The 144179-nt window shown below is 41.6% G+C and overlaps 1 protein-coding gene, 1 long non-coding RNA gene and 1 other non-coding gene across 5 annotated transcripts; 2 read left to right on the top strand and 1 right to left on the bottom strand.

Moving 5' to 3' along the window:
- The first annotated feature begins 26300 nt into the window (after nt 1-26300).
- Nucleotides 26301-137524, top strand: CCDC6 (coiled-coil domain containing 6). Of its 3 annotated transcripts, none has more exons than XM_025435385.3 (9): nt 26304-26912; nt 79343-79492; nt 94209-94337; nt 109501-109604; nt 111634-111794; nt 117260-117416; nt 120297-120397; nt 132051-132175; nt 133433-137524. In XM_025435385.3, exons 1-9 carry the CDS (start codon nt 26607-26609, stop codon nt 133505-133507), a joined length of 1308 nt encoding a protein of 435 aa, XP_025291170.1. In that variant the 5' UTR covers nt 26304-26606; the 3' UTR covers nt 133508-137524. The 3 variants fall into 3 exon arrangements, with proteins under 3 accessions (XP_025291171.1, XP_025291170.1, XP_025291168.1); XM_025435383.3 differs by lacking the exon at nt 133433-137524 and adding an exon at nt 133218-133425 and having other exon boundaries at nt 26305-26912; XM_025435386.3 differs by lacking the exons at nt 132051-132175; nt 133433-137524 and adding an exon at nt 127109-129099 and having other exon boundaries at nt 26301-26912.
- Nucleotides 112914-117116, bottom strand: LOC112651956 (uncharacterized). Its single transcript, XR_004815209.2, has 2 exons — nt 113690-117116; nt 112914-113282 (listed from the first exon to the last, which is right to left on the bottom strand). It is a non-coding gene; the product is annotated as an uncharacterized LOC112651956 (long non-coding RNA).
- On the top strand, nt 127469-127572 carry LOC112652082 (U6 spliceosomal RNA). Its single transcript, XR_003131234.1, has one exon. It is a non-coding gene; the product is annotated as a U6 spliceosomal RNA (small nuclear RNA).
- Nucleotides 137525-144179: the final 6655 nt, after the last annotated feature.

The following is a 144179-nucleotide window of genomic DNA, read 5'->3' as shown; positions in this document are numbered from 1 at the left end:
TAAAACACAGTAGGAGAGGTGTAATGACAATGCCATGATTTGAATTCAAGCAATCTAATCGTAGAGTCAGGGCTTTTAATTATTAAATAACACACACACGAACACACCACAGATGAATCATCAGTGTAATATGGCTGGGAGAAGAATTTTAGGGTATATCAATAGATGTCCAAAACAAGAGAGAATAGAGTCCTCTCCTGTTCTCATGGCTAGGTGCCACACCAGCTTAATGCACAGGTGCCAGCTGGGATTGCACAGGCTCTGAAGAACCTGATCAGATGGCTCTGAATCTATACTCTACCACTGAAGGAGGGTGGAAGTCCCTCCACAAGAGTTCTGTAGATTTCATTGTGTCAAGTTCCCTCTGTGCACAAACTGTATTTTGCACATCAACCCAGTTGAGGAGCTGAGTCTCTTTCTTAAGTTCACAAATCATACAACCTGACCCAAAGTTTTCCAGGGTATAGTAAATGTCATTTAGGTCTGTTATAGAGTAAACAAGGCTCCAGATTCTAAAATCACACTTTTGACTATTCTGTGCTGAAATTCCTTTAGACAGAAAACACCAGGACCCCAGGACCTGGGGTATTCTTTGTTAAAAACTAACAAACAAATCAGGACCCAAATGAATTATCTTACCCACCCCCACAACAGCAAACCAAGGCTTATTTGGAGGAATGTGACCTATAACCTGTCAATCTGGAATTTCCTGATCTGTATTAGTGAGATAATTTGCATGATAGAACCCCGTTCCCCCTAAAGAAGGTGATCTTGTCTGAAACTATCTTTTCCTTTCTTTTACTAATAACTTCCTTATCCTACCTAGTTGCTGCCTATGAAAGTCTTCTATTTTGTATGACTCCTTCTTTCTACTTGCTAGATGGAATGCTGCCTACTTTATGAGTCGTTGAATAAAGCCAATAAGATCCTCACATTTACTTGGTTGAATTTTGTTTTTAACACCCTCCTACTCTCTAGCTCTCATCCTCATCCTCTTCCTTCTGAACTACAAATAATAATCCTTCCTTTATTATGGTGAGCAGTCTTCTCTTCCCAAGGTACAAGGATCTTTTGTTTTTCAAATAAAAAAGCTTAAGTCTTTGTTATATTTGGAATTTCATGTTTGTTTGTTTGTTTTGGTGTCTAAAGCAGTAGTTCAGGGACACCTGGGTGGCTCAGTGGTTGAGCATCTGCCTTTGCCTCCGGAATTCTGGGATCGAGTCCCGCATTGGGCTCCTGCATGGAAGCCAGCTTCTCCTTCCTCTGCCTTTGTCTCTACCTCTCTTTGTGCCTCTCAGGAATAAATAAATAAAATCTTTTAAATAAAATAAATAAAATAAAATAATAAAATAAAATAAAATAAAATAAAATAAAATAAAATAAGTAAAATAAACGAGTAGTTCTCAGCCAAGGGCAATTTTGTCCCCAAGGGACATATATAGACAATTTTGTGTATCACAATTGGTGATGGGGGAGGGGATGAGGGTGTAACTGGCATCTAGTTCATAAAGACCAAGGATGCTGCTAAACTGCCTACAATGGACAGGACAGTCCCCCAACAGTAAAGAATTACCTGACTCCAAATGTCAATGGTTCCAAGATTGGTGAACTCTGGGCCACTGAAGAGGCAAAAGCTGCTTCAGAGGAAATTCAAAGATAATAATAATAAAAAAAAAAATATGTACCACATGGAGAATGGCCCTGGGGCCACAGCTGTTTAACATGGAGAAGAAAATGGGAGAGCATGAAAATTGCTTTAAAAAATCTGGAGAGTTGCGGCAGCCCGGGTGGCCCAGCGGTTTAGCGCTGCCTTAGGCCGAGGGCCTGATCCTGGAGACCTGGGATCGAGTCCCAATGTCGGGCTCCCTGAATGGAGCCTGCTTCTCCCTCTGCCTGTGTCTCTGCCTCTCTCTCCTCTCTGTGTATTCTCATAAATAAATAAAAATCTGGAGAGTCAAAGGCCATGCTGGATCATGGAGAGGGGTGGTACTTACACAGTGGCAAATTTCTTCTGGATAAAAGAAAGACCATCCTAAGAAAGATGTTTGAAAATGAAATGGGCTTCCCTAATCTTTCTGTTGTGAAAAGACTGGGTGACTCTGTCGACATAGAGAAGAGTCAAGTAATAAGTTCCACCACATCAAATTTCTTTTTTTGTTGCTCAGAAATGGACACATATCAGCAATTTCATAGGATTCAAACTAATGTTTTAAAGATCTCTTCACTATGGGGCACTTGGGTGGCTCAGTTCATTAAGCATCTGATGCTTGGTCTCAGCTCAGGTCTTGATCTCAGGGTTATGAGTTCAAGCCCCACACTGGGTTCCACAGTAAGGAAGCCTACTTAAAAAATAAAAAAAAAAATCTCTTCAGTCTAGGATTCAGCAAGCTACAATGTTGTCTATGGGTTCTCTCAGCTCAGAACCGGCCAGGATTCTCAGTATTTATCTTGCTCAATTATGAGCAAGAGCCATGACAATAGGATCAATTTGACGGTGGCATCTCAGTCTTGAGGCTATTTATAGTTATATTCTTGGGTAATTTTAGCACAGTGAAGATTTTTTTTTTCCTTTCATGGGCAACTGCTCTAAGATAGCATTCTACAAACTACCTCAGTTCAGAGAAGACTTCTGCTTCTATGAGAGGAGATTGGTCCATAGGATGTGTGATGCTAAGAGACTAAAAATTTTATCTCCTTTCCACTTTTTCTCTGGGCTGCTAAGTTCCTACATATTATTAAGTCTCTGATATGGCTTTATAAATTGTAGAAAATAGTGACCAGCTAACAAAATTTGAAGCTTTATGTATCTCACTTATGTTTTTATTATGAAAAAAAATTTAATGTAGGAGGTTGAAGGAATAGTACAGGGGTGCTTGGGTGGTTCAGTCAGTTAAGTGTCTGACTCTTGATGTCAGCTCAGATTATGATCTCAGGGTCATGAGATTGGCCTCCATGCTCAGTACAGAGTCTGCTTGTGATTCTCTCCCTTTCCCTCTGCCCTTCCCCTTCTCGCGCCCCCCAAGCCCCTACTGGCACACACACACCCCCCCAAAAAAGGAAAAAAAGAATAGTACAATAATCATCCATATACCAATCATTTATATTCAAAAATTTTTTAAACATTTTATCTTTTAAAAATATATTTTACGTGTATGCTTATATATACATGTATTTCTTTTGGCTAAACCATTTGAAAAGAAGTTGCAGACGACCTATCAATTTACCTCTAAATATGGCAATGTGTATCTCTTGTAAATAAAAATTTAAAAATCCTAATAACCACAATGCCAGTATCATATGTAAAAAATTAACACCACATCTCTAAGATCATCCAATATCCAGTCAAAATTCAGATTTCTCTGACAATTCTATAAAATCTTCCATAGTTGGTTTTCTCAAACGAGGATCAAGTCTATCTAGTGCATTTAGCTGTTATTTCTTTTTTTTTTTTAATAATTATTTATTTATTTATTTATGATAGTCACAGAGAGAGAAAGAGAGAGGCAGAGACACAGGCAGAGGGAGAAGCAGGCCCCATGCACCAGGAGCCTGATGTGGGATTCGATCCCGGGTCTCCAGGATCGCGCCCTGGGCCAAAGGCAGGCGCCAAACCGCTGCGCCACCCAGGGATCCCCTAGCTGTTATTTCTTTTACATATTTTTAGTATAGAATATTATTTCAACTCATATTTGATGATGTTGAGTATTTTATGAAATCAGGCAGTTGGGTTATAGAATGTCCTACCTTCCAGATTTGATCTATTGTTTTCTTACACTGTGTTCAACTTGATCCTCTGTCACTTGTATTTATAAACCAGAAATTAGATCTAAAAACTTTGTTCAATTTGGGTTAAACATTTGTGGCATATATATTTCATAGATGGCACTGTGTATGTCATATTGCATCTTATTAATAGACTTCCTACTATTCATATTTCTAAATTTGACGACTGGGTTAAGGTGGTGAGTGTCGAGTTGCTTCACAATAAAGGTACATTTTCCATCTATCTGGGGGGAAAGTTTTGGCATCATGAGCGTATTCTTTTTAAAAAAACTTTTCACCCAATTATTTAGTAACTATTGATGACCCTTGTCTACATCAATTATCTCATGTAACAGGGGGACAAAGAATTCTGACTTTCTAAGTATATTATCTCCTCTACATTTATTAGCTAATATTCTTATGTAAAGGAGCATTTGTCCTCATTAACTAGGTCTGAACCACGTTTCCTTCTAAAAAGATACAATAAATGCTTAATTCTTTCCCTTTAATTAAAAAAACTGAGGGTTTTAAAAAAGATTTTATTTATTTATTTGACCAAGAGAGAGCAAGAGAGAGTACAAGCAGGGGAAGCTACAGAGGAAGAGAGAGAAGCAGGCTTCCCACTGAGCAGGGAGCCCAATGCGGGGCTCAATCCCAGAACCCTAGAACCACGACCTGAGCCAAAGCAGACACTTAACTAAGCCACCCAAGCATCCCAAAATGAGGATTTTTAAATGTTTTCTATTAAGAAGACAGTTTCTACTCTTTGATATAGAGTAAAAATTGTCAAAACTAAAAGCAAGAAACTGTTTCTAATATTTTCAGTGAAAGAAGAGAAAAACAGAATTTTAATTACCATGTACAAAGTGCAACTTATTTTTGTAATTATTAATTAAACTGAAAATTTTAGGAATTTTCAGTTTAGGAATTAAACTGAAAATTCACCATCTTCAACAACAGTTTCAAAAAGCAATAATTAACTGACTAATAATTAATTATCATATATAACTGCTGCAAACATAAAGAACCATGTTAAAATAACCTTCATTAAAGGAATGAATAACCAATTGTAATAAATGAAGGTTTATTTGCAAAAATGTGAGATTATTACCTATAAAATATATTACATATATTGTCCTTTTATAGTCTGGTAAAGTCATACTTAAAAAGCCAAATCACAAGGAGTTGTGAAGGAAAATAAAATACATAAATGAATATTAAAAAGTGAACTAATTTTTCTTAAATAACTGATCACCTCATAGAGTTACAAAATTTAAATTTTTAGGAGCACCTGGGTAGCTCAGTGGTTGAGCATCTGCCTTTGTTTCAGGTCATGATCCCAGGGTCCTGGGATCAAGTTCAGCATCAGGTTCCCTGCAGGGAACCTGTTCTCCCTCTGCCTTTCTCTTTGTGTCTCTCAAGAATAAATAAATAAAATCTTTTAAAAAAATAAAATTTTAGTGCAGAAGCATCTACAGTCTCTAAAAGTTATTTTGGAATTGGCTCCAATAGGCATTCATTCCAGAGAATGTCATAAGACCTAAAATCACAAAAAATAAAAACAGGGCAGCCCAGGTGGCTCAGCAGTTTAGCATCACCTTCGGCCCAGGGTGTGATCCTGGAGACCCAGGATTGAGTCCTACGTTGGGCTCCCTGCGTGTAGACTGCTTCTCCCTCTGCCTGTGTCTCTGCCTCTCTCTCTCTCTCTCTCATGAATAAATAAATAAAAATTTAAAAAATAAATAAAATAAAAACAAAACCTGCATAACCGAATCTCCTATGTCCATTTGGCATGGTTTCTTGTACTGCCCCATTCCTTCCCAAATTACAGAATATGAAGAAACTTTCTTTGTAGCATTGCTATACTAGCAAACTACTGCACTGATATTGCCAACATTATATATGTTCGATCATTTTTATTGTCCCATGGGGAATAGGGAATGCAAAGCTGTCAAGGACAAAAGAAATGTATTTCTAAATGGTTAGCCATTCCTGAGAAACTTCGTAGAATTTCTTTCAAAATTGATATCTTTGGGGGAAAGAGCAAGAAAATAAATAAATAACACAGTGAACAACCAGAAAAATCAAAAGGAAAAGGCAATTCTTCAGATGGCATAGACTTTTCTAGAGAATTCTCTTTCAGTGTTGATCACATAAAATTAATATCAAAGACGTGTTTGATTCTACATCATTCTTTCAAACTTGTAGAATTTGATCAATTCATATCCATCAAAGAAATACATCATTCTTTCAAACTTGTAGAATTTGATCAATTCATATCCATCAAAGAAATTCATATCCTTGAACTCCAGCCCAGGAATATCCATAGCACAGAACCTTTCCTGGTGTAGGGAGTGAGTCATACGATCCACCCAGCTTCCAGAGTTTCACAATCTAGTTTTTCACTGCTACTTGCAGGGGAGGTGCAGTTTTCCTTTGCTATCCTGTCAGTTCTTCTAGAATGCTTGTTTTGAAAATAAGAATTTATTCCAGTGCAATTGAGTTATTAGGGAATGATTTGAGCAAAATTAAATTTTATGTTTGCTTATGTGCAGTTTTGTCTGTGAAAATACTAAGTAAATGCAGAAAACTGCACCCAGGGGCTCTGGGGCCACAGGTGCTTAACATGGAGAAGAAAATGGGAGAGCATGAGAATTGCTTTTAAAAATCTGGAGAGTTGGGGCAGACCGGGTGGCTCAGTGGTTTAGCGCCGCCTTCAGCCCAGTGCATGATCCTGGAGACCCGGGATCGAGTCCCATGTCAGGCTCCCTGCATGGAGCCTGCTTCTCCCTCTGCCTGTGTCTCTGCCTCTCTCTTTCTCTCTCTCTCTCTCTCTCTCTCTCATGAATGAATAAATAAAATCTTTAAAAAAAAAAAAAAAAAAGAAAAGAAAGAAAAGAAAAGAGGGCAGCCCCGGTGGCGCAGCGGTTTAGCACCGCCTGCAGCCCAGGGCATGATCCTGGAGTCCCGGGATCGAGTCCCACGTCAGACTCTCTGCATGGAGCCTGCTTCTCCCTCTGCCTGTGTCTCTGCCTCTCTCTCTCTCTCTCTCTCCCTGCGTCTATGAATAAATAAATAAAATCTTTTAAAAATTTTGAAAAAAAAAAGAAAAGAAAAAAGAAAAGAAAACTGCACCCAGCTGCAATGAGCTCTGATAGGATCCATCACCGGTTTACATGGATGCCATGGTTCCTGTGCAGTACTGCCAGCCAGTGACTAAGTGCAGTAGAGATCGAAACTGGGCCCATTCCTAGGAGATTGGGGATTCGTTTAACATGTTACCTTAGCTCAAGAATTCTCCATCAGCTTTGCTGAAAGTTTATTAAAACCGCACTGAGGTCTAAAACTTTTCCTACCCAAACTTCCTCCTTTCTCTTCTCCATTGAGGTTAGACCTTGCATTGCAGTCTGACAGTTCTCCTAGCCTCCTCTATCTCCCTTCCCTCAGAGCTATTTTCCCCAATAAATCTCTTGTCCATCTTATCCTATCTTCACATTTACTTCTCTGAGTACCAAACATAACCCAGTGGATCAATGGGGCTATAGATGAAAAAAAAATGCCCATGTATTGATAATTGTTGAAGGTAGGTGACAGGTATATCTGACTATCCACTGCACTGTCAAACAAACAGGAACTCCATTTTACACCTATTTTAAATCTTTTTCTAAAGATTTTATTTATTTGAAAGAGAGAGAGCAGGAGCAGGGTGGGGGGAGGGGCAGAGACAGAGGGAGAAGCAGGCTCCCCATTGAGCAGGGAGCCCTACATGGGGCTTGACCCCAGGACCCCAGGATCATGATCTGAGCTGAAGGCCGATGCTTAATGGACTGAGTCACCCAGGCACACCTATTTTTAAAACGTTTTTAATACATCCATAGTGAAAAGTTCAAAGTAAAAGAAGGGAGGGAACGAAGGGAGGATGGAAAGAAGGAGGGAGGGAAGATAGAGTAATAAACCTGGATGAGATGCCACTCAAGCTCAATGGAGCCTGCTTTGTGAACTTTGGTTCGTTCTATGAGAATATGCGTTTAAGAGACAAACTGTGAAGGCTTCATATGCCCTTAAACAATATGCAGTGCATTCAACCCTATTTCTCTCTCCTAAATTCTTGGAAACCACTAATTTACCTTCTGTCTCTACGGATATCTCTATTCTGGACATTTCATAGAATTGGAATCATACAATGTGTGCCTTTTACGTCTGGCTTTTTTTAGCTAGCAAAATGTTTTCAAGTTTCATCCATGTTGTAGCATGTCTAAGTATTTAATTCCTTGATGGCTGAATAACAATCATTATATGGACATACCACATTTATTTATCCATTCATGAGTTCATTGACATTTGGGTTATCTCAGCTTTTTGGCAATCATGGATAATGCTGCTATGAACATTTGCATCCAAGTTTCTATATGGACAGATGTTCTCAATTCTCTTGGATATATCCCTAGAAATGAAATTGCTGGGTGACATAGTAATTCTATTTTAACATTTTGAGAAACTTCCAACCTGTTTTCCAAAGTGGCTGCCAATTTTACAGTCCAACCAGCAATGTATGAAAGTTCCAATTTCTCCACTGCCTCGACAACACTTGATAATATCTGTTTTTGTTTATTTCTTTTTTAGTGACATAAAATATTATCTCACAATTTTGATTTGCAATTCCCTAATGACTAATGATATCCAGCATCTTTTCATGTGCTATTAGACATTTGTATATGTTCTTTGGAGATATATCTGTTCAAATCTTTTGCTCATTTTTTTTTCCCAAGAGGAGTGACTCAGTTTATCATTTTCAACCTGACCCCATCTTTCCCTTTAGGCTCCAACACTACACAGAGCTGCCCCCTCCCACGCTCTCCCCATAACAGCCAAGCCTCTTAGAGGTGAAGGGGGTAAACCACAAAGTTAGAAGGTCTGTCTGTGAAAAGCCAAGGCTGTACCATTCTCAAACAAGGAGACAAACTATAAGAAGGGCTCATTGACTGGACACAGTGAGTGTGACATAGTTAAATGCCTAAATCCCTGGCTTCTCGGGCTCAATCATTGTCCAAGGTTGAGGCCAGCAATGCTGTGTGAAGGCTTCAATTTCCACAGGATCATGGGGCATCATCCAGGATATGACAGACTCTAGCAGGTTAGAGATGCACAGGGCCCATCTGGTTCAGGGTCCTGATGCCCTCACCAGGGCACGGGCTTCGGCAACTTTGGCCTCACTCCACCTCATCTTGGAAACACTCCTGAGACATGGAATAAAAGGTGTAAACCTAAGTAGTTAACACCAGGACCCAGTGCCCACACAGGTCATGGTGTTCCAGTCTGCCTCTGTGGCAGTCCCCTGCCAATGGGCGAGCTACAACTGCTGCATTAATTGCAGCTGCTCAGGAATCAGCTTCTCCCAGTAGGGCCAATTTGCTAAGCCCAGAGGAGCCTTTCCACTCTGCATCCAGAGGATCACCAGCTCTGGCATCACCTTGTTGCTGCTCTTCCCTTCTTCCTTTTGCTCATTTTGAATTCAGTAATTCCTTTTTATTATTGAGTAGTAAGAGTCCTTTGCACATTCTAGATGTATTCCATGATCAGATATATAATTTGGAAATATTTTCTCTCCTTGTAGCTTGAACTTTTTGATGGTGTCCTTTAGGGAATGAAAGTTTTAATTTTAATGAATTTCAGCTTTTCTATTTTTTTATGTCACTTGTGCTTTTGCTGTCATGTCTGAGAAACCAATACCTAATCCAAATTCATGAAGATGTTCCCTTCAAAGAGTGCTATAGTTTTAACGCTTACATTTAGATCTGTGACCCTTTTTGAGTTAATTTTTCTATGTGGTGTGAAGTAGGGTTTCAAGTTCATTCTCTTTTTTTTTTTTTTTAAGATTTTATTTATTCATGAGAGACACAGAGAGAGAGAGAGAGAGAGAGGCAGAGACACAGGCAGAGGGAAAAGCAGGCCAATGCGCGACTTGACCCAGGGAGCCCAATGCGCGACTTGACCCGGGGATCCAGGATCATGTCCTGAGCTGAATTCAGATACAGATACTTAAGTGCTGAGCCACCCAGACGTCCCTCAAGTTCATTCTTTTTTTTTTTAATTTTAATTTTTTTTTTTATGATAGTCACAGAGAGAGAGAGAGGAGAGAGAGGCAGAGACACAGGCAGAGGGAGAAGCAGGCTCCATGCACCGGGAGCCTGATGTGGGATTCGATCCCGGGTCTCCAGGATCGTGCCCTGGGCCAAAGGCAGGCGCTAAACCGCTGCGCCACCCAGGGATCCCCCCTCAAGTTCATTCTTTTACCTGTGGATATCCAGTTGTCTGAGCACTATTTGTAGAAAAGATTATTTTTTTCCATATTGACTTGTCTTGGCACCCTTGTTGAAAACCAGCTACTATACATGTGTTTAGTGTTTATTTTTGGAGCCATAATTCTGTTTTGTGAATTTATAGGTCTGTTTTTACGGCAGTATCATCTTGCCTTGATTAATGTAGTTTTGCAATAAGTTTTGAAACTGGAAAATATAGCTCCTCGAAATTTGTTTTTCTTTTCAAGATTGCTTTGGTATTCTGGATCCCTTGCATTTCCATAATAATTTTATGATTCCCTGGACAATATCTACGGAAAAGATAGTTGGGATTTTGCTAGGCATCACATTGAATGTGTAGATCAATTTGGAGAATATTGCCCAATATTGTCCTCTAATAGATTGATGTCTTTCCATTTAATTAAGTCTTCTCTAATTTTTTTCAATAATGTCTTTAAGTTTTTAACATATAAGTCTTGTGCTTCTTTTTTAACATTTATTCCTATTTATTCTTTTTGATGCTGTTGTAAATGGAGTTGTTTTATTAGTTTCATTTTTGGATTGCTCATTACTAGTGTATAAAAATATACTTGATTTTTATGTATTGATGTAGAATTCTGCAAATTTACTGGACTTATTAGTTCTGATAATTTATCAATGGACACCTTAGAATTTTCCATATAAAAGACTGTGTTTATCTGTTGGTAAACACGTTTTTATTTCTTTCTTTCCATCCAGATGCCTTTTATTGCTTCTTCTTGCCTAATTGCTCTGGCGAGACCTTCTGGTACAATGTTTCTGAGTCAGTGTGAGTGAGCCTGTGGGTTGACTGGGATGCTCTGTTTCAGGCTTTAGTTTGGTTGTACTTGTCTGTGTTCAGTTGGATTCAGTGGGGCTTAGCTATCTCTTAGCATTTTGTAGAGGCTCCAGACTCCAGAATGCGAGTTTAGGTCTACTTCATATGTCTCCACATTCTCTTTGAACCTACAGCTACCAGTGATTGGTGAATCACAGGTATGCAAGAGACTAAGCCCATACCATGAAAACACCTTTAAAGCCTTTGCTCTTATCCAGGGGATAGTAAGTACATTCTGCTCCAGGAGAGGACATTGCAGAGGTAAGTGGAAAGGAGGCAAATGTATATTTTTATTAGAGGGGAATGAAAACCTGGAACAATAGGCCCAATTTTTAAAAATCTGGGCATACAGATGGAGTCAGGGACAGGTTAGAGAAAAATGCATTAGATCCATAGAGTTCTATTTTTCTGCTTATATATTTCACACGGGCAGTTTGTTCCCCCAGACCTGCTAATTCATGAAATCAGTTCATTCATTCATTCAACACATATTTACTGCTTTCATCAGGTAACTTCCTTCACAGCTCTCCCCTCCAGGTTCCAGGAATGACTCTCTTGCACCCTCAGGTCTAGAGCTGACAAGTTTGCACTCTAGTCTTTGTGTGCTTTCTTACAATCTGCCCGCATCTCTATAGGGTTTTTAAGGAGCTCTCCTCAAATTATCCCAATGCCAGAACAACGACTGATACATCTGTTAACAGTTTCCAGCTAATAATGTCAATGTAATGACTCAAAATAGGACTACTCAGTCTGAAGTTTATTGTACTTTTTTTGTCCTGACCACATATCCCTCCAGAAATATACAGCCAAAATATAGCGGTTTACACTGCATTACTTTTCTGTTGCTGCCATAACATATCACCACAAATTTAGCGGCTTAAAATGACGCACATTTCTCATCTCAAAGTCCTGTAGGTCAGAAGTCCAGTTTGGTTCAGCTGCTTTCTCTGCTTTAGGTTTCACAAAGCCAAAATCGAGATGTTGGCTGGCCTGAGCTCTGATCTGGGGGGCTCTGGGGAGCAAGAATCCACTTCCACCTTCATCCAGGTTATTGCACAAATTGGTTCCTTGTGAATATAGGATTGAGGGCCCCGTTTCTTTGTTGGCTGTGGGCATGTGGCCACTGTTAGCTTCTGGAAGCCTCTATTTAATTTGGGCACATGTGTCTTTCCGTGTCAGTGCCAGCAAAAGCATGTCCAATCCTTGTCATGCTTGCAATCTCTCTGACAGCACACCCTGCTCCAGCTCTTCTGTTTCCAGCACAGAAAGTTCTCTGCTTTTAAGGGTTTGTGTGATTAGACTGGACTGACCAGATAATCCAGGATAATTTCCCTATCATAAGGTCCATAATCTTCATCGCACCTGCAAAGTTTCTTTTGCCATTTTAATGTAACGTCTTCAAAGTTTTGGATATTAGAGTGAGGACATCTTTTAGGGACTGTTGTTCCGCCTATCATAGGTAGACATTTGAAAAGTCTCCTATCATTGTGCCACCAAATGATATATAATTAAGACTATTTATTTGGCTAAGTGTTTTTTTTTGTTTGTTTATTTATTTGAGAGAGAAGGAGAGAGAGAGAGAGCAGGAATAGGAGGAAGGGGCAGAGGAAAACGGAGAAGCAGACTCGCGGCTGAGCAGGGAGCTCGACACTGGGGCTCCATCCCAGGACCTGGAGTTGGTGACCTGAGCGGAAGTCAGATGCTTAATGGACTGAGCCACCTAGGCACCCCTCGGTTAATTTTTTAAAAAGATTTTATTCATGTATTTGAGAAAGAGAAAGAGAACGTAAGCAGGGAGGAGGGGCAGAGAGTGAGGGAGAAGCAGGCCCTCCACTGAGCAGAGAGCTTGATGCAAGGGTCAATCATGACCTGAGCAGAAGGCAGACACTTAACTGACTGAGCCACCCAAGCACCTCACAGTTAATTTGTTTTTAACTTTTTGTTTCAAAATAATTTTAGAAACGTTATAGAGAGAGTACAGAGGATTCCTGTATTCCTTTGTGTGAATTAGTTTTTTTATTTTTAGGAACTCTTTTTAAAAAAAATAAAAGATTTTGCTTTGTTTTTAGTTATGCAAAGCATTTACATGTTTCCTAAATAAAAAATCATATAACCCGGTACATTGCAAAATTTGGCTTTCATACAAGCTCACCTTCCTGTTTTTTTCTTCCCTTTAATAACTCCTCCTTCCTCTAATCTGCTGACACTCCCCATTGCTGTTACAACCCTCAACCTTTCTTACCTGAGATAATTATTCTTCAGAGGCGGTTCCATCTTTCCTCCCAGGTCCTCCATCAGGAGAGGGGGAAATACAATGATAAAGCTTAATGACATCACTGGCTAAGTAGGGCAAAGGCTGGCAGAGGCTTCAGATGGAATATCCAGGGTGTGTCCCTAATCACTGACCACACACCCACCTCTCCTTGAAATCACTGGATATCAATAAAGCTTATCACAATTACTTAAGTGCACCATATTTACTATACTATAAAACATCATCAATAGTACAACCTACCACCAGTTTATGACATTTTGAGAGGAATAAAAAGAGCAATTCCACATTAAACAAACACACAGATTATAGAGTGCATCCCAGCTTCGAAAGTGTAAAAAGTGCAATGTAAAAACATATCTTAGAACAAGAACAAGGAAATATAGTCCACATCATTCTGTAGTTAAATTAGCTCCATCTTTTTGAAAACTGTCTTCTTTCTCATATTGACATTTTTTTTCAAATTTATTAGGGAGATACTGCATCTTTCTTAAATATATATATTTTCAGTTAAACACAGTTGATTCTTATTATTCATGATAGCTGTTGTCTGTACTGCCTCTGCAAACACTAAATTAGTGAATTAGCAAACACTGAAGTGGGAGCTGTTGCTTCTAGGAGAAATACAGATTTAGGTTCCTATGAGAACACAAAGTTTTAGTCTACCCTCAATATATAATCTTGTTTTATGTATGTATTTCTGTAATGACTCCTTATTTAATATATATTGTTCATTCGTTAACAGTGAGCTCATGGCCAACAGCACTGCAACTCATGCCTGAAAGCAGCTTCGGCAACAAATGCTATCTTCTTTCTAAGGCACATCACAGCCTTATCGAGTTTAGGAACTTGAGGGCCATTTTAAACTGTGAAATTATCAACAAAAAGCACAAAAATGCAAAACATGAGGTACCGGACAGACCATGAAAGGAACACTTTTTATAGCATTAAAGCTGAAACAAAAAGGTAGTGGAGTGTTCCTTTGCTCTACCTAGTTGAGAACATGTGTACCAGGTGACTCAGATTTTTCAACACCGCACATGTCTGCGAAATACCACAGCAGCACTATATGTATTGATTTGGGAGTTACAAATGTATTTTAGGGAGTGGGAAAATTCACAAATATGGAATTCACAAATAATAATGATCAATTGTATTTGAAACACACAGAAAAGTTTAAAAATAGCCTGCCATGTACAATCCAGTCTTGTCAAATCTTAACATTTTGTTACATTGGCATCCAATTTTATACAGACTTCTTTTTCAAAGAAATAAAACATTACAGACACAATTGAAGCCCTCTGTAATCTTCTCCTCCTTTCTAGAGGCAACCATGATCTTGAAATTGGAGTTTATTGATATACATGCCTTCTTACATACACTGTATATGTAAGTACTCACAAATGATTATTGTTTTGCCTACTTTCAAATCGCATTATGCACACTATGTTTCTGCAATTTGTTTTGTTTTCCCTTAACATGTTTTGATAATTATTTGTGTGGATACAATATCGTTCAAGAGAATTTATTTTTCTTGCTATATAGTATAAGTTTATCTATCTACTCTCCTGCTGATGAACATTTATTTGTTCCTAGATTTTGCTGTTTTACACAATTTGCAAAGATTCTTGTTAACGTCTCCTGTGTATGTGTGACTGTTTTCCAGAATGCATACTAAGGAATTGCTGGACTGTAAGAAACATGTATTTTCACCTTTATTAGATATTACTAAATTGTTCTCTAGTTTACTATTCTATCAGCAATGAATAACAAAAGAGGGTTCTCATTGCTTCTTGTTCCCACCAACCATTTGCTATTGTTAGATTTCAATTTTTTTTTTGTGAATTTGGGACACCTGGGTGGCTCAATTGGTTAAGTGTCTGCCTTTGCCTTGGGTCATGATCTCAGGATCCTGGGATTGAGTCCCACATAGGGGCCTGCTTCTCCCGCTCCCGCACTCCCTGCTTGTGCTCTCTCTCTCTCTATGTCAAATAAATGAATAAAATATTTTAAATAAATAAACTTTATTGCCAATTTGAAGGCTATGTAAGAATATTTCATCGTGGTATTAATTTGGATTCCACTTGTAATAAGAGTGAGCATTTTGTCAGTTGTTTCTTGGCAATTTAGTTTTCTGCTTCTGTCGAATTGTCTGATCAATATCCTTTGCCTTTTTTTTTTCTTAATGGATTGGGTTTTCTTTCCTATTCACAAGTAGGAGTTGTTTATGTATTCTGAATGCTAATACTTTGTCAGTTATGTGAGAGGCAAATATCTTACTTGCTATACGTAGTCTCACAGGGGTCCAGGCTGACCGGGTTGTACCATCTTGAATTTGTGCTCCCTATAGTGGCCCCGAAGTTACCGTTACAATTAGTCATAAAGGAAAAGAGCAAGGAGGGCTAGCTTAAAATTTTTTATTCTTCATCTGTGGCAGTGGCATACATCATTTCCATTTATATTCTACTCTGGGGAACACTATCATATGCCCATGCCCAAGTGCAAGTGCAGTTGGGAGGTCTTGTCTGATTAAATGCCTAAAAAAGCAGAGAACAGTTTTGGTGAATACTTAGCAATATAATAGCCTTTAACTTTCTTTTTTCTTTTTACACTGCCCTTTTCTAGTTTTAGGATCAGACTTATTATCCTCATAAAACAGTTGTGAGTTATTTCCTTGTTTTCTATTCTCTGGAACAGTTTGTATAAGACAGGGATTATTTGTTCTCTGATTGTTTGGTAGCACTCTCTTATAAATCTTTCAGACCTCAGAGGAGCATATTTTTCGGAGGAACATTTTCAACCTCTGCTTCAATTTGCTCAATGGTTACATTAAGGCTTTCTATTTGTTCTTGGCAAGTTCTCTTTTCCCTACAAAAATTGTACATTTTGACTACATTCTTTTTTTCTTACCTTAAAATTGCATACAGATACTTGCTCCTTATCTTTTTTTCCTTGCTATATCTCACTATTTGTTTATCTGGTATTTTGCTACTTTAGCAGCATCCCTTATGTTTGATAAGTCGATTTTAAATTACCTTTGTTATAAATGTCTGTTAATAATTTTCATATTTAATTCACGTCTGATTCACAATTTATTTAGAAACTTTTAAATTCCTTAATACACATAATACATATTTTATTTTAGTTATATCTTATTAACAATTTATAATTTAATTGCATTATGATCAGAAAGCTTGATTCTGATTCTTTGATAAGGCAAAAAATCATGTTTGTTAAGAGTATATGTTCTAGGGCAGCCTGGGTGGCTCAGCGGTTTAGTGCCGCCTTCAGCCCAGGGCATGATCCTGGGGACCCGGGATTGAGTCCCACATTGGGCTACCTGCATGGAGCCTGCTTCTCCCTCTGCCTGTGTCTCTGCCTCTCTCTCTCTGTGTCTCTCACAAATAAATAAATAAAAACCTTTAAAAAAAATATATGTTCTATAATTAAATATCTATCCTCCCTTTTCAGTAGGAATTATCAGGGCAACCACATAATCCTAGCTACTGAGAAAAGACTCTACAAAAGAATGACAGCTGATATAAGAAATCCCTGGTTGAAACCAGGATCATCCATGGATATTGAAATTACTAGGTCAAGTGATGATAGGAGCAAGATGACAATGTATCCATTGCCAAGATGTCACCTTGCTCACCTTGTCCATTATTTGTTGGGAGAAAATGTAAACCATAGCATTGCAATAGTGAAAACTGGATGTTACCACTTTAACTCAGGGATTAATTTTAGAATCTATTTTTAGTCAACACCCAGACAATTATGTGCTTTTTGTTACAATGTGAAGCATACAGCATCACCTATGAAATATTCTTGCTAAGAATGTTTAATGGATCTAAACAAGTTGTAGACCTAAATTTTTTGTGTTTATAGGAAACACAAAGGGCAGAAGGAAAAGTTAAAACAATATCAAAAGAGAGAATTGGGCAAATCTAGGAGTAGGATATTGCATAAGTGTCTTCAGCATTCTAATGATGAAAAGTGATGAAAGGGCTTTATTAAAATAAAAGACTAAAGAGATGAAGAAAAATGTAGTGCGATGATGTGTGGTCTTTGATTAGATCTTGGTTTTAATAAGCCAGTTGTAAAAGGCATGCTGGGGACAATCAGGAAAGTTATGATATCAGTACAGTACAAGGGGTGACCTGATTGGCTCAGGCAGTAGAGCATGTGACTCTTGATCTTGGGGTAGTCAGTTTGAGCCCCACGTTGGGCATAGAGCTTACTCCAAAAATAGCGTACTATGTGATAGTAAGGGAATTACTATTATTTTATTGGTCATAATAATTGTATTATGGTCATGCAGGAAAATTTTTTGGAGGGAGACATTGTGATGTCTCTATTTCACTTTAGAATATCTAAACATACCAGTCTCCTCAGAAAGAAAAAGACAACTGGTTTATTTCTTACAGAAAATCCAAATTCATCCCTGTGGCATAAAAAAGTGCTTCAAATCTGGTCATAATTTATATTGTTAGTCACTTGCTCTCTTACAGTTCACATTCTGGCCTCACTAAATGTTTCACTCTTTGGTTTATTGCCATCAATCAGCTATTTTTCCCGCATCAAAATGACCTTTCCTTCCTTCTCCAAATAACTATTAAAATTGATTCCCACATATACGAGCACATTTGCATATACATCCTCACAAAACAAAACATTTTTAATGTCACAAGTATTGGCGGTTATAAATGTGTAAAATACAAATGGGAAGGAAGCATATCTATCATGGAAAAGAGGCATGGAATCAAACTGAGTTGTTGTTGTTTTTATTTTTTTCTTATTTTTTTAAGTTGGCTCCATACCCAGCATGGAGCCCAATGGTAGGGTTTGAACTCATGACCCGAACTTCCTGAGATGAAGACCCTGAGATGAAAGCCTCAGCTGAGATCAAAGGTCAGATGCTTAACTGACTAAGCCACCCAATTATCACAAATGGAGTTGTTGATGGAGGAGACTAACCGTTTAAGTACACTGTGTCTTTTTTTTAAAAAAGGAAAATAATAAAATAAATATGACCAAATGGCAAAATTTAGTAATTTGGGATGTTGAGAATGTGTGCTTGTATGTTATAAAATTTTCTCTCTAAAGGGGAGAAAAGTGCATGTCTACAGAATGTATTTGTTTGAACTCCAGTCTTCATTTTATGAGCTGGGGCAATTTTCAAATTTTTTTCTTTTTAGCCTGCATTTCCTCATCTTAGAAACAGGGATAAGAATAGTACCTACTCAAGTAGGCTTGTTTTGAGGATTAAACAAATTAATGCATGTGAAACACTAAAGCATTTAGCCAGCACCTAGCACAGGGTAAGCACCTAGGAAACATGGGATTTTGTGTATTGAGATTTTGTGTGTTGTGTGTGCCCTAGTGCACTATCACTTTTGGTAAATTGTGTGCCTGAATAGAGTGTTTGTTTTATAATTATTGGTTATGGGGATACACACATACACATACGCACTCATACACACAAACACACATTTGATCAAGCCTTTTAATTGTGTGCATATCTTATACATTCCTCTTAATTTTTCATTTGCTTTATCTTTCAATGGAGAGATGTGCTATGATCACCTATGATGATTGTGGATGTGTCAATTTATCCACATGATTCTGTTAATTTTTAATACATATATTTGAGGCTGTATTACTACTGAGTACATAAACATTTTGTTTTATTTTCATGGTTATTTGTTCCTTTAATTATTATATGCTTACTTTCTTTTATATCTTGCAGCACTTTTGATTTCTTTGAGAGGCTTATTTTAAGGTGGCTTCTTTGGTTTCTTTTGGTAGGTATTTGTATATCTTTTTTCATTCTTTTACTTTTAAATTTTTCAATGTCTGACAGGCTTGTAAGAAATATGGCTGGATTTTTCCCCCATTCTGATTATCTCTGTGTCCTTCCTTTAGGTAGGCTCATTTACAGTTTTTATGCTTCCTGAAAAATATGTACAAATTTCTATAATCTTTCTGTGTGATTTCTATTTATTCTAATTTTTTCTGGTTCTCTTCTTTTTTTAAAACTTCCTAGTGTATTGAATAAGTATTTGCTATTCTCTTTTATTCCTTTAACTAATTTTAAAGTTGAATATTCCATTCTATTCCTTTAGTGGTTTACTTTAAAATTTTAACATGCATTACTCAACAAAAACAAAAACATAAGTGAATCATTATCTCTTCTCTCCTTTTGAACATCACAAAGTCTTTAGAATACCTTAACTCCAATTCCTCTCTGCCTATTTGTTGTTTTCCAGTATTTTACTTCTCCCTAAAATAGTAATTATTTTTATTATTGGCTTTTAAATTCCTATTATTAATCATCATTATTTTTATTATTTATTTTTTTTCATATTTTTTTATATTTGTGTGGTCAGTATTTGTTTAAATTTAGACACTTTCTTCAGGTTTCTTTGTTTATGGTTCTTTCTTGTATCTTGCTGCTTCTAGAAGAACATTTAGAAATTCTCTGAGCTGTTAGTGGGAAGATATTTGTCTTAAAATGTCTTTAGTCTTATTCTTAAAGAGTATCATAGCTGTGCATAGATTCCTAATAGTGTCATTTTTCTCTTAGCACTTTGATGTTATTATTTTATTGTCTTCTGGCTTCTATTGTTGCCATTAAAAAATCTGTTGCCATTAAGAAATCTGTTGACACTCTAATTGTAGATAATTGTCCTTTGAGGTTGTCTCTATTTTTGTCTTTCTCTCTGGTTTTATATAGAATTGTTTTTTTTTTTTTTTGCCTTGTTCTTTTTTTTTTTTAATTTTTATTTATTTATGATAGTCACACAGAGAGAGAGAGAGAGAGAGAGGCAGAGACACAGGCAGAGGGAGAAGCATGCTCCATGCACCTGGAGCCCGACGTGGGATTCGATCCTGGGTGTCCAGGATCGCGCCCTGGGCCAAAGGCAGGCACTAAACCGCTGCACCACCCAGGGATCCCTGTTCTTCAGAGTTTTTATTATTATTTATGTCTGAATTTCTCTAGATACAGCTCTATTTTTATTTATCCTATTCCATTCTTTGTTTGTTTGTTTGTTTTTAAGTAGGCTCCATGCCCAATGGAGGGCTTGAACTCATGATAGCAAGATCAAGAGTTGCACACTCTACCAACTGAGCCAGCCTGGTGCTGCTATCCTACTCCATTCTTATTTTACCTCTTGAATTTAATCATTTGTATTTTTCTATCAATTCTAGAAAGTTCTTAGCCATTATCGCTTTAAATATTGCCTCCATTTCTCCACTTTATTCTCTAATTTCTGAATACCTGTTAGATGTATGTTGGGCCTTGCTCTTGGATCCTCTCTCTTATATCTCTGTATGTGTCTCTGCTGCATTTGAATTTCCTCAGGTCTATCTTCTACTTTGCTAATTCCCTCTTCAGCTGTGTCCAATCTGCTAATTAATTTACTCCCTGAGGATTTTTAAAATTATTCACTCAATGAAATAAATAGCTGCTCAGGTTGTAGTTTGGGTGTTCCTAATTGAAAGAAGACAATGCTAATAGAATTAAAGCAATGATCAGATAAGGCCCTTCCATGTTGGTGTTGGAAGAGGACAGGAAAAAAGATACTCTGCAGCCATAAAACTAACTAATTAATTACTTTTATCCCACTCTTGAGTAATATGACTTACTCCTGCTTCTTTCCAAATGATAACACTAGCCCTGCCTTCATACTCCTGCTTCTTAGATAAAAATTATCAATATACTCAATCACCAAATTTCCTCTACTTTTTAATAATATCTTTTTTTTTTTTTAATTTTTTATGATAGTCACAGAGAGAGAGAGAGAGGCAGAGGGAGAAGCAGGCTCCATGCACCAGGAGCGTGACGTGGGATTCAATCCCAGGTCTCCAGGATCGTGCCCTGGGCCAAAGGCAGGCGCCAAACCGCTGCGCCACCCAGGGATCCCTTTTTGATAATATCTAATTCAGAACTGACCCTTGCTTTTTTAAACCTTGCTTAGAATCACCTCATTCAAGCACCAATCCTATAATAAACCCCTTCCTACAACTTTTATGGTGTACATTCTCCTTTATTGCAGCAAGCTAGATAAAGCTAGTACTTTGGCTGCAGATGTGTTCCTGTTTGGTTAATTGATTTTAGCCTACTACATATTTTAAGTTCTAAATATTTTCTTTAATTCTTTTGTAATTTGGATTGTTCTGTTTTTAAGTCTGTGTTTTTCTATCTTATGCTTTCTATTCCTTCTTTTATGGATTTTATTTTAAATATACTTAATTTTATCCAACTCTCTCCAACACTTGTCTTAACTGAAATTTTAGGAATAGCATCCTTCCTATTTTTATCATTTGCTAATTTTTATTTGAAAGGGATTATTTCTGTGTGTTTTATCATTTCCAATTGTAATCCCATTTTCATTTTGAGACTGCTTCCAGAGTGAAGTTGGCCTGTTCCCGTCAGGTACACTAGAAATACTACCATCTTTATGCCAAATATTTTTTGCCAGTTTATTTTCTTGCTTGAATTTTACATAGAGTACAAACAGCCTTTTTCAGTATGTTTGATGAGATTTGATAAATGTATACATTTGTGTAACCACTACCACAGTGAAAGTATAGAACATTTCCATCATTCAGAAATTCCCCAGGCCAACTCAACCTGTAAGATACTATGTCGGCTTGGGGATTTTTGGACCATGTAGGTAGTATGAAGCATATATGTGAAATTCCTAACTCCTTGAGGCTTAGGTTTAGATGATAATTTTTCCAAAGAGATTTTTTTTTTTTTTAACTCTGAATCCAATTTAAGGCAAATAAGCCTCTTAGTTGTCTTCCTGTTTGTGGATAGGAAGACTTTCAGTGTGGTGTAGCTTATCTGGCATTTTGTACATTCCTTAGTTACATCTTCCTGCCTTGAATGGCCCAAGTCCTCAAATTCTGTCCCTGATGGGCAATAATTAAACTTATGATTAACAAACCCCACAATGCTTCTCTTTCAGTTTCAGCTGCTAGGTTGCCACTCTGGTTTGTAGTACCTTACTCCTCCCCTTTTTGGATTCATACATTTTGTTGAAGTGCAAGATACATATAGTCAAGTACATAGATCATAAATATACAGCTCAATATCATTTCACAAGTGAACATACCAACATAACAAGTACCTGGATAAAGAAAAAGAACATTATTAGAAATCTTCTAGTATCCTTTCCAAACACTATCTCCTCCCAAAGAGCGTCATTATTCTGAAGTCTAACCTCATAGATTAATTTTGCCTATCTTTGAACCCTATATAAATGCAATCATACAGCATATACTCTTTTGTGTCTGTCTTCCTTTGCTTATTAATATGTTTGTGAGGTTCACTCATGTTGTTTCATGTAGCCGTAGTTTGCACATTCACATTGCTGTATATTATTCTATTGCATGAATATAGCAGGAGTTATATTATAGGTGGACTTAAAGATTGTTTCTAGTTTTTCTCTTTGCTTTGGAGCCTGGTATTTCCCTTTACTTTCTTTCCAGTTCTGCTGTGTATTTAGTGCCACTTAAAAAAGCATTTCTAGGTCAGCAATTCAGTGTCAAGACACATAGGTTGCCAAATCTCCAGATATATGTCATACGTTTCATTTTTTGTTTTTTATTTTTGAAATTCTTACTTAATTCTCATCTAATTTACTTTAGCTGATGACATATTTCTTTTATTTTATTTTATTTTATTTATTTATTTATGATAGGCACACAGTGAGAGAGAGAGAGGCAGAGACATAGGCAGAGGGAGAAGCAGGCTCCATGCACCGGGACCCCGATGTGGGATTCGATCCTGGGTCTCCAGGATCGCGCCCTGGGCCAAAGGCAGGAGCTAAACCGCTGTGCCACCCAGGGATCCCTGATGACATATTTCTTTTGTGTGCCATTTGTAGAGATGGTTTTGATTCCTTTGAACCTTTAATGAGTGCACATAAACAGGAGGAAAGAGATGAGATATATAATTATAAATGGGGTGGTTGAAGATAATCAATGTAGTCATGATCTTTTGCCAGGGTGGGATGCTAGATATGCAAGAGTAGTTTGACATCAATAAATGTAAAATGTTGAAAAAAACATGTTAAAGAGATGGGGTGGTTGAAGATAAGCAATAGTAGGAAGTGTGGATATATTTCAACAAGCAAGATATCTTTCAAGATCTTCTACTTTTCAAGAAATAACACCAGAGTGCCCCATTCTTTTATGATGCTATCCAAATCCTGGCACTCTGATAGCTAGCTCATATTGGCTCATTCTAAGCCTTTCCAAAACTGTAACAATGGGTCCTGCAACCACCCACTGAAACCATTCAGAGTTTGAATGAAATCACTAGTATGTGACATTAATATAACTAGATATGTACAGCAATTTATTTGTAGCCATAAAAAATTAAACAAAACTTCCCTATGATCTACGGCATTAGCTTAATCTCACTATTGGAAGGTTCAAGGCCACAGAGCAAATCAGCTGCACAGATGGCATTAGACAGGGAAAGATTGTGATGTTGTGCCTTGTAATTAGATTATAAGGTATTCTTTTCCTTTGTTGTTATATTTTGCAGCTTGAATTTAGGGCAAAGGTAAATTTCATTATTTCTCCAATGGGAGTGATTATCTAAATGTGCCTCTTCTTCCTCCAGGCAGCACACACTGCCACCTATTCTTCTGATTCATTTCCCCTAGAAAGCTGAGAAGGAGTTTTAAAATGATATTATTGGTTTTGTAACTAGTGTTCCCATTGTAATGCTATTACTGAACCAATGTTGTGATAAATGGTCTGTTTATAAGGGGAATCACTTTTACAAGAACTAGAAAATTAGACACGCTTCTGCTTTGCAATAACAATAAAAACCACAGTGGAAAAAAAAAAACATATATTCCCCAGTTTATTCCCATCTGTATCAGCAGGGAAGCTTTAGAAGATGGCTCCCCCCCCGCCCCAAAGTCTTCTAAACACAATTACTGCCTACACACGCCGTGTCAAAACACAGTTTTCCTCCAGATGCTGTGCAAGACCAACACGTTTTCAAGCTTCCTCTGTAACGTGGGCCCTTTAAGAAAGTCGGGCGCGTTAGGCCCCGCCCCCAGGCCGCCTCGGAGGAGTCTGTCGGTCTTTCCGAGGGGGCTGGCGATAAGCGGAGGGAGCGGAGGGAGCCAACTTGCTCCTTGCTCTGCCTGGAAGGAATGTTTCTGTCGCAATAAGCTCTAAAAGTGGAAGCTTTAAGATACGATGGGATAGGGAACAATAGGAAACTTGTGAAGTATGGAAGCCAGGCCGGCCCGGAGATGCTATCACGGTGCTGAATAAAGCGGAAAGAATGCTGCGAAATCGGAGTCTCTGCCTGCCGTGCTGCTCCTTGCTGGCTTGGCTCCTTGCTCCTCTTCCATTTCACCCGGCGAGTGAGTTTTCCAGAAGCCGTTTCTCCTTCAACGAGCTGCTTGTCTCCTGCACCAGATCCCAACCCCCCCGGACCCCCCCCCCCCCCGCAAAAAAAGAAAAAAAAAGTTTTCAATGAAAATCACTCTGGAGCACTTCTCACATCGGCTATAGGTTTCTGAAGTGCAAAGCCAGTCCTTTTTTTTTTTTTTCCCCCTGCCACCCCAACAGTGCCTAAGTTCAAAAGTCCTTTAGCACTAAAAAATAACTCGGAGCAATTTGGGGGTTAATTGCAGTTGGCGTTTCTCAGCTGTCGGCTGGAAGCAGCCATCTTGGTGAGAGATGATGTCATTCGGAACCCTTGGGGTTTGACTTTAACTCCGAGGTACCAGTTTCCATGAGCCGCTGGAAGCTTAATCATAAGATCAAATTTAGGTTCAAAGATAGCAGAGGAGTGGGAATAAAAGTCACTAAATCCACCTCTTTAGCCTTCCTGACGCATTGTAAACATTTCCAAAAAGTTCAAAGCAATAGCAAATTTTCACACTTTTTTTTTTTTTTTTTCCTATTTTCTGTTTCCAAGTGTTTGTTCTTTCCTTGACTAAGCTCAGATAATAACTAGTCTGGTCGGTTTCGCTTTCCAATTTTTATACATAAGTGAAAGCTGTTTAGTGTCAACAGTTTAGAGATGTTTAGAATCCTCTCACCTGCTGGGCGGGTTTCGTGCAGGCCTTTCTTTGGGAGGGAAGAGGGGGAATGAAAGTTTTCCATTTTAGGCTTCAAAACCAGAACCCTGAATTAGATCACGTTAGAGTCCTTAATAAATTATTTTTAGCCTATTAAAGTTTTCTAGGAGTGGGCAAGAGGACAGTAAATAAGGGCGATGGTTATCCCGTATTCCCACTTACTCATCATTATTTGTCCAGCATGATGCTAGGTCTGCAGTTACTTTGGAAAACTGGCACTTAAAGAGATGGGTTCTAATCCACAGAAAGTGTCTCTTTTTGGATTAGAGAAGTGTTAGTGCCTTAATCCTATTGCGTGACACGTCTTGGCACTTGTTCTCAGGATGCAGAGAGAGAAAAGAGTTGCACCTTGTTTAAACAATCGAGCGCAGTTTGGTTTATGAGATTGTTCGGAGGGGGGTAAAGAGAGCGGCGTGTCTCCTCCGCAGATTCTTTAACGAGGTGAACCTGTGGCTGCTGCTGTTTCCCCCCGGCTGCGGGCGGGGGAACTCTCTGCTCTCTTGGCGCTCGCTCTCCTAGGCTTCCCAGCGAAGCTCACGGAGGAGATGCGACCGAAAGGGCTGCGTGTGTGTTAGAGGCAGACAGAGGGAGACAGGAGCACACGCAATCGGGCAATCGGCGGAGGACGGGGGCGCAGCTCGGCCAGGGCCGGGGGGAGCACCAAGGAGTGACCTTTCCACGTGTCCCCAGCACCTGCGAGGCCAGCAGGGCGCTAGGCTTCCTTTCCGCGGGAGCCGGCGCGAGCCCGGAAGAGGCCGGGGGCCGGGGGCCGGGGGCCGGGTCTGGGGGCCGGGTCTGGGGGCCCGGAGGCCCTCCCTCGGAACACGTGCGGTCGGCGCGCAGCTGGTGCGGAGGCTGGCCTGGCCTTCCCGCCCCGGCGGTGGCCGCGCGTCCCGGGGCGGCGGGTCGGAGCCCGCGCCGGGAGGCGGGAGGGAGGCGGGCCGCGGCGGCGGCGGCGGCGGCGGCGGCGGCGGCGGCGGGCGGGCCCCGGAGCTCTCGGCCAGCTTTGTCGGGCGGCCTAGCGAGCGCGCCAGGCCCGGCTGGAGCGAGCCCCAGTGCAGTACTGCCCGAGCCCGGGCGGGGTCTCTGTTCTCTGGCAGAGGAGGTCCCTTGGCAGCGGGAAGCTCCCTCTCTTTCTCTCGCCGCCGCTCGGAGTCTGCGCCCTGCTGCCAGGCGCCCAGCTCGGCGCTCCCCTGTGCTCGCCCGGCGCCCACTCATTCGCAGCCCAGCCTTCGCCGCCGCCGCCGCCGCCTCCCTGCTCCTCCTCCTCCTCGCCCCAGCCCGCCGCGGCCATGGCGGACAGCGCCAGCGAGAGCGACACGGACGGGGCGGGGGGCAACAGCGGCAGCTCGGCCGCCATGCAGTCGTCCTGCTCGTCGACCTCGGGCGGCGGCGGCGGCGGGGGAGGCGGCGGCGGCGGCGGTGGGAAGTCGGGGGGCATTGTCATCTCGCCGTTCCGCCTGGAGGAGCTCACCAACCGCCTGGCCTCGCTGCAGCAGGAGAACAAGGTGCTGAAGATCGAGCTGGAGACCTACAAACTCAAGTGCAAGGCGCTGCAGGAGGAGAACCGCGACCTGCGCAAAGCCAGCGTGACCATCGTGAGTGCCCCCCGGGGGCGCGCCGCGGCGCCGACCTCCGCCCGCCGCCGGGAGAGGCTGCACCTGGACCCGGCAGCCCCCGAACTCCCCGAGGCTCCCGGGAACCCGCAGCCGGCGCGCTCTCTGCCAAGAACTGCTGGCCCCCGGGGGGGGGGGGGGGAGAGGGAGGGGTCCCCTCGCGGCCCCGCGAGTCTGGCCTCCCCTGGGGGGTCCGGCCCCTCGCGGGGTGCGAGAGACAGCTGCTGGACCACCACGCACGTTCCCTTTTCGCCTCTGGGGAGGAGGCCCCTCCCGGGCGGTGCTGGAGGCTGGTGGCGTGGCTGGGGGGGCGGGGTGGGACTTTTTTTCAGTCCTAGCCCGCCGAGGATCCGGGGATCCCTAGGTTGTGGGAGAGGGAGGGGGCGGGAGTCAGGTCCAGGGGCCTGGCTGGGGGTGCTGGGGGGTGCGTAGCTGGGCTGGGCACTTCGCTGGCATCTGGACGGCGCTAGCTTGATCGCCCTGGGAGGGGGCGGGAGAGAGTGGCCGGGAATCCGGGAAGTGGAGTTTTCTGGCCCGGATTGAGAGGGAAGGGCGGGTACCGGAGCCAGTGCTCCCACCTCCGTTGGAAGTCCTTAGCACGGTCGGGATCGGGGTGTGGGGGGTGGGTGGCAGCGGCAGTACACAGTCGGGCGAATGCAGCATCTTACACTAGCCTGGGCAGGGTGAAGGCTATGAAGCGTGGACAGGCTCAGACCATGGTGAAGGGGTATCGACTGACTCCTTTTCCGTTGCCGGGGACGGGGTCAAGGGAACATCTATCTGTACCTGCGTTTGCCTCATCGGTGGTGGAACGTCTAGGGGTGTTTCGCCTCAGAGCCCAGATACTTGATGAGAGGACAGGCTGTCTGTTCTGTTTCCACCTAGTCCCCGAGGCTCCCCTGAAGAGGGTTAGTTTAGGTGTTGTACTCTCCTGGTGTATAGCAGGCGATTAGAAAGGCCACTACAGCCGTGATGAGGTGCAGCTTAACTGGCAAAAAGTACACCGTGTGCTCTCACCTAATATCCCTGCCAGCTAGCCACATCATTAACATGCAGAATCCCCATACAGACAACTCTATTCAGATCAAAACAGTTTCCCAGCCTGGAGCAGAGAAGAAAATGTCAGGAAATCAAGGGGGTAAATTACCATAGTTGCTGCACAATAGCTGATTAGCCTGAACCTTCAGATGGAGAAAAAGGCATGAATTTGGGAATGGATCAAAGATGACAGTCTGGAAATGAAATGGGGCGAGTTTAGGATGCCCCTGTGCCAGAAAAAGTCTTCAGCGGAGGACTGAGTGTGTATGTGTTAGTGGGTGTATGCCGCCCCAGTGTTAGCTCATACATGGGACCTGGATGGCATTCTGATTTTGCTTAGGAAGCAGATTTCCACCAAAGTTTCAGTGTAATTGGCAGCCTAAATAGAAATTGATTGTAGAAAGATACTTTGCATGCTCAGATCCAGTCCTGGTGAATGCAATTGGAGCAACATGCACACGTTTCCAGACTGTCAAGTTCTTGAAGTGCCCTTTTGGTAGGAAGGGGGAGGAATTTGCAGAGGCAGCCACTTCCAAGCCTCCTCTGTAGCTTTCTTGGCCGAAAGAGACTTCTCTGCTGAGTGGGGGTTTGAGAAGAGGGGAAGTTGGTGGAAGCAGTTTATTTAAGGTTTGAGTTAGTAAATGAGAGGGTTAGTCTCTTGGAGAATGTGAACCACGGAAAGTAGTAAAACTTATATGAAGCAGAATCTCTAGCCTCTTGCATACAGTGAGCAATTCAGGCTGTTTTTGTTTGTTTGGGAGAGGATTAGGGGGTGGAGGTACTATGAAAGGGTATCTCTTTGACACTTGACCATATTATAAGTAGGCCTGTAAATTGTACACAAACACGTTGGCTTTGCACAGACAAACACGTTCATTCCTGGTGTATAAGATGAGAGGCCTTCTGAACACTTGAAGAGTGTTTAAGGTGGTGGCTTTATTTCTTAGCACTTACCCTCAGCTAAAACTGACGTCCGACCAAATATACTTTCTGAAATGTTCTGTGGCCTTACTGAGTCGAGTTTTAAAGTTGTTTTAGATGACAGACTACAAGTACCAAAAGCCGCTCAGTTGTTCTTTAATCTCTGATTCATATATTCAGGGAGACAAATAAAAATGCCTGTGGTTTACCTGATTCCTTAAGACTTGGCAGGTGGTACTAAAACAAACTCAGAGAAGAGATTCCTTTAAGAGAGAAGAGATTCTATTAAACTTTTGAGAGTTTTGTTAACTGGTCTGGGGCCCAGATTGTGTTGAAGTGGTGGTATTGACCTCAGGTATGTAATTTGGAAGGAGAAATGTGTGTGACCACATGAAATGGGTCTGTGGGTGTAAAGGGTCCATAGTACAACACTGCACTGTGGTTTACATCAAGGTTAAGCTGCACAACCCATGACAACTCTAACTTAAACTTAGCCCTTGTTAATAGCTGGCTAGAAAGTTTGTGATAAGGCTTATATTCAATTAAACGAAGGCCTTGTTAGATTTTTCACTGTTTTAGTTAATTTGAAGAGAAATGGTGCCATGATCCTATTACTTGCCTTCCTGCCTTGTATTATTTCCTCTACATCTAATACTAACATTCATGTTCTTGAGCACTGAAGATAATTATAGATGTCTTTCCTTTCCCCTGAGCATGTTAGAAAGATATATTGCTCGACTATACCCTGGAGGAGAGAGACCCTCTCAGTCTCTCTCTCTCTCTCTCTCTCTTTCTCTTTTTAAAGTTTATTTTTTTAGGGCAGTTTTAGGTTTGCAGCAAAATTAAAGGGAAGGTGCAGAGATTTCTCATATACTTCCTGTCCTTTGCCTCCCCCATTATCAACATTCCCTTCCAGAGTGGTACATTTGTTACAGCTGATGAACCGACTTTGACAAATCATAATCCCCTAAAGTCCATAGCTTACATTAGGGCTCACTCTTGGTGTTTGTACATTCTATGGGTTTGGACAAATGTGTAATGATACATATCTACCATTATAGCATCATACAGAGTAGACCAAGTGCCTTAAAAATCCTCTATGTTCTGCCTTTTCATCCCTCCCTAACCTGGCAACCACTGATCTTTTTTACTGTCTTCATAGTTATCCATTAACCTACCGAAGGACTTGGTTATTTCCAACTTTTGGCATTTTTTAATAGAGCTGCAGCAAACATCTATGTGCACGGTTTTGTGTGGACAAATGATTTCTACTTCTTTGGGTCAATACCAAGTATACTGAATTGTATGGTAAGAGTATTTTAAATTTTATTCAGAAACTGCCAAGCTGTCTTCCAAAGTGGCTGTACCGGTTTGCATTACTACCACCAATGAATGAGAATTCCTGTTGCTCCACATCCTTGCCAGCATGTGGTGGTGTCAGTCTTTTGGATTTTGGCCATTCTGATAGGTGGACAGTGATACCTCAGTGTTGTGATTCTTCTTTTTTTTTTTTTAAGATTTTATTTTAGAGAGTGTAAGTGGGGGCGGGGGGGGGGGCAGAGGGAGAGAAAGAGTGCGCCAATCCTCAAGCAGACTTCCTATTGAGTGTGGAGCCCTATGTGGGTCTTGATCCCAGGACCCTGAGATTGTGACTTGAGCTGAAATCAACTGTTGGCTGCTTAACTGATTGAGCCACCCAGGTGCCCCTCTTGTGCCCTCTTTTAAAAATCAGTCTAAAGGCTGATAAAACTCTTATCTGGTGTTCATTTCTGTCTGTTTTGATACATAAGTGCTTATTTGGAAAAGGCTTTCCATTTAATAAAGGACTGATTTTGTGGGTTTGTATTCTCAGCATTTGCATGATAGACGTAGGCATTATCTACAGGGAAGAATCCACTGTATGAGGCCCTTCATCCGTGTGTCCAAGTCCCTGGTACATCTGGGAGTTACAAGCTTGGGTGTTTTACTTGAGGCTTGCTGATTATAGATCATAATTTCTTCATTGGAGTGGAGACCATAAAAAGCAAATGCTCAGTAACTCTGTTGATTAGCTTTTAGATGTTAGGTCTATCTGGCTTATATTGTGGGTGAAAATATAATTGGGGATTATGTGATTGATTGTAGTGAGAGGTGTCCAGAGCTACTGGTCTCTGAAGCGGGTGAAGAAATGTAATAGTGGGCAGTCATTGGATGGCTTCATAGTTGTAGACTAGTGGTGGAATTCTCCGTGTATAAGCAGAGCTTCGCACCTGACATGGCTAGCTCTCTAAGGTGTCTAGACCAGTTCAGACCTTCAGCATGTCTAGTTTGAAAATAAAGTCTGTTATAAGCCACTAGTGTTTAAGTGTCTTTCTCTAACTATAAAATTAGTCCTTTGTTTATCTATTTCCCTAAACTTCTATAATAAAGAGGCATTTTGGGGTTATGGCAAAAAAAAACAGGTTGTTATCGCATGATTAGAGAAAACCTGGCTATTTCTTTCTTTCTTTCTTTCTTTCTTTCTTTCTTTCTTTCTTTTCTTTCTTTTCTTTCTTTTCTTTCTTTTCTTTCTTTTCTTTCTTTTCTTTCTTTTCTTTCTTTTCTTTCTTTTCTTTCTTTTCTTTCTTTTCTTTCTTTTCTTTCTTTTCTTTCTTTTCTTTCTTTTCTTTCTTTTCTTTCTTTCTTTCTTTCTTTTTTAACCTGGCTATTTCAAACACCAACAGTGTAATGGTTTCATTAACCAGTAAAAGCCACCATATAATAAATGTGGATTTGGGATTATTTACTCTGGAAGTATAATACACTATTTTCCATTTTTAAGACTTCATTTTGGCAGACTGAAACTGTCAGATTGACATTGCCCTTGTAAAGAGGTGTGGTATGTGTCTTTTTTTTTTCCTGTTAAAAGTTTTTTCCCCCTTAGATTTTTTTTTTAAAGGATTGATTGATCATTCATTCATTCATTCATTCATGAAAGACAGAAAGAGAGAGGCAGAGACCTAGGCAGAGGGAGAAGCAGGCTCCATGCAGGGAGCCTGATATGAACTCTATCCTGCCTGACCCGAAGGCTGACGCTTAACTGCTGAGCCACCCAGGCATCCCTTTTTTTTTTCCCTTAAAGATTTTATTTATTTATTTGAGAGAGAGAGAGAGCACGAGTAGGGGTAGCAGCAGGCAAAGGGAGAAGGAGAAGCAGATTCCCTGCTGAGCAGGGAGCCTGATACAGGGCTCAATTCCAGGACCCTGGGATCCTGACCTGAGCCAAAGGCTGCCGGTTAACCCACCGAACCACCCAGGCGCCCCTCCCCTTAGATTATTTAATGGAAGCACCCAACCTGAGACACAACTTTGAGAAAAACACAGTTAGGTCTATTATATGCAAGGTCAGACTTCTTAAAAAGGCTGTATTATTAGATTTCTTCTACATTTAAACGTTCTTCATGTTCATAGGTCCCTTCTGTGTGTTTCATATAATGTATTTGTGTTTGATTAAAAAAAACACAAAACATTAGAGGAGATTATGACCGTCTTTTTAGCAGTGTTATCCTTATTTGTTTTGCTGGGGCTGAGGAATAGTTCAGAGAATCACCAGTACCTGTTTGTGGTGACTGTTGTCCAAGACCAGAAAGATTGGCCTACAACAAAAATCTGAAACAGTCATTGCTTATTTAAAAACCTTCAGTTGCTCCCCATTCCCCTCTGGATCCGGGTGGACTTCCTGGTGGTTTGCCAGGCTCTGCTTGGTCTGGCCCCTGCGTGCCTTGCAGTTGTACCCCTTGTGCTCATACCCCTTGTGTTCTTGAGGCTCTCACTTGGCTGAACTGCTAGTTTCTGGAATTTTAATAGGTTTCTCTGACTCCTCTAGGATGTACTTCCTGCCCTTAATCTTATTCCTTCCTCCTCCCTTCCCTTCTACCTTGTAAATCCGAGTAGACTATACTGCCTTTTCCACCCCCCACTCCAGTGTTTGCTGGCATTGCTTCTTTGCCAACCACACGGTGGGTTACACTCCCATTTGTGTGCTCCCACAGGACCCATCTGTCACTCTTTCCACCTCCCCGTCACATGGGTGTTCCCCGCTTCCCCCCTCCCTCGCCCCTCACCTCAGATGCCTAAATTCCTTTTAGGGGCAGAATTTGCTTTGTTTTCCCCCATTTTTGGGCGCCTGGCATGTGGTGGATACTCAAGGACATGTTGGCTTGACTCTGGAGGCATTAGGTGGTGGAGCTTTTTGCTTTTAATTGGGGGAGGGTGTCTATACTGTCTCCTGACCATGGACTAAAATAGGCCACTCTTCCTGCACGGTCTGGAATAGCAGCAAACAAGATCTTCACTCTGGCTGGTTAAACAGACTAGATGGATGGATGGATACACTGTATACTTTGGGGAGCTACTACCATCAACCTGTGTCTGGAGCTCCCACCTCCTAACCAGAGGGATGTTGTAGGCTACCTTGTAGCCTATATCTAGATGTTCATGATACATTCACCTCTGAAAAGGGACAAAGTGTCTTTAGGTTTGCCTTTCCAAGGGTTTTTGAGCCAGGCTTTTAGGTGAAAGTGTTCAAGTTTACCACCTCAGTTGTGGTGATGGTGAGATCACTGCAGTGTTTCCTATAACTTTGGTTCTTGTTGAAATAGCCCACAGCTTCTTCTGGAAACAACTCTGGGCTTTCTGCAGGTACCAGTAACCTGAAGCTCTTATTGGAGAAGTATCTGCAAATAGGATTGGGAGACTTGCTGAATCCTTGTGGATGCTCCTGTGTGGCTTACAGAGTGGAATTTCATGGGGTTGATGATAGTGTCACACACAGTGTACTTGCATTCGGTTTTTCTTAAATCATGCCTTGCAGAGATCATTACATTTATACCCAGAAATGCTAATCTGAGCTTTTAAACCACAGCCGGACTGAACAAAGAGTAACAGTCCTCTTCCTCTTTCCCTCCTGTACTTCTTCCTTCAGTGGGTAGGAGTTGCTTTTTGTTTTGAATCGCAGTGTAGCTGCTTTTCGATAGATTGAATTATTGTCAAAGCTGGTGAAGTAAATGTTCACAGGTTCAGTGTGTTCTTGCTTGGTGGTGGTTGAAATTTTCTTGACAGGGAAACTAATGCTCTGGAAAATGTTTCTAATCGGCAGGATCTCCTAGGGGTGTTAGCTTGCAGACTCTTCCTTCTTCCCCAGTACTGTCAAATTTTCTTATCTTTTATGGCTGTCAAGCTCACAGCTAAGAATTTTACTCTACTAAATTACATATCTTTGTGGAAGCCTTCTTTTTTAGGGAAAAGAATGCTCAAAAGGGTTAATAATTTGACTTAATGGTTATTTAGAAAGAACTCATCCTCTTATTGGTCCCTAGATCTGATGTCTGGGGTGCAGTTTAGTGATTAAAATTCATTATAATGCTTTTTTTTTTTTTTAAGGTTTTATTTATTTGAGAGAGTGCTTGAGAGTGAGCGGAGGGAGGGGCAAGGGAGAAGTGGACTCCCTGCTGACCATGGAGCTCCACATGGGGCTGATTTCAGGACCCTGGGACCATGACCTGAGCTGAAGGCAGATGTTTAACTGACTGAGCCAGGTGCTCAGTTTTATACTTGTTCAGTGATGGGAATTTTCTGTGATTTCTTTCCCCCTTTGCCACCTCAAAAATAATTTTTTTTTTATTTTTATAAGGGCCAAAATGACAGGTGATAAATACAGCCTGAAATAGGCACCATTCAGCTTGCAAGTCCTTTATGAACAGCCTACTGTGTGCCAGTACTCTGAAATATCCAGAAGGAATGCAAAGGCTTCTTTAGCAGCCTACCAAGTATTGCACTTGACTTTCATCCAGCTTGGCCCTGGCTTGCTGCTTTAGGGAATTCAGAGCAGAGGGAGTGGTCCTTCTCTCTCCAGCACTTTGCAGTCCAGAGAGCTGGGGAATGCAGAGATAACCAACATGTAGGTGGAAGCAAGAAAGGAAGTTCAGTGCACTCTTGCAGGGGTTTCACGGAAGGCTATGTTACCCTCTCTGTTTTGTTGAGTACTTTTAAGGAAAACGATGTGTCATATTCACTCACAGTTTAATTAGCCTGTAGTTTATTTTGTAAGGCAGAGAGATGGGGAGAGCTGTTGCTCAATTTGTGTCGAGATGGCACCAGGAGGCTTTCTGTTTGTTTTTAATTTCCTTTATGTGGTGATGATTGAAAAGAAATGTCATTGATGTTTTAATTTTGTAATTTGCATCTGCCTGTAGATTGAAATTATCTAGGTGGTTTTGCCTCTATTCCTGGTACACTCTGAGGCTCAACCATATTCCTTTCGTGGAATTTTGTTGGATGGATCGAATTTCCTGTCTTTAATCCAAAACTATGTGAAAGTAAAGACTTCATATGTTATAGTTAATTAGAGATAGTAGTTTATGGGCAATTCCAAATTCCAGTTTTTTTTTTTTTTTTTCTTTTAAAGCAGTGTTGATTGACGGGATAATCTTCCACGCATCTGTTCCAGATCAGACCAGCCTCCTGTGGGTGCCAGGTGTATGTCCATAGTGATCTGGTTAATACCCTCCAGGGCATCTCAGGGCATTTCAGATCAAATGAGGCCACTTGGTACTGAGTAGCGGAGCTAGGATATTCAGCCAGACATTGGTCATGATTCAAAAAACTTTTCCATAGAAGGAAAGAGGAGAGTGAAAGAATGAAAACATGGAGTATGCATGAGCTAAAGAAAGTTCTTAGAAATCTAGTACCTGCACTAGATTAAATACATCATGTGTGGCTCTCCTAAGTAGAGTCTTCTCTTTGAGATTGAGTTAGAAAGGCTAAAATGGTCTTGAGAAAAATAATTTATTTGGTGTTTAATTATAGAAAGAGCTTCTCGACTTGTGACATTATTTGCATGGAAGTGGTGTTTTTTTTTTTTTTCTGTTACCCTAATATACCAACCAAATAATAACTTTTATTCTATTGAGGGTTTTTTTTTTTTTTTTTTTTTGGGTCTTCACTAGACAGGCCTTAATTTATCTAAACAAAGACATTTGCTGAGAGTCAAAACATTGTGTCTCTGCTTCATTTAGTAGCTCTTGATTATAGAAACACTAAAATTTGAGGGGAAAAAAATTGGCCAGATGATTTTAACATTTTTTTTTTAAATAAAGAGTACAATTTAGATATATATATACCATAAAGTAGAGGTTTGGACTTCTTCAGGTACAGAGCACTAAGAGCTAAGGTGCCATTTCTTTGTAAAGTATATTAATTATTTCACATCATTCTGAATCTTGAATGCATGTAGCTTTTTTAAAAGATTTATATGAGAGAGAGAGAGAGAGAGAGAGGGAGTGCGTGCCTGTGCATGAGCAGAGGGAGGAGCAGAGGCAGAAGGAGAAGCCTACTCCCTGCTGAGCAAGGAGCCCTACCTGGGGCTCAATCCCAGGACTCTTAGATTATGACTTAAACAGAAGACAGATGCCCAACCAACTGAGCCACCCAGGCGCCCCTATAGTGTTATTATTGGGAAATACCTTATGTACCCAGTGAAGAGGGCCAATGACTTTTTTGGTATGATTTAAAAAAAAAATTACAGTAAAATATACACAACATTGTTACCAGTTTAACCATTTTTAAGTGTACAGTTGAGTGGCATTAAGTACATTCACAGTGTTGTACAGCCATCACCACCAACCATCTCTAGAACTTTTTTATAATCCCAAACAGAAACTGTCTCTGGATGGTTATTAAACAATCTTTAGGGCAGCCCCGGTGGCGCAGCGGTTTAGTGCCGCCTGCAGCCCAGGGCGTGATCCTGGAGACTCGGGATTGAGTCGGGCTTCCTGCATGGAGCCTGCTTCTCCCTCTGCCTGTGTCTCTGCCTCTCTCTCTCTGAATGAATAAATAAATAAATCTTAAAAAACAAAACAATTTTTACCTCCAGCCCCTGATAACCTGTATTCTTAGTGACTTAAAACCTATTTTTTTTTTTAAGGAAAAAAATGTACTCTGATCTACAAAAGCAGCTAGCTGTTTTTTTATGGTCCTGGTGTTGAAGTTAGGCATTTGGATCTAAAAACATATTTTTTTAAGAAAAGATTTATTTATTTTAGAGAGTGAGTGAGCATGAGTTGGGGAGGGCAAAGGGAGAGAGAGAGAATCCTGAAGCAGACTGCCCGCTGAGCTCAGAGCTTAAGGCAGGGCTCCATCCCAGGTTCCCAAGGTTATAACCGGAGCCAAAACCAGCCATTGAGTCCCAGTCACCCCTGGACTTCAAAACATTTTATTTAAAGTGCTGTTGATACCTTGCTCCATCTTCAGTTTTTATTCCCCTCTGGTTCTTTCCTGTTTCTATAATTCAGTGAACAGATAATCTCTACACCCAACATGGGGCTCTACACCCACAACCCAGAGATCGGAAGTCTCATACTCCCCATCTAATGAGCCAACCAGGCATCCCCTCCACCTTTTAAATGTTTTGTAAACTTATTTCCTTGATAGCATTTCAAATAAACCATGGTTTAAGAACATTTGAAGAAAACAAAAGGTTGAAGAAATGAATAACAATTCTTATCTACCAGCATTGCTCTGTTTCCAAATCCTATTGTGTCACTGTGGTAACTGCTGATGTTTATGTAGTGGTGTGGACTGTGGGGTAGGCACTGCTGGGAGAGGTTTGCTTATAGCTGCTGCTTGAACCCTGGCCACCAGCCTGTGGGATCGGTGCTGCTGTCTGGCACAGCTCCGCACGTGCACGTTTAGGCCCAGTTCATGTAACTTGCGGGCTGGACCAGGTCACCAGGTAGGTGAGAATTTGAATGCAGGCCTGTTCTCAGAGCTTCAGCGCCAGGCTGCACAGCCCATAGGACAGTGGTGTATAAATCAGTGTATGATTTTTTTTTTTAAGATTTTATTTATTTATTCATGAGAGAGAGAGAGAGAGAGGCAGAGGCAGAGGCAGAGACACAGGCAGAGGGAGGAGCAGGCTCCATGCAGGGAGTCCGACGTGGGTCTCCATCCCGGGACTCCAGGATCACGCATACCCTGGGTGGAAGGCAGGCGCTTAAACCGCTGAGCCACCCAGGCTGCCCTGTATGATAAGTTTTATCTTAATTTTGTCGTGGGCATTTTGCTCCTTCTTGTTTTTATGCTCCTCTATTCCTTCAGCAAGACTGGTTAGGGCTACCACATTACCACAGCAAATTCCCAGGATGCCAGGCCTAAGGGAGTGTCTCCAGGGTAGCAAAGTCCCTGCCTCAAAAAAGAAGCAGTGATAGAAGGTGCATCTGGTCATGGGAGGCAGTCTGCAGCCCTTTCCGGCTCGGTCACCCTCTGGTATTGGGGCTTAGTCTGTCCACCCCTGTTCCCTGTCCAGTGTTCCCCAGTAGGTTGCCCCTCTGCTTATAGCAGAACCATCTGGGCTCTCCCTCCTCCCTTCCTTTGCTCCTGTCCCAGTCTGGAGTCCATCTCTGTGCACTTCTTTTGTGACTTCTACTTAAAAATAGTCTGACTAGCACAGTCATAGTGGATTTTTTTTTAAACGTATTGATCACCTGCTGTATACCAGGCAGTGTTCCATATATAACAACTGGGATGAGACAGCACATGGGAAGTTGGTGAAGTGCCCCTGACTCCATCTGGAAGTAGGAACCATAGTCAAGGAGGGCTTTCTCTCTCGGGAGGTGATTTTTAAAGCTAAAACCTGAAGGATAAATGGAAGTTAATAGAGGAAGATGGGGGCAGGGGTGATGGCAGGAGAGGCATGCCTCCTTGGCTCGGAACCTGAATGTGGGGAAAGAAGGCAAATCGGGGAAGAGAGCAGGACCCTGCTGGGCAAGTCTGGGGGCTCAGGTCCTGGGTTCCATATAGGGACTGGCTGTAGGAGGGGGAGGCGATGGAGGGGCAGGGGAACAATAGGAGCATTTCTGTGTTTTCATCATCTGCTCAGAGACATTTGGGTTTTCCTTCTTAACTATTTGAAGGCACCTATGAGGTGATCTGACTTATTCTGTGATAATAGAAGCTGCACCGTACAGTCTTACTGTGTGTCTGGTACAGTTCAAAACACTTTGTTTAGGGGCTCCTTGCAACCCTCTGCCATCTCTTTGTTCTGGGTGAAGAAATGAAGTGTGGGAGTGTCAGCAAGCTCTTGGAGGTCACAGTAAGTGGTAGAATAGGGATTTGAACACAGGCAGTCTGAGGGTACCTTGCATGGTGACTGGTGCGTAAAAAAAAGCTCTGCCGTTTGCATCTTTCCACGACGCTGTAGTAGATGCTCAGTAAACTTTGTGAAATTTGTTTTTTTTTGGGGGGTGCCCAGGTTTATTTCTTATAAACTAATGGAATATGACATGCTTACAGTGAAGTGTTAAGATTTGAATGCACAGATTTATGCTGAATGAACTTACAAATGAATTCACCAGTGTAATCGTCACCCTGCTCAAGATACATGCTATTATCAGCATTTCCTCTGCCAAGCTCCCCTATACTCTGTTCCGGTCATCACGCCCCAGAAAGTCACCTTGTACTACTGACTTCTGTCACTGTAAATGTGTTTTGATTATTTTTAAACTTCATATAAATGGTTTTATACAGAAGGTATTTGTGTGCTGGATTCTGTTAGCCTAGTTCATATATTTACTAATATTAAACAGTTTGTAGCTACATGTAGAGGTTGGTAGTTTAGCTGCTGTGCAGAATTCCAGCATTTGCATATCTGTGGATGGGGGGGGGTTGGGCCTGCCCTCCGGGTAGCGCCCTCCCTCCCCCCACCAGCCCTCCTCCTTGATCTCTGGGCTTTAGGATTGTGTGAAAGGCGCGTGTCACCCCAGAGGATACAAGGCCCTATGGGACAGGGGTTCTAATTAGCTACTTTACTAGATAAGTTATATTGCATTCAGAGCCTTTGAACCTTGGTGGACTTACCCGTTAAAACCACAGTCTTTAGGGTTAATACCAGTGTTGCTTCCATCCCACTGTTGTTATAAGGGTGAAATGAGATAATACACATCAAGTTGTCTTGGTAGTTTTTTAATTATTATTCCTGTGGAAAATGGTATTTAAGATAATTAGTATCCACCCCATACATTTTCGTTTTCCAAAATGTATTTCCAAATCAAAACTGTTGTTGATAATTCTGTGAGGTGATGGTATCAAAATGATGTCTGAAAAGCTGAAGGAAGTTGAGGCAGCGAGCTCCGAGCTCTTTGGAGACCTGAGCCTGGGGAGCTGTGCCTCCTGGCTTCCTAGGGCCTATGGTTCTCTGACACTTGAGGATGCCTGGGAACCTGGCCGATTCCCTGGAGTTTGGTGAGTCAGGATTAAGCCGGCCTGTGTGGTGGTGTCAAAGTAACAGAGCAAGAGGCAGACATGTTTTCTGAAAGATCCATTTTTTTCTTGTAGATTGGTTGTAGGGCTCTTTCCATTTTTTTCTTAAAAGAAGAGCCAACATGTGCCTTTCCCCAGTTTTTCTGCCTTTAGCACGGTGGGCAGTGGACAGTCAAAGCCTGCTTTGTCTGTCTTGCAACTTTTGACCCCGTTTCAAGAGAGTATGGATTCTGGAGGGAGGGCTTTGATGGCCGAGATGAGAATGCCACTCCTGTCTGAAGAACAGAGGCCAAAACATGAATGTCTTTGGAATGGACTTTGCAGGTTTGCAGTACCTGATGAATGAAGGACAGCCCGGCCTATGAGCCGGGGACAGGTCTACAGGGGGCCAGTAGTTCTGTTTGCCGGGGCCTCCTCTCAGAAGACCTGTTTTCTTTCTCTTGCCTCTGGATCTCTCTAGCAACAGGAGTGGTAGCCTTGGGACTTTTTGAAGTTTGAAGGAACACACTTTTCACAGGGGACAATTGTGGTTTTGTTGTCCTGGTATGCAGGCTTTTCGTGTGATGGAAGGGGCAAGGAGGACACTCTATGATTCAGGGACTCAGCTGGTGTTGTAGGTTCAAGTAAGCCTTCCTGAGCCCAGGAAAGCCCTTAGCTCTTGGCTGAGGAGGTGTGGCTGGAAGCCAGGACCTCTGGAGCCTTCTGGTCTCTTTTCACTCCGCCTCTTAAACTACTTTGAATGCCTTCCCATTCTTTTTCAGGTAAGGGAGATTAGCACTAATGACTTTAATCCCTTATTTGGTTGGTTCTTACTTGGCCCAGAGCCTCACATCTCTGGGTCATTGGAATCTCTGTTGGGTGATGTGAAAAGGCAATTGGAATTTACTTGTTAGCCCACAAATGAAAACCATTAGGCTTTGCTGCTTTTCATGAGTACAGTGTATTTTTTCTCTAGTTCTCACATTCCTGTGGGTTCCACTGCTCACCTTTTTTGTTTTTATGCCCTTAATTTTATGAGTTGCATATTAGCATTCTCCATTAGGCCATCTGTGTGAATTATCCCCCCCTTTCAGTTTTATTCATTCGCTCCTTTCTGTTTTTCTACCCCAGGATTCTTTGAGTGAACTTGGTATGATGGAGAGAGATGTGGAAACCAGATAGTATTGCCAGATTTAGCAAATAAAAACAGGACAAGGAGCCATATTTAAAGTTCAGATAAACAATGAATAATCTTTTTAGTATATACGTATGTTCTAAATGTTGCATGGGACATACGTATACTAAGAAGTTATCTGAAATGGAAATGTAATGGGCATCCTGTATTTTATCTTAAGTCTCATAGGACTTAAAAGCAAGTACCTCAGTTCTGCTTCTTTGTAGTGTGTGATCGTATGGCCGTTTATCTGACCCCTAAGACACCATGTCTTCTCTAACCTGAGTCACAGTGTGTGAGCTCTCGGGTTGAGGGATGCATAATGTAATTTATGACAGCCCTCAGGACACAGCACCTGTCTGCCTTCTCCCTCTTTGCCCAGTAATAATGGGTTTGCCCATCTTCTTTTTCTCTCCCTCGGGAAGCCAACCCAGAGTCCCTTCCTGAGTGTGACTCTTCTGGGTCTTCAGGACCTCAGCTCCTCTTCTTCCTCAAGTTGCTGTCAGCTTGCTTTCACTTTTCCTATCCCTCTCCCCCCAACTCCTTTATTTCTTCCTCCCTGAAAGCTGTCTCTGACTATATGCTTCAGGTGTCCCTTTCTATTTGGCCACATGTCACCCACCCTCTTGTTTCATTTCTCCTTTCCTTCGAGCCTGAGATGGCCTCTCACTGTTGGTGGGGCCAGGTGGCAATCACAGATTATGTTGGGGCTTCCGTGTTCTCCTCTGTTCGCTGGGAGGACCTGTTCAGAGATTGGGGTAGCAACTGGCAGCCTGCATTTGGCCTATAGCAACTGGGTTGGCCTCGGAGTTTCTGGTTTGTCTTGGGAGCCGTCCCTCTGCTTCTCATGCCTGCTGCTGCACATGCTTTTTTCCTTCCTGTTCTGATGGCAGTTGAATTTGAGACCCCTGGAACCGTGCTACAGATAAAGACTAACAGTGCCAGGCTGCACTGTGTGAATTAGCTCTTGAAACCAAGCCATAGGGCACGGTTGTTGTGACTTTACGGACTGAGAGAGCCTAGGTACGGAAAGTTAATGTGCCGGGGTCTTTTGGCTGGTAGGGGGGGGGGGGGGCAGGATTGGGCAGCCTGCCCGTTGAGGCCCTGTCCATGACTACTGTGTCATCTTCCTGCAGCCGGAAGGGTCTATGGAGTTCCTTGTAGAAGCTAGAAATCTAGCACAGTTTTGTTTGTTTTTTTTATTTTTATTTTTTAAAAAGATTTGTCTTTATTTATTCATGAGAGACAGAGAGAGAGAGAGAGGCAGAGACATAGGCAGAAGGAAAGGAGAAGCAGGCTTCCCATGAGGAGACCAATGCGGGTCTCAATTCCAGGACCCCAGGATCATGACCTGAGCAGAGAGCGGACGTTCAACCACTGAGCCACCCAGGTGCCCCTTGTTTGCTTTTTTTTTTTTTTTTTTAATTCGTAATCTAAGTCCTCACCCTGGGAAATTGCTATAATTCATGGGAGGGTGAATCCATAGAATCAGTTTCCCCCCAAAAGCCTCTTTCTTCTGTCCCTTAAAGATGTTTCCAAGAGTTTTTCTCTTCCTGTGGCCTTCTTTTATTTATTTTTATTTAAAGATTTATTCATTTTAGAGAGAACATGCATGGTGGGGAGGGGCAGAAGGAGAGGAAGAGAGAATCTCTGGCAGACTCCGTGCTGAGTGCAGAGCCTGATGGGGCTCAATCATTGCCCTGAGTTTACCACCTGGGTTGAACCCAAAAGTCAGATGGAGGCTGAGCCTGGGCTGAGCTACCCAGGCTCCCCTTTCTTCTAACTTTTAAAAGATTATGAGGTATCCTTAGTGTTTATTTAACTCAGTAGTTTTTGGATACCTACCAAGTGCCAGCTCTATCCTTGAGATGTCCTTTTAGGAGCAAGGCAGGGTATGAAGAATAACTGTGCCGCCTGCCTTGGGCTAAGGGCATTGAGAGCCCAAGCAGACCTTGGTGTGCTGGGAAGGAGCTCAGAGGCTGGTAGGAGGGACAGATGAGAAAGCAGTGACCATGCCATGGTTGAAAGAAGATGGTGAATTGACCATTCAGGTACTGACACAGGAAAAAGAAAACCGTGCAGAATGAAAGGAAGCAGATTTAATCCAGCAACTAATGGTTACCCCAGTGGGAGAGTTGCTAAGAAGCTGACTCCTTAGAGATGCAGTGAAACGGGGGTTTTGGAATAGCAGGACCTCATTCCCATCCTCCTGGAGGATGATGAGAGGAGGCGTCATCAGAGCCCCGGGGGCAGGGGTCAGAGAAGGCTGGAACTAGGTGGGCCTAGAGACAAGATGCTGCCTAGGCTGGAGAAGAAAGGGGAGAAACACCCTGGTTCAGCCTTCTCCCACCCTTCAGTCTCTTGCCAGTATGTCTTACTGGCTGAATCCAGTGCAAATGAGCTGGCTTCAGGGACCTGGGAGTTGCAGCCTTCAGAGGTCACCCCTCCCTTGCAGAGCAGGAGAAAGGCTATGGAGGATCGTGGACCAGACAGACCTGGGACTGGCTCAGGAAGAAATGAAAATGGAATGGCTCTGTTTGGCCTGGGCAGCGTTGAACACTTCACAGATGACAGAATGTTGGCGGACTTGTAGGTTTGTGTTTCCCCAGGAGGATGTGAGTGAAGGGCATTCCAGGGAGAAGGATTCGCATGGACAAAGGCATGGCAGCTTGAAGCCGCAGGCTCCGCTTGTAGCAGCGCATGCAGCTCTGAACAGCTGAATGGATACTGGAGGTCTTTCTTCGGCCCCAGAAGCCCCTTTCATACAATGCTCTCTGGTGTGTCTATGCTGTCATTTCTGGCTGACATGAATTTGCTCACAGGGGAGAGCCAGGTGGGGAGCTCAGCACCCCAAATACCCTTGGGCCTGGCCGCTTCTGACCGAGAGCATGCGGCATTTAATAGTGGCAGGCAGCTCAGGGTGCCGCACCAGTGCCAGGGAGGACTTCATGGCTGATGGTGCCATTTCCTTTTGGTGCCTGTGTCCCGTCACGGACCCAGGGCTCTGAGGATGCTGATGTCTTGAGAGGAAAATTCGCTGCTCAAGTTAGTGGCTTAGTGGCCTTGTCTCCTAGCAGAATGTCTGGCACTTGATCATGCTGTTAGAATACATTTCTCACATTCTCCTACTGTGAAATTTGTTTTTATGATGTTAGAGGATTTTGTTTAAACTTTTTTATTATGGACAATTTTTAGCATACACAAAAAGGAAAGTGAATTTATAAACCACCCAGCTTGACCAATTATCAACATGTGGTCATTCTCAAAATTGTTTCACCTATAAATAGTTCAGTTTACATCACTGATAAGGATTTATAACCACATACCATTACATATCACATTTTTTTTTAAAAGTACTATTTCCTGTAGTAAATTTGCATTTGAAAGGTAAACAGGAGCAACTTCTCTGGAATCAAATGTGTTCTCCTTGCTTCTCTGCTTTAAGCCTTTACCCCTGTGCCCTGAGGCTTCTGGCCTCGAATCTGAATCTCCTCCTGCTTGGTGTGTTGGCAGCTGGTATTGGGACCTTTTACCTGCTGCTCTGTTTCCTGGTACTAGTCCCCCAAGCATCCTAGTCACTCTGGAGGGTAGGCAGTCTGGTTTCCCAGCCCTCATGGTGTATAGTGGTATGGCTCTCAGGTCACTGTCTTGTGCACGTGGGGCAAGAATCTTGGCTTCTGCAGCTCTGCTGCAAAGAAATCTGAAGTGAGGCATCCTTTGCAGCCTTCCCTGGAAGCTTTTAGCTGGGAAATGTCTGATGAGCATTCTGGAGGAATCATGCCTTAGGAAGATGGGCTGGCATCTAGGGGCTTCTAGAAAGTCTGACATGGTGTTGTATGTGAAGCCATGCAGAGCAGGAGAGCACCAGACAGGAAGCTGTGGGCAGTGTGTGCAGACGGATGTCTTCTGGACAGGTAGAAAACTGAGCATCTTTGCCCAGAATCTGCAGCTCTGAAATCTGTAGCTTGTGCAGCAGATAGATACAGAATGGTTTCAACTTGGTTATTTCATTTGGGTCTCACAGGAAGTCTGCAGGGCAGGTAGTGGGAGTCTCCACTGAAAAAGAAAGGATCCAGGATCCAGTGAAATGCTAAGTTATTGGCCATGGACAGTGCTGAACAGTGGGACAGGTGGGACTGCAAGGCAGATGGCCAGGGATCCTTCCACTCTGTCAACTCTTTGGCTAAAGTGGGGTAGAAAGTGGCAAGATTGCTTTTACCAGGAGTTACCCCAATCCTTGCTGGACCTCTGCAAGAGGGTCCTGTCCATGTAGTAATGAAGCCTTAGTGGGGGCTGGTGCAGGATTGCCAAGCCCTGAGCCTAGGAAAAGAAATGTGGGAAACCTTGGTCTAGACCATGTTACTTTGCTTTCATTTGCCTAAGTCAGCTAGTGTTTAAAGTGGGCTGCTGTCTGGGGGCTTTGGATTTGGTTTATTTTCAGAGCACTTGCTCTTTGTTGGGATTAATTCAACCTCTACAGCTAGAGCCCCCTCACCTTTCAGTTTTTGGGTCCTAGACTTTCCTGTCCATCTGAATCACCTGGCGAACTTCAAAAGTCATGAAACCTGGGGTTAATCCTTCAGGGTCTGAGGATGGGAGTCTCTGCATTAGTATTTTTAAAGATTCCCATGTAATTCCAAAATTACCAGCAACAAAGTTTGGGAACCACTGGTCTATACGTTTGTGAGTATATATATATTAATTTCACCTGAAGCTTGAAAAAGATGCTGCTGTTAAAAATGTGGTTTTTGTTTCCCCATTAAATTTTTCCATCTTTCTTGAACTATAATTGATGTGTTGCACTGTGTAAGTTTAAGGTTTCCATGTTGATTTGATAGTCTTATGTATTGTGAAATGATTAGCACCATGACGTTAGCTAACACCTGCATCAAGTCACATAATTATCTAAAAAATACTGATTTTTTTAATTGGCATATTTTGAATAGAAAAGCATCTTATGATCTGCACTTCCCCTTCCCTATTACACGAAAGGTAGCGTAGATGATTCCTTGTTCTGTGACTTTTTTCTCTTCCACTTAATTATATGTTGGAAAATTTTCCATAACAGTACATTCATTGCTTCCTCATTCTGTTTTACAGTTGTGTAGTAATCCGTTGTATGGCTGTCTCTTACCACTGGGCATCCAGTTTGTTTTCTGTCTTTGAACTCACATTGTTACAGTGACCTTGAGCATGGATCATTTTGAATGTGGGTGAATATTATCTAAGAGGACCCATTACATTTGCTAATGCTTATCTAGTGCATACTATGTACAGGCCACCCTCTTAAACCTTTTCCATATATTTGGCTCAATCTTCACATCAGGCCTGTGAGGTAGCCAGTATTATCTCCATTTTGCAGATAAGGAAACTGAGACTCACCAAGGATTGGGTGACTTGCCCAAAGTCACACCACAGAGAGGGGCAGAGCCAGAATTCACTCCTGGACAGGTTGGCTCCAGAGACATTACTTTGAAACACTCCATTTCTGGGTAAATCCCCAAAAGTGACATTGCTGGGTCAGATGCATTATGTATGTGTAATTTGAATAGATGTTGCCTAATTGCTGTCAACGGGGCTGGCACTAATTTACATTTCCATTAGGGGGATATGAGAGATAGTATGGTGGCCCCCTACCACGCTTTTATCCAACTTGGATTTTGCCAATCTGGTAGATAAGAAGTGGCATCTTGGTGTGGGCTGCACTTTTCTCAAGGGGATTGGCAAGCATTTTCTCCCTTACTTGTAAGAGCATTTGTGTTTCCTTTTCAGCAAATGCCCACCTCACAGTCTTTCTTGATTGTCTGTTGGGATGTTGGTCTTTCTCTTAGCCATTTTCTCAGCACTTTGTATATTTCAGAGACTTGCCCTTTTTGCTAATTTTGAGTTGGAAAAAAATTTCCCACTTTCAATTATCTTTTTTTTTGTTGTTGTTGTTTTTTAGCCACAGTGAATTTTCTTGAGGCTTTCTTTTGTCATTTATAGTACCAGGAAATACTACTATGTTTGGTAAAACTGTGTATTTACTCCTTTGGAAAAAAAAAATATAGGATGGCTGCTATTGTGTTTTTGTTGAAATGATATACAGTGCATTTAAGAGAGATTCAGAAGAAATCATAGAAGCAGTGATGCTAGATATTCTCTTAAATTGCATTAAATGATTTCAATTCATGGCTGAATATTAGAGGCACATCTCCTGGTTCCTTTTTCTCCCTCATCTTTTTTTATGCTATCACTTTTATATTTCATATACAATCCTGAATTAGAATAAATCTCCTGTGATGAATAGATAAATTACTGAGTTGTATGTATCTTGGATACTATTAGTGTAACCTTTTCCTGTCTCTAGAACCTTCTTAAATGGGCTTACATTTGATTGGCATTATTTCTTTCTTCTAGTTAGTTTCAGTCTCTTTTATCTGGTGGTTTTATTTTACTCTGCAGTATTTTCCATTTCCCCTGTTTAAAGATAGATTTAAAGCCCTGGACCTTAAATTAAGTTTAACCTTCCATGTTGACCACTTAGCTAGTCATCTCCATTTGTATCCTAAGTATTTTTAAGGACATTCTGTGTGCCAGGTACTGTGGTAGGGTCTAAGGGACATTCTGCCTCTTAGAGCTTAAATTATAGCTGGGGGGAGAGGGCAATAGCTATCAAGTTGTATAGTTAAGATTGTGATAGATAGGGGGCTGCTGGGTGGCTCAGTTAAGCATCTGACCTCCACTCAAGTCATGATCTCCGGGTCCTGGGATGCAGCCCCACATCAGGCTCTGTGCTCAGTGGGGGAGTCTGCTTTTCCCTCTCCCTCTTCCTCTGCCCCTCCCCTACTCACACACACACCTTCTCTCTCACATAAATAAATAAAACCTTTTTTTTTTTTATAGATTGTGATAGATGCTCTGTAAATATGCATATGGTTTTCAGGGGACCAATCAGGAATTCAGTTTGGGGCAGCCAAGGAGAGCTTTCTTGAAGTGACATTCATTTAGGCTGCCATCATCTGAATGGTAAAGGAAAGTCAGCCATGGAGGAGATTGGTTAAAAACATGTTCTGGGCCAAGGGAACAGGCCATGCAAAAATCCTGAAAGCAACAGAAGCATAGTAAGTTTGAGGAACTGAGAGATGAGTGTGGTTAGAGTGTGAACTGGATGTTGCCTGAGGAAGGATATGGAAGTAGGTGGGGCCAGGTTTGACTGGGTTCTAGTCTGTCTTCTGATGGCTACTGTGAATAAAACCTGAACCAGTGGTGAAATATGTAAGACATGCATTTGAAGGGAGGAGACTGTTTAGCTTTATTTCATGCTATCTTCAAATTCTAGAGCTGAGGATACCCTAAGTGTCATTTATTGTTAGTCTAATATACTTGTTTTTACAAATGATAGACCAGGGGAATGACTTACCCAAATCCACACTGGTGGCCAGAAGTAGTGTCAGAACTTGAACCCATGTCTCTTGGTGAATAAACTATTCTTTGTACTCTGCACTTTCTCTTCCCTGAGAAACTTGCATTCTGACTAAAAATTGAAATGTGTTCTGATGTGTGGTTTTATCCTGATTTGTACAAGAAATCTTATGAAGGTATACAAATTAAATCACGTAAGAATTTTGTTGAGTAATATTTATTAAAAATATCACACAAAAGAGGAGATTGTCTTCAAGAATGTTGACTTTGCCAAGGCCGTGTCCATGCTTCTAATCCTACAGCCTCAGTACAACTTTTAGTATCTAGAGCATCTACTTCAAGGAGCAGTACTGGCTTTTATTTGTGCTTTTAAAATTAGGAGTAGTTTTTATTTCAGTGACTTTGTCATTCCAGAACTTTCTTTAGATGAATAAATTTGGCCTGCAAACAAGAATTTTAATCCATTCTTTTTTAGTTTTTCATTAGGATGTGTTTTTGCCAGTAACCTTCATAATTTAAAATCCAAATGTGGCAGAAAGATTTGATTGTTAAGCAAACTTTCTGATTTGGTTGGGAGATTGGAGAAGGACTGAAGATGTCTGTAGATATAGGAGTACGTGTATCCAGAATGGATCCCCCCCTCAATAGTTCTGTGCTCATTCTAGTTAAAAGGTGAGTAGCCTGTTCTGTATTTTCTTTGTACAAGAGAAGAGAAAAGAGGAAGATGGTAAGAGGATATGTTTTTCTCACACTTACTAGAGTCTTAGATACTTAGGTGGTAGACTCTTTACATGTCCTCAGTGGGATTTATTGACGTCTTAGTGGTGTGTTGTGGAGAGGAGCAGTTTAACCTACACTTTGAGTGAGTCAGAAGCTTTAGACATTCCTTTATTGGAGCCTGTGCATCTTTGTTTTATGGCTCTCTCCAAAATGTCACGCATGTTTCAGATCTTGACTCTATGTTGGGGATGGAAAGGGAGCCTGGATTAAAAAGGTGGCTTTACTGGTACTACTAATGAGGTAGACCAGAAGCTGGGGCCAGAGGGAAGGTTAAGGTGAATGGGGAGAATCAGTTCATATTAGGGTCTTGGCAAGGGTTAGATGTAGGAAAATATCCTTATACATGGATCACATACCTAGGGAGGTGAATGGATAACTAGGTTACCTAGGGTGTGGACTGGATCAGCAGAGGGCACCAGGAACCCCACCCCACTCGGCTTGCTGACAGAACAAGTTTGTAAGGTAGAGAGTTCTTCTGTGCTTCCCGCCCAAGGCTGTTATGTCTCTGCATATTGGTGGGTTTAAGTCTGTAGATGAAGACAACCAAGAATATCCTATTGGCATGTTTCCCAAAATGCATTCTGTATTTTTTCTTTACCCTATTCAGTCACTAATATTATTAACTGCTCATCTTTTGTCCCTGGCCACTGAACCCTCAACTTTCTTCTCTTTGTGAAGATCATCTGAGACTCCTATTCAACCAATACAAAATGTGTAGGCTCCATGTTAAAACTAAAAGGCATGCTGTTATATTTTTAGGAAAGGTAGGTTTAAATAATTATGTAATTGGTGCATTTGGAATTCAAGCCACAATAAAAATGAAAGATAGTCTCTTATCTTTGACTCTGGGTTGTCTTCATAGACATAACTGCTGTTACTGGTTTCTTAGTCATTTTCTTAAGAGTTTTTCTGCATATATTTTATGCAGATACATGTGTTGGGTCTATATTGTGCCCTTAAGAAAATACACAGAAATGGGACCACATTGCAGATTTCTCTTGCCTTTTTCACTTAATGAAATGCCTTCATTCTTGAGTTTTGAAGGGATTGACTTTCCTTAGAAATAATTGCCATGTTGCTTATATGTATATTTTTCCTGGAACTTAATCAACTTTATTAGCATTGCAAACTCTTCTTTCTGCCTAAATAACTTAGAAGTCAGTGAGAGAACGAAGATACATGGCTTTTATTACTAAATATCTCCTTTTGAGTAGAATCTGCAAATTGGTAGATATTGGGAGTTCAGAACTGCTTTTGGAGTAGCACTAATGCCGTGTCTTTGGCTAGCGTGGATCACTCTCTTGGGTCACATAAGAGGGTGATGGTCTTTGTAAAATGCTAGCAAGTGTTATATGTTTGTTCAAAGTTTGGGGTTCTGTGTTGAGGGTTTTGAACTCTGACAAAAGCACATGAAACTGTTTCTGGCATATACTGTGTTCAGAATCTATAGATCCAGTTTCTTAAGACAGGCTCTTCTCCCAACACCATTGGTTCACATGACAGGAGTCCTAGCCCATGTTCTCAAATATATTTTGGGAATTTAAGAGAAAAGTGGCTTTCCTCATGAAATACATGATCAATTGAATTCACTCCAGTTTATGTAAGTGGACCTAGTAAAAGGAACACAAGCTTTTAATATTATGGTCCTGTTGAATAGGATTTATAATTTGAGCAACCTTACAATGAAACGTACTTAGTTATGTTTTTTCTATCATTCACCTGTGCTTATTACATGGATTCAGTTGATAGAATAGGGAAGAGCAAAGAGAAGATATAGAAGAGCTTGGGTTTGTAAATACAGAGCCTTAGTGGGGAGCCAAGCTTGTAGCAAGGCTGGTGCTGCCTTTAGTCTTGACCCTGTTAGTTGGATCAGTGGAGTCGTCTGCTGCATCTGAGTACATCTTACTGTTTGACCCTTTCATCCTTCACAAGGTATTGAGGCCATCATCTGTCTTGCTTGAAGCCACAAAGGGAGAGTTTATTTTTGTTTCCAGTTCCTTGTCCCCCCAACTTCCAGTATCACTTTGGACTCCCCATAGTTTAGTCTTTTGCAGAACTGATACATTGTTTGATTGTTACAAAGACACATGGTGTTTAACTCAAAGACTAAAGCTTAGGGCTGCTGCTGGTACAGAGGAAGGAAATGGGAGAGGTCCCAGTGGGCAGTAAACCCAGCCGGTTACTTAAGTGGATGGGACCCTTCAGAATCCCTATTTACTGTGCTTTGGGGGTAACAGTATATCCCTCCTCTTTTTTTTCTTCTGAAATAAATTATACACACACACACACACACACACACACACATATACATATATATTCATATGCGTGTGTGTGTGTATGTATATATATATATATATATATATATATTTTTTTTTTTTGGTTAAAATGTAGACAGATCCGTGAACACCCTCATACCCCTCACCAAATTCACCAATTCTTAGCATCATATGACTCCACATTGTACACATCTCCCCCCTCCTTCCTCTTTCCTCCTCTCCCCTCCTCCCTTCCTCTCTCTCTGCCCTTTTGCCCAACCATCTGAAAGTTGGGTTCACATATCAGGTCAGTCAATTCCTAAGTGTTCAGTGTGTATCTCAGGAACAGGGACATAGGAGTGAGAATATTTTTGAGGGCCATCTACTCTATCACACTGTGTCTCTTTTATGAGGACTCACAGAAGAAATTGTTTTCTTAGGTCTTAATACCAAGTAAAGCTGTTCAGGTTTTTGGGCAACAAAAACTCCTAGGCTGCCAGGACACTCAGAACTAAAATTTCAAAATGTATAGGACCTGTTGGCTCACATCTATATAACTTTTAGTTTTACTTGGCTGTTAGACTTTTTCTTTTTTCACTCTGGCCATCCACACTTCCTTCCCTTTTAAAATCTGATATATATTTATGCAAAGAACCCTAGTAAATTTTAGAATGAATCGGTGTATAAAAACGAACTCAAAGTGAATCTGCAATTGCAGTAAGCCCTCAGTGGATCCTACGGCGGGGAGAATGGGCCAGAGTTGTCTGACCTTGTTATGCCCTTCTGGGACACCCAGACAAAGCAAGTGGAAATTCCCCTCCCTAAAGCCCCAATACTTTCCTTTTTCTTTTGAATATGCTGCCTTGATACTCATCTCCAAAGCATGTCATCTTAAGTCTTATGGCCATGTTGTACTCCAGTGTACGCCTACACCTCACAGAGGGCCCTGGCCTCACCCTCTCTTAGGGGCATCTTTGCCTGCTGTGACCCGTGTGACTTTGGGTACCAGGGGCCAGTGACATTGCCGGGGAAGTGAGCAGTCCTTGCATGGTTGCATCTGTGAGAACAAAATGAAGGCAGTAGAAAGGAATTGACTGAATGGTATAGCGCTACTGGAGTGTTGAGAATGGAAATGGGTCTCTGAAACAGTAGATGTTGCTGAGAGGGTCGGAAGGCATGAGTGGCAGGAAGAGTCTGTGAGACCTGAATGGGGCTAGAAGGCTAAGGATGGGGAAGGAGGAGATAGAGGGAGTGTGGAAGGGGTCAGCTGGACATTGATCTGCTGCATGCCATTTCCTCAGGTTGCGTCAGAGGTGACCACTCCTCCCCAAGTTGTATAGAGATGACACTGGGCAGAGACTGGTAGGCAGGATGTCATCTGGTGAAAACTCCATGTTTTGTGTATCAGGCACCAGACCATGTACAAGCATTATCTCCAGCAACCCTTAGAAGAACCCTGTGGAGAATAAGCAGTTAACCTCATTTACAGCTGGACAGAGAGGCTCAGAGAAGTTGAGAAACTGGCCTAAATGGTGGACATGTGCTGTCTCCAGAATCTCAGTCAAATGGGTGCCACTCTGTGACATGCTGATACTTCATCCTTCCCTTTTTTTGAAAACTCTTTTTGAAGCGTAACTTCTTTAATATGCGTATATGCTAGGTGTACAGCTTGGTGAATTTTCAGAGGTTGAAGACACTTGTATAACTTGTACCCAGATCAAGAAATGGAATGTTACTAACACTCTGGACCCTGCTTTGCCCCCGGTGGTCCCCAACCCTACAAGAGTAACTCCTGTCCTAAGTTTGAACTCTGTTTAGCTGGACTCGTACAGTATGTACTCCTTAGTGTTTGACTCCTTTCTGTGTGAGATGCATCTGTGTTGTTGATCCTTTTCCTTCTTGAAATTGGATCTCAGGATCTACAGTGTCTAGAAAAACCATTTAAACTCCAGGGCTATATAAAGTCTCCTGAGTGTACAGTGGGTTTTTTCAAAACTTGCAAATTTGGAAAATGTAGTCTATGAGGTGTCCTTACAGCTTGCCTTGCTTTGAACTTGAGAAAAAGCTGTCTGAATTTTCAGTCCTTGGTGTAAAGGATTCTCTGTATTAATAGTGAAATGCATTTCCATATTTTTAAAAGAATGGAGCAAAAATCTTGATGCATTTAGAGTTTCTGCCAGAGACATTTTGTCTTATAGATGTGCTTTTATGCAGTAGCTAGGATTCTGAAAAGTTTGTTAATGAAGTTAAATTTGGTTTTACCAAAATGTAAGCATATGTGGGAACTCAATGGGGAAAGAAACTGAAAATTTGCAAAGTGATACCTGTGCCCTTTAGCCAAAGACCAGCAGGAATACCTGTCAGGGGACAAGTTGAGTACATTACTCACTGCAGTGAGGGAGAGCACTGCCAGGGCAGTAAGAGGGTGTTAGAACATATTTCTTTGGCTGGGTAATCTTGGGGGGTGTCTAGAAAAGCACAGGTTTTCTCTAGATTAGGTGTTTTCAGAAAGCGGGGGCAGTTCTATGATTGGGAATCTCCATGAATCTTACCTATAGAGAGGGCAGATTGGAGTATTGAAAGCTGCTATTGGTAATAAAAGCTGCAGTCACTCATTTTATTGAGGGAGGATGTTTGGTATTTTGTGGGTTTCACGAGGATCTTGTTTTCTCTCATTTTGTCATGGTCACAGAGTGACCTTATTTGAAGTGGATGTTCTGTGAGATTGTTTATGCCCTCCAGAATAACATGACCTCGCTGCAAGCGTCCGATGAGTATGTAATAATCTTGAGGTTTAGCTATGAGCATCACATCAGCTCCTGGATATCAGAGGCTGCTGGGTTTTTTTTGTTTTTGTTTTTCCCTTAAGGAAAGTTTTTAAATTTTTTGTTTGTTTTTCATAAATCTACACTTTATAATATGGGCGTTCTTAAAATAGGATTGACCTTCAGCAGATACTGACTCCTTAAAATACTGAATATGAATTCTCAACAGAAAGTATATTTAGAACATTACCCTGTAGAACCTTGTTTTCAGGCTTCTTAGGTGTCTAGGGTTGCCCTGTGTGGACTGGTTTTTAGAGGTTTTAGGTAATCCTTGTGAAGTCACATGGCCCTTTGGCAATTGCTTAATCACACTTGACCCTTCTTTCCTTACCTGTTGAGTGAGGGTAATTATAACAGTGACCCAAATTTCTTAATGGCCCCTTGTGATGTAATAGTTTGATCTTACCATGAGACGGTATCTAGTTTATACAATACCTGCTTCTGAAAAGGATTTGAGGTGGCCAAGATGATGTGTCTTTTTTCTGCTGGGTGTTGCAGCCACATCTTCTTTCCTTTCCCACAAAAAATTTTTCTGCAGGGGGGATTGTCTTCATCTAAGAAAACATCATCAAGGATACTCTGTAGATATTGCAGTGTCTCATTGTGATTGCTTTTTAAAGCAGTGTTTGAGCAGAAGACTTGCACTTTGGTGAGCCCAGCATTCTGGTTATGAAGAGTAAGGGGCTTGGGTTCACATTTTGGGTCACCGTAGACTTCTGATCCTGTCATATGGGTTAGGAATAGGACTTAACTAGCACATGCTTTTCTCATTTTCTTGTCTAACAGAGCATTTAAACTTGTGATTTCTGGCACCTTCTCTTTTGCTACTTGAATGCGTATAAACGTAGCCTTATCTGTGAGCTGCAGCTGTGTGTGAATGCTCATCCGGTTTCATGGAACAGAATGTGAAACTGGCTAGTGAGAATGGTGAGTTTTACCTTGCAACATTCAGCCTGACAATAATCAAGAAAAGGAAGGGAAAAGGATGAAGAGTAGTGTTTGGATTAATTGAATAAGAGCTTCAAACCAATGCAAGTAGGTGAAAAAAATGATAGGAGCTAGAAAGTAGATATTTTTGCTGTCAAGTGTAGTACTTTTTGTGCATATTTTGGGGTACTATATAATTTGTGTCTAAATATATGACCATTTATCCCGTTGAAATGCTTTGAAATGGCATCCAAATTCCATAAATACCCAGATTTAGTTATGAACACTTTTCTGATTCCTTAATCTCTATAGTCCTGTGTTAATAACTCTATTTTGATTATTACAACTTTATAGTAGGTTTTACACTGCCATATGGCAAGTTCTGACACATTGTTTTCAATACAGCCTGGCCATTATGGTTTTCCTCCCACATGTCACGTCCCTTAAATCCTGTGGGGATTTTAGGTTGGAGAGAATTTATATCTTAAAAATCTCCTGTTTATCCAGTTGTTAAGGTTTGCATTTCTTTATTTTAACCCTCTGGTGAGGCTTTTAAAAATACATCATTTAGCATTTCCAGGCTCAGTGTTTTTTTCATAGATACCCTTATTCTTGCCATTGTGAGCAGGACTTTTTCTATTTGACTTTCTCATATTTAGGAATAATTTTGCTTTGTGTTTTTCATGTGTTGCTTGGCCTCTGATTACCAGCCAGTTACCGGTTGGTTTTCTTGCACTTTCTAGGTGGATGATATCTGGAATGAGAGATTCTGTTCTCTCCTTTTCTAGCATCTAATCTCTTACCAGAGAATCAGGTTATACTCCCATTCAGATTAACGTGTTTGGCTATTTATACCTGGTAAACAGACAAGAGTACTAATTTAAACAGTGTTGGCTTCTTTGCTCTTAGGCTGCGAGTGTTTCTGAGTCCTGGTCAGTCTCTCCTTCCACCAGTTGGCTACAGATCTTTCCTTGTACCTTTCCACTGCTGCATGTTTTGTGGGGCTTTTTTTGTTTTGTTTTTTCAATAGAACAGGGTTCCCTAGACCCACCCTGGCCATATCATAATCAAAGGAAAACTGACTTTATGCCATTTCCCACTTGCATGCTGGCCTTGGAAACTAACCCTAATGTAAGAAGAAGCACCTCGGCTGTATTTCCTTTCTGTTTATTGCATTAGCTAGGACATTCTGTACAACCTTGAATAATATTGATGATTGCAGGCATCCTTTTCTTGTTCCCAACTTTAATGGGAATGCTTCTTGTGCTTTAGCCTTAAATATGTTGTTTGATGAAAGCTTTTGGTAGAAGCTTAGACACAGGATGTTTGCTTTGTTTTGTTTGTTCTCATGAGTGAATGGAGTTTTGTCAAATGTTTTGTATCTGTTGTGATGATATTTAAAAAATCTTCATGTAATGAAATACAATAATACATCATCTAATGTTGAACTAGCCTCTCATTCCTGAGATAAACCCTATTAGTAATTTTTTAATTTTAATACATTACTGTATTCTTATTCATTCTGCTAATATTTTACTTAAGATTTCTGCATCTGTATTACATAAAAGTGGTGTTTAGCTTTCTGTTGTACAGTTTTGGAAGCAGGGTCATTTTTGAGTATCTTAGATCCTTTTTAAAAAAAAATTTTTTAAGTAGGCTTAGTTTGTATAACATGGCAGTTACCTTCATCTCAAAAGTGTGGTGGGACTTGCCTATCGAAAACATCTGGGGCTGGTATCCTTTGTAGGTGGGAGAGGCTTTTAAAAAAAATGTCAGAAGCTTTCCTACTGGGAGAATAGTGGTGGCAAGTAACCTATTTTGTGAGGCAGCTGGGCACGTCACACATCAGTGATGATGCTTTGAAAAAAATGACAGGTATGCATACACATTTGTGTCTCTGAGTCCATGCACGTCGCTCACACACATGCTTGGGATTGTGAAACTGCTTCTTGGGAGTTTTTAGTGACCATTGCATTTTCAGGATCACAGAATGTTCTTTTAGTATTTTGGTAGGAATACATAGTATGCAATTATGCCCAAATATCGGTGTTCTTTGCATAATATCATTAAACACAATGCCATGTAGCAGGCATGGAATGGCCAGAGCTTTTGGCTTGGTCTGTTTCAGCCAGTTTGGTGCCTTATGTAGTCTTAAAACATCACATTGAGTACAGGGGTTTCTGCACTAACATGATAAATGTGTTCCTGAAAAACTTTGCCTTGTGCAAAATCACTGAAAATATGAAGGCTTGAGGGAGCAGTAGCATTGGGGCAGACCACCCACTTGAGAACTACCCAAACAGTTTTTTGTACCTTGGGAGATAGAGTGTGGACGTGGGGAGTTGTGTTGAGCAGGTCAGCAACTTCCAGATGTACTAGCAGTGTTTGAAGCACCTGCTATGTGCCTGGGACTTGGAAACATTCAGTAAAGGTCTTTGCTCCCGAAGTTCACCTGAATAAGAAATCTTTGAACTGTGCTCTTTGAGCCTCCTTTACCCTCTGCCTGTTCCTCCTTACTCCTGTTTGTCCATCCCAGGCTTCCTCTGGTTCAGTCACCAAGGAGCCGGTCACGGCTGCCTGTGTTGAGCAGATCTCTGCCAGACTTGAAGTATTTTTTTTCTGATGACAAATAACTATTTATTGCAGAAACTATGAAAAACAGGTTCACTCTACCAATTTAGCCAGTGCCATTCCTCAGAACCACTTCAATTGCTTGTACTTCTGGTTCTTTCTAATGCATCTGAGGGTTGGTGTGAATTTTTTAAGCAAAATTGGGGTCATGTTGTGGCTCCCAGCCTGTTCTTTCTTGTTGAACACTGTATCATGACAATCGTCCCTTGTTCTTAATTATGGCAGCATAATTATTCCATTGTTAGGATGAACTACCATTTATCAGTGCCTGTATTTCCTGTTTCTGCTGTAACAGATCACCACATATTACTAAGAGACTTGAAACAGCATAGATTTATTATCTTCCTTTTGCCTAGGTTAGAAGTCCATCACAGGTCTTACTGGCCTAAAGTCAAGGTGTGGCAGAGCTGCCTTCCATTCTGGAGGCTGTAGAGAATCTGTTCCCTTGCCTTGTCCAGTGTCTAGAGGCCACCGGTACTTCTTGGCTGTTGGTCCCTTCTTCCATCTTTAAAGCCATTGATGGCAGATGAGTGCTAGGTGATCCCACTCTGCCTGCCTCTCTGCCTCCACTTAACATTTTAAAGGACCCCTGTGAGGACCTTGAGCCCACCCAGATATCCCAGAACTGCTTATGTTCAGTTACTTGGTTAGCAACCTGAATTCCATCTCTTTTGTCTACTACTTACATAGTAATATAGGCACAGGTTCTTGGATTTAGAGGGCATTTTTCTGCTCATGCTAGTCTCCTGTTGTTGATGAATTGTGAATTGGTTGTTTGCATTCATATGGATGACGACTCAGTGAACGCCTCCGCATATTAACCTCTGTATAAATCTGGGTGATCTGTGGAACACCTTTCTGTAAATGGAGTATTTCAAAGTGATTGTTTTAATATGTTTGACAGAAATTATCAAATTACTGAAATTTCCAGTCTTGAGTGGTAGGAGAACAGAAGGCAACTTTAGGTTTAGAGCCAAAGACAAATTTTCAGAACTGGGAGGAGACCAATTTGTTCCTTTGTTGCATTCCTTCTAGAGTGTAAGGTTCTGTCTCTCATTATAGCTTTACATTCCCTGTGCCTTCTGGCACATGTCATACACATTTATTGGCATATATTTGCTAGATAAATGAGTAAAGGAAATGAGTATATACACTTATCACGCACACACATTCATGCACATACACTTTACTGTAATTCTTCTTTTACCTTTTTTCCAGTATTAAATATCAATAGTTCTCTGTCTGAATTAGTAACCATGGTTAATTTTGCAGCATTTTGGATGTTGACAGCTGTTTTGTGTTTAAATGTAATACTGCCTCAATAGCACTGAAATCGGAAACATTTATTTTTGCAAAAAGCATTTAAGATACATTTGGATGCTTTTAACTGTTCTGTCTTCCTAATTTTGAAGGCTAAATACGTGTCCTATGTATTCTGTTTCTGCCTCTTCCTCTCCCCCTTCTAATACAAAAAAGTTTATTACAAAACCTTCACATATTTATATAAATCCCAGTTGCCAGAAACAGTGAGTGAAACCTAGAGTTACTTTGAAATGAGCAGAATAAAATGGCACCTTAAAATACAGTCCCCCAGTCTCTTGTCCATGGAGCCAGATGTGTTTCAGAATTAAGATTTTTTTGGTGGTGACGACAGAGGTGTATTTGTTTCCCAAGGCTGCTGTAACAAAGCACTACCAACTTGGTTGCTTAAAACAACAGAAATTTATTCTCTCACATTCTAGAGGCTGAAAGTCTGAAGCTAAGATGTTGCAGGGCTGTGCTCTATGGGAAGCCTGCAGGAGAGGGGCCTGCCCTGCCTCTGCCAGCTTCTGGAAGCTTCTGGGGGTTCCAGGTGTTCCTTGGCTTCAGGTGTTATGTTTCAGTCTCTGCCTCTGCAGTCACATCCTTGTTCTGTCTGTGTTTTCCCTTCTTATAAGGACGCCGCCAGTCCTATTGGATTAGGGCCCACCCTAATGACCTCCTCTTAATCTGATTTTAACTGCAAAGACCCTATTTCCAAATAAGGTCACATTCACAGGTACTTTGGAGAAAGGACTTGAACACAGCTTTGGTGGGGGGCAGGAAGAGCACAATTCAGCTCATGATGGGGTGGGGTATGGAAAGGCAGTGCTGGACGCATGCCACATGTAACACCTCTGAATGGGTTGGAACAACAGTCCATCAGCAAACACATCGGCAGAACATGTGTTCCATCACACTGAGTGCGATGATAAAGCCGCACACTGCCTTGTGTCCTTTTAAATCAGGCTTTGCCACCAGGCCAATGCAGTTCAGGCTGCTGGGCTTCCTGCCCAATGGTTGCGGCTTTTGGTTTGCAGACTCTTTTGGATTTTGGAGTTCTGTTTAAAAGATCGAGGACCTATGCTGGGTTTTCACCTTCATTCCTAACAGCAGGAAAGTGAACTTTCTTAGAAGTTCTGTCCCGGGAAAGTTACTACTTGTGTGCTACTCAAAAGTTACATCTTTGGCCCAACAAAACAGACTTAGACCTGGATGTCAAGGAGGTAATACAGTTTGACCACTGTAACCCTATGTGCAACCGAAATAGAAATTTTATGTTGAACAGTAAACCCTTGCTAGCAGTTAAACTGTCTCTTTCTCCTCCCTCACAGAAAAACAGAACTTTCGTACATCAGCCCACAAATCACAAAGCCAGTCTTCCATTGTAGCCAAAGTATCATGCCTTTCTGCTCTTAAGAGGAGTTGGCCTCCATAGAAAGTCAGTGTGGAAGCCAAACCCCCAAATACATTTGTACCACCAAGCGGATGATGAATGGCGGAGTAAATTGGCTACCACTTTCTCATCTGCAGTTGCATGGGAGGCAGACGAAGCTTTGTAGCTTTGAAGAATGTCAAAAGCTGTTTGCTTTAAATGCCAATATCTTAACTCCATACTGAAACCCAGCGTTGCAGAATCTGGAAGGAGTGTCCAGCTAGTGTAGTATCAGATACTGTTCAAGCATGTTCTCTGTAACAGTTCTTACAGTGGAAGTATTGGAAACATCTGGAGCGTCAGGGAGATTGGGCACATCAGCGAGATAGGATATTTCTGATATCAAAAATCATTGGAGGAAATTGAATTACAGAGAATACTTAGGATATAGTAAGTGGGGTAGAGGGATACAGTGTGCCTATAATATGAACCAGTTTTCTCAAATGTATAGGCCGACTCTGGAAGGCATAGATAACAGTGTTAGCAATGTTTTGCCTAATAGACTACTTATTTTCCTGGGAGTCTTCTACTCTTTTGTAATGTTTCTTTTTTCACCCCCGCTCCCCACCCCCTAGCCTTTCTCTCCCCTAAGTCCCTTGACCCAGGGGCCCTTTACTTTTGGGGGGAGAATTGCATCCCCTTATATTTAATCAGAGTCCTGTGCCTTTCTGCTGCTAGTTGTCCACTGAGTTTGGAGGATCCTTTGTTGCTGTACAAGCATGTAAGACCCCACTGCCTTGGAGGCAGGAGGAGGAGGATGTAGGAAGAGCACTGAATGGGGAATAGCAATATTTGGGTTCTCATTCCCACTTCCCATGGACTAGCCTCAGTGTCCTCTGATGACAAAAGGTTTTCCCTAGAGTTCTCCTGGATAATGTAGCTGATTTTTGTCAGTTGCTGTGTCATCGTAAGGGACTTTGGATTATCTCACATTGTATAGAGAAAGAAATGTGGGCTTAGGGCAGAGGGAAACTTGCCAAGGAGTTCACAGCATAGCCAGGACCAGAGCCCCAGCCTCCTGAGTGCTAGCGCACTGGTTTCTGGTTCCCCAGCTGGCCTGGTCAGGAGCCTTGGGCCCCACACCCCAGAGCTGCCCTGCTGTGTCGAGAGGGGGGCCTGGCATTGGGCATTTACCTTTTTAACTTTTTTTAAAAGAATGAATATTAGGTGATGCTAATGTAATCTTGATTTTGGGTTTGTAGGCAAGGCAATCCTCAGGGGGGTGTGCGTGTTGTGTATGTGTGTGCGTGTGTGTGCGCATGCGCGTCTACACACAGATGCAAAGCGAATATTCTTTTTTTTTTTTTAAGATTTTATTTATTTATTCATGAGAAACACGGAGAGAGAGGCAGAGACACAGGCAGAGGGAGAAGCAGGCTCTGTGCAGGGAGCCCGATGTGGGACTCGATCCCCGGTCTCCAGGATCACACCCCGGGCTGAAGGCGGCGCTAAGCCGCTGAGCCACCCGGGCTGCCCGCAAATACTCATATTTACAAAACTTAGTATGCACAAGGCAGTGTTCTCAACATCGTGGATGTTTTGTGGCAAATTAGCCCTTAACTCCAGAGGCACTATTAACATTTCTTGGGTGCAGTTCTATTAATTTTTAAAATATTTACAGGGATTTATATGCATGATCCTTATATACATTTATACAATATAATAAACATGTAATTTTATTACTAGATGAATGCATTTATCCTTATTAATAAAACTTTAATGGGATCATAATACACATACTCTTCTTGCCTTTTTAATTTTTTGCCAATTTTAATTTACTGTATCTTGGGGGAGCTTTTAATTTCTACACTTATTTCTGCCTTTCTTATACTGATGAGTTTTCATCTCAGGAATTGTACTAGGACAGAAGCTAAACTGCTGAAAGGGAGACCCAAAATATGGTGGCTCTGAGTCTTTCACTATCTCTCACCAGTTCCAGGCTCTGTGATGTTCGCTGGCCTAGGATCTTGCATCTCACAGCTGTACCATCTTGTTGTGGGGTTAGCTGCCTCTATGCTTCATAACTGCCAGCTGTCAGACTGTGGGAAGGAGGAACATAGGTGACGATGCTTCCTTTTTTTTTTTAAGATTTTATTTTTAAAATTTATTTATTTTTAAAGATTTTATTTATTCATGAGAGACACACACACACAGAGGGGGCGGGCAGAGACACAGTCAGAGGGAGAAGCATGCTCCGTGTAGGGAACCTGATGCAGGACTCGATCCCGGGATTCTGGGATCATGCCCTGGGCTGAAGGCAAGTGCTAAACCGCTGAGCCACCCAGGGATCCCTTATTTATTTATTTGACAGAAGAGCACAGGCAGGGGGAGCAGCAGCCAGAGGTAGACGGAGAGGCAGGCTCCCTGCTGAGCAGGAAGCCCGATGTGGGGCTCTGTCCCCGGACCCCTGGGATCATGACCTGAGCTGAAGGCAGACACTTAACCACCTGAACCACCCAGGCACCCCTGATGCTTCCTTTTAAAAGATGTGACTCCAGAGTCTCACACTGCTTCCTTCCTCTGTTCACCTCCTCTAGACCAGATACTGATCTCAAGGGTCACCTCGCTGGCAAGGAGGTAGGGAAATGCAGTCCAACTGGGTGGTTATGAGTCCAGATAGAGCATGAGGGGATCCTGTTGTGGACAGGAGAAGGAGAAAGAAGGTTCAGGCTAGAGGTGAGTCACTTTCCTTGGCTACTTGTGAGCATTATGTGGCATTGGTGATAGGAAGGAAGAATGGAAGTCAGAGCTACCAAGTATAGATAGGGCTGTGTTGTGATATTGCTGGCATCCGTGGAAGCTGACATAGGGTGGGAGAGGCTGTGGTGGATCTGGAAGTCCTGGACTAGCTGTGCCAAGGGCAGTGACAGAACTTTACTCATTTTTCTGTCACAAGAACCTGACACAGTGCTTTGACCATCAGCTAACCAGCAGAAGAGCAAAGTGGGAAAGGCTCAGAGTTTAAGGGAAGGCTTTCCTTGCCTCTCAGAGAGTGCCTGTGTGTCTAGTATTTGAGTGTTTGCCATACGCCAGGCACGGTTCTAGACTCCGAAGCCGCAATAGCCACCAGCAGATCTGCTCTACTTCCTAAACCCACGTGCTGGTGAGGAGTGATAGGGAGACAGAGAAGTAAAAACAACCCCATAGAAACATTCGAGGGGGAATGTGTCCTCTGATGGAAGGGAAGCCATGGGATGGATGACTGAGGGCTGCCTGTAGACTTGGTGGCAGGGCCCAGGTAGCCAGCCTGCCATGCAGTGGAAGGTCTAGCTAGTGCCCAGGTCCCACACAGGAATTATGTGTTTGGCATGTGTGGGGGTAGATGTACTGGTGTAGCTGACGTGCCATGAGCATGGCGGGCAGAGGCAGGCAGAGACTCCATCATGAAGGGTTGGTAGATGGCAGGAAGGAGTCAGCATTTCTGAGTATCTAAGGCACTGGAGGGCTTGATGTAGGACAGTGAAGTGGTTAGTTTTCTGCCTCTAAAGTCATTTTTGGATGCAGAAGGGAGCATCTCATAGATTGTATGAGAGCAAGAGGGGAAAAATCAGGGCTGTCTGGGTAGCTGTTGTCAGCTGGATATAAAATGGTGGTGGCTAGAACAGAGGCAAGGAGAAGAATTGAAAGAAACATTCTAGATCTATTTCAGTTAAAGACAAGATGTTCCGATGGCTCGAATGGGCACAAGGCTGCAAGGCAAAGAAAAACCAAGGTTTACTCAAGATGTGTTTGATGTTGGTTACGTTTGAGGCTCCTTCATGATCTCCAGTTGAAGCTGGTGAGTAGGTAGTTGGTTAAGAACCTGGAGATCTGGGGAGATTTTTATGGCTTAGTAGTCTCATGGCCTCTTAGGGTGCCACTTAAATTCAGACTTCGGGTTATACCTTATACCCCTACACTGAAATCATGAGGATGTGATGGGTGTGAAGTGTGCCCCTTTCTTTGGCTCTCATGGTTTTTGAAAGCTAGATGAAAGGGCATTCTTGCTGGATACAGGGTGAGTCAAGGGTCACCAAGACCACCCCCTGGAGAACTCACATCATCCATATGCGGTGATGATCATGGCTGGGATTTATTATAGCCAGAGGCTACAAAGCAAAATCAACACAGAGCAAAGGTACCCAGCGCGAAGTCTGGAGGGAGCATTAGCTTGTAAGAGTTCTCTTACACTAGTCCTACAGGATGTACTTACTTCCCCCTGGCAACAGGTTGTGATGACAACACATGTGAAATGTCCATCAGGGAAGCTCAGTAGAGACTCAGCACCCATGGTTTCACTGGGACTGACCATGAAGGCCCCCTCTGCTTAGCATGTACCAAAATCCTAGACTCCCAAAGGAGAACATTTTGTTTGTAAAGTTTTGACACAATGAACCCCTTTAATCAGGGTGGTGGGAACCTTTCCCATATTCAGATTCCCAGTCAAGGACTAAGCTTTGTAAGCAGCCTTCAAAGAAAGTGGTTAGGCCTGCTATACGTTAGCTCTTTTACACACAAGAGAATGTAACTTCCTTATCCTGCAGTTTCCTGATGGACTTGAATCCAAATCTTGACTGGCTTGCTTGTGTCAGACCTGCTCTCATGGTTTCTTTGACTTGTCTTCCCTCAACCTGACAGATACACCTTTATTCACTCTGCAAGAGCAGGAGAGAAGAGCATGTGGAGTAAAGCTGATTTGCCAGAGTGTGCTGTCAGGATGCCTGGGAACAACAGTGTCACACACCATCAGGAAATAGGTGGTCTCCCATTTGGAGCAGTGGTAGTAGTGGTAGCAAAAAAGTGGCTCTTGTGCAGTTCTTAAAGATTACCTGTCAGTCATCCAACAGTTAGTTACTTTGTTCGGGAAAAGAAATTACAGGGTATCCCCTCTGGCAGATGAGCTGCTTTGCCATGCTCAGACACTGTGCAATAGTACCTGGTAGCTTTAAGGTGAGCTAGTGGATTTGGCTTCTTTCTGGAGCATTGTGCTACATCCCTCACACTAGGGGAAGACCTTGTTATTTGGAATGGTGGAGTAGGCCATAAAAGGACTTAGGAACTTTGGAGCTAGTCCAGGGCTGAGGTTTGAATTGCAGCCCTGATACTTAGTAGCTTGGGTCCTTGGGCAAGTTGCTTGACACCTCTCTCAGTTCTTTTTTTTTTTTTTTAAGATTTTATTCATTTATTCATGAGAGACACACAGAGAGAGGCAGAGACACAGGCAGAGGGAGAAGCAGGCTCCATGCAGGGAGCCCGACATGGGACTTGATCCCAGGTCTCCAGGATCACATCCTGGGCTGAAGGCAGCACTAAACCCCTGAGCCACCTGGGCTGCCCTCAGCTCTTATTTTTATGTGTGGCTGAAATCTGTGAAGTCCTGAGCTGAAGGCAGCACTAAACCCCTGAGCCACCTGGGCTGCCCTCAGCTCTTATTTTTATGTGTGGCTGAAATCTGTGAAGCCCATATATTGATCAAATGAGATGTGTGGAAGGAGCCTCCTACTGTGCCAGAAATATAATCAATACTTTTATCATATAGTTTGGAAATAGAGTCCATAGAGTTAATGATTCTTTTATAAAAACACACATATATATATATTTGTATACACTATAACAGTTGTATATTTGTTTATGTTTATATTATTCAGCAGTTTGAGTGCTTGTGTGCTGGGCCATTTCTTCTGTTACTGTGGTGGATAAAATACTTACCTTTTTCTTCTGTGCCGCTTAATCTCATTTTAAATCCCTTGATTCTTCAGGCTGTTTTATGCAGCCAAGATCACTCCAAGGCCAACAGCTAAGTGTACAGATTAATGATGTTACTTTCCTTTAATTGCTAGGAGGATTATATACCCCTTCAGGGCAGGAGCAATGTCAGTGATATTCACTGCCATATCCGCACAGTGCTTGCCATGTAGGAGGTTCTCTGTCATATGTATTAAGTTACATTTAAAAGATCTAATCACTGTAGTTGCTGCTTCTACTTGTCAGCTCTTCTGGTTGGGAACTTATTGAGGGGGAAGCCTATTATTGACAAGGGATGCCTCCTGGGTGTAGTGCTGAGATGCACCCCTGCCCACGTCAGAAATAGTGGGGACATGGTTAATAATGCAGGGTTCCTGGTTAGGAAAGCTATGAGTTAGGCACATTGTGAATGGTGCCTGACCAGCATTCAATCTGGAATAATAATTGTTTGCCGTCAACTCTTCCTCTAGGGTGAAAATGACCAGTGAGATTATTAAATATTTCCTCGAGTTTTGGTTTTGTCATTCCTAATTTTCTTCATGATGCTTCTGTCATCAAAGTACCTTTTGGGGAGGAAGGATTCCTGTCTTTTCTGTCTGGCCTGCCTTCCTGTTTCACTGGGGTCACTGTACCACAGCTCCCCCTATTGATCATTTGGAGTAGTCCGTGCTTGCTGGATTCCTTTGCTCTGCACAGTGGGCAACTGAGTAGTAATGCTCATTTTCCAATCTTGTCGAGCTGTAGAGATTTCATATTCCTGTTTTCCTGATCTCAGTTAGTGTCCCAGCACCAAGTCTGAAACTTCGAGGCGTTTGGGGATAGGTAGAGGTACAAAGGGTGTGGCATTAGTGGTTTTCTTGTGAAAAAACGGTAGAGGCCTCAGTTTTTTGTTTTTTTTGTTTTTGTTTTTTTTTTTAGATTTTATTTATTTATTCATGAGAGACACACAGAGACACAGAGACACAGGCAAAGGGAGAAGCAGGCTCCATGCAGGGAGCCCAACGCGGGACTCAGTCCCACGTCTCCAAGATCAGGCCCTGGACCGAAGGTGGCGCTAAACCGCTGAGCCACCCGGTCTGCCCAGTTTTTTTTTTTTTTTTTCTTTTTTTTTTTAAGGTATTTTTAAAAAGTAATCACTGTACCCAGTGTGGGGCTTGAATTTATAACCCCGAGATCGAGAGTCACATGCCTTACTGACAGAGCCAGCCAGGCGCGCCCCTAGAGGCTTCTGTTTTAAGAGCACATCTTCCAAGAGCAATGGATATTTAACTTTCCCCATGGCTTCTGAGCTGAGTGAGATGTACCCTGGAGGTAGTAATATCATCAAGGTGAAGAAGATGATGCATTTAAGTTAATGAGTGATGAGAATCACAAACATAGAGCACTGATGTGCTCATTTCTCTCTTTGTATCTTTAGTCTGTCCAGTTTATGACAGTTCTTACAGATGTGTGTGCCTTGAGACTCTTAGGCACAGTTGTTGTCTGATCTCTTTTTATATATTGCATATAGATCCGAGGAGGTTACCTTTCATGATATCGCAGGACCAATGCCTGTGTTTATAATTGGTAAACGTTGTTATTTCCACTGTGAGACTCTACATCTAGTGCTGTCAGTAGGTGAGGAAATGAGTTTTAGTGGTAGGAATTGCTCATCGTATGATCCAAAAAAAAAAAAAAAAAGAAAAAGAAAAAAGCTTCTGACCATAGTTAATAGGTTCATTTTCATTAACAATGCACACTGACCTAAAGTATTAATCAAATTCTAGAGTTGTTCCTCTCTCATGCTCATCATTTACAGAGATTTTAGGAAATGTGTGTCTTCACAAGAAGGGAAGAAACTTTGAAAAAGAGAAGTATCCTGATTGAGTAGCATTTTACTGCTTCTCTCATTAAGAAATGAAAACTTTTTCCTACTCCCTTGATCTTGGATCATATAAGCTCAACTGAACTTCCAGCTGAATGCAGCAGTATGAGTGAGCTCAGTGAAACTAGCCAAGGGAACTGTAGAATGAGGTCAAATAGTTCATTGTTATTTATGGGCATTACATTTTGGGGTGGTTTGTTACATAGTGATAGATAACCGATAGAATGAAGACACTCAGCCAGGGATCCTATTATGCCCTCCTGTCCTCATAAGAAATCATCAGGCTTGGGAAAATAGTCTTTCACATTTTAGTATAATTTAGGTCAGTCTGATTGCTTTTCAATTGCCAGTTGAAAGGGCTGCTAGGTGCTCATAACTTTGTTTTATAAGGAAAGGAAGGTAGCTGATTTTGGGGGCGTGATTGCTTTTGGGGAAAGGATTGTTTGGGTATTTTGCTATACTGGGGTAGGGCCTTTAGAGTACTTTGAGTGTACTACCAATTTGGTAAGGAGATAAATAATTCTGTGAGGGAAGATGAGAAAATACCAAAGAAACTTGTGAAGAGTATGCCTTGAATTAACTCCATACTAAAGAAGGGGGAAAGAAACCTCCTTTATCCTACTCAAATAGGATGTTTTTGCTTTTATTATTTTTAAAGGAATCTCTACACCCAGCATGGGGCTTGAACTTAGAACCCTGAGATCAAGAGTCCTACACTCTTCCAATTGAGCCAGCCAGGCACCCCCTCACTTTTCTGTTACTTTTGACTGACTACAGACATTGTATAGCGAAGACTGAAATGAATAATACTATGACCAGAAATTAGTATGTCTCTTCTGTTGGGCCATCAATGTGAGACTGAGTCCGTCTAATCAGTTGTTGAACTGGATTTGAGTTTTGTTGGTGGTTGTTTATCATTTTTCCACAAGCTTCAAATCCCTCCAGTACCTTATATATAGAGTGGGGCCTGTGGCACTCCATTTTCCTTATGTTCTTGCTCTGCCTTCTCAGCTTTTAGCAAGTTCCAGGGCCTGGGCTACCATAATCTTCACGCCTTTGCCCTTTCTTGATTGAGCCTAGATCACCGTGATTGTTGCTCATTCCCAGGCTCCTTGTAGAGGAAGGTGGTTCTCTCATTCATCTGGCTAGTCTTGGATTTGTGTGCCTGGGCCATAGAGACACCATGTTCTCTGACTTGAATCTCTTCTGTGGGTCTTCAGGACAGAGTTTCCCGCCCTTTCCCCAGATGCTGTGGATCTTTGCTTGAGTCCTGGGGGAAGGACCCCCGTCCGGCCGCCTGGGTCCACACACACACAGACCAGTGCTGGTTTGGCGTCTGCCCTCTCTTGAAGCTGGGGCTCTTGGCCTGGGCCCTGGGGACTGAAGGGTTTGTTGTATCTCCCCGAGTGGCTTAAGCCACCCAGCTCCCTTTTAAAATTGAGATCTAATTCACATACCAGAACAGTCACTCTCTTTTTTTTTTTTTTTTAATTTTTATTTATTTATGATAGTCACATACAGAGAGAGAGAGGGGCAGAGACATAGGCAGAGGGAGAAGCAGGCTCCATGCACTGGGAGCCCGACGTGGGATTCGATCCCGGGTCTCCAGGATCACGCCCTGGGCCAAAGGCAGGCGCCAAACCGCTGCGCCACCCAGGGATCCCCACTCTTTTAAAATATACAATTCAGTTGTTTTTTGGTAAAATGAGGTAACAATCACCACAGTTTAATTACAGAGCATTTTTATCACCCCAGAAAGAAAGGTCAAACTTTTAGTAGTCATTTCTTATTTCCCCCACATTCAGCCCTCATCATCCACTAATGTACTTTCCATCCCTTTGGATTTGCCCCATTTGGACATTCCATGTGAGTGGAATCATACATTCTGTGGCCTTTTTTGTCTGGTTTCTTTTACTAGGAAGGATATTTTCAAAGTTCATCCATGCTGTACTGTCAGGACTTTATTTTTGTATGGCCATTTTGTTTCTGTTCATCAGCTGACGAACATTTGGGTTAGTGCCACTTTTAGGCCCTAATGATAATGCTTCTTGGGACATTTGTATACGAGGTTTTGCATGAAGAAAAGTTTTCGATTTTCTTGGGTATTTACCTAGGAGTGGTTTGAGTAGTATGGTGACTTGAGGTTCCCCTTTGGGAATCATCCAGACTGTGTTGTAAATGGTAGCAGCACTCTGCACTCCCACAGCAGTGTATGAGGGAATAGCTCGAGGTTTATAGTGAGTCTCTTTCTGTGTAGGGCAGGTTTCTTCCTGATATTCTTCGGGAGATCTGCCTCTTTTTGGCCCTTGTGCTTTAAGACAAATTTTAGAATCAGCTTGTCAGGTTTCTCAAAAAACCCCGTTGATATTTTAATTAAATTGCATTGAATTCATGGGCGATTAGGAAAGAATTGACATCTCTACAGTAGTAAATTTTGTATATCTATTCATGTATTTTTCTTCATTGAGTATATTTCAGTCCAGACTTCTTTTCTTCATAGAATCTTTGATATCTTTTGGCTGATGTATTCTTAGGTGCCTTAAAATTTTCATGACTGTATTAAATAATATCTTTTTGAAATGTGTGTTCTGTTTATGGCTGGTACATACAAAATCCATGGTCTTTATCTTTCTTTTAATTACTTGAATTTCCAGGAGAGTTTTATAGTTTCTTTTTTTCTTTTTTTTTTTAATTATTTATTTATTTAAGAGAGAGAGGATGTGTAGGAGCAGGAGGAGGGGCAAGGGGAAAGGGAAGATCCTCAAGCAGAGGATCCCTGCTGTGCATGGAGCCTGATGCGGGGCTGGATGCCAGGACCCTGAGATCATGATGTTAGCTGAAATCAGGAGTCAGATGCTTAACCGACTGAGCCACCCAGATGCCCCGAGTTTTATAGTTTTTAAATAATGCTGCCAATAATGATAGTTTTGTTTTCTCTTTACCAATTATCATACTTTGAATTTTTATCTATTTTTTCTGTGCTTGCTAGAACTTCCTAAAAATGTGTTTTGTTACAAAATCTGTTTAAGACAGATATTAATATAGCCTTGTATTCCCCCAGTTTGGGGGGTGGGTTATTGTTTGTATGGTGTATCTTTTTTCACCTCTGTACTTGAAACTTTTATATCTAATATGTTTTAGGCGTTGCTTCTCCACGCTCTCCCCAATCTCACAATCTGTCTAGGTTAGTCTACTTGTGTTTATTATGATTTACCTATATAGTTTCCTTCTTTCTACCATCTTTTTCTTTCTTTCAGACCTTTTTAAGTATTTTTTTCTACTGGTTTAGAATTTCTCCATTTCTATTCATTTACTAGTTATCCTTGAAATTTTACCTTGCACATTTAAAATATGAGGACCTTAAAATGTTTTAATTCTCACCATCCCCTTTGACTGACACTATTACTACTTAGTATTTTAGTGCTAGTTCAGTATTTTTGTTTCTGGATGATCTAGCGCAGCCACCAGCTCAGGAAAGAGCAAGTGAGTCCTGGCATCCTGCGGTGGCCACCTGCCCCACCCAGGCAGTCCCGAGGGGGCCCTGGCTGGGTTTGCCAACACTGTTACTGGATAAACTTGTTGCAAGAGAAGCCAGTAACTCAAGAGGGATTTGGAAAACAGAAAGGGAGAAATTTATTTTGGGTGCTGGCAGCGGTGGGGAGGTGGCAGGATCAACAAACCTTAACAACTGACCTCACACAAGGTAGACTCCTGGAGTTTGATTGGAGGGGTTCCAGAGGGGTCCTCAAGAGAGCCGGCAGGGAACACATGGTCATAGGTGGGGGTTGGTATTGGTGTAACCCATGATCCTGGGCAAGGAAGGAAATTTGGTGGGGTGTGGTCTTCTAGGCATACATTTCTAGTCTGGAGGTTGGAATGTTCACACACTACAGAACATCTTTAGTGCCTAAAGAAAGTGTGATAAATAAACACTCATTCTTAGAGCATGAGTTAAGTGGGCTTGTCTCTTTCTGGTTTTAAGGATTGGGGTCTGTTGTTGAACAAGAGAGCTCACTGACATTTTCATCTCACAGACTAGGTGTTATCTTTGTTGAGATTATCCTTCATTTTTATCAGTTTGTTTGCTCATCAGTTTTTTGTGCATTGTAGACATTTCTTCTGGAATAATCCATCCTGTAGACGCCTTCTAAGTGTAGGTCTATTGGTGATAAACTCAGTTTTGGTTTATGTTAGAAATGTGGTCTTTGTTTCTTTCTTCAAAGACAGTTTTTCTTGATATCCTAGTATAGTTTGCCAGTTGTTTTGTCTTAGAATTTTGAGAATATTCTGTTGTCTCCTTTACTTGTTGATGTTGGGAAGTGATTGTCAGTCTGTTTGTTTCTTTATGGATCATCTGCTTTTTCTTTAGACTTATTTTTAAGATTTTGTCTTAATGATGTACAGTTGGGTTAAAATGTGTCCAGGTACCAATTCTTGGTTGCTTTTTGTATCTATAGATTCACATCTTTCATTAGATTCTGGGAAATTCTCAGATGGTATTTCTGAGATACACCATTTGAAGCCGTCGTCTTCAAATGTTTTCTTCCTCTTAATCTTTAGTGAGGTGTATGTCAAATTTTTCATTTCCTTCCTGTCTCTATTGATATCCTTCCCATTTTCCATTTTCTTGTTTCTTTGGTCTACATTCTGGATTAATTCTTCTTTCTTTCAGTCTTTGCTATTCAGCTGTGTCAAATTTGCTATTGAAATACAAAATGCGTGATGAATTTAAACATTTCTTTCAAGAAGTTCTGTTTTCTTTTTCAAACCTGCCTGATCTATTTTCTTGTTGCTCATTCACCATGTTTTATTTCTTTTTAATGTTTCACCTAAAATTATTTTAGAGTTAATGAGAATTTGAATATCTGAAGCCTTTGCTGGTCCTGAAGGTGGGGTAGTTAGTGTGTACGTGTGGAATTGTAAGTAGATTGTTTCTGTTCATTTATTCATACGGTATTGTGTCCTTGGTGTGTGATTTTTTCTGTGGAAACCCGGCATAGGATCCTTCTACTTTTGATATAAACATTCAGTTTTGGTATTTCAGTTAATCATTTGTTGTTGGATATCTTTTCATGAGAGTAAGTGCAAACCATATATATATATTTTTTTGATGGTTCTGCTATGTGTTTCTATGGATGTGCCATAATTATGTCCTTTTCAACTTTTAGTTAAATGAGGGGAGGCTCCATAAGACTTCGCTCTTTTCTCATTAATCCGCCTTTACATGCTTCTTCCCAGGCCTTTTGGCAACCATCTTTTGAATGCTTCCTTATGCAAGATACTATGCTCAGCTTTCTGTGAATTATGTGGGTTTATCTTCACTCCAACCCAGAGGGAGGTACCATTACTTTCACTTTACAGAGGAGAAGGCAGTGATTCAGAGAGGTCACATCGCTTGTCGGGGTCACACTGCTGGAGGTGGGCATCTTGTGAAGAAGGCAGTCTGACACCAGAGTGGTAAAGACCTGTCTTTCACTGAAGCTGGTTTGACAGGTACAGCAGGTTGATGAAACTTGGTAGCTGTTGGAGTTAGTCTTAACCCTGAGATTCTCTGAGCATTTCTGGTCCTGCAAGTTAGGCTTTCTGGCTGTTTCTCTCTTGCCCTGCAGTCCTGCAAATGGCCTAGGTGTGGTATCTGGGGCAGAATAGCACAGTTGCAAGGGCTCACAATGATTCTTTTCTGATCCCTGTATACTCACACTCAGTAATTTGCTGGCAGTACTGGAATGGAATAAATAAGTGCTTTAATTTACTGATTATTAATTGTTTTTGCCATAAGCCTAGTGTGCAGTATGTATGGAGGAAACACAAAATAACCTAGCTCTTCCACAGACTACATGGAAAATTCTGATTCTCATGCATGTAATTGAAATCATGTCTCTAGTTCTTCTAATCAAAGAAATGAAGGTACTTAATGGGCTTATCTTCTGTGTCAGCTGCTGCCCACCCCTGTAGTATTGGTACTTAAATGTTAAACAGACCATGCAGGACCACAGTGGGCAGTGGTTTGTGTTCATAAACCCATTGGTATGACTGATGATCAGGAGACTTCCCCCAAGAGAAACCAGCCATCAGGCATGGGTTCTGTTGAACTCTGAGCATCTCTGTGGCCAGTGCACATATGCTGTGGTGAACCTAGTCAGTGACAGTGGAGAAAGCGCGGAGTTTCATTCACTTGCCTGGTTTCGTGTTAGGTGGTTCCTGCTACTGTAACAATTTGGTTTCTAATGCTATTTCAAACTGAGATGTTGAAATCATTAGAATATGGATTGTAAGTGACTAGACAACATAATAGTGAATTTAAATAATATATTTAAATAAATTCCTAAATGTAAATAATTAAAATAATAAATAGAGCTTGCCTGAACTCTTAAGCATTAGAGCTTCAAGGTAATCTTACTCTTATGATTTCTTTTGTTATTAAAACAAGTCAGCAATCAAAAGTAATTTTTAAAAACAAATGCCAGTGTGTTATCTTGGTGGTCACTCGTATCTTCTCTTGATTATATTTTTTACCTATGGCTGCTATCAAATATTGCCTGCTCTGGAAAACTTTTTTTTCCTTATGCTTGACAGATCATGAATTGCATCATCCTACATGATTTTGGTTTTGGCACTTGAATTTTCTCATCAGCAGTGAGTGCTGCTGTTGAGAGTTTTTGAATTCTTCTTTCTCCACCCACTGATCTTCAAAATACTGCTGGATTCACATTGGAATCTCCTGTCAAATTTGTGCCCTGGTCATCATAGCAGTGGGTCAGAGTGAGCTGTGTTGTCTTTATTCACAGAAAATAGTGCTCAGTTAGAATATGGTTGCCTAAATATGTGGTGACTCAGGAAACAATAATTTTTCTAAGAATTTGGCTGGTGTTTATTTTTGCCAGAGTACTTGGTAAATTTCTCCTGTCCTATTCCTATTACTGTCCCCCCCCTCTTTTTTTTAATGTTGGATTTTTGATAGGATGTGGAGAGATGGAGAGATGCTTTTTGCTCTAGTCCTCGTATTTATAGACCTCAGACGATTTCTGCTAGGGGAGGGGCAAAAATAGCTGATACTACTGAGTATGGTTATACCAGAGTCACTGAATTTCTGAACACAGCATCTAGAACATATTGAATATGCAAATACAATTATGGATATTTAAAAAAATCTTCCCCAGATTTACCAATCTTCAGCTCTACAGACATAGGCAGAACACAAGTTTTCCTCTTTCAAAGCATTCCTAATTTTTTGTTCACATTTTGAAGTTACAGTGAACCATGATTCATTTATTTAGCTTTTGAAATAATATTATTTTTTAGTTTGGATGTGTTTAGGTGTGCTGAAATTTTCAAGCATTTCAGATAAAAAGGGAACTAGATTGATCAAACTGATGAGATTTTTAAATGATAGCTTGTTTCATCTTTGCTCTGTCCACTTGTTTTTCTAACTGCCAGTGCTGGCAAATGGTGCCTGGGGCTGGCTTCTTTGCTCCTAGGGCCACTGTCGACCTGGCTCTTGGCTTCTTTTGGGGCGGGGGTGGGGGGTGGGAGGGATAAATTGGAATGATAATTTGCTTACAGCTTAAATAAAAGACTTGTCTTAGAGTTAGGGGAAAAAAGGCCAGGACTAAGACTGAAATTGGGCCCGTGATGCACATGGCCTGGGAGAAAGCTGTGGGGGGCCGGATGAGGGGAGTAGCTTTGTGTGGCGCTCAGTTCAGAGTCTGATAATCAAGTTTAGCCCTGGTTGTCAGTACACTCTGTCTAATCTTTTAGGAAATTTTCTCTGAGGCTATATTGGATGCAGAATCTTATCTTTTGTCCTCGTTTGTGTGCTAATTCCTACAATGATCTGTGACCAGTTAGCAAAAGGGTGAACTAGGTTTAACATTTTGGGGACCTGGAATTTTGTCCTCCCAGTGGTTTTCCTCTGGATGTCACATTCCGCTGGAGGCAGAATAACAAACAGCCCCGGGTTCAAACTAAAAAGTGGCAAAAACTTCAGCTAAAGGAGGCCTTTTATGAAGCCTGTGTGAGGGCCTGTTCACCCCTGCTGAAGTTAGAGAGGCTTTGACAAGCTTCCACAGAGCAGTTCCGCGTGTTATTCAGGGGTCCTGAGAGCGGCATTTTCCATTAATGGGCTTTGCCTAGAATTAAGTGGCTATTCTAAAATGGTGAATAATTTTGTTCGCTAAAGCCTCAGCCTCTCACGAGCAGTGATGTGTCACTTACTTGGGAAGGCACTTCAGAGCAGATCTGGTGCTCTTCAGTGCCTCCCCGCCCCCATCCTTTTAAAATTTTTCTTGTTTTCTCTGGGAAGAATTGCAAAGGAAACCAGGTGCTCCGCGAAATACAAACCCTGCTAATTATCAGAGTGCTTTTTCTTAATCGAGGTATAATTCACATATGATAAAATCCGCCCTCTTAAAGTGTACACCTCATTGATTTTTAGTATATGCACAAGGTTGTGTAAACCGTTAGCACTAATTTCAGAACATTTTTATCACCCCAAAAAGAAATCCTGGACTCATTAGCAGTCAGTCCCCATCTCTCACACTCCCCCTTCCCCCACTCACCCCCGCCCCCCCCAGCCCCTGGCAACCACAAATCTACTTTTTATCGCAGAGTTCTGTTTTATATTACACTGAAATCTGTTGTCCCTGTAACTTAATGGTTCGATGAAGGGGGAGGCAGGGGTGGAAGCTACATGAACAAACACTTAGGGCTTATCCCTTATTTCCAGCTTCTTGCTTCCACACCCCAGTGCAAAGGGGAGGGTGTTCTGCTGAGCCTGAGTCTGGCTTTCTTGACTGCTTGTGATCAAATATACAACTTGTCTAAAATTCCGAGTGTGAGGCAACGTGAAAGAAGTTGAGTCTGGCTGGACAATGAAAATAATTTATGGCAATCACCCCTTTGAATAATTAAGTGCAGAATCACTGGCAGAAGCATTACAGCCCCTCTCTACCTTTCTGTTCTGTAACTTTTAGAATAATCAGAAATCAAATCATGTAGGACGTTGTCAGTCAAAACCAGAAAAACAAGTAGCTTGAACAGATTGCGGGCTTGGATATATGTGTCAAGTGTGCCTCCATAAATACTTTGGATTCCTGCCCGTTGCACTAGGATGACACCTGGAAGTCTGTGGGTTTTAAAGGGGAGCCGTGGAATCTTTGACAGTGGGGAGGGGAAGCACTGCCCCTCAGCAGGTTATCTGGACCCCTGGGGGGAGTTCAGCACTAGGAAGGGCTAACAAAATCTCATGTGTGAGGGAGCCACTGAAGAAGCCTAGGGACCTCTCCCTGGGTGCTCTTGCATGGAAATACAAGTTTATTTGCTGAGATGTGTTCCTACGTGCTCAGTTTTCCTTGCTTATCCCAAATGGTTTCTTAAAGAATGGGAGTGCTGGACCTTCTCCCAAAGTTTCTGCCTTTTGTGTAGCTCTGTTTTTCAATTGAAGTACTACATGGGGGTGGGGGGCCTGGGTGGCTCAGTGGTTAAGTGTCTGCCTTGGCCTCAGGTCATGATCCTGGGGTCCTGGGATTGAGTCTTGCATCGGGCTCCCTCCTCAGCTAGGGTGGGGGCCTCTGCTTCTGCCTCTTCCACTCCCAGGTACTATACAGGGCTCTCTTTTGTAGAATTGCTTGACAAGCAGTTCTGAGGACTGGTGTCCTTCCTTCTGGCCACAGAGGTAGAGAGCACAGAGGACAGACTCCCCAGAAACCATGGCTGTGAGGGTGCGGGCCCTGGGGAGCTAGAATTAGGTACAGAAATCTAAACCTCTGGACTTGGGAGTGCTGGTCAGAGGTTTTACAGCAAGGTGGTAATTATTTAGTGCTGGTGCCCTTTTGTCTCCTGCCCTCTGGCTTTAGTATTATTATTATTATAAGTGACAGGTGCTAGAGGCTTGGAATTGATGGAGCTCTTTCTGCCTCAGCTTGGCTGATAAAACAGGAGTGCATTACTTGGGATGAGTGCATCAAAATGATGCAGTTTAAAAAAGTGCTTTGAGTAGAGTTGAAACAAGTTTCCTCTTTCTGAAAAAGATTAATTTCCTTCAAGGATGGTTAGGTTTTTCTGTTTATTCTGTTAAAACGTAGGTTGGTGGGGGAAGCTACAGAAGAATATTTTCATCTCCATTGAATTATCCTGACCCTCTTTTCTTCTGTTTTTAAAATTCAGTAATGGCTGTCCTTGCCCTCACCTCCAAAAGATTCCCAGTGGGAAGTTAATAAAGTAAAAAATAAGCCTTTTCATCCACCCTTACTTTTCACTGGTTGGATTCCTGCTACCTCAATTCTTTTTAGCTGCTTGGTATATTTCCTTACAATGACTATTCATTGAGCATGGAAACAAATCCCTGTATATCTGCATTGATTTTAAAATTGCATATTCAAACCCTTTCAGTAACATCCTAAAGAGGTGACATGATTTTACTTTCTCTGCTTCAGTAAAACATGTTGTCCATATATTTTAACTATAAACCTTTGGGATATAGTGACTTGCAGAGAATTACAATGAATTGATGACCATATCCCAGAATTGGACCTGTCTCCCATATGAAGGGTCTCTGTAGTCTAGTGATTGACTTGGGATTGATTAAAAGAATTGTAAAACAATCTTTATTAATATCTTTGAAGCATCACTTTAAGAAGAGGAGCCATCCGTAGTACAGGGGCCCTTTGGGGAAAAAGCCAGATTTGCTTTTAGGGTTGCTATTCAGTCCTTCTGGTTTATGTATCTTAGTGTGCATTGGTTCACAGTTAAAAATAGAAATCTCATTAAAATGGGTGCCCTCTCTGTAAATAAGAACTATTTCAATTATAAATTTCCTGTTTCTTTAACATATTGTTGCTGTTTTTGTTCCTCTCTTTAATTTTTTTTTTTTCCCCTTAAACAGCAAGCCAGGGCTGAGCAAGAGGAAGAATTCATCAGTAATACTTTATTCAAGAAAATCCAGGCTTTGCAGAAGGAGAAAGAAACCCTTGCTGTAAATTATGAGAAGGAAGAAGAGTTCCTCACTAATGAGCTCTCCAGAAAATTGATGCAGGTAAATTTATCTTTTCTTCCCTTACATCTTCCCTGCCTGTTTTCCTCTTTAGGAAAAAATGACTTTGATAGAGCACTTTGCTTGAAACATTTGCTGATGAGGTTGTAGCTAAAGTCCTTTGAAGATTAAAAATACCAGGTAAAGATGGCAGCGATGTAATACTAAAGACTGGCTCTGAGACTCATCTGCTTAGATAAGGGAAGATATTTTATACTGTGAGCACCTCACCAAGTTGCTGATGAGCCTGAAGCCTTAGCACAGGAGTAATTGCTATATGTAGTGTTTTGGAAATATGAGGATTAACACTAAATGTGGTACTTTTTCCTTCTTCTACATTGAATCTATAATGAACGCATAAACATTTTTGCAGCAGAATTGGGTCTTTTGCACTAAAGTATGAGGATATAAAGTGAAATGTCAATTTGGGATGAAAATAGTAGGTATCTATGATCTGTCGTTAAAATTACATCCAATATGGTGTGTTCAGATAAGTGGAGTAATATGTTCCTAAACAAATATCAGACAGCTATTACAGCTTTTTTAATAATAAATTTATTTTTTTATTGGTGTTCAATTTGCTAACATACAGAATAACACCCAGTGCTCATCCCGTCAAGTAGCTATTACAGCTTAATGTTAATCACTAATAGTTCATAGAACACACAACGCAAAACATACAGGAAGGTTTGATTTTTCTAATTCAGAGGCTCCTTTTTTTCCCCTCAAAGCTTACTAGTAAATTACAAAAATTAGAATTCGTTTTAGGGCCAATAATTTGTGGGTCATGTAATACGAACTTTAGAATAAGTAGGATATTAAGTTTTCATTATATGCCACAGCTTGTCCGAGATCATGGGCAGGTATAGAATTATGCCAGGAGGAGGACGAGTGATTCCACTTCATCTGGTGACTAAGAAAAGTAGATGTGTTTCCTCTTCTCTTCCGTTCAGGGACATCACTAACCATCCCATTCATTGACTTGATTGAAGAATACATTTTAGTGAGGTTATAATAAAAGGATACTTGAGACTTAAAAAAAAAAAAAAACTTTCTAAATCCTTTTCTTATCTTCCAACATAGACAGTCCTTAAGAGAAGGCCAGAAGCTCTGGGATAGAACTTTAGGGTTAAAACCATACGGTAGTCCAGACAACTGGGATCCCATCTTTTTTTCATTCTCATTTTCCTAACTAATTACCAAATAAAGATACTATTCCTCTCTTGCAGAAAATTTGATTTAGATGGTGGCTGTTGAAATGTGAAGAATAGAGGTAGCCAGGCATTATTGTCCAGCAGAGATTTATGGTAGAATTTTTGTGTGGAAATGCTTTATTGACTCATGTGCATTCTGATTTAGAGGGAAAAAAGGGGAGAAGGTTAGTTTGACCTTTGAGTCTCTCTCACTTTGGCAGTACCAGACTGCTTATTCTGCATGCTACTTCTAGAACTATAGGGATGCAGTTATGGTTTGTTTTTCTGGGTTCAGAGTGTAATCAGGTGGTATAATTTTTAGCCCTGCAAGAAACATTGTTTGTTTTCAGCTTAAATGGTTGTTAGTATTTAGAATCTTTTACCAAATTATTTATAAAAGCTGCCCAAGCTAGATCATGCTAGCTAGCTAGATCATGCTCCTTTTCTCTGTAAAGACTCATCTTCATTGTGAGTGGTTGCATAGTTTATTATAACCCACCTTTCCCCAAAGACACTAATGTCCTTTAAAATAAGACACTAAATAACATAAGAGCCATGTACAATAGAAAAGGAAGTGAATTACAATAATACATGACATAAGAATGTTTGCACTTAAAAATTTTAGTTCTGAACATCCTACAAATAAAGCTGTAACCTAGAGAAATATAGTGATTTTTTCATAATTGTTATATCTGAAAAAATAATAGTTTTACTTCATCAGGAGGAAAATATTTTCATATATTAAAAACTGAAGGACATGTTGGATTTTTCTTAAGAGATTGAAGAAGGTACGAAGTGAACAATGCAATAAATTGTTTTTTTTTTGTTTGTTTTTATAATAAATTGTTTTTGCCAAAAGTAGTATATAATATGTAGGAATAGTGTCCACGCAGCCAAGTCCTAGGTTTGCCCTCTGTGAAAACAAAGGATATCATATTAAGGGGTGATTGTGCTGTTGGGAGAGCTCTTGGCGAGGCCAGCTCATTCATGGTCTGACGTGCAGAACCTGGACAAATGAATGGTTAGGATGTCTCTGAGACAACCTCTCACAAATCCCAGCTGTATACATTTATACAGACATACACATATACATGCATACGTTGTAGCAAAATATACATAAAATTTTCCGTTCCAGCCAGTTTTAAGTGTGTAATTCAGTGACATAAAGCATACTGCTGTGCAACCACCACCATGCATTCATCCCCAGGACTTCTTGAAAACCAAAGTCTGTCCCCATTAAACAGTCACTCATCCCCCCTCCTGGTTCTTAGGCTCTTGAAAGGAGATGATGTCAGGGAGTTTGAGGCTGAGATCTCTGGCAAGTTCTAGAGCTACGTCTGTTCTGTGGTATGATAGGTGGTCTTTCACTTCAGACATCAGGTGTCACAACATGCCCTTTTGTGCAGAATACCCTGGCAGCCCTCCTGTGTTTTGGGCTGGTTGGAGAGCTGGGACAGCTGCGAGGAAGAAGGGCTGCCGCCACCCTGTGGTGCTCACCCCCTAGGCTTGCCTTAAGGACTTCAACCAGTCCTTTGTGGAAGGCTCATGTTTTCTGCCACCCAGTGTGGAAGAATGGATCTCCATCTGGAGACTTTTAGAGTAATTGGTACCAATAGACTTTTCTAATTGTGTAATCACTTTAATATGGCTCTCTAGGATGGTGCTTCTAGATCGAAGAGAAACCTCATGCAGGTGTCCCTGATAGACAAATGAGTGAATTGACTGCTCACCATGAAAATGTTTGGTTAGCATTTTCACCCAAAGGCCATTGGGAGGCTACATGTGGAACAATTTTGGTTTTGTCACCACACTTTCACTGTTGTCTCTCATAGTGATTGGACAATGCTTTTATGTGCATTTCAAAAGAATTCTTTGGGTCCGAGAACAAATTAAGATTATTGCTGTGGAGGAAACATTTCCTATCCCATCTGCCATGACAGAACTGGTATCTAATACCTTTAAAAACAGAAGTTTATTTAAGTGTGGATGAAAGGAAGTCCTTTTGTCTTAGAAGATCCTGTTCAGGAGGTAGCTCAAATATTTTCAAATATGTTAATCAGCACTGAAACACACAAAAAGCATGCTTTCTCTCTTGCTTTTGTGTGTGTGTGTATATATATTAGGTAGCCAGAAAATTATACTTTGGTTTTATGAAAACTTGTCTGAAAAATCTGCATCCTTTTGAGCCATGGGCTTGATTATCTGATTAACATCTGTCTTATTGGGATCCCTGGGTGGCACAGCGGTTTGGCCCCTGCCTTTGGCCCGGGGCGCGATCCTGGAGACCCAGGATCGAATCCCACATCGGGCTCCCGGTGCATGGAGCCTGCTTCTCCCTCTGCCTGTGTCTCTGCCTCTCTCTCTCTCTGTAACTATCATAAATAAATAAAAATTTAAAAAAAATTAAAAAAAAAAATCTGTCTTATTTTTTTTTTTAACAACTGTCTTAAAAAGAACCTTCTAGTACTTTTGTAAGTCCAGCACAAGCCTGCATCAGAGCTAAATTCAGCTCCAGAATGCCTCAGAGAAGTTGTATTTAACCGTAATTTATAATTAAAATTTACAAGAAATATTTTGTAAGCAAAGTCTTAATCAGCTTTTTTTGTTAAGATTTTAAAATTTATTTATTCATGAGAGACACAGAGAGGCAGAGACATAGGCAGAGGGAGAAGTAGGCAGCCTGTGGGGAGCCTGATGTAAAACTCCATCTCAGGACCTGGGGATCATGACCAGTCTCAACCACTGAGCCACCCAGGCACCCTCTTAATCAATTTTTGATATATAACATCTACGTTAGGAAATATGTTTAAAAGTCTATTTTCCAAAACATTAGTTGTAGTTATACTTGGGTGCTAAGTTTATGGGTATGTTAATTTTCTTATATCCCTTTCCTTTGGTAAAAGAAACATGCATTGTTTTTGTAATTGGATAGTGTCTTATTTTCTAAAAAGGAAATTTTAAAAAATTCTAATACCTGTTTTGTCCTTACCTTTTGAAACCTTCTGTGTCCCTGTCTTTTGGAACATAGATTCTACTATCATAGTTGTATCATAGTTTTTTATTTTTTTTTTAATTTCAACATTTATTAGGCAATGATATTAAGGAATTCTTAACCACTTTTTTTTAGGTGTGTAAAGTTTTGTGATTATGTCTTTAAGAGCCCTTTTCTTGGAGAGATGCATTCTGAAATACTTAAATAACCCAATGTCTGAGATCTGCTCTCAGATAACACAGGAGGGCGCAGGTGGGTTGTGGGTAACTGGTGGTGAAAGCCGTGAACAGAATCCACGGGGTTCACTGGTGACCCCTACTGTATGTCCGGAATTCTTCTTAATTCAGTATCGTAGAGACTCGGCAAGGTCTGAGCTCCTGCTTCTACTTTCGGTACAACCCTAGACTTCTCCCCAGTTCGAGGAGCGCTCATGTCTGAGTTGTCCCAGCTCCCCACAAAAACAAGAGCAGGAGAGGTTCCAGGAAGGAGAAATGCTCCAATGGGGCGGGGTAGGGTCCCGCCGGCAGCTTCCCTGCTCAGTGGCTCAGCGACTTGCGGCCTTTGTGCATGCGGGGAAGGATGACCTGGACGCGGCTGGCTGCTCAGGCGCCGGATCCAGCCGTGTTTGTGCTTGCGTTTGATGTTGCTCGGCTGATACTCGTTGCCACGCGCCTTACCCCCGGTTCTGCTGTTTGTCATGGATCTCCGTGCACAGAAGCCCACTGCAGACTTGGACGCATTTGTAGGTGATAGAAGATACTGGGATGCTCAGATCATTAAGTAGTATCAGAAGGCTCTAATGACTAGCTTACCTGTCTTGTCAGTCTTGATATGATTTATTCCACTGGTCCTCAGTCTTAATTTTTTTTTTTTTTTAAATAATGGCTAACTCCTCTGTTCATTACCAATCATTAGTACCAGCTGAAAGACCTGACATCACTGAGATTGATAGTGGTTTTAGCAATTGTGGATTTTTTTTCACTTGGCTTTTATGTAAGACTGATGCATCAAGTTTACTTCCTGCTCTTTGGGAAGTCCTGTTCTTGTCTGCAATCTTCTCTCAGCCAATACTGCTGCCAAGAGTTAATGAATACTTTTTCTTTTTTTAAAACCCTGGAACAGGACTGAGATAAGAAAGGTATTGAGTATTACATATATGTCTGAATCTTTTCAATCTAATCCAACTTTTAAATTTTAGACCTTAAAATAAAAAATAGGTCAATAGTTTTGTACTTTGATTCACATTTGAAACTGGATCTGATCCTCAGAATATAATACCACTATAGCTATAATAGAAATTATTATGTCCTTATGGGAGGGCACATTCTTATTGGTGATTCAAAATATCTAAGAATAAAAGTCATCTTCTGGATATCTTGTTTAGTGCCAGGGTTTTATTGTTATTGACTGGGTCCCTGAGATTAGAATGTGTTCTGGAATGCACATAGTTGATGTTTCCTTGCATCCAGGGAAAGGTGATGAACAGAGAGGGCAGGAAGGAAGTTAAGGGCAGATGCCACTGCGGAAGCTGTCACTACCAAATGACTTACAGCCACGTAGTGTAGGAGGACGTCGTGCAATGGCATTATTCTTCCCCCTCTGTTGGCATGGGAATAAAACCGAGAGGTAGATTTTGAGTAAGTCCTTATTCATCTAGACAAAGGTATCCTGCTTCATTTACCCTTTCCTTCTCCTCCCCTCAATTCTGGAGTAGTTTCTCCTTCCAGTTCCATCTTAATGGATATGGCTTTCTGGAGTGGGTGCTGCCCCGACCCCAGAAGGGCTGTGTCTCTGGGTAGTAGGCATGCCCACAGACATAAGAAGTGAGCATAGAGTGTCAGGCCCCCTGTTCTCAAGCATGTGCACGAGAATCTGAGGCTGCCTTTGACCCTGACTTTGCTCAGTCCCGGGGAGGCCATGCAATGATTTTGTTTGTGTAGGCAGCAACATCACATGTCCCAGCAATAAATATGAATGAAACTCTCTAGTTAATTTTAAATGCACCTAGGCTAGGATGCTATTGCATCCATTCAGATGAAAACTGTTTCTACCCTCCTGTGACAGAGGAGAAGACACCTTGAAGTATGTTCTTCATTAAGGTAGCCAGAGCAGTGGCCCTCTTGCCTTTTTTAAGGTCTATTAATGCTGGTCTGAAAAATTTGCTATTACCTATAGCTTACAAAACAGTTGGGTCAGAGGGTATGTATGTGAGTGTGTTGTTTTTATTACAAATTATCTGCACCTCTGCTTTGTTCTTTGTTTCTTTTCATGGAACAAGGGGCTTGCTTATACATTGTGTTCCCAATACATCTGCAGGGGGCTCGTGGGATGTTTTTAATGCATTTTAAATGATACAGCCTCCAGAGGCCAAATTATGAGCCAGAATTTTCCTGTTTAGTAGCCTGCCAAAAATCTCTGTCCAACCTAATTTGCATTATGATTAGAAAACACAATAAACTTGATGCAGTTGTTGAGTCTTCAGAAATCATGGAGTTTCCTTCCAAGTGTGCATATGTGTGTTGACATTAGGGCTGGATTGGATGTACCAGTACGGGCTCCCAAAAATGTCAGAGCAAGGGCAAAGGGGCTCCCAAAAATGTCAGAGCAAGGGCAAAGGCTTTCAAGCTTCCTGTGCTAGAGAAAAGAAAATGCTTATTAAGAAAATGAGAGAAAATACCTTTACAGTAGTGTCCTGTGTTTATTGGGGAAAAAAACCCCACCCTATAAGTAGATTTCTGAGGGAGAAGCACTGAAACCAGAGAGGACAAGAAGGTAACTAGTGGGATCATGCTTCCATGCTGGGGAACCAGCAGAGAGGTCAATGTGGTTCGAATGCTGGACGAAGAGGAGTAACAGATGAGATTGGGAGGTAATGGGTTTGGGGGTTTGGTGGCCAGCATGCGGATCACGTAGAGCCTTTGAGCCATGGTCAGGAGTTTGACTTTCACTCTGAGATGGAAGCCACAGGAGGGGGGTGGCAGGCAAGAAAGGGATTTGAGCAAATTAATGAAGTGATCTTGCTTTGATTGCTATGTCAAGAAGAGATTATGAAGTGGAGGCCACGGTGGGTTCTAGATGGTCTATTAGAAGGCTAATCCATAGTCCACACCAAGAAATGGAGTGGGTTGTTCTAGGATGTAGTAGTGAAGATGGTGACCATTGGATCCTAGGTGCATTTTGAAGAAATATCCTTTTAGAATTTAAGGATGAATTAGAAGTAGGTTTGAGCCAAAGAGAGGATCAAGAAAGACTTTGAGGTTTTGGTTTCAATGACTAGAATAGTTACCATCATGTAAGATGGGAAAGGTAATAAGTCAGGTAGACTTACAGTGAGAAGCTCAGAAGTTCAGTTGAGATGTCTAGACATCCACATGGAAATTACAGATAGGCAGCAGGATAGAAATTCTCCCAAACGAGACTTTCGGGAGAGTTGTCCTTAATTAATGCCTAGAGAAGAGCAAGTACATATCATTGTAAATCACATAAAGAAAATGCAAGGACAAGCTACAGGGTGGGAAAAAGATATTTGTAACCTATATAACCAACACAAAACTACAAATCAATAAGAAAAGTGGACAGTCCCAAAGAAAAATGGATATAGACTTGACCAGACTCTTCACATAAGCACATAGCCAAATGAGCAATAAACAAATGAACAAGTACACATTGAAAGGCGAAATAAACCACAAGTCTTCTCTATGCTGTCAGGAAACAGAAATGGTTGCAATTGCTTAGAACAATTTGGCATTACCTAATGATACTGGAAATATTCACTGTCTGTGACTCAGCAGTTCCACTCCTGGATTGATTTCACAGTGGGTGCACATGTGCACCAGATGTATAGAAGAATGTTTTTTGTGACATTGTTCGTAATAGTAAAAAAACAAAAACAAAAAAACCCGAAATGACCAAAATACCCATTGTCCATAGAGTGAATAAATTGTATTGTGCTCATCCAATGGGATATTATAAGGCAATAAAAATATTGTTAGACTCAGTAATGTGGGTGAATGAAATCACAAGTTAATTTAGCAGAGGGTGCTAAATAAAAGGCAAAAAAAATGCAAAACTAAAGTTTAGAAATATATAGGCAAGAACAGTTTATTTTAAAAGAAAGAATGCAAAGAATTCTTACTGTAAGAAAGAATCAGGAGAGCGATTACCTCTCAGGGATGGAGGGCTGTGATCTGGAAGGGACACACCAGGCTTCGGGGGAGCAGGCAATGTTCTGTTTCTTGATTGGGTGCTGGTTTCCTGAGGGTACTACGTATGTAGTATTGGGACCCTTTATACTTGCCTAGTTGTTTCGTTTTATCCTGAGACTTTTAATCTAGGAAACAGTATGAAGGAAGTGAGGCTTTTATCATCTTTCCAGTCAGTATTTGCCCAGACAAGGTATTTTCTACATCATCTGGAGTGGAATTCAGTACATCCTAGTCACTGCTGTTCATGGAACTTATAATCCTGTAAGGGTAATCGAGAATGTACACGGTTGCTCACATCCGGGGGAAAGACAAAGGCAGAGACCTGAGTTTATATCCTAGATCTACCCCTCCTCAGCTGTGTGACTTGGAGCAGGTACTTGACTTTCTAAGCTATGGTTTTATTTTTTGCAAAAGGCAGATGGTAGTATCTGCCACAGAGTTATGGAGGTAAAATGCTTGGTACATAGTAACTAGTGCCTTGAAGTGTTAGCTGCTTTTGGAAGTAAGTGATGATAGAATATGAAACACCATGAACTAGACATTATAATGCACGGAAAGTACAGTGTGCTCATCACAGCTTAAAGGGAGGAGGGCATGTGGGAAGGCGCTGTGAAAGATGTTTTCCCAGCCATCCCCACACCTTCAGTAGGTTGGAGGGAGGGATTCCGGCACTGTACCAGAGGGTACAGCCTGACCAGGGTGGTGGGGGTGTGCAGCTACTTGTGCTACAGTGTTCTCATGTGACTGGCAAAGCTTGCCATGTAAGGCCCTGGGCCAGAGTGGTCTCCACAGGTGTTTGCCTCGCATGATGGGTTTCAGTTTTTTAAATTTATTTTTTAGGGAAAGAGTCTTTAGAGGAAGACATGAACTTGGCCTTTAACCACAGTTCCAGCCACTCCCTGTACCTAGGCCCATCCCTTCTTTGCTAGATGTCTGGACCCTGAAGGAATTTATGTTTGCAAACCTTAGACTCTCACTTCGGCAGAGTGTGAAATATCATGAGGAGAGCATGGGAAACTTGCATAGGGACTGAATCGTGGAAGGACTGGAATGTTATGCCAGTGATGTTGTACCTTTTCAGGGAATAGGGAGTCATTGAAGGGTTTTGAGTGGCTTCCTGAGGTATTAGGGTTTGTGGATGATCTACATTGGATCTGAGGAGATGTTTTGGCAGTGGCCCAGGGACGAAGAATGAAAGACTTGAACTAGATTGGGGCCGTGAGCACAGGAAGAAGAGGGTGGTTTGACAGCTGTTAGAGAGGCTGATTTAATGCCAATTGGTAACTGATGAGATGTGAGGTGTTGATTGAGAATGATGGTACCAGTAACAGAAGGGGTTTGGAGGTGGAAATAAGTGTGGGCCCAAGAGGCATTTAGTGGTGACATAATGCATTTGAAGTAGGAGGCTGACTTTCTGCTCAGGCTGCTCAGTAGAGTGGTTGAAAACTTGGTTCATAAAAGACTCAATGCTGTGAGAGATAGTTTTGAACTTTTTTACAAAGCTTATAAGAATAACATGATAAATTGTTTTTGACAACCTACTGACTCAGTGTAGTTACTGCCCTATGGTGCTCTCTACTTAGTCTGGTGCAGATAGTTCTAGTGGCTATCTATCTATTGGTGGCTGTCAGTAAACCCAGGATGTTGGTTGCAGGACTGGGTAGTAAGTACACAGAGAGAAATATTTAGCATGGATTGGTGAGAACCGGGGAGGGAGCATCTCGGGCTTACTCAGAAGTTGCATTAAAAGCTGGGTCCTGGGGCTAGTGGCTGGAAGGCTTGCCTCACTTGGCATTGGCTAGATGACAACAAACCCAGGCTTGCACACACACTTCATCCAGACTGGAATTTGGCAAACCTACTGCATTCTGGGTGGGAGGCCTGGCTCAACAGCCAGCCTACCCGTGCACCTGTGGTGATTTTCTCAGGTGAACAGTTTTCAGGCTCTCTACCTGCTAGAGAGGATTTTGTCCAGAATAAAAGGCATTCAGTGAGGAGTTCTTTTTTATTGTATTTTATTTTTAAATATTTTATTTATTTATTCCTGAGAGACTCAGAGGCAGAGACATAGGCATTAGGGAGCCTGATGCGGGACCTGATCCCAGGACCCTAGAATCTCGCCCTGAGCCGAAGGCAGATGCTCAACCACTGAGCCATAAGTAAGGAGTTCTTGAATCACTTATATAGGAGGCATGGTTCACAGAAGTGGCTCCAGAAAGCCTTTGTAAATTATAAAAAAGATGGCATTTATGTGTGATTGAGTTATGCTTAAGCCTAGCCTGTTTTAGGTCAAAATAATGTTATACTTGTATTTTTTAATTGGCTGGACCTTTGCATTTGGGCTCAGTATATAGTGAGTAGATATAGTAACAAAATGCTCAAGTTTAAGTCCTTAGAATTTTAGAGGTTTGGGAAGCCTAGGTGGCCCAGTGGGTGAGCATCTGTCTTCAGCTCAGGGTGTGATCCCGGGATCCGAGATCGAGTCCCACATCAGGCTCCTTGCAGGGAGTCTGCTTCTCCCTCTGCCTGTCTCTGCCTCTCTCTCTCTGTGTCTCTCAGGAATAAAAAATAATAAAATCTTAAAAAAAAAAAAGAATTTTATAGATTTACAGTTTGTATCTTTGCTAATGGCTTTCTCAGTTATGTTGATTTTTTTTTATTAATACTGAATCCTAAGGAGCAAACCTTTATTCATATAAACCTAATTCCATTTGCTGCTGATTATCTGTTATATAACATAGTTTCCATCCTACAGGGTTTTTTTTTTTAATGTTAATATATTGCAAGAGTAGGAGTTATAAAACTGTTTCATAATCTTTGTGATTGACTTTATAAAGTATATTTATAGAAAAATCTGATTAAAAATTTTTAATCTACCTAATAATTTTGCTTTGGATATATTTAAGGCAAACACATGAATTTATTTCAAATGTATTAATAAAATTTGCTTGACTTTTCAGTGTGAATGATTTTTTTTTGTTCTAGTTCAAAATCACTGACCTTGGAAGATTTAAAATAAATCATAAAGTGTTAGGACCTTTGATTAGAACTTTAAAATCATGCCTTGAGTTTTATGCCCACCTTGAAGATGCCACTGAAACTGGAGTTTTTTTCTGATAGCAGGTTTTGTGTTGGCCTATAAGCCAGGCTCCATTTAGAGTGTTCGTGGTGTCATGAACTATGTCTTTAACATGGGCAGGTGGATTCAGGAGGTCATCTCAAGCCCTGTTGGAGCTGAATGGCTTGAATTTACATGGTATCTGTTTAAAACAAACAATTTCTGGATTTTTGTTGGGTAAATTCTGTGGTCGGTGAGTTACTCAGGATCCCTCCCTTGCTCTGCTACCTGCTTATCGCTCATCTTAATTCTCTTATGATTTTGAAGGGAGGGATGTTTCTGTATATCTGTGGTTCTCTTTGTATTGATGGTTTCTTTGTTCCAAGGAAGAACCCTGTTTTCTACTCAGAAACTCCATGCTCTGCTCTGAAATTGCCTGTCACCTGAGAGATGTCAGAACAAAGCAGGCAGCAGAGCTGTTTGTTCCCACTCTGTCTTTTGGGGATGGCGAACACTGTGAATCTTCGGCAAACAGTCTCAGGATGGCTTGATCTTTTCCAAATGGGTTGGTGTAACCCAGGGACCTTACTTGAGTTATGGTAACAACAGATTTACCATCAAATTCTCCTTAGGGTATAGCTCTTGAGAGGAAAAAGCCTCTTAAAATCGAGAGCTTTTATGGCTTTTATTATTAGTTTAATCTGTATTCTAAAGGAAGTACCTAATCAGATATTGACAATATAGACCATCTGTCTAAATAGGAATATTTTCCTGTAAACCAATGACAGCCTTACCTTTTCTCAGATTAATATTCTGTGACAAATGCAGCTTCATGGGCCAGACATTTTTCAGCATTAGATTGAATCCTTTATTGTTTTCATTTACTTCAGGGCAGAAGAATAATGCTAAAAAAACAAAAAAGGGGGGGGTGTTCTTTCAAATAAAATGGCAGCAATTGAAAACATATTGGAGGAAAACAACTAATATTTTTTTTAAAAACTTGGCAAAGAATTTAAAGGTTTCAAGACTAGAGTTCATTTTTCTAAAACCAATAGATAACATTTAAGCTTAGTGTCCATAAACTGTTTTAGGGCAAGGATAATGTCTTCACTAGTGATGTCACCTATGTCTAAGGTGGGGCCTATAGAGAGAAGACACACAAGTCATGTTCATAGAATAAAAATGTTAGGTGGAGACTTGTATGCTTTGCTGTTTTTTCCCCCATGAGTGATATTTGTCCCATCGGGGTCTTTTGTCTAAAATGCCAAGAGCTCTTCTTGTTCTCTATCCATTTCTCTTATTTCTTTTAATTACTGCTTGATCTTGCAGAACCTGAGTTTTAAAGAGCCAGCTAAAAATAGACTTGTCACTGTAAGCACCACCTCGCATCTGCTTTTTTCCTGGGTCCCTGCAAGGTTGACCGGCTTTTTTTGGAGTTGCACATCAGAAGCAGTTGGAGGAAAACAAGCATCTGTTTAGTCAACGTTTCCAGTGTTAGAAGACTATGTCAGATTAAAAAAAATTTTTTTTAACCAAGTATGTGCTTACAGAGCATTGGAATTGTGTCCAGTGTGGAGAGGTTTCGGTGCAGCATTTTGAGGTTGCTCAGGGCCAGCTAATCTTTCTGTTGCCCATCATACCATATACAGGATTTACAAAGAGACAGCATCCTCCAGGCGAGCATGCATGGCTTACTGGTTTCTGGTTGATCATTTTAAACACCAAGGATGCAGTGACCATTGGAGGAGTCTGAACTTGATTCCTCTTAGGTTTGCTCAGGATCCAGTGGAGAACCCTGGCTTGGTGTTCAGAGTAGGAGGTGGGTCCCAGACTCTGCTGCCTTCCAGCTGAATTATCTTGGTCCAGTCACTTGTTTTGTCACATATAAAATGGGGGTGACCATGCCTGCCTAATGCATATGAAGATTGTGGTACACAGTGTTTCCCTGAAGAAATGGTTTTGAAGGTAAAATTAGGGAGCAGTGTCAGCTTAGACCCCTACATAAAACTGTGTTTCCTTGTTTTTAATAGCTTTTACTTAACCTCTCCTTGATTTTGAAAATATTGGACCCTGTTGGTATCATTCTATCCAACCTCTGCTATGGATCAACACAACCTCCCAATTGAGAATGTTAGAGATAATGCATAGTTCTTATTGAGAACCCCAGTTGTCATATGTCTGATGGAATTCCTTTATTCCTTTTTTGATTTCAATGGTTGGAGTACGTTTTTAAAAAAACTTTTCAATGACACCGTAACTCTGTCTTTTACTTGTATAAATAAGAAGTCTCCTCCCCCCCACCTTGGTTTTTAGGAAAGATGTAGGAGGTGTGATGTATGGTTTCATTATAGAAAGATAATTAATTATACTGATTTTTGCCAAAGAATGCTTGTTAGTATATTGGGAGGTAGCATTCGGAATAATTTACTAAGTATACTTTGTGATTGTGACATCTCTTCCTTTTTTACACACACATTATATAAATCTGAGTAAATGAATTCATTTAGTAAAAACTAACTGTAAAATTTCTATTTTTAATTTAATTTTTATGATAGTATATAAAATTTGAGAAGTACCACAGGGTATGTGTATATATATGTTGGTGTGTGTGTGTGTGTGTGTGTGTGTATATGTATATAGATGTATGTATAAATGTGTATGTATGTGCATATGGTGTATGTGTGTGTGTATATTGAAAAGCAAGCTTCCTTCCTTACCTTATTCCCTGCCTTCCCATTTCCTCCCTACAGAGGCAAGTTCTTACGAGTTTTTTTTTTTTTAAGATTTTATCTACCTATTCATGAGAAAGAGAGAGAGAGGCAGAGACACAGGCAGAGGGAGAAGCAGGCTCCATGCAGGGAACCCAATGTGGGACTTGATCCCAGGACCCCAGAATCACACCCTGAGCCGAAGGCAGACGCTTTAACCACTGAGCCACCCAAGCATCCCTCTTACGAGTTTTTAAAAACAGAAATCTGTGTTTCATCACGGTTTGATGCTGAGGTTTGTCTGCCCTGCCATTTTCAGCCTTTTGGCTCAGGTCAAAGGTGCCCATGTGTGTGTGCTATAATTTTTGGTTTTAAGTTAGAGGAACTGAGGAACAGGCTCCTCACAGTTACACTTGGCAATCAGCAGAAACAAGGATTGTAACTTCTGTGTTGATACCTCTTACTCAGTGTAACCAGCTCTTAGAGCCTGTGTTTCCCTGGCTTGTGAGTATCTAGATTTTCACGTGTGTGTGTGTGTGTGTGTGTGTTTTTCCATTTTCCAGTTGCAGCATGAGAAAGCTGAGCTAGAACAGCATCTGGAACAGGAGCAGGAATTCCAGGTCAACAAACTGATGAAGAAAATTAAAAAACTGGAGAATGATACCATTTCTAAGCAGCTTACATTAGAACAGGTAAGAATCTCTAGTTCTCTCCATATACTTTTTTCTCCTATAATCAACATGTTCTTTTAGGTCTTCAGACAGCCTGAGGAATATAAGTGAAAAATACCTTCCAGCTGTTTCTTCCCACAGTTGGAGACTTCATTTCTAAAGTAAGTGTCAACTGATCTGCAGAGCACCTGCTCTCTCTCACACACTTTCTCTGTTTTTAATCCCAATTAATAAAGTTTTTGGAGATATGTTGTGATGTACTGATTCACAGGCAGGAAATGTCAGGTTCCCTTTACAAAGGGCGAACAGTGTGTATGTAACCACAGGATGGGTTCTGTGAAGGTTCCTGAGATAGTGTTGGCATGGACTAAAACCTTTCTCAGGAGTTCTTCAGAACAAACAATTCACATTTTTCTTTGAATTATTAGCAGTATTATTAGCAATTATTACCAGTATTATTTGAACCATATCTTTTCGATTTGTTGATATGGATGTGGAGTCATAGACCCGATTGCTTATCCTGGTTCAGCCACTAATTAGTTGTATGACCTTGCATTAACTTCTCTGGACCCAAGTTTTCCATTTGTAAACAGAGAAGGACAAACAAATCAGTCATGGGAAGCTCTCCAAAAGGTGGAGATTAATAATGTCCATCTGTCCCTATGTCTGTTGCCCTTGGCAGACATTTGTGTTTGAGCATGGGCCTTGCCTGGAGAGTCCAGACTGGTCCTTGTGCTCCTTCGACACACACAGAACTGTGGGCAGCCACCATAAGCCCATCTAAGTTGGTATGTCAGACAAAAGTAATTGTTATCCCTAGCCTAGGTACTCCCTAATGCTTTTTTCTCCTTCCTGATGCTTTCCCTCCTGCCCCTCCCAAATGCTTTATTACTTTCCCTAAGATAAATTATAAGAAGCTGACCATCATGTACTGTGATCTGGCTTCCATGTAAAATTCAGTGTATTGATGAAGATCTAGCTCTTTGTAAGTTTGACCCTGATTGCCAATTCGATGGTTTGGCTACCTTTGATGTAAAGTGGTCTGGTTTATCTCAACGTGAGAGTCTTTCTGTATGTCTCAGTCCGTGCTGACTGGTTTGGAAATCACTCCCAAGGCTGTTATGGTTTCATTATTGTCCCTGAGAATGAAATGATGTGAATTTCAGGTTTGAGAGGAGGTCAGGGTTGGTTTTAACCTAACTGACTTCCGTTTTCCATGTTTTTCTTGAATCTCCGTATATCAAAGAAAGGAATGTCACTGAGTTCTCTAAGACTGTGAATAATGGTCCTAAAAACATTTCTCTGTCCCTTCCAGGTAAAAGAAAGTTCCATTTTCAAAGGTTGACTTTTTTTTTTTAAGATTTTATTTATTTATTTGAAAGAGAATATGAGTGAGGGGGAGAGGGAGAGGCAGATACAGACTCCCCATTGAGCAGGGAGCTGGATACAGGACTCATCCCAGGACCCTAGGACCATGACCTGAACCAAAAACAGATGCTTAACTGAGCCACCCAGGCATCCCAAAGGTTGGCTATTTTATACATATCCAGAGTAATCTATACTTAACATTTATCTTCGAAATTCAGATGCAGTATCTAAATTAAGAAAACTCCTATCACACAGTTTAAAAACACTTTGTTCCAAAGTTCACCTGCTTAATTCCTAAGATAGACAATAACCAGTTCCATTCAAGTTAAAACTTTGAAGATTCTTGTTTAAGTTCCTGACACATCAAATATTTGTTATTGGTATTTCTTAATCAAGAGCTCACCAAGTGACCAAGTCAGATGTGCATGGTGGTTGGTGTGAGAACTTCACTTGGTCACGGCCTTCCTGGTGATGGCTGTCAATAATTGACACAGCTTCTCTCTTGCATTTGTTCAGAAGCTCCGAAGGGGATCCTGGGACTGGGGCTGTGGCCACAAGGTGGAGGTAGTGGCCTGGCGTCTGAGAGAGGAAGGTCTGATCTCAGAGTCCATGGGGGAGAGGAAATGGGTTGTTGTACCATCTTAAGACTCCTTGGGGACTTTAGTAACTGAAACCCTTTAAAATGATGTCCAAGGCATACATTCTCACCAGGTTAATGACAGAGTGCACTCTCAGGGTTATTTCAGACCTCAGCCCTTTAAGCAATGGATTTCCACAGTGGAATCTATGCACTGTAAAGCTCTATTCTGGAAATAAACCTCAGATCTGGGGTATGAAGTTCCTATTTTAATTAAGATGGATAAATTTATCATCATCCTGAAACTCCCCTCCCCCTCTCCCCCCCTTTGTTTTAGATATGTCCAGGGTGATTGAATGTTGGGGACCTTATTCTGTATTTTGTTTAACTATAAATAATTTTAGTAAGTGCTTTGGGGGAATTTGTTTTTGTTTTTGTTTTTTCCTCCCAGTAGAACCAAATCTCTTCTGTGTTTCCATGAATGTGGTCTGATCCTCTCTTCTGGTCATCTTGTGATTATCATCCATGTGATATGCTGTATGACACAGTCCATGTTACAGAATATATCCTATGTTATAGATCATTATCAAGACCAAAGGCATGTACTACATTATGTATTATAATGATTTGTATGTAGTACATGCCTATGCTCATTTATCTGACAATAAACCTATTTTTTAAACTGTAAGCCATTTGAAGTTAATTATCTCACGTGTCTTGCAGTATACCACTGCTTTGTTGGAAGAGTTTAAGTGTAGATTTGGCCAGGTAACTGGAGAGTGGTCATTTGTGTTTTGGAAGGATGTACGGTGTAGTGTTTAGGGATTGAGCACTGGATTCCAAAGGAACTGGATGTGAACCTGGTTCCTCTGCTTAGTACTCTAAGTCACTTTTTTTTTGATGATGGAGGTAGTAGCTTTATTGAGATAAATTCACATACCACAAAAATTATCCATTTAAAATGCACAGTTTATTGATTTTTAGTATATTACGAATTGTGTAACCATAAGCACCATCAATTTTAGAGCATTTTCATCACCTCAAAAAAGATACCTTGGGGATCCCTGGGTGGCTCAGTGGTTTAGGGTCTGCCTTCCGCCTGGGGCATGATCCTGGAGTCCCAGGATTGAGTCCCACATCAGGCTTCCTGCATGGAGCCTGCTTATCCCTCTGCCTGTGTCTCTGCCTCTCTCTATATATATCTTTCTTATTTAAATAAATAAAATCTTAAAAAAAAAAAGATACCTTATATCTGTCAGCTGCCACTCTGAATTTCCCATTCCCTTTAAGCAGCTACTGTTCTGCTTCCTGTTTCTGTATTTGCCCATTCTGGATACTTCATAAAATTGGGATCCTATAGTATGTCATCTTTTGTGAATGATTTCTTTCACTTAGTAGAAGGGTTTTATCCATGTTGTAGTATGTAGTATGTATCAGTACTTCTTTTCCTGACTGAATAATGTTTCACTGCATGGGTATACCATATTTTGTGAATCCATTCATTATTTGATGGACATTTGGGTGTTTTAACCTTTTGGTTTTTACAAATAATGCTGCTCTGAACATTCATGTACATTTTTATAAAAAGGCTTAGGGAAAGATCATAAGCTGGGTTGGGGGAAGGGCACAGAGAGAGAGCAAAAGCAGACTCCAGGCTGAGTGTGGGGCCCATTGTGGGACTTGATCTCATGACCCTGAGATCGTGACCTGAGCTGAAACCAAGAGTCAGATGCTTAATGATTGAGTCACTCAGGTCACCCTTAGGTTCAGTTTTTCATGTGGCTATATGTTTTCATTTTTCTTGGGCACATATCTGGGAGTAAATTTGCTGGATTTTATGGTAACTCCATGTTTACATTTTAGGGAGATTGCTAGACTGTTTTTCTTTTTTCCTTTTTAAAGATTGATTTACTTAGTTTAGAGAGTGTGCCCAAGTGTGAGCTGGGGGAGGGGCAGAGGGAGAAAAGCTGACTCCATGCTGAGCATGGAGCTCACTGTGAGGCTCAATCCCAAGGCCCTAAGCCCATGACCTGAGCTGAAACCATGAGTCAGATGCTTAACTGACTGAGCCACCCAGGCACCCCTAGACTGTTTTTCAAAGTGGCTATACCATATTGATTATAGCCATCCTGGTAAATGTGGAGTGGTATCTCATTGTAGTTTTGATGCCTTCCGCCCGGGGCATGATGACTAATGATTTTGAGAATCTTTTAGGTACTACTTGGCCGTTTTTGTATCTTTCGTACAAATGTCTATTAAAGATCATATTATTACTGAATTGTAAGAGTTCCTTATATATTCTAGATGACAGTTCCCATATCAGATATATCATTTGCAATTCACATGCCAGGAGGCTCCCACTGTAGACTAGGATTAGTTTAGTCATCTTGACTTTCGTGTTGTTATGGGCTTTTTTTTTTTTTTTTTAACTGATGGTCACTTCTTGCAAAACCCTTGTTTGAAAATTTTTGTTCAAACATGGTCATTGTTAGTCTCTTATTTGGTATTCACATTTTCTGAGGTGACAGTAAGAACATTTAGAACTTGGAATATTCTCTTAGTGTCAGGAAATCTTGACCTTGAATGTTTTCTGCCAACCAGGAAGGATTTTTCTTATTTCTCTGGAGAAGGATAACTAGTATTAAAAAGCAGGCAGCATTAGCTTATTTATTAAGTGAAGTTCAAGTCAGCTCTGTGGAGGGCCCTCTGTACACTTGGCATTGAAAACTGTGGGAAAAGAGGAAACAGTGGCCATAAGCAAGTGGACTAGAGAAAGTACAAGCAAGTGAAATGAATTAATGGAGAATTAGTCCCATAATTCAGCTAACACTTGCATCACGAACAGGATCACGTGGCACATATTGACGTCCTTTCTCTGTTGTCTAGCTGGCCCAGCGAGTGTGGTTTTCTCTTATGTTTGGAATGGGGGTGTCATCTTTTAGCTGAGATATCCCTGACTCCCCAAAAGCTGAGATCCCCTTGTCTAAAATTGGATTCAGAATTGGATGGTAATTTCATTCATTAGCATCGATTTATAACGACAGTATTAGCCCACATAGTTAAGGAAATTTCTTCCTTGGGTTCAAATCTTCCTTCAGTCTGAATAACCTGTATGGCACCAGGCAAGCAATCTGAGCTCTTTTGTGAAATAGACATAGACACCAATACCTAATTTGTAGCTTTGTTGAGAGGCTTACTCTTGCACCCTGCCTCTCCTCACACTTCACACATAGCCATGTTCTTTCATCCTTCCACTCAGAACTGTTCCAGTGTGGACTGCACAGCAAGAGAGATGTTAACATGGCAACCCAGGACACTGATGTTTTTGTAACCGTGTCTGTGACGGGCACGGGTTTTCTAAAACAATGTTTATTGTGCTTTGCACTGATTTTCTGTTGAATTTTGTTTTCATTTTTAACAAAATGTAGGTTACAACGGGCTGATTTTGCAGTCCCAGTAATGGTTCATAACCTGCAGTTGGAAAACCATGCTCTGCTGTGGGTAGTGCTTTCCTGCCCTGAGATCTCCCTGGATGTGTTTCTCCGACAGTTAGGGATGTGTGCCATCAAGTAGTTACAGGATGATCAGTACTTCTGTGTTACTGGGTACATTAAACAAAATGTTTCTTCCCTATAAATTTTCTAATAAGTTAAAGGAGGAAAGGCACAATGTCGACCTTACCACCATGTCCCTCTGACTCACATCTAGCAAGCCCTCCAGAAATTGTAGCTGCTGCCGTTACTAATAGAAGTTTCCACTTAATTTCTGCGGTACTTTGCCCTACCCATTTTCCAGGAAAGTGAGCATGCATACTCTGAGCCTCCAGTGTCTCCCAGCTTCCTTGACCTGGTCTCCTCAATTTATGAATCAGTATGTGCTCAGATGTCATCTGTCACCCAGCCCTTTTAGCTTTCTTCTGTTCTCACGCCACAGTGCGTTTGTATGGCATGTACCCTGTATCCATTCAGTTTGTTATGTGCCTGCTATCTGCACAAACTCTGCTAAGAAAGATGATGTTAGGTCCTTGGCCTCATGGAGCCTGGTCTCCTGGTCCAGGGAGACCAGTGAATCTGTGGACAGTGAGGAGGGATGCTGTGTGTGTGGCTGTGGTGCAGGGGACCAGTGACACCTCTGCAGTAACTTCCCCCCAACTCCCCAACCCCCCAGCCACAGAAGATTCCTTGAAGCTTCCTGGCACCTAAGGTTTAAGTATTTGTTGCTTGATACACCTGGTTGGATAGATCTAAGTCCAACCTTGTTGCAGGGAAGCAGGGATATGGGAGAGAAGACCTGGGAGAAAAGTGGGTGCAGGCACCACATGGAGCAGAGATGCTGTAAACAGAACAGAGCTGGCCAAGAAGGTGTGAAATTGAACCCGTCCTCTTTGTTCCTGGGCAAGGAAAGAGAAAGGTTGTGGCGGTCTGCATCCATGGTGCTTTTGAGGGTGTAAGCTGGGCTGTACAGGCAGCATTTTGCCAAAGGCAGCCACATGGCTGTATTAGGGCTCATAGAGACCTCAGTGCTAACTGGTGCTAGGTACTTCCCTTAAGCCTCCTGCCAATATCAGCTGACAGCAGACGCTTGACAAGACCTCAGCTTCAGGAGCATTGCAGAGGTGACACCCACTTATCCTGGGGTCTCTCACCATCTGTGACTGTTACAACTCACAAGGCTGGGGTTCAGAGTGATGTGAACTCTGAGTTTGTGGGGTTTGTTTGTTTTTTTTTTTTGTATTTTGTTTATTTTTTTAGTGAAACAAGGAAACATTTAGTATATTTTAAGGGCTATTGAAAAGAAATTTTTAGGTTTCTAGATCTTAGAACAATTGTTCTTAGTTAAGCATATAAGAAGGCCTTTCTGCCTTACCTGTGTGCCAGGTAATTTGTTCAAAATACAAACTTATTTCACATCTTTGGTTGGTCTTTTTAAATGCTGTGGAACAAGGTATTTTTAAAGTTCACAGGAAGAGTGGCCCTCCTGGGTTTGTTACAATTCCATTCATGCTACCAGCCACCCTTGGCAGGTTCTTGGCGTGGGTGGAATCTGCTGCAGGGGCTCTGGGGAGTCCCTGCTGGTGGCTGTGTGCCGTTTTTCCCAGAGGACAACAACCATATTACTTGAGGGCCCACTTCTATTAAGGAGATGAAATTTAGTGACCACTGCATACTTTGAAATTTTATTTCAAATGCTAATCTCAAATTATGGAAATCTTGGGAGTTTGTATTATAAACGTGATCCATTGCTCTTGCAAGAAAAATTGGAAAACAGAAGTACAAAAATGAAAAAAAAAAAAAACCTAGACTACAGTCCACCCCCTATTCATATTTTTTCTTCATCTTTCACCTTTTCCTCTTTCTTCCACTGCCTTTTTTTAGCCATATTAAAGGGTATTATAATTTGTTGCCCTGCTCTTAATTTTTTTTTTTTTAAAGAAAACATTGTAACCTATGCCTCCACATTGAGGCAAACTGCATCAGGGTACAGCCAGACATAATGATCATAGTAGATCCTAGAGTCAGCTTGGTGGCGATTTGATTGTAGCAAATCCTTGAGGATGTTTGGGTTGCTTAAGAAGCTTGGGTACAAGCATCTTACCTACTGCCTATTTGGGAAAGGTGGGAAAAAGCCTCAGAGCATAGTGGAAACATGAGTGGGATTTTGTGCCTTGGAAGTAGGCAAGCTAGGGACGATCCTCAGCATTCAAAGGAAGCTTTAGCAGGCTCTCTTTTCAGTTGATTGTTTTGTAATCCATAAGCTGTCAGGATGTCATGAAGCCAACTTGAGAGGTCCTGACTCCAGACCTGGGAAAGTATACTGAGCTCTTTCAGGGACACAGATAAGTAAGTCTCTCTACAGGATGTGGGGGGAAAAATCCCTCAGAATTCCTTCACTAGATCTCGTTTCAATTAAGTAGAAAATCTCACTGTGTTCCATCTTGTCAGACTTTATTTTGAAGCATCAGATAGCACTTGCCATGTGGATCAATTGGTGCAGATAATGTTACAGGGAAAACATCCAAAATGTGTTTTCTGTGTAACAAAAGAGACCCCTCATCACAGTTCAACAGTGTACGTTTCTGGTCATGCACTGGAGGTAAAGATTTTGCCTACAATAGGGCAGTAAAATCCAGAGATACTGTACTCAGACTTTCTAGTTGCTTGTGATTTTAAAATGCATGAAATCTGTTTCTTTATGACTAGAACAATAATTTGGTTGATGACTTAAGAAAGAACTTTTTCCTCCTTAGCTAAATATGCACAGCTAATGAATGGCCAAGTAAACCCAACATCTCTGTGTAAGGAAGTGGGATGGATGTGGTAATGATTTATCACAGAGACTTCATTTTGGAGAAAGCGTATCAAGAGAAGTGTCCCTAATGTTATTTTCTTAAAGAAGCTTATTTTAGATAATGGATTGGTGGAAACCCACTAGTGTGATAGTGTATCTGCAACATACACTTTGATAGGGCTTCTTTCCTATGGACTTCTCCATAGTGGCCTTGATGTAGCAAAAGAATGTGCACTCAGTTCCATTGATGGTACATATTTTGTAAAAGTCCCTTAGAATTATAAACCCACTATGCAAATATTCATAGTATTAGGCCAATGTTAAGTGATGAAAACTTAACTCCAGAAAAGAAACCATGTAAATCTGAGTATGGTTTTTTTTGTTTTTGTTTTTTACATAAAAGGCCTTAATTTCTCAACATCATTGAACAAAAGCAAATTTTTTTGAAGTGGTAAATGATGAAATAATGTCATTTACACATGTTAATATCGATGGGATATTAATATTGTCCTGAAATTATGTTCATTTCAAAGAACAAGTCTAAGTTTTAGAGGAGCACAGTCTGAGAAAAAATATGGAAACTATGGTAAAGAAGGTTGACTCTGGGTTATCTGGAAAATTCTGAGTACTTCAAATACCTAATACTTTATCCTCTGAGAATTTGTTGGCTTATTCTGGATTTTGTATGTGTAAATTAACCTCCTAAATTAATGGAGGTACTGGTAAATTGTATTGGGAAATAGTTTTTAAAATTAGATATCTTTAAATTTTTTGTTACAAAAATAGTAAATGTTCATTAGAAAATTGGGTGGGGGAAGGAAAGGGCAGGAAGATCAATTATTACCAATATTCCTTTCACCCAAGAGGGAACCCTAATTAGCTTGCTATATAGTTCTTTATGATTTTTTTAGTATCTTTTTCCTTTTTCCTCTATCAGTATATCTCTGATACACATAGATAAATTTTTTGGTAAGTTTTTACTTCTTAGACTTGAAAGTGAGCATCCCTTCTCTTATTTTATATTATATTATATTATATTATATTATATTATATTATATTATATTATATTATATTATATTATATATTATTTTTATTGAGTGATAGTAAAGTTCCCCTTCTCTTTTCTCTTGCTCTTCACTGACAAACTTCGTTGGCTCCTTCTGTGCTCAGTATTGCATGAGCAGTGATGACCTAGAACTTGGTTTTAGTTTTGAAACCAGCTGCAACTTGGTTAATCAGATAGGTACCTCAGGGCTTCTGCGGTCTGTGAACACCTGTCTCAACTCGTCTGTAACACAAATTGGCTGTTTGATTTCTTTAAAAAAATTTTTTTTTTCCAGAAGGCAAGGGTCAGATATTTTCCAGCCTAGGAGGAGAATTGTCAGGGCTGAGCAAAATTCCATTGCACCAGAAGAGGCACCGACTTTTGACCAAGCAGCTTCTGTCTCTGTTGCTTTTTTTTTTTTTTTAAGATTTTATTTATTTATTCATAAGAGACAATGAGAGAGAGGCAGAGAGTTAGGCAGAGGGAGAAGCAGACTTCCCACAGGGAGCCTGATGTGGACTTGATCCCAGAACCTCACCTCTGGATGATGACCTCTGACCAAAGGCAGATGCTAACTACTGAGCCACCCAGGTGGCCCTGTCTCTGTTTCTTTAATTTGTGAATAAGACTTTACCATAAGGACTATGATGCATTGTGCTCAGCTCTTTTCATGTCAGTTGCTCATGATCTATTTTAATAGCCCCCTCATGAATCCTGTTCTTTCCTATGGATATATAAAACCATAATTAACTCAAGATTTGTTGGCAAAGTAGGATGGGATGAGGTAAGATCTTTTATTGGCTCTACTCTTGTAGTAGAAACAAAAATTGTCTTATCCCATTTGGGCTGCTGGAACAATATAGATTGGCTTATAAGCAATAGAAATTTATTTTTCATTTCTCATGGTTCTGGAGGTTGGAATTCTAAGATCTGGGTGCCAATGTGATGGAGCTCTGCTGAGGACTCTCCTCCAGGCTGCAGACTGCTGACTTCTCCTTGTGTCCTGTGTGGGGGAAAGCAGAAAGCCATAAGCTACAAGGTCTGTCATGACTCTTAGAAAGGACCTGAGTCCCATCACCACAAGGGATGCTGACCTCATGACATCAGCTAAACCTAATCACCTCCCAAAGGCTACATCTCTAAATTCCATCACTCTAGGGGTTAGGGCTTCAACATAGGGATTTTTTTCGGGGGGACACAGACATTCAACCATTGCAAAAATGTTGATTTTTCTGATTTAATTTAGTCATTTTCTAAATATCATGCTTTTATCTTCCCAGGTGTTTCTGTATCTCTAGGGTAACTACTTTGAACATCTAATGGTGTTACATAACAAATGGATAGAAAATTGGACTAAATTATTGATAGTCTTCAGATACTACCTAACCTGGAAGGGTGATTTGGGTGATTGTCATGTTAATCCCCAGCACTCACTTGTTTTCTTAGGATTTATGCCATTCTCTTAGGGAAAAAAAAAAATCTAGTAAACTAAGAGTTTGGTTAATATAGGTCTTTGAGGACTCTAATTTCTTTTTTAAGCATCGGTTGCTATCCTTGCGTCATCACCATCTAAATGCTCTCTACTGTGTGTCATAACAAACTTTGTGTCTGTATTCTGTTTTTATGGTAGCCCTTATTTCATGGGTTTTTCCCTCTCTTATATTATCTTGGATTAATTGTAAGGGGCTGCCTACCAAAACTTTTTAAGTCAGAGGTCTGGGGTTCAAAATATATTTTCCTGTAGAAGCAGAGCTTCAGAGTGGCTCAGTCAGTTAAGCTCCCAACTCTTGATTTCAGCTCAGGTCATGGTCTCAAGGTCCTGGGATTGAGCCTTTCATCAGGCTCTGCACTCAGTGGGGAGTCTGCTTGAGGATTCTCTCTCTGCCCCTCCCCTTGCTCACACACACACATACACATTCTCTCTCTCTCTCTCTAAAATAAATAAGTAAATCTTTTATTTACTTTTAAAAAGATTTTATTTATTTATTTATGAGAGACAGAGAGAGAGAGAGGCAGAGAGAGAAGCAGGCTCCATGCAGGGAGCCTGATGTGGGACTCAATCCCTGGACTTCAGGATCATGCCCTGTGCTGAAGGCAGGTGCTCAACCACTGAGCCACCCAGGCGTCCCAATAAGTAAACCTTTTTTGTTTTTTTTTAAATACACACACACACACACACGAGATATACGTAGTGTATGTATGTATATGTATGTGTGTATATATATAGATATATATATGTTACCATTGGAAACAATACAGTTAGACTAAAACCTTTCAATGTAGGTTGAAAATATCTACTAAAACTTTCCAAAATTCCATGGTTGAGCATAGTAGTTAGGCTGAAGTTGTTGTCAGGGTTTTTTGGTCAACCATTTCTTTCTCACACCTCTGCCTCCACCCCAGTGTCTCAGTTCTCTTTAGACAGGAAAATGCTACAGGCAGAAAGAAGTGTAGTGGTCTTGGGAGTGACCTCTCAGCCGCCTCCCACCTTTTGCTTTTTTGGTGATGGGTCAGTATCTGTCCACTGAAAAGATAGAGCTAGGATGGGCTATGAAGTCAAATGAACCAGCTAGTTTTTATGCACTAAGTTTATCTACCGAAGTTTCTGCATTTATTTTGGGAACGTAATAAGAACTCCTGGTCTGACATTAATTAACTTGCAATGGGAAGAAGAGCTACTGAAGAAGAGAAGAAAAAAAGAATTTGGCAGTCCATTGAACTGACTTAATTATAAAGCAGGCTTTCAAATGAATACTACACAAATCAGCAATATCCATTGGTGCTGTGTGCTTGTAGAATAAGCAGCTGGAAGGGACTTGGGTGCCTGGGTGGCTCAGTTGGTTGAGTGTCCAACTCAAGCCCCAAGTTGGGCTCTGCAGTCACTGTGGAGTCTGCTTGTTTTTCTCCTTCCCCCTCCTCCCCTCCACCTGTTGGCGCATGGCCTCTCTTGCTCTCTCAAATAAATAAATAAAATCTTTGGGGAAAAAAAGAAGGGGTTTGGGTTTGCCTGAGAATGTGACGTTGGTGATAGGTGTGTGGGTGCCTGTTGCACGAACACTGAATGAGAAGAGCCATTAGATATTATTAGGAAGGAATGAGGAGAGGGTGACAGAGACCAGCATGATGAAAGTCCTGTGTCACTGGACTGAATTTTCCATTGGCAAAAGTTGTCTTACTGCTCTGTAAACTCAACATAACGCTGTCAGATTTGAGGATTGTCTGATACCAGGATAGTGTAAGCATGGAAAATCTACTTCTGTCTGAGTCGGCAGAGCTGATGTGTATGCTTTGGCTCTAAATATAGAGGTTGTGGAATTAGGCAGGCAAGTGATGCAGGGGCAGCTCTGATAAAGAACTCAAGGGGGAATTAATCCTAATCATAATTGATCATAGTCCTAATGCCATTTTTTCCAGCTTTTTGCCCTTCAGTGTCAATGAGAAATCCTCAGTGATGCAGAAAAGTTGGGATTTTTCATTGTTTTAGTATGTATTTATTTTTAGAAAAGTCAAGATTTTTTTTTTTTAAGATTTTATTTATTTTATTCATGATAGACACACAGAGAGAGAGAAAGAGCGAGGCAGAGACACAGGCAGAGGGAGGAGCAGGCTCCATGCAGGGAGTCTGACGTGGGACTCCAGGATTACGCCCTGGGCGGAAGGCAGGCGCTTAAACCGCTGAGCCACCTGGGCTCCCCAAAAGTCAAGATTTTTGAAACTGAAAAATCAAGACAGGAAGCCCCATTCTTTCTAAGGCTAAAGATTAAATGGACTCCTATGGCAATGCCAGCCCGTGTAATGAAACCCCCACGTCTGAGCTGCTGAGCTGGGGTCTCCTGTGTTGATGGCTTCATGGAAATTAGTTAGTAAGCATTGATACAGCAGTGGTGCCACAGGAAGCCTTGGTTCACTGAATCTGGCAGCAAATTGATAGCTTGTAGCTCTACCAATGGTGCCACAAAGAACCTGGGATTCAAGTATGTTTACAGCCTGTTTCTCCTGCTCCTTTACCTGTGTTGGCATTGTCTCAGACTCTCTAAGCCACCCGCTCCCTGCTCTGCTGCTCCCAGGAATTATTGGCTTACAAACCGCAGCATAATTTACCCCAAATCCTACTTTTTCCTCAAGATCCATGTACTTGCTGGTTGGATAGGACCCAGCTCTTTCAGCCATCACAGTGACTGATCGCACTCCCATCTTAGTGGTATCACTTTGCCAGAATCACACCATGTCCCAGGCCGGTGTTCTCTCAGCCCTAAAATGAAAGCCTGGGCTTCAGTGGCTCTTTTGCTGCTCCAGGCTCTACAGATCTGTGCCTTGCTGAGCTCAGAGGTTTACTCAGAGTTCTGAAAGCTGCTCCAGAGTTTCTCCTCCTTGTTACAGGTAGGAGGTGTCTGAGGCTGCAAAAAACATTTGTGCCATTAGTGTGCTCCTAGCTTCACTGCACAGCATGCTTCTGACTTGTTCTGAGTCCTGGCATCGTCCCCACCACTGTCCCCACCTCTATGCAGGGAAATATTGCCAAGCTGTATTTTCATTTGACCATTTGATCTTGGCATATTCACTGTTAGGAAGGTCTGCTTTGGTTGCCTTATAAGACTACAGTTTATATGTAGTAGTGGTCTCATCTTACTGTATATGCAGAGATTTTTCTTTTTAAAGATTTATTTATTTATCTTAGAAAACAGGGAAGGGGCAGAGGGAGAGAGAGGGAGAAGCAGACTCCCTGCTGAGCAAGGAGCCTGATGTGGGGCATGATCCCAGGACCCTGAGATTGTGACCTGAGTGGAAATCAAGAGCCAGCCACTTAACTGAGCCACCCAGGCACCCCATACAGGGATCTTTGGTCAGTGGGGAGCTTGCCTCTATGACCTGCTGAGAAAGTCAAAATAGCTGTGCAATCAAAAATAATTTGTTGACTCAGTGATTGAAAAGGTGAGTTGCTATTATAAGAGACAGCATAGGGGCAGTACCATAGCCTTTCTTTCTTAAGAAAAAAAAAAAAAGAAAAAAAAAAAGAAAAGAAAAGAAAAATTCTGTTAAAATTATTTAATATCTCAGACATGCAGAGAAGTATCAAGAATGACGTAACACATTCCCTCTGCATGTTGCTGTGAAATTTATTGTACTTTGTCCCTTTTGCCAGCCCTCTTTTTCTTCATATCTCTTTCACTCTCTACCAAAGTATGTAATTTATTTCATTTACTGTCTTGAACCCCACTAAAATGTATCATAAGGGTAGAAAATTCTGACCTGGTTCCCTGCTACACCCCTATTTAGCCAGTGGCTGGCATTGTTCACAGTATTTGTGTATTGCCCAATATTGATTGATTTAATGAAGTTTCCCATTTCTGCTGCTCTTCATGAAGTAGAGTGCATTTTGGGGCTTACTTTACAACTGCATACTCCCCCCTGCCCCATCAAACCTTCCTTTTCCCTACCTCCTCAGGGGTAATTAGTATTGTGCATCCATTAATCAATATGTAGAATTGTCTTCAGGTATTGAGTTATTTATATAAATGGTAATATAAGCTTTCTGGTTTAACACGAACTCCATGCAGGCCTGGGGTCAGGGCACAAACCCAGAAAAGTCCTGGTATGAGTGGTAAGCCGAGTTCCCCCAAACACTCTTTAAGGAAGACTTTGCATGTGCCTTGAATAAATGCTGAAACAAGCAATGTGATTCATGTACCAGACAGCAATTAAGCTTTAACATCAAAGAATGAACCTGTCTCGGTTTTCTCAATTAAAGTTTAAGAACTAGATGCACTTAATGTGTCTGCCAGGAAATTGGCCATTTCTTTGCAGTTTTCTCCAGTAAGGGGGTCCTAACAGTCCAATCAAAAAAATCTCATTAACAAAGTTTAAATGGCTTGCTATTCTCAGTAAAACTTTTTTCCTTCCTTTAGTTGAGACGAGAGAAGATCGACCTTGAAAATACTTTGGAACAAGAACAAGAAGCACTAGTTAATCGTCTCTGGAAAAGGATGGACAAACTTGAAGCTGAGAAGCGGTTTGTTTAGTCTTCCTGTTCAGTGTGGGGGCGCATGCACTTCTGGGGTTTTTCTCTGGGTGTGGCTGATGAATAAGAAAGGGGTGTTTTAATTCCTTGGGTAATTTGCCAAACCAAAAAAAAAAAAGTGGAAAGCTTTTGACCTCTTCTCATGTTGGTCACCTCTTTATATTTCTCTCTTAGAGTCCCAGTAAAATTTCCTTTCATTTGGGGTGAAAGCTATGGGGAAATTAGTCAAGGTGCTGTTGTTCACCTTTAAAATGTTCGGGAAAGATAACTGCAACTTAACTTTTTACCTTACTGAACTGGCTTCCCCAGTCTTCTCACATGCTTAGATGTGTACCGTGTACAGTTAATATGACACATCTCTAAAATGTACTTCATTGAGAAGGCTGAGATTTTAATAGGAAAATCTGTTAACTTTAAAACTTACTGTAAATAGCTGTCCATAGTTAAGGTTAGGAATCGTGCTAAATATATGTACATGGATGTGAAATGTCATTCAACAGCAAACATTTCTGGAACCTAATTTTTAAGTACTGCATATATTGGGGATGATGAAGCAGGACTTGAAGAATGTGGGATTCTGTATGTAGGATGTGTGCGTGTGGGTGTAGAAAGGGAATTTTTAAAAACGTTCATTAATCTACTTCACTAGGATCTTTTGTTTGCTAACCAGAGTCCTTTCGCCATCAGTATTTGGTTTGGATGAACATCCGTAAGTTATTTTGAGTTCATCTCTAAATTTGCAAAATATAGTCATATCACAGGCTTTAAGAAAAGTGAAAATTAGAGCTTTATCTCTAGGGAAATATTCAAGCTGTATGTAGTTGAGTCGGGTATGTTTTGCATTATGTAGTGGTACTAATAAATTGAATTATGAAAAGTTATTTAATAAAGGCAGGGACCATTACAATATTTAACAACCAATTTTCTCAACAAAGGCAGGCTTGAAGGTAATTCACAACTTGCATTTGTGCAGACTTAAAGGTAAAGAGTTAAAAGCCAAACCAAACCAAGACCCTAGCGGCTTATAAAAAGAGACATAGAGGTCCATAGCCAGTTTGTCTTCCTTTGCAGAACACAGCTGGAGGTTTTATATGTGTAAGTATCAAAGTATTGTGGTAAATGATATGAAATAATCATTCAGTCGGTGAAAAGTTGTTGAATATTCACATTCCTTATGCTCCAAACTAAAAATAATTGGCAGAGAAGTGGGACCACCAATTACTAACCCAGTGATTATGATTTTGTTTTGTCCTCTTTTTACCTGTGCTGTGGCCATAAGCAAAGGGCCTTCAGCCTGGTTTGCCGTGCCTTCAGGATTGTTTTTTTCAGGAGGGAATTTTAGAAGTGGAGTCTATATGGTGTCACCTTCCAAGGGGGGATCCTGGTACATAATTTGGAAGTTTTTTTTTTTTAAAGATTTTTATTTATTTATTCCTAGAGGCAGAGAGAGAGAGAGAGAGAGAGAGAGAGAGAGAGAGGTAGAGACACAGGCAGAGGGAGAAGCAGGCTCCATGCAGGGAGCCCGACGTGGGACTCGATCCCGGGCCTCCAGGATCACACCCCAGGCTGCAGGCAGCGCTAAACCGCTGCGCCACAGGCGTTGCCCTAATTTGGAAGTTTGACCAGAAAATGTCGAGAGTGAAATTTCTTAAGTATCTGTTCCCTCAAACAAGGTAGCGAGCATTTAGTCAGCAGATAATTCTGAGCGCCTACTGTATGCCAGGCATAGTAATCGGAAGCAAATGTTGGGAGACTTTTCCACTAATGCTTAATTACCAGTGGTCATTTAAAAGAAAAAGAAGAGGGTGGATCCTTCAGCTTTGCCCTCTGCCCTAGACCTGGATACCAGGAAAGGGAGACCAGAAGTACGTATAAAATAGGCAGAGTCTGAATTCGACAGCCCCATGAATTCCGGTGATTCACAGGAGCTTGCTATTAAAACAAACTCTCCTGCTAGTATGTGGTTTTGTCTTCTAAGGCAAACTGTGTTTCATTGTTGGAATTTTTCTTTCCACGGAAGAATCCTGCAGGAGAAGTTAGACCAGCCGGTCTCTGCTCCTCCATCGCCTAGAGACATCTCCATGGAGATAGACTCTCCAGAAAACATGATGCGCCACATCAGGTTCTTAAAGAATGAAGTGGAGAGGCTGAAGAAGCAGCTGAGAGCCGCTCAGCTACAGCGTATGTAGCCTCTGGTTTCACTGGTCTTCTGTGTACAGAATTAATCTGTTTACCAAGCGCAGGGTTTACTAGTATTTACCATTGAACTTGCGTAAATCAGATCCATACTGTACTTCATTACCAGTACATATGTATAGGCATCTTTCTATCATCCTGGAATCAATTATTTTTGAAAGTATTATATAGTAGTGTCGACAAGCAAATAGTTTAGAATACTTCTAGAAAAGCAAATAATTTCAGGAGGGTTCAGAATCGGGTACTATATTCTCCCTGTGTTTATCTCTAAGATTGTAGGAACAAATGTGCTTTCAGGGAATTAAGGCAGAGAATAGAGTGTTTATCGTTCTTACTACTAAATTTTAGCATCAGCTGACATTTGTTCATCACACTTGAAGAAGAAATGCTTTTAAAATGTATACTTATTGTTTGGGTAAATGTCAAGATGTTGAGTTGGGAATCAAAAGAACTAGATTTCTGAACGCTTGATTAGGTCACTGTGCATTTACTTGGGTTTTTCCTGTTCCTGCTTTCAGGCTGCTCAGATGCATTTGAATAGATAGTGCAGGGGAAGAGGGGTTCTCCCTCTCACCCCTGACCCCCAACCACCCATTTTTCACAGTTACACGTTTTTTAAAAATCTATTCTCCCAGGTACACGTATGTGTCTATGTAAACTTATTTTATACAAAAAGCAGGAGAATGAACACACTCTTCTGTATTTTTCTGTTTTTACTTTCTATATCTTGTCAGTTTTTCCTTACCAATACATACAGAGAGCTGTCTGATTCCCTTTTTAAAAGCTGCTTAGTATTAGGTTGAATGGATACCTCTTACCCACAGTTTCACTTTCAACAGTGTCAGTTACCTGTGGTCACCTGCAGTGGGAGACTGGTGATCCTCCTGACCTACCGTCAGAGGGTCAGTAGTGATGATATGTCACCAACGACTGTGCCGTTCCCCTCACTTCATCTCCTTACATAGGCATTTTATCATGTCATCTCATCACAAGGAGGGTGAGTACAGCACAGTAAGATGTTTTGAGAATGTTGGGGAGGAATAATTTCCTTTGCCCTTCAAGGACCTTCTGGCCAGACTAAGAAACAAATCGACATGAGACAGATTAACAGGAGAAAACCAAATTTAATAGCATATGTACAGAGAATCCACACAGACGTGGAAATTGCAAGGACAGCCAGGCACCAGAAAGCTTATATGAGCAAGGGAAAAAGGTAGGGGTCTGAGGATACAAAGGGAGATGGACCTTAGCGGGAAGGTGAGAAGAAATGTTTGGAAAACAAAGGTTGTCCTATTACGTAGATAAGTCTTCTAGATAAAGAGGAGTCTCTGTCATAGCTCTCTTCCTGATATGGGCAGGCAGTTGAAGGGGAGGTAAAGAGCGCTTTCTGAATCTGCTGGGTGTGGAAAGCTTTTACCTCAAAATACTGTTCATGCCAAAGTGGCTCATCTTGGAGTGGCCTACCCTGGGCCCCTGCAAGGGAGACAGGGACCACTTAATAGAACTTTATTACACTATATTGTTATAATTGTTCTCTTTTAATATTACTTTGTTAACCACTTACTGTGCCTAATTTAGAAATTAAACTGAATCATAGGGTGTATATTTAGGAAAAAACCAGTATATACAGTGTTTGGGGTCATCCTCAGTGTCAGGCATCCACCAAGGATCTTAGAACGTATCGCCCGTCAGTGCTGTATACCAGAATTTATTTAACTAGTCCCATACCAGTGGACCCGTTTTGGTTGTGATGCAACCACAATAAACTACAATAAACATCTTTGTCCCCACATGTGACACCTGAGGAAGAACATCTTCAGGATAAACTCCAGAAGTGGATTTGTGGAGTCAAGTGCATTTAAAATTTCAATGATTTTTACCTTTATGTTTTCCTCTCTAAAGTATATTGCAAGTTCTAGTCCAGTAGTACATCTGGGATGGTGACTCAAGATCATCCTGGGAACCTGAACCTATAAGAAATAGTGTTAGTTTCCTGTTGTTGTGGTAACAAATGACCACACACTTAGTCGCTTAAAGTAAGACAAGTGTATTAAAGTACAGTTCTGGAGGTCTGAGGTCCACAATAGGTCTCCTTGGGCTAACATCAAGGTGTCAGCATGGCTGGTTTCTTGTAGAAGGCTCTAAGAGAGGCTCTGTTTCCTGGTTTTGTCCAGCTTTTAGAGGCTGCCTACCCATTTTGGCTCATAGTCCCTTCCCTGCTTTGGCAGCACTCCTGCCTGCATCAATGGGTGCATCGTTCCACTCTGACCCCCTACTTCCTTCCTACAAGACCCTGTGATTATATTTGCAAGTCACATAATCCAAGGTAAATTCCCATTCCATGGTCCTTAACTACTTCACATCTGGAAAGTCCTTTGGCCACGTAAGGAAACTTCATCACAGGCCTCAGAGATTAGGATGTGGACATCTTCGGGGGCCCATTATTCTCTCAAACCTGAAACAGGATTCTGGGCTTACTCTGGGAGTAATGGTTCTCCTTTTTTTATATATATTTTATTTTTTTAATGCAAGGTCTTCTGATGTGTACCTCAGGTTGAGGGCCGTCACATACATGTTATGAAAACAAATCAGTGAGTTCTCAAATACTAGATAATGTTAGGATATTTTTTGAGTTTTTGGTGTGCGGGACAGATAGGTCTTTAAGTGCCTTTCAGAGCTGTTGGTTCACGTATTACTTTGTATACTTTTCTTGTGCCTTAGATACAGTTGTTAGAAGAAATGGAGGGAGAATTTTTTATTCTAGTTACTCTTGTCCTGTGGCACTGTTTGGTCTTGGGAGAGACTGCAGATGTGAACAGAAGCATCCATAAGTGCCATTTTGTGAGGGCAGAGAAGGCTGACTAGCAGAAGGGACATGTGGTGCCCAGCTGGCTCACTACAGGTCTGCACTGGTTTAGAGGATGAGTTAGTGACTTTGCTTCCTCCTCCCGAGTCAGGTAGCCTGCCCCCCCAGGCTGCTGTTGGGTGCTTGGCTCCTCACCCTCCAGGTCTGTCTGAATCAGCACTCGAACCTGTTTCCCAATAGTTCTCACCTTGGGTTAAATGTAAGAATCACTCAGGGACTTTCCAGTATACGGATGAAAAGGCCTCATCCTTAGGATTCTGGTTTGGGCTGGGTTCTGGGCATCAGCATTTTCTAACCGTATGCTTAAAAGAATGTAAAATCATTCAGATCATATGAGACCCTCCTGTTTGGAGTCTGTCCAGAAGTCCCCCTCTGTCGATGTGGTTTTTGACTGAGATGGCTGGGGGAAGCATCAGCTGTGGCCCTAAGTCTTAGAGAGCTCTGTGTAAGAGAGGGTGATAGGGTGACCCTTTCTTACATCATAAGTCACAGTCACATCAGGTGACTGATGAGAGTAAATCCAGTCTTGAAATCAAGTGTGGGGATGTGCCAGCAGAGGGCACCCAAGGAATACCGCGGTGTCAGCCATCTGTGGCTGGTCTGTCACACCCAGAGGTGTTGGGCCTGGTGCCTTCTCTGTCCTCTAGCTTCTGGGTTAATTGTCCAGATGCCAGGCAAGTCCTCCAGTCATCACTCCTGCTGACTGATGTTCTTGTGTATAGATTATTGTTTAAGGAGTCCCCTGCTGATTTCCCCAGATGCTAAAGGACTGCATCTCAAAGACAGTGTTTTCTCTTAAATGATTGTTCTGGAAGCCTCATGAATCCTCAATTCTCTGAAGCTTTCCTATTTATAGAAAAGAAAGGCAGCTTGCTCCAACAGCCGCCCCTCTTGTTCTAGAAACAATAATACTCCAAGGGGCCAATCTAGTGCTTCCTGTTGAGCTAGTGAAAAATTCTGCAGGTTTGCATATTTGGGGTGAAATAATTTAAATCGCTTATATTAAAAGTGTACTTTGTAAATATTTTCCCAGCATGCCTTCAATTAAAGAGATTTTTGCATCTGGATTAGACAGCAGGGTTTCTGGTTATATTAAAACAACTGAGGGATTTAGTGTTTAGTGCACATAATAGTGTTTAATAACTTAGTGTTTTTGGTATTTTTATTTGAATTTCTAAAATAAGGATGTTCAAGAAGCTTTTATATATTCTATAATGATGCTGTCTGGGAAATCATTGAATATTTATCATCAGAAATCATTATTTGCTAAAACATCAGACCTTCATAAAAAGGTCTTAAAACAAACTAATTGGATGGATTAGGAGTTGAAATAAGGTCACTTTGTGGGAAAGAATGGGTCAGTGTGGAATTCCACTCCTTCCTTCATTCTTAAATTTGGAGTGGGCTAATAATATGGAGCAGTAACCTGTAGGACTCCCCCTTAGATATGATCATGACCACTCACACTTTGTAGCTGTTTTTCAGAAAAGAGAAGTACATGGAGATTTTACTTTTCCCAAGTTCATTGGCTGAGAGAGCGGAAAAAGGAAGGAAGCAAGAAGATGGGCAGATACTGAATTTTATATTAGTATTATTTTGGTGACAACATATTCTGTCAGAAGTAAACCAGCAAAGGGGTTGGAGAGGGCCATGTTTTATTGTTCATTGGAGTGGTGCCAGAAGGTACCCCGCAATCCTGCACAGAGTAACATCAGAAAGGCAGAGATTGCGAAAGCTCTAGGGAACTCAGTGCAAGGAGATCCTAGAGCCTCATGAAATTGTCAGTCCCACATTTCAGATTCCTGAAGAGAGAATCTGATGGGCTCAGCCAGCTCCAGTGTTGAGCTCTGAGGCTGTTTGGCTCTGGCCTAGGAAACCAGTACTTGTAGCAGAAGCCTCGTTATACGGGGCAGCCCCTGAAGAACAGTATTTGTCATCAGCAAGACTCCATCCCTGGAGCCCAGCTGCATAGGGGTCTTCACCTGCCATCTTGACTCAGAGAGGCTGTGCGCGAGGCAGAAATAGAGTCTTATAGACACACCAAAAGTTAGACTTGACCTATGCATCTGAAGTTGTTTACTGTGTCAGTTTTTATTTTCATAAACAGATTCTAACTTTCCGAGTGTGTTGTAGTGCACCGGTGCACAGGTATGACAGCCCCCTTTGTGCCTAGAGCTGAGGGCAGCAGGATTGGTCCCTCCTTGAGGGACACCCCGGGGCGAATCATTCACCGCAGCTGGGCTCCCACCTCTCTGCTCTAGCAGCATAGAGAGCTCTGGTGGCTGCTAAGTCCTGACTTTGCTTTGGCTCCACCATTCATTTCCTCCTCCACATATGGCACTTCAGAAGGCACGTCAGTGGGAGTGAAGATAGCTAACCTCGCAAAGCTGCTTTCTATATGTTTTTCTAAATGCAAATTGTTGGTAAACTTTGGTACATGGGGTAAACTTTAAATCCAGATCTCCTCGTGCGTGGGAGAACGACCACATTCTTTGTGGCATAGGAGCCAGACTGCTATCTTCTTAGTTCACATTGGAGTATGACTCCATGAAACATGGTTTAATGGAGGATTCTGGCCTTTCAGATTCTGAGAAAATGGCACAGTATCTGGAGGAGGAACGTCACATGCGGGAGGAGAACCTGCGGCTGCAGAGGAAGCTGCAGAGAGAGATGGAGAGAAGGGAAGCACTCTGTCGACAGCTGTCCGAGAGCGAGTCCAGCCTGGAAATGGATGACGAAAGGTGTGTGCATGTCTTATGAGCCTTGTGAGAAAACCAAATCAGACCAGGCTCCAAGAGTTCTCCCCTCACATCTGGCTCGATGTGGAAGGAGATGGCTCCTACGCTTGCTTGTGGTGATGACAACCACCACCACATCAGAGTAGATACTGAGCATGGGGAATATGGAAGATTGACCATTTTCCGTAAACACAAAAGACCAAGAATAAATTGCCTTTCTAAAATTACTTGGTCAAGAGAGAAATGGAGGGTTATGTATAGAGAGACAGAGTTTGCAGAGTTGTTGAGTTTCTCTTGTCCTGCACTGTGTCTGTTCAAAGTATGGGAGCATCTTAAGTTTTAGATGTGGATGAGCAAGCTCCACGTGGGTCTGGGTTGGAAGGATCATCAGGTGGAGGGTGCTGAAAGGCAGAGGTCTTATCTTAACAACTTGGAAACTGCTGAGCCTTATTGCAGCTACTTTAAAAAAATAAAACCAGTGCAGTGCCTTTAACTGCTGAAGCGTCTACGACTAACCCTCTCATTATCCCACCGAGAAATGGGCTGAAATGAGAGTCATCTGTGGTTAATAAGTAGAGGCAATGGCCCCAGCATTTCTCTCTTATCCAGTTGTCCAGAATCCACCCATTCCCACACCACCAGCCCCCACGACACCCCCGCTTGGGAGTGAGGTGATTGTCAGGATAAGCGACAGCAACAAATCCAACTTAAAAAAATTGCAATCAACAGAGAAACCCAGCATTTGGGAAATTGGGCTTTCTTTGAACCAGATCATTTCTGCAAGGAAATTCTGTGTTCTGGATCAGGGTTGCCCTGGCCTTATGTGTTGGTATCTTAGTGTGAGGGGTCAGACTGAGCTCCCTTAGGCATCTCCTCCAACAGGATTGGGCAGTCAGTGTCGGAGACCAGGATCTCCTAATGATCATGATGAATCATGTTGACTGTCAACACCAGAACACTTCATAATCACTTCCTTTCTCTTTCCGTGACTGGATAGATCCAGAGGGTTGTTAACAAAGCTTTTGATCAATTTCCTGTGTTCAGTGGTATTATCATTTTAAGAAAAATCTGAGGTTTTCTATAACGGAGGTCTATATTTTTATAATAAAAAAACTTATAATGGCTTATAATTAAAATGTCTGTATATATGCTTCCTCATTTGAAAAAAATAAATATTTTTTCTCAGAAGTTTATATCATAAACTTTTTTTTAAGCCTTGAATTTCACTGATTTCTTTCCAACAGTGTTCCCCTCTCACTAAAATCCTTGTCCTCTGAAAGCCATTTGACTAAAACCATCAGCTAGAATACTAAACTATTTTATATACTATCTTAAGACATAGAGCAGATCTTGTATTAACACCACATGGTGCCCTGTACCTGATTTTGAGTGCGGCACACTCTGAGGGGCAGCATCTTTCCACCATGGTGAAAATACTGAAGCTACTTTAGGCTTCCAGATAATTTTTTTTTTTTCCAGAAAACTGGTATTTACTCCAGATGTTTGCCTTACCTTTTCATAGGTCACATTATCCCAGCTAGAATACAGTGGCTTAATAAAGACTCCTCTCCCTGTTATAAATGATGATGTCACATTGGGGAGAAAGAAAATAGTTGGAAACTTAAGGTGTCTACAGGTGTGTTTATTCCTTAAAGACCAAGAGGCAGTTTTGCTGCCTGTTGGACGTAGGTTACAATAAATGCAACTTGGTGCCACCTTGGCAGGCTGCCCTCAAAGGCGGGCAGAGTTAGGAATGGGGCTCTAGTTGAGAGATGCATGTCAGATTTGGGAGCCCAGTTTTCTTTGAGTCAAATGAACTAGTGCGGAAATGGCCGTGTTAACGTTCTTGTCGTGAACCGATTGGCAGTCAGGGCTGAGATCTTCCCCGGGATAAAGAGGCCTGCACATGTGGCCGAAGGTTAGCTTGTTGGGAAGTCTCTCAAGCAGAAATTTCTCCTTGTCAGCATTCTGTGCTTGTTCACATAGTGAAGGCTGACATTCCTGATGATCAGGCCTGAGTATTCTCAGGTCCAATGTGACTTCCACATCTGGGATGAAGTCCGAGCCGGCATGGTGTGGCCAGGTGGACTACAGTAGGTGCACAGTGCTCAGTCTTTGCTACATTCCAGTATGTGGCTGTTTATTAAGCAAGGCTTACCTTGTAAATGATTGATATCCACTTCACAGGAATACCATTACCTTTAAGCTTTAAATATTCAATTCACAGGAATACCTGTTAACTTTAAGCATTAATTTGATGACATAAATCTTGCAGGGCTTGCTTGAGTTTGAGTTTCAATAACAATTTAAATGTAGTCATCAAAACATGGATGTGCCAATAATCCTTGGGACAGTGGAGGTAGATTTCTACATAGCTATTATTATCTGATGAAGAAAAGCCCAGTCCTCTCTGTTGAATGGCACAGCTGTTAGTAGGCCTCCACCTGGAGCTACAGTGTTCCATATTTCCCTTCCCTGTACCCCTAGGGAGAGGGGTGTTTACTAAGCAGTGGAGCCTTGTGACACCTGCTTTATACATGTCTCTTAGCCATAGCATCACTCTCTCAATACCCAGTTTGACCTCAAGATAGGAACCCCAAACATTGTCTCTTAGGAGTTCTCTTAAGAACTACTGAAATGCATGCAATTCACAGGGCGCCTGGGTGGCTCAGTCAGTTAAGCATCTGTCTTCAGTTGGTGATTTCAAAGGATTGAACCCTGCATGGGCTCCCTTCTCAGCGGGGAGTCTGCTTCTACAACTCTGCCCCTCCTCCTGCTTATGCTTGTGAACACCCTCTCTCTTGCTCTTGCTCTCAAATTTATAAAATCTTAAAAAAAAAAATAATGCATGCAGTTCTGATACTTTCCCCCCCCCTCCTTTAGGTATTTTAACGAGATGTCTGCACAAGGATTAAGACCTCGCACTGTGTCCAGCCCGATCCCTTACACACCTTCGCCAAGTTCAAGCAGGCCTATATCACCCGGTGAGTACACGTTCTCAGCTACTTCTGTGGATGATTTCTGGTATGTTTCATAGGCATCCCCAAATATGCTCCCCTCTAGCATATAAAAATCTTGTAAACAGAGGGAGAACAGTCATGTGTTTTTCAGAAACATGAAAAACAAATCACTATCAAGACAGAGTTTTAGCCTGAAATTTTTAAGCATAAATGTTATAGGGCCAGCTGGTGTTTTTTCATTTTTTTGTTGTTGTTGAAAAGGAATTTTAATCCAAAAATCCTTTTTTAAAAGACTGTCTTTGATTTTTAAGTGCCAGTGGATTGACAGAGCCTTGCATAGATGTCTAAGATGGAGCATAGCACACCTCCTGGGGCTTCTATTATTTTATTTTACATACATTATATCTCATTTCTACTCTCAGAATAATTAATATAGGCATCATTTTCCCATGTTAAAATTGAAGCAGTGATTTAAAAGTTCAGTGGCTGTTGGTCACAGGTCCAGGAGGTGGCAAGGCGGGGCAGGTCTTGCTTCCCAAATCCTTTGTCCTTTGGAGCACTAACTGCCTCCTGAGATTACTGGTGGCTGGGGAGCCGACTGGTGAGCCGACTGGTGGGTGAGCTGACTGATGGTGAGCTGGTCAGCCAGCCGGTGAGCTGGTCAGCCAGCTGGTAAGCTGGACTAGTGAGCAGACTGGAGAGCTGCCTGGTGAATAGGACTGGTGAGCTAACCGGGTAGCCGACTGGTGGTTGAGCCAACTGGTCAGTGAACTGACTAGTGAGCCAACTGGTGAGCTGACCCATGTAGTGGGACTGGGCCCCAACAGGCAGGCCCTGCATGAAGAAACTGGCCTTGCTTTTGGCTTTGCTTCTGCATCTGGGCTTTGCTCCTCAAAAGCCTTTCCCTCAAAGGCGTGCTTGTCTTCATCTGACCCCAAAAACCAGCCCCCTAGGCCTCCCTCCCGGTCTCTGGCTCAGAACCAGCACAGCGTGGGGCTCTCAGGCCAGGAGGGCAAGTCAATGATCCAGCAAGGATGAAAGAGGAAGCAGGGGGCCAGGGACCTGCCAGGGGAGTGGAGGGAGGGAAGAAAAGGTAGGCAGCCAAGGGATCGCATCTTGTGACTAAAGGGACAAGTCTGAGTTTCTTGTGCTTGCTGGTAAACAGATTTTAAACAGAGCTGGGGAGAAAGTATGTGTGTGGGGGAGTGGAGTTTCACAGCACAATAAAGTGAGCGCCTGCTTAGAAGGATGGCGGCAGGAAGAGGCTTTGTGGGTTTGGAAAGTAAAACAGCTGTGTGTTAGGGGTTCTATGACTTTGTGTGTTGTGACAATTGTGACAATGGACAACAGGGAATGCCCTTCAGGTGGACTTTCAGGTGGATGAGGGGAAAGGCCGCAGTAATGCACATTCCGCACATGCTGAGGTTAGATCCTGCCCAGTGCTCTGCTGCTGGGACCTTCCTTTCTTTTTATTTTCAAGAGGAGAAATCAAAAGAACATCCGGCACAAAGCATAGCAACTTTTGTCCAGTTCAGGCAGGGTAAAGAGGAGTTGTTCACAAACCAAAGGACTTCGTGTCATGGAGCAGTGCGTGACCATCTCCCCTTGTTCTTTCCCAAAGGATGTTCTGGAATCTGTTTCTCCTGTTCCCTGGTGGCCTTTAAATCTCTCCAAAAGCTCCCTCTTTCTTGCTGCCTCTCCATTTTCCCCAAACAGTACTTCAGTTTCATTACCACGATAAAGTCCTTCTTTGCCTTCTAACTTATTGACATAAAAGGAAGGCATGCTTCAGGAAGGAGCAATATGGAAGATAGTTTTTATAGTTGATGGTGATGCTGATTCATATTTAGTATAATTTAGCCTTCTGTTTGATTTATTTAAACCTAAAGAAATCCTTAGAGGCATGTATTTTCCAATTCATTAAGTGTAATGTTGTGGACTTTGAATAAAGCAAAAGCAAAAATCAGACCTTAGTTGGGAATATCAACTTCTGTTGTAATAGATACTCAATCGGAAGATCTTACTCTGTGTACATAATTTTGACTTTCACTGCAACTGTCTCTGTATGGGGGACTTTCCTGTAGAGATGAGCCATTTACTTTTCCCTTGGACAAAGTAATAAGTAACACCTAGATTTTTTTTTTCTTTCAGCCAGCCTAAGTGAGAAGAACCTTTTTGTGTCTTATTTTAAAGTTGTGTAATATCATTAAAGTAGATTTTATCTCATATTTGGCCAGAGAATTACTCCTTATCTAGTCCCTTGCAGTTCTATACATAGTATATCAGCAAAACCTGAATTTTCAAGTTTGCCTTTCAATTTAGTTTTTATTGGAAGAAGTTGTGGTTCTTGGTATTAAGAATATCTAATCACTTTCTTAGTGGAATTATGTTGTGTGTGTGTGTGCTTTTATTTCCATTTTAAGTATGGTGAGTGCTTATTTATTCCCTTACCATTTCTGATTAACATTGGCAGTCTTGTATTTCATCAAGTTGTTGAAATACTTCCTCTTTCAGTTTGAAAGTTCTATTTCCTAGAACTTTTGAAGGATCCTTTTCTTAATAATGTATCGACATGGGGCACCTGCATGGCTGGTTGGTTGAACGTCTGCCTTTGGCTCAGGTTGTGATCACGGGGTCCTCGGGGATCTTTAAAAAAATCTTAAAAAAATGTATTGACTTACATATGCAGATCATATTTGGGGAGAATATTACTTATCAGCAATAAGGTTGCTGATTTCAGGTCCGTTATTTTAGGCAGCCTAACAACAAGACACTCCCAATTAGCATATTTTGATGTGCCTAAATCATAGATGGGGTATAACAAAGTTTGAAAAAGTGTTCACACCCCACTACCCCACTAGCAACAAGCATACCCACTGCCCAGATCTGGGTGTTTTCTTTTTCTTTTTTTTTTTTTTTTTTTTTAAGATTTTATTTATTTATTCAATGAGACACACAGAGAGAGGCAGAGACATAGGCAAAGGGAGAAGCAGGCTCCCTGGGGGGACCCTGATGCAGAACTCAATCCCCAGACCCTGAGATCACAATCTGAGCCAAAGGCAGATGGTCAACTGCTACACCACCCAGGTGTCCCCAGATCTGGGTTTTTAATTCCATTCTCCAGTGAAAAGAGCTGTGAACTCCTTGGAGAAATGGATGTTGGAGGGTTTGGAGCAGGGAACCTACAGGACGAACCCAGAAAATCTAGTAATACTACAAAGGAAGGAGGTGCTCAAAAAACAGCAAGATGAAGATATGTGAAAGAGACACAGGAGCCCACCGAAAGTGCTCCCAAAAGCCAAAGCTGAAACAATCTGAGCAGCGAAAGAAAAAATGTGTTAGGTTATAACCCAAACATAAAATAAATATCCATGAATTTATACTAATATAAATAAATGACTGAGTAAATAAACAAGGGAGGAGAAACCGATCTCTCCTATGAAAGAATTCCAAATAATTTATGTAGCTGCTCTGCTCTCAAGGAAGTGGAAATAACTCTTTACTCTTTAAATGTAGGAGGACATAGTGTCTTCCTTCCAAAGAATAAGTGTGGAAAAGGGGGGCGGGGGAAGTAACGTTACAGTGGAGAAACTTGACGAACGTGGCCTCAGCCAGGCCATCAGGGTCTGCGTTGACAGTGGTGAGCCGTATCTTACCCTACATACAACGAAAATGGCACTTCACATCTGTAGACTTCTCCCAAAAAACCCATAACCCTAGTCTAACCACGTGGAAAACAACAGACAGATCCCAGTTGAGGGATAATCTGTCTGCAGAATATCTGATCAATACACCCCTAATGGGACAAGCTCTTCAAAAACAACGAAAATTGAGGAACTGCCGCAGCCAAGAGGCACCTCAGGAGACCTGACAGTTAAATACTAAACTGGCATCCTATGTGGGATCCTGGAACAAAAAAGAGACATTAGGTAAAACTTCAGGAAATCCAGACAAGTTGGAACCTGAGTTAATAATAATGTGTCAGTATCAGTTTATTAGTTGTGACAAGTGTGTTATACTAGCATAAGATGTTAATAATAGGGGATTCTGAGTGTGGCCATCCTGGAACTCTCTGTATTACTTTTGCCACTTTTCTGTAAACCTTAAGTATTCCAAAATTAAAAGTTTATTTTTAAAGAAAGCCACAGAAGTAGAGATCTCACCAAGTCATAGTAGATAAAGGGAGCAGAGAAAAGCCCTCCTGTCTGATCCTGATACAGCTGCGATATTTAGAAGTCAAATACAGGAGGAAAACCTGGTGAACAAGATTGGGAAGTGGCTCTCAGGGGAGTGGAAGGAAAATTGGAATATGATCTCATACAAAGCCTTTCACCAAGAAGAGGGTGGTCAGCTTTGTCACACGGCCTCCAGGGTCGAGTACAGTGAAGAGTGGAGAATGGTTGCAGCTGGCAGCATGGAAACACCGCTGACTTTGCAAGAGCAGTCTTGATGGAGTGATGGGGATGGAAACAGATAAGGGAGATTTCAAGAGGAAATTGTGTCTATATTTGACTTTTTTGCGAAGACAGTGGTCTTAAGTGTAACTTACATAATTATCATAAAATCATAATCTAAAATAATCTTAAAAGGAAGCAAAGGTATCTGCCTTTAGTTTGGTTCTACATTTTTTTTTTTTCATTACCAAAAAGATACTAAAGAAAATCTGGGGACAGTCAGAAGGGGATAGGCAGAAATAAAGTCATCCTGAATCTTTCTCTCCAGAAGTGGTGTTAAAATGTTAGTGTTTTCAGGGGCACCTTGGTGGCTGAATGGTTGAGCTTCTTTGGCTCAGGTCATGATCCCAGGGTCCTGTGATTGAGTCCTGTATCAGACTCCACAGGGAGCCTGCTTCTCCCTCTGCCTATGTCTCTGCCTCTCTCTGTGTCTCTCATGAATAAAATCTTAATAATAATAAAAAAAAAAAGGTTACTGTTTTCCGAGGTCTCCCCCCACCCCAGTGTTCCTTTAGATAGTTGGGTTCATACAGATGATACACATTTGTACTTACTTCATTTTGCCTTGAGCTTGTGGACGGTGAAATAAGTCTCATTATTTTTATTGTAGTTAATACATTATACGAGAGCAAGAGAAATTTATTGTAGCAATAGCTTTGAAAAGCCATAGTATTTGATTTATTAATAGACTGGTGTTTGGGTTTGGCATTTTCAACCTAGGTATTTTTGGATTCTCATCGTGTATTGTATTTGTGCGCCAGAAGGTCTGGTGCATGATGATAACTTAAGGGAAAACAAAAAGCACTAAGACAGAGTCTGTGGCCTCTTAAGAGCTCATCATCAACAACAAGGCTTGGGGAAGTGTAGGAGAGAAATACAAGAAGCAAAACTCTTTGCAAGAAACTTTTTTAAAATTTATTCATGAGAGACACAGAGAGAGGCAGAGACACAGGGAGAAGCAGGCTTCATGCAGGGAGCCCAATGTGGGACTCGATCCTGGGACTCCAGGATCACACCCTGGGCCAAAGGGAGGCACTCAACTGCTGAGCTACCCAGGCGTCCCATCTTTATAAGAAACTTTACAAGGCCAAGCATAATGAATCTTATGCAGAAGGTGAAGTAGCTGAACTGTTGGACATCCACTCCTTGGAGGGTTATATGCTGTATGATTTCATTTATAGGACGCTCTCAAAGTGACAATATTACAATGAGAGAATAGATCAGTCATTGCTGGGGCATAGGATGAGTGGAAAGGTGTGATTAGTGAAAGGACTGACACAAGGGAGTTTCTTTGTGGTGACAGACCAGTTGTGATGACTGTTAACTTGAGTCTATACATGTGATAAAATGACTTTGAGCTGTATACACATGTGGACACAGGAAGAGTGCAGTGCAGTAAACCCTGATGAAGTCCAATGCAAGTCTGGGTCATCGTCACTAGGAGGCGACCTGTGTCAGTTCCTGGGGTTGACACTGTGCTGTGCTTATGGAAAAGCTTGTTGGTGGAGGCTGCCTGCAGCGTCCAGTAGAACTCTGTCATGTGTTTGCAGCTTCATGTGAGTGGTAAACGGTTTCAGAATAAAAGGTTATAATTGTAAAAAATCGAAATAGTTTTAAGAAGAGATTCGAAGAAGAGAGAGCTATGCATAGAGCACTTTTGAGATTGGCCTTAAAGGAACTTCATGAGCTGAAGCTTAATGAGGCCATCGGTGGCCAGGCACTCTCCCAGCACTTTGTGACAGTTACTCATTTCATCCCCACAGCAACCTTGTGAGGCCACTACAGTAATCTCATTTTACAGTTGACGGATCTGAAGTCCCCTGTCACTCAGTGCCAAGTGGCAGAACTAGAGTTGGAGCTAATGCGGCATTCAGCTCTAGGGGCTAGTCTGTCTGCCTTCAAAGGCTGGTCGAGGGTCCTTATGGCCAGGGAAGAAGGTAGAGAGAAGCCCAGGACATGCTGGGAACTGAGCAGTGGAGGTCAGAGTGAGAGTGATAAGGTCACTGTGGTTTGTACACTGGCCGCCCTGGGGCCCTGCTTCCATAGGTTCTGATTTCATCTGGTTTGGGCCTGAGTGAGGGCTTTGATACTCTATTGAGAATTGCTGACCCACAACATTAAGAGATAGCTTGGAGCCAAGGGCAGATGCCTTTATAAGAATCTTTGGATAAGGATCTACTTTCATAGCCTTTCTCTTAAATTTCATCACTTTCATAAGAAACAGAATTAGGGTTGTATTCCTCAGAACTATTTAAATAAAACCTCTTCTTTCCTCCTCCAGCTGAACGAAGTCCTTGTGGTAAAAATAAACATGGCCACTTAGTTTCCAAAGACTTTACTCCAGACCTCCATTTTGTAAATGTGAACCCCAGATCCACAATTGGAATGGAAACGTGCCAAATAGAAAGCATTAATTGACAGTCAAATCAAGAAATAAAATAAACCCTTGACTTTTGATGTTGAGGACACAAATTCTGGGACAAGACAACTAAAGGTAGGCTTGGAGGCTGCAAGTCTCAGCCATGGAAGCCAAAAGAAAATAACAGCTTCTTATTTTTATTGTATTCAGAAAAGAGTTCAAGTGGAGTTCATGTTGCTTGGCATCTAATAGCTGATCTTCAATTCAAAGTGGTTGAAAATTGCACTCATTTCAGCAGAACATACACTAAAATTGGAATAATACCAAGATTAGCATGGCCCCTGCACAAGGATGACATGCAAATTCATGAAGCATTCCATATTTTTTTAACCAAAGCAAATTTGAAAAAGGAAAGCAAAGCTGGTGGTACCAAATTCTAGACTCAAGTTATAAAGATGTAGTAATCAAAACAATATGGTACTGGCACAGAAATAGACTCATTGATCAATGGAACAGATGAGAAAACCTAGAAGTAAATCCACAATGGTCAATTAATCTTCAACAAAGCAGGAAAGAATATCCAATGGGAAAAAGACAGTCTCTTCAACAGATGGTGCTGGGAAAACAGGACAGCAACATGAAAAAGAATGCAACTAGACCACTTTCTTACACTGTACACAAAAACAAATTCAAAATGGATTAAAGACCTAAAAGTGAAACCTGATACCATAAAAATTGTAGATGAGAGCACAGATAGTATCTCTGACATAGGCCATAGCAACTAATTTCTAGATAGATGTCCTGAGGCAAGGGAAACGAAAGCAAAAATAAACTTTTGGGACTTCATCAAAATAAGTTTCTACACAGTGAACAACAGAGTTGAGAGGCAAACCTCTGGAATAGGGGAAGATATTGGTAAATGACATATCTGATAAAGGTGTAGTATCCAAAATACATATATAAAAAAACAAGTAGTCCAATTAAAAAATGGGCAAAAGACATGAACAGATGTTTCTCCAAAGAAGACCTACAAATTGCCAACAGACACGTGAAAAGATGCTCAACATTACTCATCATCAGGGATACAAATCAATTGTGAATCAAAACTACAATGAGGTATCACCTCACATCTGTCGGAAAGGCTAAAATCAATAACATAAGAAACAACAGGGGTTCGGGAAGGCTGCAGACAAAAGGAACTCTTTTGCACTATTGGTGGGCATGTAAACTGCTGTACCCACTGTGGAAAGCAATATGGAAGTTACTCAAGAAGTTAAAAGTAGAACTACCCTAAGATCCAGTAATCATACTACTAGGTATTTACCAAAAAACAAACAAACAAACAAACAAAAACAAACAAAAAAAACACTAATTCAAAGTGATACATGCACTCCTATGTGCAGCCTTATTTACAATAGCCAACATAGGGAAGCAGCCCAAGTGTCCATTGATTGATGAATGGATAAAGCAGATGGGTATAGATAGATATGTATAATAGAATATTATTCAGCCATAAAAAATGAAATCTTGCCATCTGCAATGACATAGATGGAACTAGAGAATATAGTACTAAGGGAAATAAGTCAGGGAAAGACAAATACTAAGTGATTTCATTCATGTGGAATTTAAAAAACAAAACAGATGAGCAAAGGAAATAAGGAGAGAGAAGAAACAGAAAGACTTAACTACAGAGAATGAACTGATGGTTACCAGAGGGGAGGTGGGAGGAGGATGGAGGAAATAGGTAGGTGATGGGATTGAGGAGGGCACTTGCTATGATGAGCATGGGGTATTGTGTATAAGCGTTGAATCTGTTACATCTGAAACTAATATAACACTGTATGTTAACTGTGTGGTAATTAAAACCACAACAATAAAACCAGAGTGATTGAAAATACATAGTTCTATCCAAACTCCTCAACTTGCTCCTGTGTTTTCATTTTCATTCCATTCATTCACATGGAACTTCTCTGTGATAGATGCCCTGGTAGATGCTGGGAACTCAAAGATATAAAGATCACTGTTATTTATTCAGTGATAAATAAGCTTCGCTCCATACCACTGGACCAGCAGCATGTAACTTGCAAAGACCAGGGCAGCTTAGCTTGAACATTTAGGACTGTTTGAAAAATACAACTATTTGAAGCCCAACCCAGACCTATCTAATAGAAAGGAAAGTCTGGGCTTGAGTATTTTAAAAACACTTTGGAGGTGATTCTTTGGTCCTAGATGAAGACCGTGTAGATCATTACAGTAGGCTTGGGGTTGTTTCTTCCTTAAATACCAGTTTCTTTTTGGAAACAGTGGCATATATAGAGCTTCTGTTTTCTTCGTTGAGTAACCAGAAGTTGCAAAATTATCAGTAGTGATTTTTGTTTGCCTTTATGACAGGTATACACACACAAAATACAGTGGTTTTGTCTCATTATTGTTAGTGTCTCTTTTGACACTTGTCTTGCATCTGATGTTGATCCCTTTGCTCTAATTTTTTCTACATGACTCATTTCTTCTCATGTCTTTTTATTACTCTGTATCTCAGTTGGACTCCTGGAAAGGTCTGATTTTGTTTTGTTTTGTTTTTTAATAGGTGGAAAGCTCCTCTTTTTAAATATTATATATTTATTCGTGAGAGACACAGAGCATGAGAAAGAGAGGCAGAGAAACAGGGAGAGGGAGAAGCAGGCTCCCCACAGGGAGCCTGATGTGGGACTCGATCCTGGGTCTCCAGGATCACAACCCAGGCTGAAGGCAGCGCTAAACCACTGAGCCACCCGGGCTGCCCTGATTTTGTTTTTTTAATTGGGATAAGAACATTTGACATAAGATCTACCCTCTTAACAAAACGTTAACTCCAACTTAGAGGCACAATGTTGTACAGAAGATCTCTAGAACCTACTCTTGTATAATTGAAACTTTATGCCCGTCAAACAGTAATTCTCCGCATTTCTTCCTACCCCTAACTCTTAGCAACTACCACTGCGTTCTCTGTTCCTATGAGTTGACTTATATGCCTCCTAATTGTATCATGCAATATTTGCCCTTCTGTGACTGGCTTAGATCAACATGATGTCCTCTATGTTCTCCTTAAAAATAATTTTTAATGGCTGAATAATATTCCCTTGTGTGTATATACCATGTTTTCTTTACTACTTTGTTGATGGACATTCAGGTGGAGTTTGTGTGCATAGTTTCAGAGGTAGAATTTAGTGATTCATCAGTTGCATGCAACACCCAGTGCTTATTACTTCAAGTGCTCTTCTTAATGCCCATCCAGTTACCAGTTACCCAATCCCCCCCCCTTCCCTCCAGCAACCCCCAGTTTCCCATAGTTAAGTAAGAGTCTCTTATGGTTTGTCTCCTTCTGTTTTTGTCTTATTTTATTTTTCCTTCCCTTCCCCTATATTCACCTGCTTTGTTTCTTAAATTTCACATGAGTGAAATCATATGGTATTTGTCTTTCTCTGACAGAGAAATTATTTTGCTTAGCATAATACCCTCTAGTTCCATCCATGTTATTACAAATGGCAAGATTTCATTCTTTTTGATGGCCGAGTAGTATTCCATTGTGTATATAGATATACCATATCTTCTTTCTCCACTTATCTGTTCATGGGCATCTGGGCTCTTTCCACAGTTTGGCTATTATAGACATTGCTGCTATAAATATTGTGGTGCAGTTGCCCCTTTGGATCACTATGTTTGTATCCCTTGGATAAATAACCTGCTAGTGCAATTGCTGGGTCATAGGGTAGCTCTATTTTTATTTTTTTGAGGAATCTCCACACTGTTTTCCAGAGTAGCTGTACCAGTTTGTAATTCCTGCCAACAGTGTAAGAGGGTTCCCCTTTCTCTCCATCCTCACCAACATCTGTTGTTTCCTGAGTTAATTTTAGCCATTCTGACTGATGTAAGGTGGTATCTCATTGTAGTTTTGATTTGTATTTCCTGATGCCCAGTGATGGAAGCATTTTTTCATGTATCTGTTGGCCATTTGTATGCCTTCTTTTGAGAAATGTCCGTTCATGTCTTCTGCCCATTTCTTGATTGGATTTTTTTTGTTTTTTGGATGTTGAGTTTGATGTAGGTGGTTTATACATCTTGACTCTTGTGGATAATGTTGCATGATGTTGAGCATCTTTTCATATGCCTGTTGCCTATTTCTATGTCTTTGGAGAGATGTCTGTTCAAGTCCTTTGCCCATTTTTTAATTGGGTTATTTGTTATTGAACTGTAGGAGTTCCTTATATATTTTGAATACTAATCCCTTATCTGATACATGGTTTTTAAATATTTCCTCATATTCCATAGTTTGCTTTTCTGTTATTTCCTTTGCTGTGGAAGCTTTTGAGTTTGATATAGTCCCACTTGTCTATTTTCTGCTTTTGTGGTTGTGCTTTTGGTGTCACATCTGAGACATCTTATTGCTAAGATCAATATCATGAAACCTTCCCTCTGTGTTTTCTTCTAGGAGTTTATAGTTGTAGGTCTTATGTCTGAGTCCTTTATTCCAATCATTTTGAATTGATTTTTGTGAATGGTATAAGGTAAGGGTCCAGTTGCATTCCTTTGCATGTGGATATCCAGTTTTCTCAGTACCATTTATTGAAGAGGCTACCCTTTCCCCATTATGTATTCTTGGCACCTTTCGATTGTTTATGTGTGGACCTATTTCTGGGCTCTCTGTTCTATTCTAGGACTTGACTTTTATATCCCCTTTTACCCAGCAGGATTTGATGAGCCCACCACACTTTTCATGTGTGTTCATTTTTTTTGGTGACTGAAAACTTTTGCATTTTAAATTCTTCTCGGTGGTTGAAGACACTAGATAATGGAATCTGAAATAATACTTGTTGTTATATTTCAGGTCTATCATATGCAAGTCACACAGTTGGCTTCACGCCACCGACTTCACTGACAAGAGCCGGAATGTCTTACTACAATTCCCCGGGTCTTCATGTGCAGCATATGGGAGCCTCCCATGGTATCACAGTAAGTATCCACAGGGGAGGAAGCCACACTGACTCCTGATGGTGGTAGCAACGGCTTCTTTTTAGGGGAGAACAGGGGTGATGCTGTTAGACATTTACTTTTTTTCTCCCTCCCACCATCAGTTCACCTTCAATCTATAGAGACTTCCCAGCAGTTTGATACCAAATTCTGGTGTTGAAACTAAAATCCTTCCCAGGAGACAAAACTTCAGCTTCACTTTCTGTGAAAAATTATCCTTTGTGAAATGTAATTTGAACTCTGGCCAAGGCCGTAATTAAACTCTGGCCAGCTCTTTGCTATAACGAGTCATTGCTGGTTGCCACAATGTCTAAAATATTTATTGTTGGCATCTTCACAGTTCACTGATCTTCAGTATTCTTCTTGAAATTAGCCTTATTTCTGGTTTCACTCAGAATTTTCTCTCCTGGAATCAGAAGGAGTCTTAAATGCTTTTTGTTCAGACTTCACTCGGGAGTTTTTCCTTGAGAGCTGCTTATTAAGTTGAACTAATAGAACAGTTGAAAACGTAGCACACAGGAGTTTGAGAATAGTGAAGAAGGGAGGGTACTGGTTCCAATAAGGAAACCTTCAAAAGAAGACTCTTATCCTACAAAAGCAGTAAGGTATTTCTGAAGCTGTTTTTATTGGTTTGTTGGGAAACATCTGGTTGAGCTGCAGCTTTTGGGATATTGATAACTGAGTAGGGCAATGGAAGCAACTCGGTGACATACAAGGGACAGAGGAGATCCAGTTGGGGGATGTGGCGCTGTTTTTGATTCTAGGACTGTCCCGTGGAAGGGCCCGAGTCCAGTAATTTGGTCAGTGCAAGTTTCATAGTCACTTCGTGTGGCTTTTTCACGGGTGTCGGTGCAGACCCCAAGGTGTTTACGTCCCCACTTGAGGGAGCGGGAGGGGCAGGCCAGGAACTCGCTAGCCTCTGGGCTCTGTGGCCCCCCATCCCCCTTCACCAGCCCCCACTGGTCAGGCGGTTAAAAAGGAGCGGTCCGCCCCGGACTGACCTGCCCTTCTGTCCCCTCTGCAGAGGCCTTCACCGCGGAGAAGCAACAGTCCTGACAAATTCAAACGGCCCACGCCGCCTCCGTCTCCCAACACACAGAGCCCCGTGCAGCCGCCGCCGCCGCCGCCGCCGCCCCCCATGCAGCCTGCGGCCCCCCCCGCGGCCGGCGCGCCGCCCGCCCCCTCGCCGCAGCCGGCGCACCCCCCCTCCCAGCCTTAATGCATGTGCTTCGTCTGCAGCTCACGTGGGGACTCGGACAGTGGAGCCGCCTGCTCAACGCCAAAGGCTTCCTTCCCTGGCAGTTCTGGATCTGACTTATTTGCACTGACGTTATCTAGGCTTCACTATTAATTGTGTTGTAAGTGTTTGTCGGAAACGCAGCCAGTGTTGTGTGTCTGCAACACTACACAGACGACTTTTTTCCATCAGTGTTCTACTTGAATCTACGTGTACGTCCATTCCCTGGCTGGAACATTTGCTATTCGATATTTGGTAATTCAGCAGCAGCGTGCAATTTTTGCTTGGCCCCAGAGCTTCATTTTCCTGGCTTTTAGGTTTGTAAAATAAAAAGGGATATCTTTTTTATATTTTTTTTTCATGAATTTGCAGAAAATTACTGAGCTGATCCTCCCCCTTGCCCCCCGCCCCCGCCCCCATTATAATGGTGTTTACCAAACGTAACCCATATTTCAGCACTACAGTTCCGACCTTTGAAAATCTAGCCTTCCGTGTAGAATGGAAAGCTAGATGGATCAGTGCCCGAGACAATGTGCTCTGGCCTAGAGCTTTCTACAGATACACTTTGTGTAGGTTATTTTCAGTGTCAACATCCACGCCTCCTGTGAAACAAGACAGCCTAAGTCATGGACCGCGTGGCTCTACCTTTTCCACATCCAGGTGGGGTGGACAACTGATGTGTATTCAGGTGTGATTCTTTCCTTATCTTTAGTGGTAATCTCCCCAACCCGGCCCCTCTAACACCAGTCCATAAATGCTGTCCTGCCCACCAGTGGTTCTGATGGCCAATTAGAACACACGCTCTTTGATTTCTGCTGCAGAAGGCAACGTGATTGTAACAAAAACAGCTATCTTCCCCTTCCCGTTCTTCGTGTTCCCCTAAAATAGAGTTTGAACAAATATTTTAAAGGTGCAAAATACTATTAGAAAGTACTATTTGAAATGAACATTATAGGAATATCTTGGCATAGCGGCCTCAGAATACTTTATTGCTTGGCAGAAAAGAAAAGAGGTGAGAAGACGGTAGCACATGAGCATCGATGAGCACTTGTGTTGCCCAGTATAAGCAAGTGCAGTGTACAAACAAGTATACTCTGAATACATTATTTCCATTCATTTAGCACAAATAAATCATTTGGTTTCACTTGGAAGTGGAACACTGTGAGTCACTCTTTTCTTAATACTTGCAACATCTTTATTTTTGCTTTTCAGCAGTTACTGTTTTGTACTTTGGTAGTAAAGTGATTTTTACCACCTGTGTTTGCATATTTATATATGCTGTGGACGAAAATAACTTACTAGAGAATGTATATTTTATGATGAGAATGTGTATCTGTTGGATATAATCAGAGAACTGAAAATTAATTTATCGGTAATTTTTAAGAGTCCATGTTTTGTGACACCCATCTCTAATAGCTAGCTCTTTATTGAACACACTCCTAAAAATAAGGAACCGTGACATTGTAGATATTTAATAGTGTACAGTATAGAGACTTCCATTTTTGCCTTCGAATGCATATTTAAGAATTACAGAATGAAACAAGTCTTGTTGGATAATAGTGTTTGACTAGCATTTTAAGAACTCGAGAGTAAAAGCAACAATAGGATTTTTCACCTCTTCCTGCTTTCACCCCTGAACTTCACTCCTCAATTGGTCTATATAAATTTTATTTATAATGTGTATGTAATATACATAATCATAGTACAGTTCTCAGATATGGGGAACAAGTTTGGCATTTAATTATTGAGGCTTTAGATTTTTAATTCGATCGGACGGGGTCTTAGCAAACCCAGGGATCTCACCAACAGCCTGCCGTCCCTCCTGGTACATTGCCATTCCGAGGAATTCTGAGAGGAGGCAAACAAATTTTGCCTTCATGGTACAGTTCTTGGTTTTTCTCATAGGAGAAATATGGTCTATGTTTACAAGAATCTTTCGCGAGATGATAGAATTCAATGCTGTTGGGATAGTGGCTTGCACTCAAATGAGAAAGTCCATAATGTAATGAGCTTCCCTCTGCTTCCTGTCAATTGAGTTACCTCCCGAAAGCACAAAAGTCAAAACATTGCCATATGGTGAATGAAAAAGCACTTGGCGTGAGCAAACCGTTCCTGATAAATGCCTTCTAGAAATAGGTTCTTGACTTTCAGACTTTGCAGAAATGTAGTGCTGGTTCCCCTAGTCATTTCATTTCAAAATAAAACACAGCTCCTTCAAACAGCACTTTTTCAACATAAATCTAGTTGCCTCTCCCTGCCGACATTCAGAATTGATAGAACAAACACTACTATTTTGAGTCTGTGCTGTTTCATGCCCTTCTAAAGTGGTTTCTGACCCTGTGTGGAGCCTGTCACACATGGGCAGGATACCTGCCAGGGCCGTTCTTGGTGATGGTCTAGCCACCAGGGACCCATAAAATCCAGACCCCGAGCCCTTGGAGGCAAGAGCCCCTTCATCCATGGGAAGCTGACTTACCTCGGGCTCTTCTCACGGGGGCTGACTTTGGTTACTGCCATTCCTGCGGCCCACGTGCTCAGGGTCACCCTGGACCGACTTCCCGAAGGAAGGCCTCTAAGATCAGGAGCTGTCCCGGGAGCAACAGTAGCTTCCTTTCCCTGTCTTGCTGACAGAGACCCTTGGCTACCACTGTGCTGCTAATAGGATAAGTACTCTGTTGCCAGATTACCATGCCTTTTATACAAAACCAAATTAACTTATCTAATACCTGACACCTCTCTGGGCTCTGAATTGCTTTCTCTCATCAAGCATGCTGGCATTTCTGGACAGAATTCTAGAAATTTGGCAGATGATGGAAGTATTTAAGATGTAATTCAACTTACTCCTTTGTTAATTGAAGGGAGTTTTAAATTCTGAGCTCCTGAGATACTGACCACAACCGTGGGATGAATGCGCGACCAGAATGTGGCTTTGACACCAAGTGCTGCCGCTCCTTTGTAATTGGCTTCTAACTGATTTGACCAGAGATCATTGATAATGTGAATTTTTGTTAACTGTTCAATTGTAGGAAAATAGACTATGTATCGCCCTTTGTTAGGTAGACATGAACTTTTCCTGCACGAAGCCTTGCTTATAGAGGATGCCCAATAAGGCGAGAACAAGCATCGTAACTTGTGCTTCAAGAGCGCAATATTTTTCTCTTACCAGTACAGAAGAATCATTTCTGTGTAACTTGATCTTCTGTCCAGTACTTGTCTTTTAGGTAACCAACACTGACAACTTTGTAGTGGTAACTACCAAAGAAATACATAGTAAAAGAATCTTTTATTTCCAAATTTATTAAAGAGCCAGCCATTGACGCTGCTACATGAGTTCCATGCTCAAGAGCCATTGTAAGAGATTAAGGGGTTTTTAGGTTTTCGTTTCTGGGTGGTTGTTTTTTTTTTCTACCTTTTTTTTTTTTTTTTTTTTTTTAAACATACACACACAGCTGTTAGCATGACATTATGGGGAGCATTTTCCAGAATGCTCAGCAGTCGTGGTTTACTGCCAAGCCCTAGTTGCCTCTCGGGAGGCGGTAGAAGGAATCCTACGTTCGTGATAGCGCGGGCGCTGTGTGTGTGCACGTGTGTGTGTGCATTCATGCCTTAACTCGGGTTACTGCTCAACTTCAGTTCTCGACTCGGTCTGCACCATCATCGAGATTGTATTGTACATCTTGATCTGAACTTCATCCTGGCAAAAACAAGGTTGCAGGCACAACAGTTTAAGAATGCATTCCTCTGGAAGAGTTTTTGGTCAGGTTGACCTTGAGCCTTTGGACTTTATTTGGGACTTAGCATGGAAAGCAAAAGTGGACCGTCAAATGGGAAGACATCAGCAAGGAAGAGAGGAGAGCCCAGTGCTAGCATGTCTTTTGCCTCTGCATCTCCGTGCACACTGTGTGTTGTTCATGATAGCTTGTTTACAACTTGACTATGTTGGAGTTCTGGTAATAGTGGCAATCTTGACATTGGTCAGAGTTTAGAGAGATGTAAGACTTCCAATTAATGTCTTATTTACTTCTTTATGTTGATTAGTCTTTGATACATGTGCTGAATCTGAAACCTAAATAAAGATAATTTTTTAAAATGCACCTCTTGAGCCTTAAAACCTATCTCTTTGTTTCTGGTCTCTGAGTCAGAAAGTGAACATTGTTTCCCCATTTTTCTGCTGTACATCTGACTTTGATTTTAAATCCTAAAGGCTGCCTTAGAAGGTAAACTTAAGGACAGGACAGAAGGGCTAGTACCATTTTGTTTCATAAGTAGGGTGCCGGTTACCTGGATGTATTGAATTTTTGAAAATTCATCTAGCTGTATGCTTTGATTTGTGCAGTGTTTCAAATCTGTGTCGGATTTCAATTTAAAAGCACAGACCTAGTACAAGAACAAAGGTGGGGATCCCTGGGTGACGCAGCGGTTTGGCGCCTGCCTTTGGCCCAGGGCGCGATCCTGGAGACCCGGGATCGAATCCCACGTCGGGCTCCCGGTGCATGGAGCCTGCTTCTCCCTCTGCCTATGTCTCTGCCTCTCTCTCTCTCTGTGTGACTATCATAAATAAATAAAAATTTAAAAAAAAAAGAACAAAAGTGACACCCATTCCCAAAATTGTTACATATAAGTATATGCCTATGTGTACATACATGTGGGCTCACACATCACGCGCGCGTGCACACACACACACACACACACACACTTGGGCTTTGGCTATGGCGTCCAGTCTCTTTGCCGGCTTACTCTTAAGTCCAGATTTGTTGGTTTCCCCTTCTACTCTGTAGGAAGCACGACTCCAGGATCACTCCGAGGTTTGAGTAACAAACAGTTCTTTCACTGGGCCGGTTTCTTAGCCTGCCTGGAGGTCCTGTTCCTTCCCTGCGAGACACGTTATCTCCCTTGCTAAAATGAGAACCTAGGGGATGAGAGCCTCAAGTGCAGCCCTTCACAGAGGAAGATACACACAGTCCTACATGCATGTCTTTGGGAAGACACTCAGAATGGGCATTTGGGATGATGGGTTATACACGTTCAGGGGCTGTGTCTTTGTCAGCTGCGTATTAGTAAGCCCCTAGCGTCTGGTGGGGAAAAGCGTGGTACCGAGCAGGATCCTGTGTTTGGAGCACAATCCTCAAGAAGACTGTTACAATCTTACAGGGGCAGACCCAGATCCAGGCCCTTTTCTGCATAAAAAGTACTAAATGGATTTTGAGTGACTCTTGACCTCACTCTGGCTTAAGCCAGATTCCAGGTTCACTATTAGTTAATGAGTTTTTAATTTGGCTAGCCCTTTGTTAAAGGCCTCTCTAGTCCTGGCCGCTAGGTTTTAGCGGAAAATGTTGCCCAAGAAATTGCATTGCAAACTGAATTGAAGTCTTGGCTTCATTTTCCAGCCTCAGTTTTCTAACCTGTATAGTGAGAATAGCCGTTCTGATTTCAGGCAGAGTGTAATGAAAACAGGATTTTTAAATAAAGTGCTTTAACAACAAGGTTTAAGCGACGAGTGTACCCCTTTTTTTCTTCCAATACCTTTTAGAGGCAGTGTGTCCACCTTTTAGAGGCGCCTAAAATTGAAACGGTTGATGGAAATTTTGTGTTTATGTAAATAAAACTCTCTAATAAATCTGGGTCTTTGTTTTAATGTTTTGCTATCTAAAGACTCGTGGAAATGCAGTCCTATTCAGTGACCAGTATCTAATCCAGGCCCAAACTTTTTAACATTCTCTCTAGAAATAAAGGAAGAAGTCAGTGTGCAGTAAATTATGTTTTGTGTCTAATTTTGATGTTGACATGAGAGATTGGATTCCCTCCTTGGAAATTTTCTGATACCATCCCTAATTCTGTATTACATTGAATGCTGCTGAACTACATATATTTAGAGCTTTTTCTGAAGATGATATTTTCTGATACCCTATGAATGATTTAGTGCAACTTTCAAGATTACTAATTAGCCCCAAAAGAGATTTTAGTAATTACTTAAAATTTTTTTCATCTTAAAGAGGAAAAGCCAGACTCAGAAGTGAAATAGATGATAGAATTAGTAGACAGGGACGTGAGACATTCTCTATGCATTCAAGAAGGCAGAAGAAAGTGTGAGCATGATGAGAAAAATGGAAAATATAAAATAGACCCAAAATGAACCTCTAGAGACAAAAAAATGAAGTGTCTGAAATTTAGAACAAGGAAAATGTGCTACTTATATCTTTTGTGGGTTTCTGTGCTCTTTATTCTTCTAAAAGGCAACTCCTAGAGTTGGAGGTCAGGCCAGTTGACCAATCTTTCCCCCTCTCCCCTGGGGTTTGCTCTGCCCCGGTGCTGCTGAGCCATTGCTGGCAAATCCTCATCCCTGGGAGCTAAATACTATTAGTCACTGTAATGTTGGGCACGAAGCTTCAAGTTGAAAGCAGCCAGTGCCTGGGAGGTGTCCTGTGAGTTCAAGTCCAGCCTCTGTCGGGTTTCCTGAGCTGGGGTCTCCTCACCTATAATACACGGATGGGAAGGGGGTCGGTCAGTAGGACCCAATTAACATGTTAAAACTTCAGAGAGTATCAGGTTCTTTGTATGATAGCTTCTTAACGGTTTGCAAATAGGTTTGCAAGTACGGGAGCCAGCAAGGTGGGATCCCCCAGCACTGGAAGAGATAAGGGTCAGGGAAGACTTCCAGAGGAACTGATATTGAAGTAGATTCTTTTTATATATTTTTTAAGATTTTATTTATTTATTTATTTATTCATTTTAATTATTTATTCATTTAAGAGAGATAGGCAGAGGGAGAAGGGGGAAGAGCTTGATGCGGGACTCGATCCCAGTACCCCGAGATCATGCCCTGAACCAAAGGCAGACTCTCAACCACTGAGCCACCCAGGTGCCCCTTGAACCAAATTTTTGAACCATTCAAGAGTGCTCAGGACAGAGGAAACAACATGTGTGAAAATCTGGAGTTAGAGCATACACCCGTGTGGTTAGGGCTTGGGTTCCCTGAAAGCAAACCAAGTAGAGGACTTGGGTGCAGGAATCTTGCTTGGGGGTGACTCCAGGGCGTGGAAGACCTCGAGAAAGTAGAAACCACTGAAGGGTGTGCGGATGAGCTTATCAGCCTGGTGGGCACCTGGAGTTGCACCCTATGGGGAGGGGGTCCCTGAGGAATCATTTAGAATTACCTCAGAATTGTCCCACCAGAGACTAGGAATGGGGGACTTGGATTCACCAACTCCTTTCACCTGTTGGCGGTCTGACCTGGGGAGAACCACCTCCTCCTTTGAATTTTCTGGGATTGAGGCTTTCTCAAATGCCTGAGGCAGCAAGGCAAGAGTGACCTCTCCTGTTTAATGAGGGATGCCGGCAAGGTGCACGAGTGTTTGTGGGGAAATCAGGCTGGCTGAGAGGGTGTGAGGCCTTCTCTTGGTGGCCTGGGACCTAAATACCACTCACCCTCTGTTGTTCTAGCCTGGAGTACTCATGAAATAAAGGGTTTTTCCCCCCAGGAGTTGAAAAATGCCATCTGTTTTATTTACCCTTTTTTTTCCCTCCAGCTTTATAGAGAAGTCAACATACGACATTGTGTAAGTTGAACATGCACAACGTAGTGATTGGATATATGGATATACGTTGTGCGATGATTGCCGCAGTAAGGTATAGGTTAGTGTGTCCACCTCACACAGTTACAATTTATGAAAATGTGAAATCCTTTTTAACTTGAAATGAGGGAATTTTTTATTTTACAAAGACCCATATTCCTAATTTCTCTTGAAAAATAAGATCACATTGGGACGCCTGAGTGGCTCAGCGTTTAGCGTCTGCCTTCGGCTCAGGGCATGATCCCGGGGTCCGAGGATTGAGTCCCACACTGGGCTCCTTGCATGGAGCCTGCTTTTCCCTCTGCCTGTGTCTCTACCTCTCTCTCTGTGTCTCTATAAATAAAATCTTTAAAAAAAAAAGATTACAGCAGGGCCTCGTCCCTCCACTGCACAAGCAGATCGGCCTGAGCAGTGGCCGTGCCAGGCAGCAGGGAACACCTGGCCTTCTTTGAGGGCTCTGGGGTCCCCTTGCTTGTCATACAAGTCATTACGCTGTGGCCCCTGCGGGCTTCTGGATTTGTAGACCCAGGGTATAGGGTATTTGAGGAGTGAAAGAAGTCTGATCTGGCTAGAGCTGTGTCTGTGCAGAAGAGAGAAGGGCAGGGAGTAGGGGAGTGGGAGGCGAACACTGAAACCCACTTTGGAGAGAGGCCACCACCGGAAGTTCCTGGTGCAAATCTGGCTGATTATTAAAGGTGGGGTCTGGACACCCAAGATTGACTGTGGTCAATCAGTCTTTCTTGTAAATCTCCTAGGGAGGGTTGGCCAAGATTGGCTTCCCGAGTTCTCTTAGCTGTGGCTCTATCTAGTTTGTCCCTGGCTGTCTTCAAAGTCAACACACAGCACACACTTGAAATGTGGGTTTCAAGCAAGCTGAGCTGAGGACAGAGTCTGGAGTCCTAGAGCTGAGTCAGATAGAGGTGTGTTGGTAAGTGGTCAACATTCTGCTATCTTGAGACTGAACCCTTATTTCTTTTGCTTGTCGATTTTTGTGGGGTACATACTCCCCAGCAATGTGATTTCAAGCCCCCTGTGAAGTCACTGAGCTGTGGCGAGATATGCTGTTGTGCACCATTCACATAGTATTTTCACCATGGAGATATGTTAGTTGTAAATGACCTTAAAAGCATAATAATAGTAAAATGTGGTAAATTAGGATATATAGTGTTTTCGGTATTTATTAGCTGTTTTTAATCTTTTCAATTACAAATTTATATAATTTAATTTTTAATAGTGTCTGTGTTTAGCAGCCAGCTGACACAATTCCTGGAAAATTTAACAGTAAGCTCTTGGGAGCCTGTTGATCCTGTTCCCTGTGCCTCTGGCTGGGAGCAGGGTGGGGTGGGAGTGGGGGAGGTTGCAAGAGGCTCTCCTATCAGAAGGCCTCCGCTGTGTCTGCGTCCTGTTGCAAAGGACATGGTGACAATGGGGAAAGTCTTTTATTTGAGGGACCTCAAACCTAGAGCCCAGCTGCAGGCTGAGAGTAGGCTTGGGTCTGGACTCAGCAGAGGACAGGAGGTGGGTGAGACTCCCTCAGGAATCTCAAGACTGTGAGGCAGCTGCCCTTACTCTCGTGGCAAGGATCCCATGTGCCAAGTGCACGACCTTTGCTCAGACCCTGGTGCGCTCACCTCAGGAGCCTGGTGGGCAGGTTCTCAGCATGAATTTTCTACCAACTCCACCTTGACCCCCCCCTCCCCAATATGCAGCCTAGACAAGGGCCAGGACTTTACCCCTCAGAAGTAGATGCATCAAAAGGGAGGCCAAGGGGGTCCTGCCGGGAACTCGCGTTCTTCCTACTTGGGAGCCGGTCTAGAACATACAGGCTGCCCAGCATCTCCCTATTGTTGGACTATAAACCGACACACATTTAATGACCTTGGGCAAGGCCCAAGTCATCGGGCTCTGGAATGTGGGATCTCTTGATGGAAAAGAAATGTGGAGACAAAGTGAACTCATCATTGTGAGCCATGCCTCGCAGATGAGGAATTCCAGAGCCTGGACCTTGGCCGCTGCCACAGAGTCCTTGGGGAGCTGTTGGAGAGAGAGCAGCAAAAAAGGTGGAGACTCAGACTGGAGGGAAGAGGAAGCTGTGAACTGCCTTTGGTGAGGTCCCTGACTGTGTGTCTGTGTGTCGGGGGACTGTGCTCTCCAAGCAAGGCCGCCTATCTGTCTCCAGGCTGCACCCAGCATCTGAGGGACCAAATGCTCGGATGGAAGGGGAAATGGGTTAACTCTCCCCGGTTAGTTGCTATGAAAGATGAACTGTTAATTGTTGTTCTGGCTATAATGATGGTATCATGGCTATTTTCTTTTCTTTTCTTTTTTCTTCTCTTTCCCTTCCCTTCCCTTTCTTTCCTCTCCTTTCCCTTTCTTTTCTTTTCTCTTCTTTCTTTCTTTCTTTTTTTTTTTTTTGGTTTTTGTCCTAGTCAGTAGCTATTTCCCTGAGAACTTGGGCCCCAGATCCCTGAGAAGTGTCAGGACCCTGGAATGAAGGTGCCAAGGAAGGCCACAGAAACAGAAACCCCTCTGGGCAAGATTCTGGGTTGACCATGAGACCTTTCTCCAGGGCCTTAGACAGATTATGTGCTGAGCAGAGCTTTCGCCTTAAATCTGAGTCCAAAGGCTTACTCAGCAGAGCCATCCGGGCAGTGACAGGTTGCCAGAGACGTCACAGAGTGAGGCTGGAAAGGGCAGAGCTTGAAGCAACAGAAGATGTGGTTTTGAGGTGGACTAACTCTTGCCTGACTCATGACTTAATGGGAGTTTCTAGATCTCTTCAGTCTTGCTTTGTTATGTTTTCCTACTTCTCATTGATGTATATAATACATTCAGCCTATTTCTTATCCAGAAATAAAGATATTTCTGAAAGATCTACATCTTATAGAAGTCCATAAATAAAATATTTACAAATGCAATGATAGGATATTTTGGTTTTCCTTAAAATAACTTTTGGGGGGAGGACGAGGAGGGGCATGTGAGTGTAGATAAAACAAGATGGGCAGCATGCTGATTGTCTAAATTACATGACAGATGACTGTATTCTCTACTTTGGTATGTGTAAGATTTTTCACAATAAATTTTTCAAAAACAGAGAGGAAGAGATCCAGAGATTTTTAAGGCTGGACAGGAAAAAGGGAGTTTTGAGACAGTGCTAGAGTGGCCACCACAGGAAACT

The sequence above is a fragment of the Canis lupus genome, chromosome 4, assembly GCF_003254725.2.
Source record: "Canis lupus dingo isolate Sandy chromosome 4, ASM325472v2, whole genome shotgun sequence".
NCBI lineage: Eukaryota > Metazoa > Chordata > Mammalia > Carnivora > Canidae > Canis > Canis lupus.
The sequence above is the reverse complement of the archived record's forward strand: the minus strand, read 5'-3'. Positions and strand labels throughout refer to the sequence as shown.

What these genes read in the sequence shown, in the direction of transcription:
- CCDC6 (XM_025435383.3), top strand. Translation starts at nt 26,607, where the DNA reads ATGGCGGACAGCGCCAGCGAGAGCGACACGGACGGGGCGGGGGGCAAC. An exon ending in AAACTTGAAGCTGAGAAGCG is followed by an intron (nt 109,605 to 111,633) that starts GTTTGTTTAGTC and finishes TTTCCACGGAAG; the next exon opens with AATCCTGCAGGAGAAGTTAG. An exon ending in AAGCAGGCCTATATCACCCG is followed by an intron (nt 120,398 to 132,050) that starts GTGAGTACACGT and finishes GTTATATTTCAG; the next exon opens with GTCTATCATATGCAAGTCAC.